Source organism: Hoplias malabaricus, chromosome 3 (genome assembly GCF_029633855.1).
Source record: "Hoplias malabaricus isolate fHopMal1 chromosome 3, fHopMal1.hap1, whole genome shotgun sequence".
In the NCBI taxonomy this organism is placed as follows: Eukaryota; Metazoa; Chordata; class Actinopteri; order Characiformes; family Erythrinidae; genus Hoplias; species Hoplias malabaricus.
This window is the reverse complement of record NC_089802.1, coordinates 43,638,355-43,761,356: the sequence shown is the minus strand read 5'-3', so window position 1 is coordinate 43,761,356 and position 123,002 is coordinate 43,638,355. Positions and strand designations below refer to the sequence as shown.

The 123,002-nt window shown below is 38.7% G+C and overlaps 10 protein-coding genes and 1 long non-coding RNA gene across 15 annotated transcripts; 5 read left to right on the top strand and 6 right to left on the bottom strand.

The window, feature by feature from the left end:
- Positions 1 to 11,689: 11,689 nt before the first annotated feature.
- LOC136692734 (uncharacterized) lies at positions 11,690 to 19,054 on the top strand. The gene is made up of 3 exons (XR_010801973.1): positions 11,690 to 12,575; positions 13,137 to 13,228; positions 18,463 to 19,054. It is a non-coding gene; the product is annotated as an uncharacterized lncRNA (long non-coding RNA).
- A 418-nt stretch (positions 19,055 to 19,472) lies between these two features.
- Positions 19,473 to 21,653, bottom strand: LOC136691910 (adenosine receptor A1-like). The gene is made up of 2 exons (XM_066664850.1): positions 21,322 to 21,653; positions 19,473 to 20,916 (listed from the first exon to the last, which is right to left on the bottom strand). The coding sequence occupies exons 1-2, from the start codon at positions 21,651 to 21,653 to the stop codon at positions 20,238 to 20,240; spliced, it is 1,011 nt and encodes a 336-aa protein (XP_066520947.1). The 3' UTR covers positions 19,473 to 20,237.
- A 2,585-nt stretch (positions 21,654 to 24,238) lies between these two features.
- LOC136691911 (adenosine receptor A1-like) lies at positions 24,239 to 31,675 on the bottom strand. Its single transcript, XM_066664852.1, has 5 exons — positions 31,656 to 31,675; positions 30,994 to 31,072; positions 29,803 to 29,897; positions 26,158 to 26,341; positions 24,239 to 25,100 (listed from the first exon to the last, which is right to left on the bottom strand). Exons 3-5 carry the CDS (start codon positions 29,810 to 29,812, stop codon positions 24,380 to 24,382), a joined length of 915 nt encoding a protein of 304 aa, XP_066520949.1. The 5' UTR covers positions 29,813 to 29,897; positions 30,994 to 31,072; positions 31,656 to 31,675; the 3' UTR covers positions 24,239 to 24,379.
- A 2,994-nt stretch (positions 31,676 to 34,669) lies between these two features.
- On the bottom strand, positions 34,670 to 36,569 carry LOC136691466 (adenosine receptor A1-like). The gene is made up of 2 exons (XM_066664025.1): positions 36,238 to 36,569; positions 34,670 to 35,276 (listed from the first exon to the last, which is right to left on the bottom strand). The coding sequence occupies exons 1-2, from the start codon at positions 36,567 to 36,569 to the stop codon at positions 34,670 to 34,672; spliced, it is 939 nt and encodes a 312-aa protein (XP_066520122.1).
- Positions 36,570 to 39,931: 3,362 nt separating this feature from the next.
- On the bottom strand, positions 39,932 to 44,587 carry LOC136691465 (adenosine receptor A1-like). Its single transcript, XM_066664024.1, has 2 exons — positions 44,259 to 44,587; positions 39,932 to 40,643 (listed from the first exon to the last, which is right to left on the bottom strand). Exons 1-2 carry the CDS (start codon positions 44,585 to 44,587, stop codon positions 39,932 to 39,934), a joined length of 1,041 nt encoding a protein of 346 aa, XP_066520121.1.
- A 7,628-nt stretch (positions 44,588 to 52,215) lies between these two features.
- Positions 52,216 to 54,926, bottom strand: LOC136691464 (adenosine receptor A1-like). Its single transcript, XM_066664023.1, has 3 exons — positions 54,873 to 54,926; positions 53,738 to 53,805; positions 52,216 to 52,873 (listed from the first exon to the last, which is right to left on the bottom strand). The coding sequence occupies exons 1-3, from the start codon at positions 54,924 to 54,926 to the stop codon at positions 52,216 to 52,218; spliced, it is 780 nt and encodes a 259-aa protein (XP_066520120.1).
- A 10,498-nt stretch (positions 54,927 to 65,424) lies between these two features.
- Positions 65,425 to 70,702, top strand: LOC136692135 (adenosine receptor A1). The gene is made up of 2 exons (XM_066665268.1): positions 65,425 to 65,753; positions 68,999 to 70,702. The coding sequence occupies exons 1-2, from the start codon at positions 65,425 to 65,427 to the stop codon at positions 69,633 to 69,635; spliced, it is 966 nt and encodes a 321-aa protein (XP_066521365.1). The 3' UTR covers positions 69,636 to 70,702.
- A 10,809-nt stretch (positions 70,703 to 81,511) lies between these two features.
- LOC136692458 (adenosine receptor A1) lies at positions 81,512 to 84,630 on the top strand. Its single transcript, XM_066665875.1, has 2 exons — positions 81,512 to 81,849; positions 84,000 to 84,630. Exons 1-2 carry the CDS (start codon positions 81,512 to 81,514, stop codon positions 84,628 to 84,630), a joined length of 969 nt encoding a protein of 322 aa, XP_066521972.1.
- Positions 84,631 to 89,229: 4,599 nt separating this feature from the next.
- Positions 89,230 to 93,737, top strand: sys1 (SYS1 golgi trafficking protein). 3 transcript variants are annotated; one of them, XR_010801912.1, is made up of 5 exons: positions 89,230 to 89,377; positions 90,025 to 90,282; positions 90,768 to 90,835; positions 92,298 to 92,927; positions 93,038 to 93,737. XR_010801912.1 is itself a non-coding variant. In XM_066664855.1 (4 exons), exons 2-4 carry the CDS (start codon positions 90,121 to 90,123, stop codon positions 92,536 to 92,538), a joined length of 471 nt encoding a protein of 156 aa, XP_066520952.1. In that variant the 5' UTR covers positions 89,230 to 89,377; positions 90,025 to 90,120; the 3' UTR covers positions 92,539 to 93,737. The 3 variants fall into 3 exon arrangements, 2 of the variants coding, with proteins under 2 accessions (XP_066520952.1, XP_066520953.1); XM_066664855.1 differs by having other exon boundaries at positions 92,298 to 93,737; XM_066664856.1 differs by lacking the exon at positions 89,230 to 89,377 and adding an exon at positions 89,406 to 89,581 and having other exon boundaries at positions 92,298 to 93,737.
- Positions 93,738 to 94,993: 1,256 nt separating this feature from the next.
- On the top strand, positions 94,994 to 102,468 carry snrpc (small nuclear ribonucleoprotein polypeptide C). The gene is made up of 6 exons (XM_066665085.1): positions 94,994 to 95,102; positions 96,288 to 96,330; positions 97,024 to 97,132; positions 99,124 to 99,213; positions 101,395 to 101,499; positions 101,585 to 102,468. Exons 1-6 carry the CDS (start codon positions 95,095 to 95,097, stop codon positions 101,707 to 101,709), a joined length of 480 nt encoding a protein of 159 aa, XP_066521182.1. The 5' UTR covers positions 94,994 to 95,094; the 3' UTR covers positions 101,710 to 102,468.
- A 142-nt stretch (positions 102,469 to 102,610) lies between these two features.
- anks1ab (ankyrin repeat and sterile alpha motif domain containing 1Ab) lies at positions 102,611 to 117,993 on the bottom strand. Of its 3 annotated transcripts, none has more exons than XM_066665084.1 (12): positions 116,584 to 117,993; positions 115,619 to 115,717; positions 115,255 to 115,401; positions 113,189 to 113,296; positions 112,652 to 112,819; positions 111,266 to 111,403; positions 109,543 to 109,614; positions 109,223 to 109,306; positions 108,887 to 109,024; positions 107,869 to 108,048; positions 107,338 to 107,436; positions 102,611 to 103,306 (listed from the first exon to the last, which is right to left on the bottom strand). In XM_066665084.1, exons 1-12 carry the CDS (start codon positions 116,788 to 116,790, stop codon positions 103,268 to 103,270), a joined length of 1,479 nt encoding a protein of 492 aa, XP_066521181.1. In that variant the 5' UTR covers positions 116,791 to 117,993; the 3' UTR covers positions 102,611 to 103,267. The 3 variants fall into 3 exon arrangements, with proteins under 3 accessions (XP_066521181.1, XP_066521179.1, XP_066521180.1); XM_066665082.1 differs by lacking the exon at positions 102,611 to 103,306 and adding an exon at positions 105,213 to 105,690; XM_066665083.1 differs by lacking the exon at positions 102,611 to 103,306 and adding an exon at positions 105,213 to 105,585.
- Between the last annotated feature and the right edge of the window lie 5,009 nt (positions 117,994 to 123,002).

Here is a 123,002-nt window from a genome sequence, read left to right as displayed (position 1 = left end):
AGTGAGTGGCTTGACATGCTAACTCCATAGAAATACACCAAGTCAGAATTTTACATAACAGTATAGTATCCATAATAGTATGGTTATAGGAAAAAGATGTCTGAACTGTTTAAAGCTTCTAAATGATATCACACAAAGGTTTTTGTTTTTTTTTTTTTCTAAAAAAGACTGACAGCTGAGCCCTAGTTTTTTATATAATGGTTTGGACTACACATATTGTTTAAAAGACATTCATAGAAGAGAAGGCAAAATAGCACCCAGAACATGTTATTTTTAAGATTTTACATTAGCATTACACACGAAACATATGAAACTTTGTAGTTTACTGGGATCAATGCACAAATTCAACTCTAATGCATCTCCAGCAAATTCACACATCCTCCTCCTGCTGCATTTTGATGTAGTTCTCTTCTTTGCCACTTGGAAGCAATAGAGGTAACAGTGTTTTTTAACAGACACCAAAGGAGGCAACATTCAGGAAAAGGCTTTAAGTGCAGTTCTGAGAGTTACAGTGAGGTGGCACAATTCTCCATCTGTTTGCACACTGAGTTCCGGACCAAAGTCCTCCTTGCATTTCTCCAAGGCCTCACCCACCCACACAGCATTTGGCAGCGGGCCTAAGGAGGGCCAGTGAACTTTAGGGGGTTTAGGAGACATAGTGAAGTTCTTAAAGAAACAGTACAGCTACATAACACTGGAGCAGTAAAAGCCTATTCTTTTAAAGGGCCCATATACTGTATAATTCTGACATTTTACTTCTTCACCTGAGGTTGACCTTTGTGGAATTTTTCTATAAATACAAAAAAAAAGTAATATTTGTAATAAGTACAATCTCTCTATATACTTTTACTTTTTTTCTACTTCTACTTTTTTTTCTATATACTATTTTTTCATTTACATTAAAGTTAAAGTTCTATTTGTATATTAGTTAATTAGTAATATTATATTAGTATACTAGTTAAAAGTAGTCCATGCTGAAATACTACTTAAAACGTCACTGTCTGAACTAGAGTAGGCTGACGAAGCAGATATATGCAAATGTATTTTCTCCTATGACAATAAAATACATGACCAGGCAAGTCTTGTTTGTCCAGATTGCCATTGGCTGCAAAACTATCAGTGATATTTCAGTAATGAGGAGGCAGTCATGTGGGTCCAAAAAAGATATTCTTATCAGAAATGCTTCGAAGTAATTCTCATGAGCTGTTTCCTATGTTTCAAAGGAATTAGTGTAAAATATGACATCTATTGTGTTTCATGCAGTATATAATGTAACTCTGTCTAATAAAGGATAGCAGACCAGAAATTACAGTTAGGGAGAAAAAACATAACAATTTAAAGAGGTAACGAATTAAAATTGAACAGATGTATAGTTAAATGTTTAAAATATATTCAAAAACAAACCTTTGTTCAAGAAACAAACTATAGGGGTCAGTATTTCCAACACAGCCTTCAAAAGAGACTTCCTGTTTTCAAACAGTTCATTACATATATAATCAATAATAAACACAATTTAAATTTTAATTTCAAAAACACTTCAAAAGGGACAGTTTTCCATCTGAACAGTGAGGACTGAAGAGTCAGCTTTCTGAAACTTTAACAATATTTACATCCTACATCGATCCTTTCATTTCAATAAAATAAGAAATATAATTTTTTTCCATGATATAAGTCCAAATGCTTGTTTCTGCTGAGGTTAGTGATCAGATCCTATCATCTGACAGGTTTGAAGAGTAAAGATGATTTATTTAGTGTGAAATCAGATGGTTTTGGATGCTTTACAGTACAGCAGTAAACAGTTATGGGGTTTCAAAAAATGTGTTATGAAGGTATATGAATGTGTTAAGAAGGATTTGATATAAGATACATATATATTCCTCATATCTGCAGAAAACAATAGCTACATTTGAATCATCAGACATGAGGAGAAAAATTTGAAACTAATCTGTACAGGTGCAGCCAGTACAAACACATGCAGGTCTAGAGGCTGGTTAGCGGTTATCCAGGGCAGGGTGCAAATGTTAATAGAAGAGGAAGAGTCTGATGTTTGCTTGACCTATGAGTGCTGAAGCAGCATGACTCTCAGGACATGAACTCGCTTCACCAGATGAATCACACACACACACACACACACACACACACACACACACACACACACACACACACAATCCCATCTCAGGAAACGCAAACAATGAGGAAAGCCCAGGGAGATGTGGGTCAAATAAGCACACACTCTACTGAGGGAGGCAGGGATGCCTCTGTGTCTGTGCCTTGGCTCATACATTCAGTGTGATTCCAACAAAACAGACAATGGCAGGAGGTTTGTGTCTTACAGTAAAGTAAACCAGGCAAGTCAAGGCCAAGCTGTTTGAGACCAGGGCAGCCCACAGGATAAAGGAAATACAGTACATGCCTGCCCTCTCCTACACCATCCCAGCAGATTAGCTACAAAAGTGTATTGTGACTATTTTTGATATTTCAGTGTTCACAAGAGCTACTGAAATGATATTCCAAAAAATATTCTACGTTTTCACTGAAGAAGTAAACAAGGTCATTGAAAAGATTAATATTAGAGAAGCTCACTGACGCAGAGATGGTGACAGGAAACAAAAATTGCCTTTTATATGCACGTACATATATATATTATATATATATATATATATATATATATATATATATATATATATATATATATATATATATATATATATATATATATATATATACATTTTTGTATTATTCGGTAAAATGTTAATTGCATAGACCAATAAGAATGGTCCAAATTTACTCTGTAAATAAACTTCATTTATATCAATCATCATCATCTTTTCCACTTAATTCACTTTTCAACACCTTTTAATTCAGTTTCAAGGGGCAAGAAAACACACGAGGGGAAGGGTTAAAAATAAGATATATAACTCAGAGCCGTTTCCGATTACAACGTGGCCCAGGTTCTCTTCTACAGACAATGGACTTTCCGCCATTTGATCCTCAAACTTAACAAACTCTTCATAGTTTAAACTGAAATAACATTTTTCCACAATAATACTAAAGATGACGTGATAAAGCAGTGACCCAAATCACTGCGCTGTAATGTTTAAAAGAGGTCAGGGTAATCCAGAAGTACACAGAATCGTCCAGTGCTGCTCCAAACCATTTGAGAGGTTGTGTCATGAGTAGTCTCGTTAATCGTGGTGAAAGTGTATATTTATTTCACACACATGTAAGCCAGCTGTAGAACTGATTATGGGACAGACGTCTGCTGCTGTTCATTTTATGAATTCTTGTACGTTATCCTGTTTCCTATAACCTTTGCTTGACTTGTAATTATGCGTTCTTGTGTGACATTCAAACATTAACATCCAGCTGGTTAGTTACTGAACACCATGTGTGTTTGGTTATAATATAATTTTAATTAATATTATTATTTGGTTTAATTCCTATTTATACATCAAAGAGGACAGTCAGTGTCTGGCTCAAGAAACTTGCTAAATGCCACGAGAATGAAGAAAATGCCATATTGAGAATAAGCCTGGATTTTTTGAGGAGAATTATAATTTATGATTAAAATTATATCTTACACTATTGCATAGAATTACATAGAGTTTCAGGGCGGCACGGTGGCGCAGCAGGTAGGTGTCGCAGTCACACAGCTCCAGGGTCCTGGTGGTTGTGGGTTCGAGTCCCGCTCCAGGTGACTGTCTGTGAGGAGTTTGGTGTGTTCTCCCTGTGTTCGCATGAGTTTATTCCGAATGCTCCGGTTTCCTCCTATGGTCCAAAAACACACGTTGGTAGGTGGATTGGCGACTCAAAAGTGTCCGTAGGTATGAGTGTGGGTGTTGCCCTGTGAAGGACTGGCGCTCCCTCCAGGGTGTGTTCCCGCCTTGCGCCCAATGATTCCAGGTAGGCTCTGGACCCACCGTGACCCTGAACTGGATAAGCACTTAGAGATAATGACAAATACAGAGTTTCAGAATGTATATTATGTAGACAGTTTATGACTAGAAGAGAACTATTCTCCAATGGTGATTATACCATTCTGAGCACAACAGGCTCTCGCTAACTTTATTCTATGCTCACGCCTGTGCATCAGACAAAACTTTCTCTGAGCACTTTCTCTTTTTTTTCTTCTTTTTGATTTATTTATTTTTTCAGTGAAGCTCCTACATACAGTATGGTTGTTTAAACAGCATGCTGGAGATTTGTGTCATGCAGGTACCTGCGCAGCATCTCACTTTTCATTGATTCATCGCACAAGAATCCGATCAGGAAATGACATGATTAACCACAGGTTTCCCCATTGATAACAGCAGGATCACTAGGTCCATTTTATGAATACTGTCAATGGAGAACACTGACAATGGCGTTTTTAAAAATTCAACCTGGTGGTAGGTAAGCTAGCATGTGGTTTGTCAAGTTTAAACTGACAACAAAGAAATGTATTTATATTGATTGTGGAACTAACTAAGCTAATGACACATATCACATCTGGCCTAGTGATAAATGCAGAATGAACTGTCTGTCTAATACCAAAACTATCACAAGGATAAAAAAAAAACAGCACAGTTCTCCTCCTGTCTAAACAACACTGTATAGAACGACGAGTTTCAGCACCTCTTTCTTTACATGAAAATTAGTCACAGCTCAGTTAGACGTGAGAGCCCCGAAGTGAGAAAAAAGGAGCAGGATCTATTTAATCACTACTCTTATTTGTGTGTGTGTGTGTTTTTATCTTTTCAGCTTATTCTCATTTTTGCGCACACACATAAACACGGGTCCAGCACTATGACTGGAGAGACTCAGACCAGCAGGTGGGACAACTCTAGTGTGTCTACATTATGTAATCCATGTTGTTCTTTGTTTCAAATTGAGCCAGTCTTTAAAAATATTAGTGACCTCAATACAACCAAATCAAAATGAACAGAAAATGTGATATTTTCATAATATGCCTCCCAGAAATCAATGTGAATCTGAAATCATGTTTTTTCCTTTAATGCTATTATCAAAAAAATAAAAATGTTAAAAATGTACGTTTCAAGGTTATGCATTTGAGACCTTTTTCTCCACAGTAAAAGGGGAGTCATTTTACATAGGTAAGTTTATATAGTGTTAGGATTCTTGCCCAAGGAGTCTTACAGGCTTGGCATGTTTGACCAGTCAGGGACTTAACTCAGCCTTTAACATGAAGACTAGTGACACTACTACACAACACCAGTTTCTTTTCTTACTTTCTATGACAATTTATGATCATGTAATGAATAACCAAGTGGAGAATTCAAGACTGAAATACTAGCACTGGGGACAGTATTTGATTACCCCTGAAGATCACTAGCAATAGATGTACCACACGCCCTGTTATTCAAGCAAGCTGGGTGGTGACAACAGAACCCAGGCTTAACTGCTTTCTGCAGGATTGGTGGGGACCATAGTGGGCTGATTGCAGGGACTTTAGTGAGCTTATATATGTTTGGGTATGTGCGCTTAAGGACAAGCTTTGGTAGCATATGCCACTCTGGCATGCTGTAGGATCATTATGTCTGAGGCAGCTGAGCTGCCGGAATGAGCCAGTAGAGCACAGCCGAGTGAGGGAGCCAGTGTGAGCTTGTTTACTCTCACGCAGGCACGCCACTTGACCTGAGACGCCCTCACAGCCCAACCCTACCCAGCTCCCACCAGGGAGCCTCCCCTAACCACAGCAGGCTCAACGCTGCTCCGAGATCAGGTTTCACCCTCCTCCTATCGATCTTGGGTTTAGATCAAAACTGATCCAGAAATAAGTGACATTTTACGACAACCCTGTTTTGAATATTTCTGAGGGAAGCACTGTGAGGAACAGCTGAAAATATTCTCATGACTGTCAGCATTGGTGGTTTCACAATGATGTATGGCAATCAACTGCAGATGCAGCTATTGACAATGAATGCATAGACGTTCACTGCCAACAACAACCCACAGGAACATGCACTTACTTGACTTATGTGCAATATACTCCACACTCAGCAAAGCGAGACTGAAAACATGTATACCCCATTTCTTGCTAAACAGGCACTGGTACCAATTCCAGACAATTTCTGCACAAAAACTTGCCTTCTCTGATGACATTCTATGAACCCAAACTCAAAAATGACTTCTATTCCATTCCACAGCCATTTGCTCTACATTCTATTATAATATAAGCCTGTCACAATACAAACGTAGAAAATCAAAGGTTAACTCAACCGGTCGTGTCAGTTACTGCTAACCTCAAATGACTCTGTGAAAGATCATGTGATTGGGCCTCAGGGGGAGAAGTTCTAACATGACAATCCTGTTTTTGTCCTGCTATTGAAGAAAGAAAACGTTTTGTGTATTTGATTCAGCACATTCCAAAAGCTGATCAAACTTCCTGAAACCTGTTTCAAATGCAACAAAGTGAATATTATATTTATTATGAAGAAGCAGAAATGGGAAGAGACACATTACTAACCCACATTTAAAAAAAAAAAAAACAACAACTCTGCTGCACTTTGACAAAAACCACAACACACATCCACACTTTTAACACTGGAGCAAGTTGCCATAACCCGCACAAGAAAGCAAGCCATATACACAGTAAATACTGGACTATTTTATTAATGGGCTTAAAAAGCACACTAGAGGCCCATCTCATCTGAGCATGGCTAAGAATAAAGAAATAAAAAGGGTACAAGAAGACTGGAAAGAGGGAATGGAGGGACACTATGCCAGGAAGTGTTAGTAATAGTTCAGTATGGTTCTAAATGAAGTTAACCTGTGTCCTTGCTTTCATATAGCCTCATTACTATAGAGAGGGATCTTCCAGTTCGGCAACTTGAAGCTCACTGTAATTTAAAAGGCAACATATCATGGAGTTTAATATTGTTAAAGTCTACAAAGCACCACTCACTGTTCAGTGAAAAAAACAATGCATTATTTTGGCGATGTCACAAAAACCAGCAAACTTCAGTAAGTCCAATTTCTCAACCTGTAGCACTTAGCCTTGCCCATTCACAGTGTAGCAACAGGGTCTTTTCAGCCTTTACTGTTTTTTTTTTAATAAAAGACACTAAATGCAGAACAGCACTCATTGCATATTCTGGCCTTAAACTTTAATAAAAAACACACACACACACACACACACACACACACACACATTCTTAAATGGACAAAGAGAAGCTGAAAATGTTAATGTAAAACTAAATTATAACTGTTTTTGGCACATTAACCCCCACATATAGCATATGCAGTACATGTTACGGTACACTTTATTGCCCACATTTCCTGAACCACATTTCCCAGCTGGAAGCTCAAAATTAGGGTTATTCCATAAAGACTGCTGATTTAGAACCCTCCTATGAGCATACTGGGCTATTCCACACTGCCTTGTATCCTGAATTTTAAAAAGGTTCAGTAACAGGTTTCAGATGGAATGAAAGAAGGTGTGAGCAGACCTTTGCCCTACAAAAACATGTGCAGCCCTAATGTAAAAGCCTATACTATATGTTCTTGGGACTTGACAATAACACTTTAAAACACCCAGAAACTCTAGTGAAATATCACCGTTCCAAATGCAAATGCAAGAAGGGTCCACTGTGTGCTTTTAAGCCTATTTAGGAAAAGCAGGGCCGTTGTTGCCTATAAAAGAGTTCCATAAAGATAACTAAGCGACTGACTGCTGTTTGCAATACTCCCTCTTTATGGTGCAACAGCCAGTCTCTAGGTCTTATTGAGACTGTCAGCTTTCTCAGTCCTGACCTCACTGTGAAACTCATAACAGCTGAAATCAAAATAAGAAAAACAGTGGAGAAAAATAATAAATAATAAAACAAAATTGACTTTCAGTCAGAAGCACCTTGGTATATTCAGTGGAAGAATGCTACCAACCAATGATCATGCCCCAATAAACCAACTAGAGTCTAATATGTACTTATATCAAAGTGAACTACAGTTATACTTACATAGCACTTCTGTAGACACTCAATATGCTTTACATTCTTTGGGGACTTCCTCAATACCGACCAAAGTGCAGCATCCACCTGGATGAAGTGACACCAGGGAATCCGAGCCAATACACTCACCATACCTCAGCTATTTGGTAGAGAGGAGACTAAAGGGAATTTAAAACTTCACTCACCTTTTGAACTGTTAACAAACCACTCAGTATTTGCAGTAATGTGGGAATGTAATTTTTTTTTTTGTGAATTTTGTTCTGAACATTCTCAGACTGGGCGGCATGGTGGCGCAGCAGGTAGTGTCGCAGTCACACAGCTCCAGGGGCCTGGAGGTTGTGGGTTCGATTCCCGCTCTGGGTGACTGTCTGTGAGGAGTTGGTGTGTTCTCCACGTGTCCGCGTGGGTTTCCTCCGGGTACTCCGGTTTCCTCCCACAGTCCAAAAAAAAAACACACGTTGCAGGTGGATTGGCGACTCGAAAGTGTCCGTAGGTGTGAGTGTGTGTGTGTCTGTGTTGCCCTGTGAAGGACTGGCGTCCCCTCCAGGGTGTATTCCCGCCTTGCGCCCGATGATTCCAGGTAGGCTCTGGACCCCCCGTGACCCTAAATTGGATAAGCGGTTACAGATAATGGATGGACATTCTCAGACTTGCAGCTCTCCACATGATTCTCTCCTGAGTGTGTGGTGCTATGGAACAAAATCTTCCACACAGGCACTGTCCCGTTTTTCCTCAGACTTTTTTTTGCGATGTGTGGACTTGTTACAACCTACCCCTTTGGGGATCATGATTTAGGTCTTGGTCTGAAAAAGTGACATCAGAGTGGTAAGCCTAAAGGGATCCAACACCGTTTAGCTTCTGACTCAGAGCAGGCTTATAATCCTAGCACTGCACATGCTCCCATCGCCATGGTAAAGAGGGGGAAAACGTTCCCCTTGCCCACTTCCACCCCCTCCCAAAATCATCCAGTCATTAAGTGTCATTAAGGCAGTAGGGGTCATTTGGAGAGGCGTCACAGCAGAAGGCAGGATTATCAGTCCATCAGGACCAATTTACAGTCTACAGGCCTGCTTAGATGAGGTCATAGGTAAGGCGTGTAGAGTGTGCTTAAGCCACTGTAATGGTTCCTGTGAGTTTAGTTTAGTTTAACAGTGACACAAAAACCCACACATGATTTGCTGGCCTTAGGATTCAATGCAGAAAGCCATTAATATGGTAAGTGAAATACTACACATGTGCTGTAGAACTGGTGCACATTTCTATGAGTGGTATGAAGGAGGCTGATCAAGTTTCCCTGGTATTGACTGTGTCACAACAGCAAATGAACAAAATGGTCAGTTGTGGTTTCCTTTGGAAGGCTGATGAAACCCAAGCTGCGCCTGCAAGTGCAGTGTCTTTTGTAGTTTCTCTTGTCAAACACAGTGACCCTCTCTCTGTAACAGCTCTGTATATGTAAAGTGTGTTTGATATGGGAGTGCCTTGGTTCAGTTAAAATGAGTCAAATGCACTCTATCACTTGCCATAAGATTAACATCACCCAAGCTGTGTTTTTTTCTAAATAAGACAATGCCTGCATATGTATGTATGTATGTGTGTGTGTGTGTGTGTGTGTGTGTATGGGTCGTGCTTTGGGGCTTCCTTAGAGGTTTGCTGACATCTGTGTGCGCTCTGCAGCTGGGGTATAAGTGTTCATGCGTGTGTTTATGGAGGCATGTGGGCAAGGAGTGAGGGTATGTCTACGTGTGTGAGTTCGCGTGTGTGTGTGTGTGTGTGTGAATGTATGAATGACCAGGGTTCACATGGAGGGAGTAGGACTCTGTCCTGAGTTGACACCTGCCAACCACACGGCTGTGCAAACAAGCAACAGGTGGCCTAACCCAGGGCAGGCAGTTGATAATGTTACAGCGGATATCAACACAGCGCTTTCACTCGTCTGTCCAAGAATCACTTACACATTGTCCTAACGGATTAAAGGTTTAACATTAACAGACTACTGGCTCACTCTTTCGTATGACATCAAACAGACAAACGTTGTGACGGCAGACATAAAATGCTAAACGCAACTTAAATAGTTCCATATTTAAGCAGCACATTACCCGTCCCACAGCTCAAATGTAACAAAACCTCACCCGGCAGCACAACAGTCTACAGAGGGGGAAGACTAAAAAATGCTGCATTTTCAAACTCTATAAAGAAGGGAAAGTGTGTGTGAAAGGCTGCATTTTCAAGCCTGATTGCTCACATATAATATTCCTGCCTTGACAGTTCATACTTGTGTTTGTAAGTGATCCATATCTGCCGTGAGATTGACACACCTCTGCCCTAAGGACACACGTGTGCAATTTTATCGTCAAGTTTGCAGCTGCTGATATACTGCTGACACTGGATAATCTGTATGCATGGGGAAGTGTAATAAAACATTAAAAATTTCAAATGGGCAGTGTTGTTTATTGTGAACCTATTTTTTGCGGACACAGGTTTATATATCAGACATGTATTTTGGTAACATCATATTTTGGAAGCGTTACAGGTGCATGATTACGTAGTGGATATAAAACACGGTCACAAGATCATTTACTGGATATGTATTAAAATTACTGTTACATTAGTCATGACGAATGTGTCAGTCATATTCTCATGAGTCCATTATATATTACATTCACAGAATCATGTATCAGATATGTACTGTATCATGAAATCTGTCACATGATCATGTATGCAAAAAATGTGTTGTGGCCATATATCAGATACATATTTCACTTTAGGTTACATTGCTGCCTTGATCCCTGTAATTTAATGAAGCTTACAGTACCGTGGAATTGTCACGTTCATATATTTTGTATATTATGATCATGTTATAATGGATAACATCTGTACTGCTGTCACATGGTCACATATTTGACAAGGCTATTACAGTCACATGGTGATACGTTCCACAAGTGAGACTCAGAAAGTGTCTAAAATCCCATTTTCCTGTTTACACTGCTCTGGAAAACCAGGTCTAGATCATATGTGCAGGAAAAATGGATTCACATCACTTCAACCTAGCACAAACATACGGTAAGTACACCCATGCCTCTCCCTTCCCTGCCTTTGTTCGCGTACCTCATTTGACCCCCAGAGTAGCTGCAGCTGGCATACCCGCCTCCCCACCCCACCCCACCCCACACACACACACACACACCTCCCCAGTCTCCTGCCTAGCCTGTCACCTTCCATAGCCCATAGTCTGTCCATATGCACCTCTGTGACCCCCCCCACCCCCCAACACTGTTCAGTCCTGCTCTCAGACGCTCCCCACACTGCTTTAGAAACAGCCAGCCCTCTTCTTGAATCGCTGCCAACAGAGGCTGGCCCTAAGCCGTCGCAGCTGAAAGTTTTACAAGCTCCCTGCTTGCGAAAAAGGCAGGCAGAGTGAGAGAGAGAGAGAGAGAGAGAGAGAGAGAGAGAGAGAGAGATTTGTGGAGACAGCTTCTCTATTTTTCTTCTCTTGCACTGCTCTAAATATTTTTACCACCATAACAGACTGTCGTCCTGGACAGCTGTCAACTCTGGAAATTAATTTTTAATTTTTTTTTTTTTTGGCTTAATTTCTCCGGAGGTGGTTCAGGGGGGTTGTTGAAAGTGTGTGTTGGCTGCAGAGGGGAGGAGCTGAGAAGTACAGTGGGGAGAGAGAAATAAATGATCAAACAACAAAAGAGAGTGTGACAGAGAGAGAGAGAGAGAGAGAGAGAGAGAGCGAGAGAGAGAGAGAGAGAGAGAGAGAGAGAAGGGGGCCGTGACATCACACTGTGAGCTGCCCTGGACAATGCCTGAGAAAAGGATGAGTGGAGACGACTGCAGCACTTGTCTGAGAGACTCTCTCTCTCTCTCTCGCTTTCCCTCTCACCGCCTTTGCCCTGGGAGGAGGGTGAGGCACACTTTTTGGCAGAGTGACACTGGATTATTTCTGTGACTCTCCCTTCTCTTGGCAAGCCAGCTGCCTGGGATTCTGAGCTCCTTTTTCTCCCGGCCACTGAACAAGATCCATCACAGCGCTGCCACAAACTTCTCCCTCAAATCAGTGGTTTTTAACTCTTAATTTTAACTTCACCAAATCCCAGCTCACCACCAGCCAAGCCGAGCTGAAATTAAGAGACACGGATTTGTTTCAGTGGGGAAAATAACGCTTCTCTTCAGGACCACACTCTTTCACCTGCTGCATTGCAACGAAAAAGCGCAGCGTTTCATAACTTTCCCTAAGTTTAGGAGGGGGTTTTCTGGGGAGAGAGGGGACTTTCACCTCGGCAAGTGCCTGTGTCTGTGAACGTACGCTGGCCACAAGAAAATTTACCCTTAAAGTCTGAGGATTGTGAAAGTTGAGGGGAAACCCACACAGAAAAGCACAGGCAGCACCAGGACAGCTAAAGACGCTGCGATGACTTCTGTAGAAGGGGAACGGAGAGGCATGTACTACCTGGGACGGATGCCAAATGCTGACAAAAGACTTCACCACACTCGCTCTCTCTCGTTCGTTCTCTCTCACTCTCTCTGAGAGAAGCCCTGATTCTTTATCCTAAGATGCGTCTTAAATCCACATCATCGTATCTGAAATCTAGACAGATTCCTAGAAGAGATGCCAAAGCCTACGTAAGTACATCTATCAGATTTATTTTTTCTTCTTGGTTTGTTTTCGAAACAATCGCTTCATTTTTTCCTCCCCCTCTTCCTGCTGTCGCTCTGCTACAGTACTTGTGGTGAGATGTGTTGAGATGTTGTCGTGGTGGGTTTTTTTTTTTTAGAGGGAATCCGTCCTTTCCTCTGCGCCTCAAGGCCTGGCCAGGTGACGGCGCTTTAGCGTTTCAGGCCAGGACCGAAAAAGGGGAAGCGACTCGGCCCAACAAGTCTCACGAAGAGCCGAACGCGGTCACTCTCTCTTCCCATCCCCACAAGTTAGGATATGCTCCAAAAGAGTTCTAGCTATATCCGTTTTCTCTTCTCTTCTTGCACTGTGGTGACCTCATGCTCTCTCTCTCTTTCTGTCTATGTCTATCTCTCTCGTTTTTTTGGCAGCGTGTCTGAAGTGGGCAGGGATATAGGAGGGCATGGCCGGAGAGCCTGGCCGCTGCTCAGGCTCCAGCCCTCTCTGTGAGCAAGGGTAGTTCACCAGTGCCTCTCTCTCTCTCTGTCTTTTTCTCTTGCCTTCGCCAGCGAGCGTTCGAGACGCGGAAACGGCCTCCATCTCATTCTCCTCTCCTTCCTCGCCTATCCGCCCGCCACCCCTCGGACCAAGGCATGCTCAGGTATTTCCCTGCTTCTCTTTCTGTTTTGGATGCCGCCTTTCTGTAGGGCGCTCTGCCCATGTGCTTTCCTCTCCAGTGCTCCTTTTTTCTCTACTTTTAGCTTATTCTCACTTCTCCTCATCCTTGCTGTTCCTCCTGCACACGTGTCTGTCTTCCCTCTGCCGCCATGCAAACACATCCGCCATTACAGTCTGATTTTAACATTGGGCTTAACTCACATCTTTCGTTTTTTTAAACAGAAATGGGGCCCGTTTGTTTGAAAAAAGTTGTTCGTATATAAGAAGCGAGGACACTGCACCTTGTGACACTTGCAGTGATTACACCAGCTTTGAATTGTATCTGCATTCATGTTTTTGAGGCGAAGGCTGAGGCTTTATCTTGTGGACCAAGTGGACACAACCCACTTGGTCACAGTTGTTTTAAATGGCATCTAGTTTGTGCGACAGTCATTGACAAAATGCTCCTTCAATCAATGCATTTAGTTCATTGTAAAAGGGGCACTTTTGTCACTGTGAGTTCAGTTGGCGTCAACAAAAAGACCTTAAAAACAAGCGGAAATCAGCTTTCGACCTCAAGTACAAATTTGTCAGGATAAAGGTAAGGATAATATCGTCACTTTCTCTTGGCACATAATGTGTAAAATTAGCTTCAGTTCTGGGCTGTAGGTATGAATGTGTTAAGAGAGGAATTAGCTCTGTATGCAACAGCCAGCTTCAGCCCAGTGGGAAAAGTACAGTAACGATGACACTATCCACACAGACAAAGGGGGACATTCGACATAAAGAAAGAAATAGAAAAGAAACAAAAAAGGAAGACAGATAATTTTTTCCAGCGCATAAATGTCTTGTACATATCGGTGCTTCTCAAACCTTCGATATCCAAGATTAGTGTCTTAAACATTAATCCATTATTAGCTTTATCAGGCACGAGAAATCCAGTCTGTGATTTCAAGATATAAAATGCAAAATATTGCTTTTGATTTAGAAACCCTTTAGGCACTTCCTCACATTTCTTAATATGACTCAAATTAAATATTTGGATTTGGAAAGTGGGTATTATTTTGGTAAATATATTTTCCAAACACATGCCAGCGTAACGATTATTCTGCACAATTCATAAGACTAATACTTACTTTCTATTCCTAAAAACCTGACAAATGATGTTGACTCTATGCTAATATATGACCAAAATTGCAGAATAAAATGGCTGTACAATGTCCTCCAAAGAAAGAAAGAAAGAAAGAAAGAAAGAAATGGAGATGCAAAGAGCAGGAGAGATGAAGGGCGGGTTGATAGGCAGAAAATGAGAATGCTTTCTCCTCCCCTCTTTTGCTATCCTCAGATGAACTCACCATGTTACTTGATGATATTTTTTTTCTGGCCCACCATCTCTACTTCCTGCTATTTTTGTGTTCCCTCCTCCCTCTCTCTCTTGCACTCTCACACACACACACACACACACACTAGTATCGGTGTGCTAACCAGGAACAAAGTCACACTTCCTTTATCAGGAAACATATTTCAGAAATCGAGCATGATTATAAAACTGGACTTGTATTAATTACATGACATTATTGACAAAATATCCTTTTTTAACAACGTCCTAAACCTAGAGTATATCACTGCAATTTGTTTGACACTACTTCTGAGTGTTTATGGTGATTCTAGTCATAAGGTGAAAATGTACAAGCCTGGCTCCTGTAAGAGTACACAGCATTTCACAGAAACCACGCAAGATAAGGCTGATAACGTTTAGAGGACACGTCTATGGTGGGCACCATATGAAGTATTTATCTGATCTGAGTAAAACTGGCTGATTCTGAGTGTGTTCTGCCTGTGTGCTAAACAAGTCACAGTGTTTTATGACAGCCAGCAAAAAGAGAAGCCAATGGAGATAGCAGCTTGTATTCGTCAATCCACTATCGGAGAGATAAGAGGTAAATGTAGAGGGACCTTAGAGAACACAGGACAGAGTCAAACCAGGTCGACGGCAGGCAGACTTCCTGTTTTGGGACGCTATTTTCGTACGCAGGGCGTTTTCCCCCGGTTGTGCCGAATGACAGAATGACTCGAAAAATTACCCTGAGAGACTTTCGACACTAACGGATTAATGTCATATTTTGGTCTTAGCAAATTCCCTGAAAAAATGAGTAGATTCTGACCTGGAACTCAACTGCTTGAAGACGAGGAATTACAAAGGGGAACGATTTCTAAATAGTAAGTCTTTATGTTGTTTGCAGATCAGACTGAAGAGATCACACACCGAATTCTATTAAGAATTAAGAGTACTCCGACCAAGCTTTTACAGTAACGTTCATTTTTCCTTTGTTTGCCATCCAGACGTGCCTATTATATCATAACTAAACAATGTTTATTTAGCAAAACCAGCTTTTGTTCCTGGATATTCAAAACCTCTTTCCAGTTCCTTGGTTCACCAGTTTATGCAGATGTTTCCGTGGCTGCTATTTGAAGAGGCAGGCACTGGATTTGTTTATTGCATTTGAGCAGGAATGGTAAATGTATGACTGTCAGGGTCAAATCTAAACTCAAGCATTGATAAACAACTAATAAAGATTTTAGCACCCTTAAAGTGGGCTCTAACAGTGTGGCTGTAAAAGCCCATTTGAAAATAACTGCTTATCGCTTGTTATTTTCATAATCAAGGACATTTGAAGTGTTTGGGTTAAACCCAAATCTGTACTTAAGGTACCCTTTTTAGTGAAGAAGCTGCCAAGTGATAGTTTTTCCACTGCCAATTCACTACATATTTGGGTTTTCTGCCACTTCTGTAAGTTACTACAAGAGAATAAGTTCTCTTAAACTAATGTGTTTCTGTGGAAGAGATACAAAATGAACCAGGGTATTAAACTACATTTGAGCTCATGTTTTCTTATTGTTTGTGTTGCAAGGCGTATTACACCTAGCATACAAACAGTCTCTCACAAGCCATGAAGACTGAGGTTCATGTTGACATAGGCATTACTGTGTGCAATGGCCCATGAGCTTCAGCAAGACACGGACCATATACAATGATACAACAACAAATAATTCTTTTGAGATCCAAAGAAAATGAAAAACATGTCTACATCAGGAGGCCACAGGGGCTTTAAGCCAAACGCATAGTCCCTTGAGAAGACTATACTTTTAGTATGTTTTTTGGAAAGATAACTCCAGAATATTGAGATATCAAAAGTATAACTGTCAAAATGATAAGATTGTGTTATGCGATTAGAGAGTTCACATAAATGTAAGACTAGAACTGCTAAAATATCATTTTTTGGGAGTATACACTGCACACCATACTCTAAAAGCAATGGTTTTACATTGCCCCTCTTGTAATTTAAGGATATACTTGTCACAGCTTTGCTAGCCATGCTAATTCACTAGAGAACTAAACCAGTTTCCAAATCAACGTTTTATACAGATGCGATACCATTCAGCATCTAATTGAGTCAACGTCTCAATTAAGAGGCCTCTATTCCTTCAACTCCTTCAACCCCCACCATGCTGTTCCATCTATCTCATCAACTAGAAGCTGCCTTTAGCTCGGCCAACTGCCATGCCAAAACATTTCAATCACTGTCGGCATTAATTAGGCCAAAAGAAATCCTGAATGTTAATGAGCTACCGTGGTGCTTTTCACTGTCTCTGGTTCACATGCTAATTTATGCAAAACGACAGGGCAACTGCTCCCCCTCCCCCCACTTGCGTGGTAGTCGATTGTTTGGCCTGCCCCTGTGACCCTCGTCTGCCAGCCTCTCAGGCACAGCTTCATGCCAGGGCCTGGCATTGTCCGCCTGCCTCAGCTGCCACTGCAGACGCACAGTTTATAAAAAGACATCCAAGTTTTCCTGATGTAATTATTAGCTAGTTATCATATCTGGAAACTATCTGAAAGCATTACTGATTTCAGTCATGAATCAAGCTCACTTCATAGTGAAAGACATGTACTTCAGATGTCAGCGGCACGGAACATGTCATTGTTTGTTCTTGAGTAATTCTTACTGATTTTTTGAGATCAATATTAATACATGTAATGTTACCTTGTGTATTTATTATTCCTGAAACTGTTCAACTTGCATAAAGTAATTGAAATAGGTTGTGAAAAGTCTCTACAGTCACAGATGTTTTAACACATGAGAGTCAACCTCTGCTACCTAAAATGGCAGAAGGGCAGCCATTTTGTTTGGGCACTTTCCTCTCCCTATTCACGCATTACTAAATGTTGATAGATGCGAGCCATTACGATGGGGCTAAGGAGCTGGGATAGCTGTAGAAGCCATGTGTAAATTCAGCTGTTTACCTCTGTCTGTGAAACAGCAAGCTTCCTCAGGTTTCTATGGGCTGCAAAGTGCCAAGTGGGTTTTTTCTTTGTGTGTGTGCAGAAAATGGGCACTATTTCCTGGCGCAGATTACCCGTAATACGTGCCAACCACACTGAATGCCAGCGAGTTATGCATAAGGCTTACAACAAATTAGTGCACTTTCCGTTTCGAGTGCATTGTGACTGTCGATTACTTTGTCTTCAAACAAAAATTTACAAACACACATACACACAAACATGCACAAAAAGGATCAGAGCTTGATAATAAACACATCTAATTCATTGCTCCACCCTCTCAATGCACTATGTGAACTCAGATGGATGTCTTGAATTGGTCACTGAAGTCTAAAACAAGACCACAGCTTGAAGAAAGTGCTGAATGAGGTTTCACCCAGGAGTGCCTTTCTGAAACTACACCGGGTTTTTAAAGCCAAGCCAAAAAAGCGCAGAGGAAATTGCTCCCTCAAGGTAATTCGCTGCAAAACTGCTACCAGATTCCCTCCCTTGACTCTTTAGAGGAGTGTCATTTAGGACTAAGGATGTGGACGTGATCTGCCATTAAGCCCTAGATTACTTTGTGTGCCTGCTCTCTTTAATTCTCTGTAAAGCATTTGTCTATACTTTTCTTTTTTCCTGTGTGAATATTAACCTTGTTTCATCATTTTAGGTTAATATAAAATGTGGTGGTTGCAAAAAAACATGTGCTTTGGGTATCATGAAAAGTACTATTAGTGTAACCGTTGTTTTCATATCTCATTATTACAAAACAACTTTCTAGCCCATATTCAGACTACCGAAGTAATATCTTCTTTCTTACAATCATTACTTCATGATTCATAACATCATAAATACACTGAACATCATAACATTTACATGACTAACGGTATCTTTCCTTTTTTTCTTTTACCCAGACTCCTAAGGTGAAAATACGACCTGTGTTTTAGCTACTGTCCTTAAGGCTGAGGTAGTAGATTGAATAGTTGTGGGGTATTAATCCTCCCTCTGAGATAACTATACAATCTACTGTCTTTCCTAAGGAGACAGCCTGATCTACGGTCTGATCTACAGTCTACTCATGAACAACTGGACAATACATTGACCACAACATGGATGCTTATCTAAAATTTACACCTGGGGACTTGAAAAGACTTTTTTGGCTGCACTTGTTTTATGCGTGCCTTTTTTTGTAGCAGAAAATCTGGAGTTCTGTACATCTGGAACTGTGTTCCCACGAGGTGAGGTAGTAGGTTGTATAGTTTGTGGGAGGAATGACATCCTATTGAGGTGATAACTATACAGTCTATTGCCTTCCTCGAGAGACACAACACCACATTCAATAGAAATGTGCAAGGATTGTCATTCATCATGATTTTCTGTCATTGTCCAGGCTTCAAACAAACAGCCATGAACTACAGATTAAAGGTAAAACAAGGCTAATGCATTATCTCTGACATTTATACAACTTTGCTGTGCATTTCTCAACTTTGACTTTAAAAATAAAGACTTCATATCTTTCTATTTCAAATATGGCTTCCTGTGTTTGTGTCAAAAAGTGGTCAGATGTGTTTGCAAAACAATATTACACTCACAGATGAACGAGCTGTTAGCACAGTGTCAATGGCAGACCGGAAGTAAGCATGATGGCTTGTGTTTAAGCGGGAAACACGAACGTACCTCTCCATGCATATAGCCTATTATTAGCAAAGGCAGTTTATTTGTTGGTAGTAAATAGTAAAACAATCAAAATGCAAAAAAACCCCAAAAAATTGCCAAAATCAAATATTTATAAATAATAAAATAGACAACATATTAATTCGGTTTTTTAAATGTAATTTGCATTCACTTAAAAAATGGGTATAAAATACCTCATATATTCAAAAACCCTAAGAACATAAGAGAACAACAAAATAAAAAAGGTACAGATTTATACATTTAATTCAGAAGACTCTAGATACATTTCTGATGAGGCAAATGCTGTTTAAAGAAAGAAATTTCTGTTCACACAATGGTTCCCCAGCTGCTGCTCATTGTCAAACCATGGACTGGGTCAGAGCAGTATTCAGAGACGTCCTGCTGGTACAACACTGCAACTGCAGCCATTAAAGGACTGATAAAGAAGTTGAAGAGCCCAATTCTTGCTTCAAAATACAAATAATACGTCTTAAAAGTAAGCCATTGCTTATAAAACACAAACATTTAACAATGACAAAAGATGTCATTTGATAATTTGTCACAGCTTTTACATTGTTAGCAAGTCTTTAGAATAGACACAGAAATATTCCTGTGAGAATATGAAGTCACTAAGCCATGAGTGCATTAGTGAGGTCAAGCACAGATATTGATGGTTAGTTGTGGATCACAAACACCACGCCGACTCTTCCACTGCTGAGGCTGTTGGTAGGAGCTCCAGACCGCCAGAAAATGTACCATTGCTCAACAACTCGGTGCTGGGAAGTTTTACTCGGCTGTAGCTGATGCTTAGCACTGAATAGAACAGCGGTGAGTTCATGTGAAGCTGCTCCATAGATGTACATTAAATTAGAAGAATTCACTAATTATGAGAGGTTTCTAAACACATATAGTGTAGATATACAGAGATCTATTGGGAAGACTTAGACCTGATAAAATCTACAATTCAAGTTTCAGATTGGATCCATTGTGCTGTTAATATAAGAGCTACAGTATTTTACAGCGCTGACTCCTGTGCTGCAGCTATTTTGGTATTTCTGCTGATTTTTGACTGACTGTTGTCCAAGTGGCTGTATGTGCTGCTCTCTGCATTATTTGGTTTGCTCGGCTGATGTTCTGTACCATGGAAAAGTCTCATCCACAGCTTGCAACATGCCTCTCTTATCTTTGGGATCTTAAATGCATAAACTATGGGGTTAACTGCTGAATTACCATGAGACAGTATGACCCCTATGTCAATAGCAATAAAGGGAATTTCAACATTATGACCATAGTATCTTACAGTGTGCATAACAAAGAGAGGGAGCCAACAGACAGCAAAGAGAACCAAGACCAGAGCCAGTGTTGCAGCCAGTCTGTGCTCTTTTTTGGAGTATGTGCTAGACTCATTAGCCACACCTTTATTCGCTCTCAGGTGCCTTCTAGTGGTCAGGAAGATGTAAGAATACAAGAATGTCATGACAGCAAATGGAGGAAGGACAGAGCTGAAGAATATGAAGTTAACTAGATATGAAGTTGAAATAACAGATAAGAAGCTGCATTCAAAACTGGAGGATTTATCTGAAGAGTTGTACTTGTGCCATCCGAACATAGGAATAAAACCCCATACAGCAGCAGTCAACCAGCAGAATACCACAGCGATCCAAGAACGTTTTTGAGTGACCGTAGACTTATACCTGGAACATAATAAAAACATAATAAAAATGTGGTTTTGTTGTATATTTTCAAGAGTGCGTGAAAGGGCAAAAAATATATGACATTCAAAAAGACTTCTTATTACATAGTATGCATCTCAATATTAATGATTAACACACAGACACAAATCACTAAAAACCTCCATCAAATACAGACCAATGTTCCTTCTGGAATAAAGGCAATGTGCTCAGAAATCTCATTGTTTCACAACAACAAAATTCATCTCATTTATTTTAAAACAGTGTATTATACATACTGCCCACATTAAAGAGATTGGAAACAGATGCTAACACAATGTCTTTGTTTGGTTTTTAAAATTCCTTTAAAACACTAGCCAAATCATGCTGCTCAAAAACTAAAACCAAAATTGAAATAGTTCAACTCACGTGAGTGGGATGCGCACACGAAGATAACGGTCTATTGCAATTACAAGTAGAAAATTGACAGAAGCCATTTGAAGCACTACCAGAACACAGCACATACAAAGGCATCCATGAACAGAGATCTTCATACGGATGTCCACCAGCATGGAGAGGGGAATGACCACACACCCCACAAGAAAATCAGCCACTGCCAGAGATGCAATGAAGCAGAAGGTGGGCTGCCTGAGGGCTCCACGTGTCCACACCGCCCAGATCACCAGCACATTGCCCAGGCAACATGCGACAGCAATGACCACTTCAGTAAGTATGTACCACCATTTAGCATTACTAGTCATGGGACAAGGGAACAAAAAATCGTGAAGAGACACAAAGCTGAGGACGGACTGCAAAAGGCTGCCAACAATTAAGTGCTAAGAAATACTCGCAACAACATATGTACAGATGTCAACTATTTTTAAAAGCACACCAAAGGAAGTGGGCATAATGCGTGCAGAGGTAAAGGACAGAGTCATCCACATAGCACAAGAATGTCACATCATAAAAATTCATACTAAATAAACATTTTACCAAAACCTCTTTCAAAGTAAATAAAAAGTGTGGCTGGACCCTGTTTTGGAACTCTGCACCTTCCAGACTTTTTGGAACTTACCTGATGAACACAGGAAGTATCCATTTATAGCTGAAAAGCTGTGACACCACAAGCTGCTAGCATCCCTTCCATATGTGGTAACAAAAAAAATTCTGACTAATATGCATGTACATACAGTGTTTCAGTTTTCAGAGGTATTTGAAAACTGTCAAATCATTAGTTCTCTTTTCAGTTCATATGAAGGAATGTCCAATGTTAAACCATCCTTCTAACAATGTTTGCTAAAAAGAAAGGATTACACAGTGCGTGTTTTGCATGGCTTTGTCCATTGTGCTCCCAGTGTTCATGTTTGCCACAGTTGGTCTTCAAGGAAACACTTCATAAAACCACTGTCTCTGAATGCACTGCAGCCACAAATGCAAGTTAAAATGCACAAAGGGAGAGAGAATAAAAGGCAAAACAATAGACTTTCTAATTTACCAAATGTCAAATGTTGTCATTGTACTATTTTAAAATGAAACAATTGTACCTCTGTCCTAATACAACCTCCACTTAGTGCTGTGCGGTATTATCAATGTACTTTTAAACCAAGGGGAAAAAAAATCCATATCATAGCATAACTCTGAGTTGTTAATGTAATGATGTCAGGCAGTGTGTAATAATGGTGTATGTGAGTCATTTAGGCACAGCAACAAATATGACAGAAAGTCGCCCTGTGGTAGAAGAGTTTGTTTCACAAAAGGACTATAGTGGTGTGAAGGTGGTTGGTTTACAAACTTTAAGATGGAAAACAATCTGCTGTGTTCCCGTGGCATGAGGTGCTTTGTATAGTTTGTGGGAGGAACGACACCCTAATTTCATGAGATCTATACAGGCCACTGCCTTCCTCGAGAGGCACAACAATGACAGGTACCACAGTGATAATCCATACACATGCTGTATATTTCTCACAACTGACTACTACAAATATGCATTTAATAAAACAGGAACTAGTATAATCCAAATGAAAATAAATGTTGTCGATTAAAAATGTATAAGAACAAAAACAGACAACACAATAATTATTTATGTAATTAATATTCTATTAAGAAAATCAGCAGAAAATATATATTTGTTCATAAGAGACTTTTAAGTATGGACATAATATCACAAGAACTGAAACCAAATACAGATTTGTTTAAAGCAAGAAATCCCTTTCCACACAAGTCTCTGTTGTGGTGCATCAGTAATCACTTTGGTGAGTCACTCTGGATAAGAGCGTCTATTAAATGCTGTAAATGTAAATATAAATGTCTCTCAGCTTTCCCAGTTAAAGACCATGGCCTGGAGTTTGTGCAGAATTCTGAGATGGCCTGCTGGCAGTACACTGTAACTGCAGCTTCTCATCAAAATTACTGATAAAAGTAAAAGAAAAACTGATAAAGATGTTGGAGAGTGTGATATCTGCTTTGAAACACGAATAATACACAACACAATAATTTTAAACAAAAACAAACATGCCTCCATTGTTTAAATGTCCCTGAAATGTGAAAATAAAGACGTCACTGCTTATAAAATTGAAACATACACTGTATGGCCAAACACGTGGACCCCTTCTCATGCAACATATATCTTGAAATTAAGGGGGACAATTAGGGCTGGATTACTTCCCAATAATTTGGGGAAAATATCAAATTATTATGTTTTTGACCAATATAATGAATGATATATACATTGTAATTATTTTCAGTAAAGTAAGGTCCAGGTCTTTTTTTATAACCAAATATAATGTGCCAGATTGTCATATTGTTTGGCTGCCTCCGATTGGTCCAACTCTGTTAAAAAGAAGCCAACTGCCACATTTGTGTTATATTTTTATGACGTTCTTCTTAACAGTGCAGACTACAATTAAAACTGCACTATTTCAAATAAAGATTTCTATACAAAAACAATGAATGAGCTATAAGATCATTAGTTAGAACAAGAACACTAATGACTAGTTCTGGAAAACAAACACCACTCCAGCTCATCTGACTAAAAGTACTGTAAGGAGCTACATTCCTGAGCTACAAATGTCCCACGGCTCCACCACACAGCGCTGGGAAGACTTGACCCGTCTAGTTGATGCTTGGCATTCAAAGTAATGGCATCTCAAAACTTGTTGTTGGTTTTCTACTAAGTCACTACAAGCAATGTGTGCAGAACTAAAGGTCTTTGCCCAAAAACAAGGGCAAACAGTACAAATGGCTGAACTCAGTAATGAGGGGTTTTTACACACCTGGACATAGCGTAGATTTAAAGTGGCAAAACTGTATTTTTAAAATCTGATTTTTTTAATCAAATGTCATGCAATCATTTACGGGCAATGGTATCTGTTGGTAAGAATTTCGAAATGTCATTCATCTCTTCAGAGATAGGTCTGATTCAGACTTGATTAACAATTCAAGTTTCAGATTGGATCATTTGTGCTGTTAATATAAGAGCTATTGTTTTTTACAGCGCTGACTCCTTTGCTGCACTACTGTGGTCTGTAGATATTTCAGGATTTCTGCTGATTTTTGCCTGACTGTTGTCTAAGTGGCAGTATGTGCTGCTCTCTGCATTACTCTGTGTATTATTTCGTTTACTTTGCTGATGTTCTGCACCATGGAAAAGTCTCAACCACAGCCCCCTATATACCTTTCTTATTTTGGGGATTTTGAATGCATAGACAATAGGGTTAATTGCTGAATTAGCATGAAACAGGAGGACCCCTATGTCAATAGCAACAAAAGGCACCTCAATATTATGACCATAGAGTATGATCGTGTCCAGGACATACAGAGGGAGCCAACTGACAGCAAAAAAAAACAAGACCAGACCCAGTGAAGTGGCAAGTCTGTGCTCCTTTTGGTAATATGTCCTGGACTCAGTAGCCACACTTACATTTGTTCTCAGGTGCCTTCTAGTGGTCAGGAAAATGTAACAATAAAAGCCTGTCATGACAAGCAGCAGAGGAAGAAACCAGGTGAAGAATATGAAGTTGACTAAGTATGACAAAGAAATAACAGACAAGAAGGTGCATTCAAAAGTGGAAGAATCTGCATGGATCACACCATCTGAAGAGTTATAATTGTGCCATCCGAACATAGGAAGAAAACCCGATACGGCAGCAGTCAACCAGCAGAGAACCACCATGATCCAAGAACGTTTTTGAGTGACTGTAGACTTATATCTGAAGAAAAACATAAAGAAATAAAAAAATTGAAAAAGTGATTTTTTTTCTGAGGCTTGTAAAATGTCAGTAAAAAACTGGGGGAAAAGCCAATAAATTAGACATATTTTATAAAAGTAGGATTTACACACACACAAAGTATGATCCACATTTTTTTATTAATTTCAATCTGATCCCAATGCCAATATGAGAGCTTTTTACTTAAAAAAATGATCATCGTTGATGTTGGTTTTCTTTCAACGTTTACATAATTAGGCTGAAAAAGAGCACACATCAGAGCAAAACTGTATTACCTCAAGCTTGCACTGTTATAAATGTTTATTTATAATGACACTACCCACAATGACAATGTGTATGAGTTAATATGATGAGTAGGAATATAGAATATAACAGTGCAAGCTTGAGGTAACACCTAAACCCACGCTTTTACCCTTACTGTCATGTTAGTGCTATTTCCTGAATGACAGATTTTACCTGGGTACAATCTAGTCAAACCAACAGCTCAGATATGTCCAGATATGTTTAATACATCCATTCACAACATTTTCTCTGCATCTTCAAAATTGTCTTCATCAAAACCAACAACATTTTTGAAAACATCCACATTTACAGAAGAACGTAAAATGACTGCAAAACATTTTCTTTCGGTTTACTCTCATTTTTACCACACTTCATTCTCTCTGCATTGCCATTTCTCACTTCCTATCTCATTTTCTCTTTCTCTGAACCTGGTCTGCTACTGTAAACTGACCTACGCAGCTCACAGTTTGACAATTGATTTAGAAACTGATGCAGATATGAGATCAGATTGGCCCCCCCACCCCCCCAACACAAAGTATTACAAACCAACATCAAATAACAAATGCACTTTTAAAATAAATCTAATGAGTAACATAATGAATCTCAGTGGTAATATAATTTGCTCATATTGCTCAGTTTATAGGGATTGGAGTCAGAGGCTACCAAAGTCTTTGTCTGGTTTAATAATACTTAAATAAAACATAAATAAAACCAAACTGTTTGAAACTATATCCAAATATGAAGTAGTTCAACTCACGTGAGAGGGATACGCACACGAAGATAACGATCTATTGCAATCACAAGGAGTAAATTGACAGCAGACATCTGAATCATTACCAGAACACAGCACATAAAAAGGCATCCATAAACAGAGATCTTCATACGGATGTCCACCAGCACGGAGAGGGGAATGGTCACAGACCCCACCAAGAAATCAGCCACTGCAAGGGACACAATGAAGCAGAAGGTGGGCTGCTTGAGGGCTCCACATGTCCAAACCGCCCAGATCACCAGCACATTGCCCAGGCAACATGCGACAGCAATGACGGCTTCAGTAAGTATGTACCACCATTTAGCGTTACTAGCCATCGGACAAGGTAGAAATAACAGATACAAAGCTGAGGATGGACCGCTTCACTGAGACTTCACCTACAGCCCTGTTTAGAGCTTTAAAAAAAAAAGAACTGTGAAAAAACACTCTTGCCAGGAAGAAAGTAAAGACCACAGGAAGTTGGCTGATTCTGTGCCAAGTTAAAATTAAAAGGGTGAAAATAAACAGTAATAAAATACTTTTAATTCAAATAATTAATACATTTAAAAAATGAAACTCATTTTAAAAGCAAAGCAAATATTGTCATTACCAAGTATTTGGTTATTTATTTATCAAGCTTTTGAAATTGCATGTTGAACATAGGAAATGAATACAGGCTATGAAAACCACTAGCTGCTCACATCATTTTTCATATGTGCAACACCTTTACTTACACCTAATCTAATCTAATCTAATCTAATCTAAAGAGGCACAGTGAAACTGTTAAATTACTTCACACATAAATCCAAAAATGTTATTTGTAAGGATTTTCAAACTATATTCACTAATACAACATTCTGAGGTATATGAAATTAAGTGTATTATTATATAAAAAAAAAATAATAAGTAATAAAAAAAATTAATGAGCTCTATTCTCAATGCATATAAATGAGTGTGAAATGTTAAACTATTAATCTACAATATTTGCTAAACAGAAAACGGTACCAAAGCAGTAAATGCTGCTGGTTAATATGCAAGTAGGAAGATTTAAACACATCACGGGGTAGGTTTAATCCTGATTAACTGATGCTCATTCCACTAACACCAATTTAGAGGCATTTCTCAACGTGTGTATCATATATACACATAATCATGGCACCCATGAAAAATTACCACATTTCATTCATTCATTCATTCATTCATTTTACCACAATCTTAAATAAACACACACACACACACACACACAAGCAGCTGAAATCAGCCATAATTGTATTATTTCTTTAAAATAAAATGTGACAACAACATATCAATTGGATTTTAATTGGAATTTAATTCGTTTGAGAATTAAATGCTGCTTTTTTTTTTTTTTTTTTTGCGCATCTGTTCAGGACGCAAACACATCGTCCAACATGCAACAGATGGTCAGATCTCAACATGTGTAACTACAGTAGCATATGACCGGAGAAGATACATGAAGTTTACCTTCTATGCGATATTTGGTATTGTGCCTTAACAGAGCTTTAAAAAACCCAGATACTTAGGCTCCGATATTTGGATCCGAAGAAGAATTTGACATAAATAATTCTGCTTACGCACACACCCCACCACCTAAGCTCTTATATAATAACTTTAGGTTTGGAATTTTAATAAATCTGACAGAATTATAAATGTTTTGTCATCAGAATTTATGTAAAAATCTGTATTACATTAGATTCCAAATTTTGGACTATACATCTACCTTGTCCAAATGGCATTTTCTTTAAATCGCAAACAGATCTGATATTTAAGAAATATTTAGCTGGACACATCAGGATCAAAAAAAGTATACAGTGAAGTCATGAAATATTCTGGCGACTGATTTTCATTTATTCTGTGACAACAATCACAAAAGAAACAGGCTTCAAAATGGACTGGATAGCCTGTGGACTTTGCATCAAAACCAGTTTTCAGGAGTCTAGACTTTAAATCACAGCCTAGTTCAGAAAGTGTCTCTCTCTGGTGTGTCTATGAATTCCAGAATCTAGTTATACACAAATATTGCACAATTTTTCATTTCATGCAAATGATCTCACTATCGAAGTGGGTGGGGTTTATGGATTCTACTATTCTACTCTTAAGTATAAGAGACAGAATACAGGAGAAAAAAAATTCTCCTTATATTTTTGAGGGAAAAACCAACATGTATTAAGTTTCGCTACAGCCCTGCCAACAGGCCGACCAGACTGAGCTAGAGTACCTGAGTAGTGGGAGAAACTACAGCCTACTGACCAAGTTTAATGTCTGTAGGCAAAGATGAGGCATTAGATGAGGGGCGCAATGCAAGCTAATGACACTTTGAAAACTGATTCGGGCTGGCAGTCTCAACACAGCTTTATTTCACTTTCAGACTGTATAATGAGATGTCTTTATTCCATTCTCCACCAGATGGTAGTCTAAAACCATCATATTTCAGTCAGGTGTTTCTTTCTTTTAAGATTTGCAGATAAACATCTCGGAAGATTCCTTGAAAGGCTTGCCACCCATGTAAACGCAATGGAATATATGTTTCTGTAGCAAGAAATAAGCTACCACTGACTTTTCTAATAAGTAGCCCATAACAGTTCAGAATTAATCATACTATGTACAAATGAAAGATTCTGCTAAACAGTTTTAAAATTTGACTCAACCACAGACACTCCACTCTGATATTTTCACTGCGTTAAGTCTGCCTCACTGTCAGGATTCTGCCAGTTGCATCCTGATTGGCTGTCTGCCTCCTTCTACACGTCATGTCAAAACAGCAGTCTAAAATAATAGTGCACATAGGAAATATGAGCACAATATATTTCAAAGTATCTTCTCTCTAGATAATACTGACTGTTCATTCAGAAAAATATCATAATATCACTCTTAATTACAAACGGTCAAAATTAAATACAATACCAAATCAGACAGAAAATGAACATGATTTGCTTTTGTTAGTGAGTGTAGCGCAAGGTGCCCAAGTGCCTCAACCTGATCTATTTATTTTATTTTAAATACCATTTTAATAAGTGTCCTTTCTTTTATTACTGTATTATTGTCTTCTTTGTTTTAAATTCTACTTGAATAGCTTTTTTATTGTTCTTATTTTTATTTTTAATTATTTTATTTTATATCCTTTTTTAATTGTTTTTACTATCTTTTACTGTTTTTAATTCTTGTACTGTAATTTTCCTGTATTGTTCTGAAAAGCACTTAGAATTGCCATTGTGTACGATAGGTGCTCTATAAACTTGCCTTGTCTTGGAGACTCCTGCAGCCTCTGTATCATAGGTTAGTATGCCCCGATCCGATATTAGGATATCTGACCTGATATTAGTAAAATGAGCTGGATTGGGTATTGGATAAATAGGCCAATCCATGAGATCGATATCTTGAATTGCACTAAATGTCTTTGTCTGACGTCGGTGCCGGATCAGAGCACGCTGGCATCTGTCTGTTGTCTGCCACTTCTGCCTGTGTCTCACTTGTGTTTTGTTTGTTGTTCAGTTGTTTTGTTTAATCAATGGCTCTGTCTGTGTGGGGACCTGGTTTCTCTATTGCTGGATGGGGGTTATTCATTCATTCATTCATTCATTCATTATCTGTAACACTTATCCAGTTCAGGGTCGCGGTGGGTCTAGAGCCTACCTGGTATCATTGGGCGCAAGGCAGGAATACACCCTGGAGGGAGCTGGACGGGGGTTAGCTGTTTGCTATCTCTTTGCTGTTTCTCTCGGCTGGGACTGTTGAATGGAGAGACCTACTGTCATTGTCTGCAGTTCATGTTCTGCTCTCACTGTTGTTGGCTGTGGCTGATGTTGACAGAAGGAGTTAGTCAAATTTTGCCACTGCTTTGCGGATGGGGGTTTGCTAACACCAGAGCTACCTGCTGCTGATTCGGGCGAAGAGCACATCCAGGAGACTGTGCTCAACTGTGGGATGGTTTTCTGCCACTGCTCCTGGTGACAGCCGGGGAGCATATCCTATATATCCACTGACTGTGGCTATGGACCTAGAGACTCTGCAGCTGTGTCGACCCGATGTTCTGTTTGTGGTCTGATCAAACTGCTACTATTTACATTGACAGTCAATCTTGGGACACATTTAAACCCTGCGGCTTGGTGCTGCACACTAGAATCTATTCACATTCATTTTTATTTACATTTTTTGTGTTGTTTTGTACTCTTTGTATTTCTATGTCTTTTGACGTTCTTTGGACTGTGTGTTATTATTATAAACACTTTGGGTTTTTGAAAAGCACTATATAAATTTGACCAAGGTCTTTGTTTATTCTCAGGTTCAGTTTGACTCTGCTGTGTCAAGGTCCTGCACAACTGCTCATTTCAGTGACAAATAAATAGCATTTCACTATATTTGTGTTAATTTATTATATTTTGTTAATATTTTTTGTCAGTAATGTTTAAGTCAAACCTTATGTCTTTGGTCTCTCCCACAAGGTGAGGTATATGATTTATTAATTCAACAATGGTATCGGATCTGTATCGGGTATCGTCCGATACGCAAAGTATATGTATCGTATCGGAACTGAGAAAGTCAGATCCATGTATCAGGTTAGCCTTTTCACTCATTCTCTTTTTACTCAGTCTTTCTAGAACATTCTCATTGACTTTCAAAAACATTACTTGTTGCATTCAAACTGGATTTTTCTTAAAACGCATTTTGTAAGAATAATCTTGAAATATTCTTTACATCTCGCTAACAATAAATGAAATAGTCTGATTAAATCAACAAAAATTCCTTTTCTGTGTGGGTCACAGGAGTGTAAAAACTTTGTCCAATCATTTCACTGGAAGCAAATAAATTTACTGGAGGTCTTACCTGCCTGTGTATGGATCAAACCCCCAATTGGCATGCACACTGCACGCATGCCCAGAGACCGCACACGGGCTGATGAACACTAGAGAGAAAGAGGTGTAGAAATAAAAGATGGATTAAGGCTTTCTATAAATAAATTAATTAATTTAAAAGAGAGAGAGAGTGGACGAAGCCAGGCTGAACATCAGTGTAGATGTTGTGTATTTTTCTGGAAACCCAAGCACCCAGAGGAAACCCACACAGACACGGGGAGAACACACCAAACCCCTCAGAGACGGTCATCCGGAGCGGGACTTGAACCTACAACCTACAAGTAACGTTTCCTTTAACGTTTTGTGCTACGACCAAACTATTTACTCCTATAAACTCGGTAATATAGCATTACCTCTCTGTGTAAATCCAGAAAATGTTTAGGTCCCGTTTCTCGCTCTGGGTGAAACCAAGTAAACAGGAGTAGGGGGTTGTTTTTTGTACTGAAATTATGCATCTGAATATAATTGCTCTTGAATAGAACTTGTGAATTTTCAAGAACACGTTTTCACTGTTAATATTCAAGGTTAATAAATTTAGATAACAAAAAAAATCAAGCTCAAAAAATTCAAACAATATATTTCGAAGTTGCTCAAATTCGGTAGATGAAATTCAGATTCCAAAATACGACTTACATTTAAATTCAGAGTTCACATCCGGGACACCATGGATGAGCAATCGATTCATTTGGATTTGTCTTTCACCTTAAATGCTGCAGTAGTTTCATTCTGTCGCCGCTAGATGGCGAACACAACTTCCACACCGTGGAAAAACTACACGTTTAGCTTCCTTCCGCGGATATTATCTCTTTATTTTCAAAGTGTCTCAAAAATCTGAAAGACTCACTAAAGACACAATATGACAGACTATTGATATCCTGAAGATGAAGAAATTTTACTGTGGAGATGTTTTGTAATGGCCCTGTGAACACAGCATGTGATACGACAGGAATGTGGAAACATGAACTGTGGAGTATATGGCATTTTTATTTTTTAATTGTCAGATTATCAAGAATCTGAAACTGATTTTACAGAAGGTGTAGCACAAATATAATATCCCAAAGTGCAGAGTTTAATTCATAAAGTTGTGTTTGTTTAAACACTGAATGTTGGTGTGTATTCACAATGTCTGGTTATTTCGAATATTATTATAAATATCTATATAGAAATTTGTGTTTGTAGATTATTTTTTTGTTGTAACAATGCTTCTTGGCAATACATTTTATACCTTTGAAAAGCCTGTTAATTTCCCTATTCAGTGGTGCCATATTTGTAAGGAACATTTGTTGGATGTACAACCTATGTTTATAAGTAATGTCTTCACTTTTATTTGTATAAGCTTCATTTCTTAGTGCCGTTCAAATGAAAGTCAAATGTACAATATGTTAAATATGTTTATAAAGAGAAAGGCTTTCATGGGGTGGTCTAATTTTCACACAACTGTATCCCCACAGTTCATGTTTCCACATTCCTGTCGTATCACATGCTCTGTTCACAGGGCCATTACAAAACATCTCCACAGTAAAATTTCTTCATCTTCAGGATATCAATAGTCTGTCATATTGTGTCTTTAGTGAGTCTTTCAGATTTTTGAGACACTTTGAAAATAAAGAGATAATATCCGCGGAAGGAAGCTAAACGTGTAGTTTTTCCACGGTGTGGAAGTTGTGTTCGCCATCTAGCGGCGACAGAATGAAACTACTGCAGCATTTAAGGTGAAAGACAAATCCAAATGAATCGATTGCTCATCCTTGGTGTCCCGGATGTGAACTCTGAATTTAAATGTAAGTCGTATTTTGGAATCTGAATTTCATCTACCGAATTTGAGCAACTTCGAAATATATTGTTTGAATTTTTTGAGCTTGAAATTTTTTATCTAAATTTATTAACCTTGAATAATAACAGTGAAAACGTGAGTTTGACCTGGTATGCCGTGGTTAATACCTACCAGTGACAGAGCGGAAGCACACGGATGCATGAAGCCTAGCACTTCTGGTCCAACCTCAAAGAAGAGCTATTTTAGCACAAATCAATCTGTCTCTGAAACGTAAAATACACAGTGCCTCACAGCTTGCAGGTGTTGCTTAGTTGCGAACCAGACTCTGTCCATGCTGACACTTATAAACCGCTAAAAGCACTTGTAGCCATGCACTGGACCATGGAGCAATGGAAACCTAACATTATGGACAATGATTTTATATGTGCCACTTATGCTACCTCTCCCAGTTGTCTTTTCTTACAAGATTTTACCACAGCATCCGTACAGCAGCCTAGGTTTTGTATGTTAACATTTTGTGTGTAAATAACTGTATGTTAATTTTTCCTACTTTAGCATAAATTACATCACTGTCCAGTCAGAGAGAGAGAGAGAGAGAGAGATCTTATAGCATACAACTTGATTTGAATCGCTGGGATTTTACAATTTATTTTGTATTGAGCATTTCAGCATTGTTTTCTTTTAAATAAATATTTAACACATTATGATTTTCAGTGTTGACTTTATTTTATTGTTAATAAAGTTAGATTTTTAGGGGTGACAGTTTTTCTGGAAAAATCCCAGTTTGGTTTGTGAAGAATTAAATCATGTTGCAGTACAACCAGTAAATAATACCTTTATTTGAGTACTATTTTACCTCACAATGGATTTACGTTATCTGTATACTGTATATGTATAGGTGGCACGGTGGTGCAGCAGGTAGTGTCGCAGTCACACAGCTCCAGGGACCTGGAGGTTGTGGGTTTGATTCCCGCTCCGGGTGACTGTCTGTGAGGAGTGTGGTGTGATCTCCCTGTTTCTGCATGGGTTTCCTCCGGGTGCTCCGGTTTCCTCCCACAGTCCAAAAACACGCGTTGGTAGGTGGATTGGCGACTCAAAAGTGTCTGCAGTTGTGAGTGTGTGTGTTGCCCTGTAAAGGACTGGCGCCCCCTCCAGGGTGTATTCCTGCCTTGTGCCCAATGATTCCAGGTAGGCTCTGGACCCATGTGACCCTGAACTGGATAAGAGCTTACAGATCATGAATGCATATGTATATGGATTATGTTTAAGAATGGCCTTTTATTGTGGCCAGTCTAAGACACACCTGTGCCACACCTGTGAGGTGGATGGATTATCTCAGCAAAGGAGAAGTGCGTACTAACACAGATTTAGACAGATTTGTAAATAATATTTGAGAGGAAAAGGCCTTTTGTGTACATAGAAAAAGTCTTAGATCTTTCAGGTCCGCTCATGAGAAATGGGAGCAAAATAAATGTGTTGCTTTTATATTTTGGTTCCATATACATTTTTGTTATGCAATGTAAAAAATGTTGTTCTGTCATAAACAGTTTTTGTAATAAAACTGTGTAAAAATAAGAAAGTTGAAAGTAAGACAACTGAACAAAACATAAACAAAACCAAGAGTACATTGTACAAATTTGTAAATGAAGGTGAGCTATTTTATTTTGTTTATTTATTTTTATTTACGAAAGTTTCACATTTTATTACCATATTTATCATATATTATATTATATATTTACTTATATTTATCATATTAACACACATATACTGTATCAATATATATATATTTAAACCAGTGGAAAAAGGCTCATGTCTAATGCTGTGATGCCTGTCTAAGAGTTCTGTTTTGAGCTTTATAAATCTTTAATTAGGTTCAGTGGAAGTCATTACTCTGTGCACTACTTTGTTTATTTTGCTGATGTTCTTCACCACTGAAATTTCTCATCCACAACTTCCTACATGCTTCTTTTATCTTCGGTATCTTGAATGAATAGACTATGGGATTAATTGCTGAATTAGCATGAGACAGGAGGACCACTGTGTCAATAGCGACAAACGGCACCTCAATATTCTGACCATAGAATTTAACAGTCATCATTATGAACAGAGGGAGCCAACAGACAGCAAAGAATCCCAAGACCAGACCCAGTGAAGTGGCCAGTCTGTGCTCTTTTTGGTAATATGTGCTGGACACAGAAGCCACACCTACATTTGCTCTGAGGAGCCTTCTAGTGGTCAGATAGATGTAACAATACAAGCCTGTCATGACAACCAGTGGAGGAAGGAAAAAGCTGAAGAATATGAAGTTGACTAAATATGAATATGAAGTAACAGTTAACAAGGTGCATTTAAAACTGGTGGAGTCTCCATCCAAAGTGTTGTGCCATCCAAACAAGGGCATAAAGCTCAGCAATGCAGCAGTGAACCAGCAAAGTGCAACCAGAATCCAAGAGTGTTTAATAGAGACTGTAGACTTATACCTGGGAAAGAAATTAAAAATATTTAATCAATGTTTGTTTTGATTTTTTTAGTAGTTATTAAAAGTGAAAAAGATGTTATCAATGTCACTTCATAATTTTAAAGAAAAAACAAAATTTACAGCATTTTCAGATGTTTATTCACCTCAAGAATTATTGGCAACCCATAGTAAATATAAATAAAAAGGGTTGCAATAAATTCATAAGATGTAGAAAGTATTCCTTTGAGAATGTAGTTCATGTTGACATCATTGCATTAGGCAATTCCTGCAGATTTTTCAGGCACACAATTATCTTCAAAGCATTCATCCCAACGGTGATCTATTAGATTCAGAACCTGTGACTAGTGTGCCCCCTGTAAAACCCTGAACTTGTCATGTTCATAAAACCAGACTGGGATGAATTAGGATGAGTGAATTGTGTTCATAAAGGGGAGCACGTTGTACGCAGCAATATTCAAATAGACTGTAGCATTCAAGCAATGGTTGATTGGTATTAACGTTCAAAATGTAGAAAGAATATATTACACGCACCATAATTCCACCTACACCACTCAGGACTGATAACACAAGGCAGGTTGTGTCCATAAATTAATGCTTTTAATGTGAAATGTTTACCCTACCATCTGCATGCCATAATAGAGTGTGTAATTCAGAATAGATTACAGTTCCCTAGACGTTCAGTTCTGCTGAATTTGCATCCAGTATGAGTAAACTTTACAGACTGAAATACCAGTACATCTGTAGTTATAGAAACACTCAACCCAGTCTGTCTGACACCAACAAACATTCCATAGACACAAATCAAAACATGAAAAATGAAATAACATTTTTATTTTTACCATTCTGGTGGTCCACTTTCATGCAGTGAAATCCCACTTTTGGATGATTACAAATGTGCAAGGACTTTTAAGGTTACCTCATAAGTGACCCAGTGAAGGTATATAAAATGAAAAACAACTCACGTGAGGGGGATGCGCACGCGGAGAAATCGATCCACTGTAATAGCCAAAAGAATGGTAACAGAAGCTGCCTGCGGCATTATGATAACGCAGCACATAACAAGGCATTCAATAAAAGAGATCTGCATACGGATGTCCACCAGCAAGGCCAATGGAATGGCTACTGAACCCACTAGGAAGTCTGCCACTGCAAGAGACACAATGAAGATGAAGGTGGGCTTCCTGAGGACTCCACATTTCCATACTGCCCAGATCACTAGCATATTGCCCATGCAACATGCTACAGCAATGATCACCTCTAAAGGCATGAAGACCCACTCGTAACTACGAACCATGATAGCTATGAGTGAAAGATTCTCACTGTGACTGTCAGAAACAAGAGAGACTTTAAACCATACACTGCAAACACCCACACAATATATATTTAACACCACACTAGAGGATGTGGCTTAACATTCAGAATAGGACTTAGTCAAATGTAAAGGCTATGAATACATTAAGCTTTGTAGTGGCACATGCAAGAACGTTTTTTTTCCTCAAAATGGGGCATTTTAAAAAAGTTTTGTTTATCCATACATTATTAAAATAAACAATCATATTGTAAAATGCTTGTTAAAAAAGCTATTTTCTGACTGCAACAATATGTTGAAATATTTTTGAAAATATTTCAAAAATAGAAAGTGCAAGGCTAGAACTGAAGAAATTCACTTAGCACTAGTGTTAAACATGGTAAGAATTTTACATTAGGATTTGTTTTTAGACATAATTGAAATATCATTAAAACCATAATAATCTTTAAAAGGTAAAGCAAACTTCACAACTGTTCAAACTGAAAAATTTCCCAAAAAACTGAACGTGTTTGAATTCTCCAAAATCATTTGTGGAAATGTTTATTAAATGCAATGAAAAATGAATTTGTTCTTTTTTTATTGTCCTGAACTTTTATTAGACTTGACAAAACCACTACAATTATTTTAGAAATTTAGAAATTGATGCCTTCAACACTTTCCAAATTTTGGGACAGAGGCATGTTTACCCCTCAGACACTGGTCATAGTGCTGCAGAGGCTAGAGGGACAGAGGAGGATGTTAAAGCCTCACTGCTGGGGAAGAAGCCATAGCTTTATCCTAATAGGATGAAGCTTAGAGCCAAGACCCAAACCACATCAATTGAACGGTTGTGTTTTGTGTGATGTTTATTTTTGAACTCTTGTGTGGTTAGAAGTTCAAATACCTCATGTGTCTGGTGCCTGCCATCACTTTTTATTTTATGTTCAGACACATGCAGGCTTCTCATAACATTGATGCAACCCATATATTAAAATATATAATATATAAAATATAACCAAATATTTTTTGCAGATTTCACTGATTAACCTGGATAGTCCATTTTGTTTAATTTGTTATTTTACCACTGTGCGTTTTCACTGTATTTAGGACCACATGAGATTGCATGTAATTACCTTATGCTAAATATACACTATAGACTGAAAAGACTAAAGTGTGACACTCTTTCACATCTAAAGACAAAGTCAAAGAGATTTTTGTCCCAAACTATGATTTGGCAAATCTTGCAGTGTCACCAATTTCAAAACTGCAGCTGATTTCCTGTGATCTTACCCTCACAGAACATATTCTGTACTTTTAGATAGGGAACATAATTTTACAGTATTCTACATTAATGGTAGATTTTTAAGTTGTGTTGCATATTAAAAAGATATTCATATCTCTTTCTGGAAAACAAATTGTGATGTACCTTTAGGAAACACAACTGGACTATAAAACAACTGTGGCACTTTAAAGGTATATTTACACTGCCTGAACACTTAGTGACAACAATGTACCTGTACATTAGTTATTTATTTTTGTCACAGTGGTTGGATCTGTGCTGAGATTCGGGCTGAACCACCTACCCACTACACCACCTTCACTTATTACAGTACAGTAGTACAGTATTTTATACAGTATTTTGCGATGGTTATTTACAATATCCATGTCCCTATTTGCATAAACAAAGACTAAATACTGTATTAAAGACCAAATAAAGACTGTTAAAGCAGCTCTCCTGACCACTTCACGCCAAACGATCAAGAAAACATGAGTATGCTGCAGTTAAAAAGGTTAAAATATTTGAAGATAATTTATTATCTTTTATTAAGAATTTATAATGATTTTATTTTCTAAAATGCATAATTTAGTGTTGTATAAACCTTAAAAGGAAATATATATATTTTTTGCTTGCATGAAAAAAGGTCAGATGGCTGTTAGAGAGAAAGGAAGCAACACAGTTTTTTTGAATGAGCCATACTGATTCCATTGTAGTATCTACTTTTATGTTTTATAAGTAAACATTTAAAAGAAGATTCGGTCTCACTCATGTTCTTCAAATACTGGTTGTTACACTGACTACCAAAGGTGGTACAAAAGGATTTGCAAGATACGGAGTGCCACTACATCGTTGCAAGCTATAGCTAAAGATAATGTCATTATCTACTTTTTATTAACAAAGTTAAAATGGATTAGGTCTATCATTAATACCTTTGATATCAATGATAAAAAGTAGCCTAGGCTTCATCATGAATGAGAATGCAAATGTAACATATTTTATGCAGTTTCTTTTACTTCACTGTAGCAGATCTCTTTGTTTCTTACAAGTAATAACATGAAGATCATTGCTTTGTCTTACCACATTGCATACTGCTGCTAGTTTTGTTGGTGTCCATAGATATAAATAGTAGCCAGACTGAAACTTATCATCAGTCATGCTGCGAAAAGTTCCAGACACCAGAGACACTAAGAACCTATGCCACTGATGCAGAGAGGAACCCTGCACCACAGTTTTTGTTCATGTGTACAGTTACTTGTAAATACACACTCACTACGAAATTGATGTGCTCCACATTTTGGGAACGGAGCAGGAATATTGTGAAATATTCAAAAATTCTTCTGAATCAGGTGATGAAATCATGCTTGATATAAATAAACAACAGTGTATAAAGAGAGAGCAATTTATAAGACATAGCCCAGTGCATGAGGAATTTAGATTTAAACGGAATGTGCAGTGGTCTGAACATTGAACACAACACAATGTTGACTTTGTGAATTTGGTCGAGCTGAAACATTGTCAAGTTTTAATAGTTTTGTGTTACAGTACATATACAACATTTAATAATATCCCACTATTTTTGGTAGAGCAGTGCTGTAAAACAAGGGGCATTCTGCAGGCAGATATTTCTTAAAATGGCAGACAAACCACCAGGAAACGTTTTACAAGGCAGATAAATATTAACAGTTATTGTCTTCTTTGGGATTTTTAAAAATGTATTTGCTCTTGAAATTCATGTCATGGACTGATGATTTTCTGGTACAGATCATAATTCATGCTTCTTTCAGTAAAATAATTTTTGAAAATGAAAAAAAAAAACCCTCACGGTGCCATGTGGATGTAAATATTTACTTAAATTCTATATCATATGAAGTTGTAGCACCTGAGTAATATTGTTTCCATCTAAACCCTTAGCAAAAGTTTTGAAACAGTTTGACACAGATCTGATGCATATATAAACGTACATAGTGCACTTTACAGATTATAAAGCTAAAGCTACTGCACCCAGACAGGGCTATAAAATGTATAAAATGTATACTTGTATGTAAACAGTTTATAACTCAACATAAAAATAAGTGCAGAAATCACTGTTTTATGACCTACATTGGCTGGAGAGAGACATTTGAGTTGTGGTCTCTTGACTCTGTGTAGCACTGTTGTTTTCTATTGTCCTCTTATATGTAATACTGCTGCTTTCTGCAGTGATGTTCATATTTCTGTCTGCATTAGAGTGCTGTTCACTCTGCTGGCATTTGCTAGGGAAAGCTCTCCTCAGTGTTTTCCTACATGATCCTTTTATTCTTGGGACATTAAATGCATAGACTATTGGATTAAATGCTGAATTAGCCTGAGACAACAGGACCCCTATATCATAAACAACATGGGGGATTTGAATATTAGGATGATAATGATACAAAGTGAACATGAGGAGCAGAGGGAGCAAACAGACAGCACAGAGAACCAAGACCAGAACCAGTGAAGCAGCCAGTCTGTGCTCCTTTTGGCAATTTCTACGGGACTGAGCAGCCACACCTATATTTGCTCTAAGCTGCTTTCTAGTGGTCAGGAAGATGTAACAATACAAGCCTGTCATGACAAACAAAAGAGGAAGGAAAAAGCTGAAAAATAATAAGTTGACTACATATGAATAAGAAAAAACATTATACAAGCTGCATTTTTTACTGGTGGAGTCTCTGGTTTGGTTGTGCCATCCAAACATGGGGATAAAGCTCAGCAGTGCAGCAGTGAGCCAGCAAAATGCAACCACCATCCAAGAGAGTTTTTTAGAGACTGTAGCCTTATACCTGGCAAAGAAATAAAAAAGAAATACATTTAAAAAGGGACGTCCAACATTAGAATAAACCCAAATCACATTATTCCAGTGAGTGTGACATTCTCTGTGTGAATGTGTTGGTTTAACTATTTCCAAACCTCTCCTCGTGGAGTCTGTATTATTTTGAGGTTATCATCCAATACCAAGTTTTATTTAATAAATAATGTGATTTAAAAAAATGTGGTTTAACAAATCCATGCAATCAAGAAAAATCTGAACAAAATATTGTTCTTCAAACTCACCTACTACTTTATAGAAACAAAAATGATTTTATATTTCTTATTTGTTTTATATTATTATTATTTTTTTTTTGTATTTACTGTGATTATATATAACTTTAGAAAAGCACCACGCTCACTGAGAAGGCATTAGTTTCAATATATATCATTATCTTATGTATATATATATGTGGGCGGCACGGTTCTCCCCATGTCCACGTGGGTTTCCTCCGGGTGCTCCGGTTTCCTCCCACAGTCCAAAAACACACATTGGTAGGTGGATTGGCGACTCAAAAATGTCCATGTGAGTGAATGTGTGTGTGTGTGTGCACGCGTCTGTGTTGCCCTGTGAAGGACTGGTGCCCCCTCCAGGGTGTATTCCCGCCTTGTGCCCAATGATTCCAGGTAGGCTCTGGACCCACCGTGAGCCTGAACTGGATAAACAGTTACAGATAATGAATGAATGAATGAATGAATATATATGTGTGTGTGTGTGTGTGTGTGTGTGTGTGTGTGTGTGTGAGTGTGTGTGTGTGTAATTAATTTAATAATCAGAATTTCACAGTACATTGCAAGACAATTTATTCAAATGTACAACCAAGATGCTACATCCTGGTAAATAAAAATACTTGACAATGATCGAAATATGCATGCCTGCTTGACTGCCATTAACCCTAACTCTTGGAAGATAAACAAAGCTGTTAACATCAACCTTGAGAGGAAGAAGATGGCGGACCACTGTTGTTCCACTGAGGGCAAAGTTGGAGGTCCAGTAGTGTTTTATACAGCGTTTACGGGTGGACCGCTGGTGATTAAACAGAATTTTAGACAAAATGCCACTTTTTTTTTTAGACAAAATGCCACTTTTTATTTTTTTTAGCACTTTTCCATTCACAGTCCAATTTATATATTTTTTTCCTTCATTAGGTTTGTTTTGTTATTCTTTATAAATAAGATTAGTAAATAATTTTAATCCAGCACAGTGTCAACATTTTTATCATTTAATCATTTTATACCAGGCTTATACTCATTATTATATCTCTCATAGTTGTTGGTAATATTTGTATTAGTGTGTTTTCCAGAATAAAAGTCTCTGTGAATGTAAAATCTGTTTAAGGAGATTATAAATGAGTTATATCCTGTACAGGACAGTAATCTGAGTGGTCCGATGGTGGACCAGCAGTGGTCTACAGTCAGTGGTGTTGCAGCCTTTTTATGTCAGTGGACCAATATATGCTCGCTGTCTGGTAATTATTATTGTTTTTTTTTTGTTTCTGAAGCCTGTTCACCCCGTGTCGGTGAGGGCTTTCTCCGGGTGCTCCAGTGTCCTCCTACAGTCCAAAAACACACTTTTGGAGTTATGAGGAGCTATGGGCTAAGCATAATGTACCAGCTTTGACCACAAGGGAGCAGTCCAATTCAATACAGTGCCCATGGACGAATATGTATAATAAAGAACACCTGATTCCGGGTAGGCTCTGGACCCACCGTGACCCTGAACTGGATAAGCGGTTACAGATAATGAATGAATGAATGAATGAATGAATGAACAATTTGTCTCTCCTGTGGCTGGCTGTATGACGGCCAGTTTGCTCGTGTATTATTCTTCTGATGGCTAAAATTGTACAAGTGATGCTTGAAATATAACAGGCAGAAGAAAATAAATAATGTGTAACTTAGTCTCAGGAACATATTTTAATGACTCGACTTGGACTTGCAGAAAATGACTTGTGAGCATCTCTGATGCAAAGTGAAGTGTGTCCCAATTCTACCCTCAGCTCCAAGAACCCTAAAACACTTGAACACTTTGCCCCTTTAGCTCACCCTTATACAACACTAAATTCCATGAGAGACATGACAAATACAGGAGATATAAATACACAGGTTCGAATAAGAAAGAGCAACTTGGAACCAACCAAATCCAGGTGTATCACATGGTACGGGCGTGGCAAGGGAGGAGCAAGTAAGAAAAACTATAAATAAATAAATAAATAAATGCACATAGACAGAGGAGAAACAGAGCAAAGCAAAGCAGGATTTTACACCTGAGGAATAATGTCTGCACATACTTCGGTTGTAGTAAACTGATGATGAAGATTAACATTAAAGCCATTATTATTAATGTTTTACAATATTCATAAAAAATTGTTATAAAAATAATCTTATTAAAGTCTACTGAATGAAAACGGGTGGCATGGTGGAGCAGCAGGTAGTGTCACAATCACACAGCTCCAGGTGACTGTCTGTGAGGAGTTTGGTGTGTTCTCCCTGTGTCTGTGTGGGTTTCCTCCGGGAGACTGTTTGTGAGGAGTGTGGTGTGTTTTCCCTGTGTCTGTGTGGGTTTCCTCTGGGCGACTGTCTGTGAGGAGTGTGGTGTGTTTTCCCTGTGTCTGCGTGGGTTTCCTCCGGGTGACTGTCTGTGAGGAGTCTGTGAGGAGTGTGGTCTGTTTTCCCTGTGTCTGTGTGGGTTTCCTCCGGGTGACTGTCTGTGAGGAGTCTGTGAGGAGTGTGGTCTGTTTTCCCTGTGTCTGTGTGGGTTTCCTCCGGGTGACTGTCTGTGAGGAGTCTGTGAGGAGTGTGGTCTGTTCTCCCTGTGTCTGCATGGGTTTCCTCCAGGTGAGTGTCTGTGAGGAGTGTGGTGTGTTCTCCCTGTGTCTGCGTGGGTTTCCTTCGGGTGACTGTCTCTGAGGAGTTTGATGTGTTCTCCCTGTGTCCGCGTGGGTTTCCTCCGGGTGCTCCGGTTTCCTCTCATGGTCCAAAAACACACATCGGTATTTGGACTGTGTTTTCCCTGTGTCTGCGTGGGTTTCCTCCGGGTGACTGTCTGTGAGGAGTCTGTGAGGAGTGTGGTGTGTTCTCTCTGTGTCTGCATGGGTTTCCTCCGGGTGAGTGTCTGTGAGGAGTGTGGTGTGTTCTCCCTGTGTCTGCGTGGGTTTCCTTCGGGTGACTGTCTCTGAGGAGTTTGATGTGTTCTCCCTGTGTCCGCGTGGGTTTCCTCCGGGTGCTCCGGTTTCCTCTCATGGTCCAAAAACACACATCGGTATTTGGACTGGCGACTAAAAAGTTTACGTAGGTGTGAATGTAAGAGTGAGTGTGTGTCGCCCTGTGAAGAACTGGCCCCCTCCAGGGTGTGTTCCTGCCTTGCGCCCAGTTATTCCGGGTAGGTTCTGGACCCACTGCAACCCTGAACTGGATGAGCGCTTACAGACAATGAATGAATGAATATATTTATCACCATCATCATTTTCCACTTGAATCATTAAAGGGTTGCGGTTTGAATGAAAATATTTGTAATTCAAATAATTTTGTGATATTTTGCACACACATACACATACAAATAATATATATATATACAACAGAGAACTCACCTGAGAGGAATGCACACACGGAGAAAACGGTCAAATGCAATAGCCAGAAGTATAGCAACAGAGGCCACCTGTAGCATTAAAACAACACAGCACATGCAGAGGCAGCCATGATCAGAGATCTTTATACCCAGTTCCACCAGTATGGTCAGGGGAATGCCCGTGGACCCCACCAGGAAATCAGCCACTGCGAGAGACACAATGAAGCAGAAGGGGGGCTTCCTTAGGGCTCCACTTGTCCACACTAACCAAATGACCAGCACATTGCCCAGGCAACATGCCACAGCAATAATTATCTCGAAAAGCAAGAAGACCCACACAGAAGTATCCATGGAAAAAGGTAAAGATCAGACAAAAAAGACCTTTTATGATGGAGTGCAAAAAAACTGATGGTGTGCCCTTGACTTCCTTTTGCGTACTTACGAAAACTGTGGTAATTTCTGCTTACATCACTCACTGGAAAACCTCACTGACCATGTGTGTCTCAATCATTTATTTTTTTGTAAAAAAAGAACTATACATGACTATACAATTATACAGTACTCTTAAAACAAAGAGGAGTTTTTTAGTCACTAGTATAAACTGGTGGAAACAGTCAGTACACAAGAAAAAGGGTTCTTCTATTTTTGGATATAATATAATAGAATTGTTATAATAGAAGGACTGTTTTTGGTGCCATAGAACCCTTTTAAAAAAGGTGCTAACCATCTATAACACATTCTCCATTTTCTTTACTAAATAACCTTTCTAAAATCATAATTTTTCGTATGTAGAAATGAATTTAAAAAAAGGATCACAAAGTTGTAATTATGAAGGTTTGTGTGACTGCTTTAATGTTTCTAAAATTGGCAACCAAGTCATTTTTAAACATTCAGCAAGATCTGGAAGCTTTTATGACACCCATTTTGTATTTTGTAGCATCAGTGTGTTCTTTGTTCATTTTATTTAAAATTTTGATATAGATAAGACCAAGAAGATTGCAACAGAGTTTTTCTGTTCCAGGTTATATCCCTTTTAAAACTGCAATCATAGACATAATTTCAAAGATTTTCAGGGTTATAAAAAGTTAATTATGAAACTGAAACACCTGGTTTTAGACCACAATAATTTATTAGTATAGTGTAGGGTCTCCTTTTGTAGACAATACAGCATCAATTCGTCTTGGGAATGACATATACAAGTCCTGCACAGTGGTCAGAGGGATTTTTAGCCATTCTTCTTGCAGGATTGTGGCCAGGTCACTACTTGATACTGGTGGAGGAAAACGTTTCCTGACACGCTCCTCCAAAACACCCCAAAGTGGCTCAATAAAATTTAGATCTGGTGACTGTGCAGGCCATGGGAGATGTTCAACTTCACTTTCATGTTCATCAAACCAATCTTTCGCCAGTCTTGCTGTGTGTATTGGTGCATTGTCATCCTTATACACGGCACCGCCTTCAGGATACAATGTTTGAACCATTGGATGCACATGGTCCTTGGCAGTGACGCGCCCATCTAGCACAAGTATTGGGCCAATGGAATGCCATGATATGGCAGCCCAAACCATCGCTGACCCACCCCCATGCTTCACTCTGGGCATGCAACAGTCTGGGTAGTACACTTCTTTGGGACTTCTCCACACCGTAACTCTCTCGGATGTGGGGAAAACAGTAAAGGTGGACTCATCAGAGAACTATACATGTTTCACATTGTCCACAGCCCAAAATTTGTGTCTTGGGCCTTCTTTGTCGCACCTTCCTCTTTATGATGCGCCAAATGTTCTCTAGGTGAAAGATCTGGACTGCAGGCTGGCCATTTCAGTACCTGGATCCTTCTCCTACGTCGCCATAATGTTGTGATTGCTGCAGAATGTGGTCTGGCATTATCTTGTGGAAAAATGCAGGGTCTTCCCTGAAAGAGATGACGTCTAGATGGGAGCATATGTTGTTCTAGAACCTGAACATAGTTCTCTGCATTAATGGTGCCTTTCCAGACATGCAAGCTGCCCATGCCACAAGCACTCATGCAACCCCATACCATCAGTGATGCAGGTTTCTGAACGGAGCGTTGATAACAACTTGGGTTATCCTTGTCCTCTCTGGTCCGGATGACATGGCGTCCCAGTGTTCCATAAAGAACTTCAAAACGTGACTCATCTGACCACAGAACAGTCTTCCATTTTGCCACACTCCATTTTAAAAGAACCCTGGCCCAGTGCAAACGTCTCAGCTTGTTTAGAAATGGCTTCCTCTTTGCACTGTAGAGTTTCAGCTGGCAACGGCGGATGGCACGGTGGATTGTGTTAACGGACAATGCTTTCTGGAAGTATTCCTGAGCCCATTCTGTAATTTCCTTGACAGTGGCATTCCTGTTTGAGATGCAGTGACGTTTAAGGGCCCGGAGATCACGAGCATCCAGTAGATTTTTACGGCCTTGACCCATACGCACAGCAATTGTTCCAGATTCTCTGAATCTTTTGATGATGTTATGCACGGTTGATGATGATAACTTAAAAGTCTTTGTTATTTTACACTGGGTAACACCATTCTGGTATTGCTGCACTATCTTTCTGTGCAACAATGGTGGAATTGGTGATCCTCTTACCATATTGACTTCAGAGAGACACTGACACTCTGAGAGGCTCTTTTTATACCCAATCATGTTGTCAATTGACCTAATTAGTGTTAATTGGTCTTCCAGCTGTTCGTTATATGCTCAATTTCTTTTTTCCAGCCACTTATTGCTACTTGTCCCAACTTATTGGGGATTTGGTGACACTGTAAAATTTTGAATTTTTTGAATTGAACATATTTTTCCTTTAAAATGTTACATTTACTCAGATTAAACTTTTGATGTGTCATCTATGTTCTATTACGAATAAAATATTGACATTTGCCATCTCTACATCATTGCATTCAGTTTTTATTCACAATTTGTTTAGTGTCCCAACTTTTTTGGAATTCGGTTTGTATGTTTTTTGGATACAATCCGGTTTAGCACCTGAACATCCCTTTCAGACAGCTTCCTCTTGCATCCACAGTTAATCCTGTTGGATGTGTTTCGTCACTCTTGGTGGTATGCTGATATTACCCTGGATACCGTGGCTCTTGATACATCACAAAGACTTGCTGTCTTGGTCACAGATGCACCAGGCAAGATGTGCACCAACAATTTGTCCTCTTTTGAACTCTGGTATGTCACCCATAATGTTGTGTGCATTGCAATATTTTGAGCAAAACTGTGCTCTTACCCTCTGCTAATTGAAACTTCACACTCTGCTTTTACTGGTGCAATGTGCAATTAATGAAGATTGGCCACCACTCTGGTCCAATTTACCCATCAAACCTCCCACACTAAAATGACAGGTGTTTCAGTTTCATTGTCCAACCCCTGTATGTTCATACTATGTTTACTATTTATTTTAACAGCCATAACCTAAAGTCTGAAATTTGATTTATGTTTTTGCCACTTACCTGTGTCATTTGTGGTGTGGGCAGCCAAGAAGTGAGTTCACGGACAGAACTATGGGCTTGACATGATATGTAGTTGTTTTTCCAACCAATAACTTGGAAAATCCTTGATTGTGCACATTTATGATGAGATTATGTACTACTTTGAAATTGTTTATTTTTTTAATTAAATAAAAAATGGCAGCACAATATAACTGTAATGTAATTTAAGTGTGACGCATATAATGATTACACACCATATTGACTTCTAAATTGAGTGACATACTTAATCCATAGGTTTTAATAGTTATTGGTCCACCCATTGCAGCAATAACAGCTTCAACTCTTCTGGGAAGTCTTTCCACAAGGTTTAGGAGTGTGTTTATGGGAATTTTTGACCATTTTTCCAGAAGCGCATTTGTGAGGTCAGACACTGATGTTGGATAGAAGTCCCAGAGGTATTCTATCGGGTTGAGGTCTGGACTCTGTGCAGGACGGTCAAGTTCTTCCACACCAAACTCACTCATCCATGTCTTTATGGACCTTGCTTTGTGCACTGGTTGGAACAGGAAGGGGGTGTCCTCAAACTCTCAAACTGTTCCCACAAAGTTGGGAGCATGAAATTGTCCCAAACCTCTTAGTATGCTGAAGCATTAAGAGTTTTTTCAGTGGAAGGGACTGAGCCCAACTCCTGAATGACAGCCCTCACCATAACTCTCCCTCCACCAAACTTTACACCTGGCACAATGCAGTCAAGACAAGTACCATTCTCCTGGCAACTGCCAAACCCAGATTTTTAAAAGAGTTGATGTGTTATGGTGTTTGTACTTGTATATGTGTTTTTCCAATTGGTGGGTAGCGTGGATTATTAAAGAATAAATTTTTTAAAATGTAGATTTACATGCAAATAAGTGCTAACTAAATGACAGTTATTGTTGTTGTTATATTTTTTGTCCAAAAGTTTAAGTTAAATTTACTACAAAAATAAACTCTTTTTATATTACTTATTATCTGAGGGTGATTTGACCACTTGGCTGTATTTTTACCAGAAGGATTTTACATAACAAATAAATTAGACAAAATTTTCTGATTCTGTCTGTTACACTGCAAGCACAATAAATATCCCATAGTAGAAAATTTTAACAAAAAAGAAGCCTCAGAGCAAAAGTAAGTTACATGTTTGCTCGATAATGGCAAATTATCAAAACATTTTTACTAATATAAAACTAACACAGAAATAAAATGGCAAAACAACGTTACAAACCTGCCTTGTAACTTTTTCCTTATCACCAGTTATCTTGGTCTCAATTCAAACTATTATTGCCAGTCAAAATACTCTCACGCATTCTTTGGTCCAAAACCCTTAAACACAGTTTATCAAGGACTTTTATCTTCATAGAGCAGTTTGTGAAAAACCCCTAACACACAAACCAAACAATGTGTGCATGTTTTGTTTTCCTTCTAACAAGAAAGTAAACCAAATACACACATTTTTAATTTACACTGATCAACCTTAAGATTATGACCTCATGCCTCATTTCACCCTGTTCTCCAATGGTTAGGACTTACATAGGACCACCACAGAGCAGGTATGATTTGGGTGGTGGATCATTCTCAGCTCTGCAGTGACACTGATGTGGTTGTAGTGTTTTTGTGTGTTGAGTGGATCAGACACAGCAGTGCTGCTGGAGTTTTTAAAGCCCTCAGTGTCACTGTTGGACATCTCATTGACAGTGTCCTATGTCCACTGATGAAGGAGTAGACGACCAACACAAACTGTGCAGCAACAGATGAGCAACTGTCTCTGACTTTACATCTACAGGGTGGACCAATGAGGTAGGTGTGTCTAACAGAGTGGACAGTGAGTGAACACAGTGTTTAAAAACTCTAGCAGCACTACTGTCTCTGATCCACTCGTACCAGCATGACTCACAGCACTGTAGTGCTAAGAATGGTCCACCACCAAGTCATACCTGCTCTATAGTGGTCCTGTGAAGGTCCTGACCATTGAAGAACTGGGTGAACATGGGATAATAATGTATACAGAGTAAGAAATTGAGTTCTAATAACTGTAGAACTACAAAGTGCTCCTGTGTGGTCAGTGGAATTCAGAGAATAGACAGAGAGTGTAGACACAAGGAGATGGCCATAATGTTATGGTGCATCAGGGGGATATTTTACCCATTACTTTAAACTTAAATATTTAAGTTGTTGTTTGATACATGTCCGTGAAAGTGGCTGGAAATATATGGCTTTGACAAATTGGGTGACAAAGGATGTTGCTGTAACATTCTGGTCACTTTTTTTATTTCTTAAACTTGAAGTGTCAGGTTTCGTAATCATGCCATTCACACAACAATGTTTAAATAGAACCACCACACACACAAATACACTGTTAATACTCACAGAACATATACTCCATTTAGTTATAGTATTTAAAATGTCATGTTTCTGCACTCATTGTCCATTTTACAAACATGGGTTTACTTAGGTAAGTCGTTTAGTTATTTAGTAATTTTCATTACTGCCATAAATACGGTTAATTAGTGCACCCTTATTGCAAAATATTACCCCATATACTCTTATTACATTTTCATAAGTTCCAGCCAGTTTCAACAACATATATCTAGAGTTCTTTTGAAATATATTTCAACCATTGATTTTTCTGACAAATTTGCAGGTAAAGCTTCCTACTTTTGACTCTTTCATGAATGTTATGTTTGTGCAAGAAATGCTGTCATTTTATGACTCATCTAATCTTTCTTGCAGGTTCTCAGCAGTTTTATGGGTCTTTAATGATCCTTTTTTCAGCATATAAGCACAGTTAGAACTGGATTCTGCGGACAGTTACCTAATAGAGGTGTTGGATTTGCTAATGAAGATCTTGTCAAAATCCTTCTTAAAACCTGTTCCCTTATGGTGTTCAAACTGTTGCATAGGCTACAGTGCTATTTGATTGTTTTAAATATGAATGCTATGAGAGAGAGTAACTGTGAATTAGGCTTAGAATGGCTGCTTAGTCTGTGTTTATATAACAGCAAAATATGCTCTCTGGCCTTGTGCCTCCAAAATACATACAACTATAGATGTGTAGAGATACATTATGCTTTTGATTTCTTTAAATGTTGAAGTTTTGCTAACAAACAAATTTACCCTTTCAAGTTTTTTAAATAGCAGGATATCTCACATGTTGTCTCACATGGGTGTGGGTATGATCATAAATTTGCAAAATATTATAGCTGAGCCAAGTATGTGTGTGTTTGTATATGTGTTTTTTTTATTTGGTGGCTAGTATGATGTGTGAATTGTGGGGGCTCACCACAGGAAAGAAGGCTCACTGTTTGCATGTGTTGCCACTGCATCTTGCTTGTTCCCTGCTGCCCTGGTGAAGTCACAATATATATATTTTTTCACACATCTCCCCAACTAAGAATCAAAGTTTGCAAGAATGAAATTTATTTAAACGTATTAAGCTTATTAAATTAATTAATCATCTCTCAGTGGTTGCCCACTGTCAGAACCTGACCTTGAATCAGTGTTGTATTCTGAGATGTCCAGCTGGCAGAACAATGCAAATGCAGCCTCTCATCAAAATGAATGAACTGATAAATGATACAAGAGAGCCTAATATCTTAAAAAGCTTTAATAACACAAATGTTTAGAGGACAATTTTAAACTAAAAGCAGTTTTACAAATATTACAAATTAAATGGATTATTAATGAATATTGTTTTATGTAGATTTACATGTAAATAAATGCTAATTCAATGTATTGTTAATGACATTTAAAGTTAAATTTACTACAAAAATAAACTCTTTATATTACTGTTATCTGAGAGTGATTTGACCACATGGCTGTATTTTTACCAGAAGGTGTTTACATAAAAAATAAAATTTACTACATTTTCTGATTCTGTTTGTTATACTGCAAGCACAATAAATATCCCATAGTAGAAATGTTTAACAAAAAAGAAGCCTCAGAGCAAAAATAAGTTACATGTCTGTTCGATAATGGCAAATTATCAAAACATTTTTCCTAATATAAAACAAACACAGAAATAAAGGGGCAAAACAAGTTTACAAACCTGCCTTGTAACTTTTTCCTGTTTAGACATACTGCCCATTTTTTTTTTTACATGTTAGCACATGACTCATTTCCTGGTGGGCTACAGAACACTTCGCATATTAGCATTATCTATTTATAGAGCTGTCCTTATAAAAGCATGTAGTTCAGAATTTCCAGTATCCCGTTAGGAAAAAAACAAAGAAACATCTGCTCAACTGGGAATTTCTACTTAGAAAGCCATGTTCACAAACTCAAGTTTATTATGCAATGTCAAATCAACATGGCCACACCCATGATCAGTAGTAGTAAAAGCACATTTCTGTACTGTAAAAGTATGTGCTTTTGCATTGTCAGTGCTGACAAACCAGTTGATTACATTGCTTTTGAGAGCATAGAAAAATCAAAGACAAATTAATTATTATATATATTAAAGTGTATATATATATATACATGACTGACTCCTTTTAAGCATTGCTGTTTGTTAACCTGCTGCTTTTTTTATCACTACTGTCTGCTGTGCTGTTTGCATTACTTTGCTCAGCCTCAGTTCTGCATGATGGTTTCCTTTTCCACCACAGCTTCCTACACACCTCTCTTATCTTTGAGATCTTTAACGCATAAACTATGGGGTTAACTGCTGAATTTGCATGGGACAGAACCACTGCTATGCGAATGGTGACACGGGACACGTTTATTTTACCATAGTGTATTAAAGTGTGCATGACTAATATAGGAAGCCAACAGACAGCAAAAAGAAACAAGACCAGACCCAGTGAAGTGGCAAGTCTTTGTTCTTTTTTATAATATTTCCTGGACATAATAGCCAAACCTATGTTTACTCTCAGCTGCCTTCTAGCGATGAGGAAAATGTAACAATATAAACCTGTCATGACAGCCAATGAAGGAAGGAAAAAAACAAAGAAAATAACATTTACTAAATATGAACGAGCATTGACAGTGAAGTAACTGCATGTAATATGAGTTGAGTTTGCATATGTTGTGCCATTCCAAGTGGTATGGTTGTACCATCCGAACATTGGGACAAAACTTGGCAAAGCAGCAGTGAACCAGCAGAGTGCAACCACAATCCAAACACGTTTTTGAGTGACTATAGATTTGTACCTGGAAAGAAAAAAAAAATTATTAATTCTTCTCAAATAAATAATAAAAATGTTGTGTGATGTAAAACATTAATAAATAAATACATTTTTGACAACAGATCATTGACATGATTTGGTTTAAAAGGACCATCTCTAAGAAAAAAAGATGAGGTGACCATTTTTTTTTAAAGATGAGGTGACCATGTGGGCAAATAGAGAAACTGTAACACTTTAAATTACAGCCCACAAATTACTGGGTAAGTACAGAGTAAGTACCTGTTAAGTAAGCCGCAAGATAAAATAAGTACTGAATAAGTAAAGGGCATGAATTTAGAAATATGTGGTTATTACTAAGTATCTTACAATTCATTTAATCTTTTTCTTATTAGCCAGCTATGTACATATAATTCCTCAATACTTATAGGCTAAAGAGTGTAAAATATCTCCTAGGTATGTGATGATGATTATTGTGGTAAATCACCATTCCTTTTGGAAATCATGGGTTCCGACTGAAAAGTAGAGGGACGATTTAGCCTGTTATAAGCACACAGTTCCAAAACCAGCATTCATGATGGCATGTGTGGTGCATTAGTCCAGATGCTAAACTAGTCCAGACCTGTCACCTATTGAAAATTGTGCATTATGAAAAAAACAACAGCATCTCTTTTCCTCAGTTCCCAAATGCTTGTGTTGTTAAAACAAGAGGTTTTAAAGATACAAGTAATGTACACAAATGGTTTTAAAATGGTATTAGGTTTCAAATGTGTATGAAGGTTCGGTTGTGTACAATAAAAATGTATTTCACAGCATCCCTCTTTAGATTCTTACTAAAACAATGAATGCAATAGTATTGGTTATGGCTTCTTCACATGTAAGAAAAACTCACTTGAGGGGGATGCACACACGGAGAAAGCGGTCCACTGCAATCGCCAGAAGTAAACCACCAGAAGCCATCTGTAGCATTATGAAAAAACAGCAGATGAAAAGACATCCATGAAAGGAGATCTTCATACTGACATCCCATAATACAGCAACTGGAATGGCCACAGACCCCACCAGGAAATCAGCCACAGCGAGAGACACAATAAAGCAGAAGGTGGGCTTCTTGAAGGCTCTACATTTCCACACTGCCCATATCACCATCACATTTCCCAGGCAACATGCCACAACAATGATGACCTCAAGAGGCACGAAGACCCACACAAAACTAGCCATGGAAAAGGAAAGAGATCAGCCAGAGAGAAAGTAATTTTGGAGGTCAAGATGCTGACTGAGAGTCATATAGAAATCAGAAAGAAACATAACACTTGCATTTACACCCACACACATGCACTCACATGACCACACACACACACACACAGAGAGAGAGAGGGAGAGAGAGAGGGAGAGAGAGAGAGAGAGAGAGAGAGAGAGAGAATAAGAGATACAACAAATGCTGAAGAAAATTCACTGCTTTGTGCTTCAAAATTAACTGATTTTTTTCACACTTTGTGTTCAGTCTTACACCAGTTTGACCACATGATTCCTTATCATGAGAATTCACGTTGTCCTGTAATCAGCATGTTTTCAGAACTGAAAAAATTACTTTAAATGTTCATTTTTTAATATCTTGAAAATCACTCCCCTGGAAGGACCAAGTTCTCTTGCAGTATCTAAAGGGTCATCCCTTTGGCCATCATCTGACCAACCTGCCGTCACAGGGTGTGTGCCAGAGGTGCATTAATGTGAATTCATCCTGCTTTTTCCTGCTCACTCTTCGCTCAGCCCTCTTATTCCTATTCCTCAATTAGGAATAGGAATCATTAAGCATCATTAAGCATCATCCACAACAGATTCAAGATCTTCAACAAGCCCATGAGAGGCTTGCATCATATTAATTCATGCCCATAGCAAACGCACACAGAAATTATTACCTCAGTGTTCATTTCTTCTGCCTCAGTCTTGGTTTCAGGTGTGGCCTGTACATGTAAAATAATTTTTACTTCTATGTTTTTTTGTGAAAGAAATTGCATCCCACTCACCTGCCACTCTTCCTTGGCTGCTTTCTCTTGCTGAGTTACAAGGAGAAACCCCATCTGAAATAGGAGATGTATTTATGCTTGGGTATAGAAGGAGCAACGTGTGGTACTGTGCCAAGTGATTGTGAGCATCCCCTGGACACATGGCAACCCTGAACAGGGTGAAGTGATTACAGAAAATGAATGAATGAATTATTTAATGGAGCATCCAAGATTCCAATGAACCAAATCTAGTCATTTAATAGCAATTTAGTAACACGGATGGCTCAAGACTCACCACTATACCTGAAAATGCAAACAAACTTCTAAATGGCTGACAGCAATCGAAAGTGAGCCTCGTTGTTTTTAGTATCTACAGGTCATGTGAAAACTCTCCTTGCACTAGTCATTATTTTTAACATGTTTATTTGAAATACTCTTCTACCTAAACGCTTTACCCATGTGTGAATTCACACCATAATTTAGTAACATGACTCATTTAGTCAATTTAAGGCATGATTCTCAGCCCTGAATGCTCCATAAACACCAAACAAAGCACTGCCATACTCTGGCCCTGTCTTGTGCATTCCTGCTGTCTGTCTCCCTTGCTTCCTTGTTTGCCATGTGCTAGGAGCACATGTTTTTGCCTCCTTACTCGTGTTTTGTTTTAGTTTCGTCCGCCTCCTCGTCTTCCCTGCTCAGCCGTGACAAGCACAATTTTTATTCAGTGTCTATTTGTTGAGCTGAGGCACTGTCACATATTTTACACATTTTGGATTTAAATACATGAACCAGATTAATTAATAATCCCTTTAAATAAAACTTAAAACTTTATTTTGTTGGGAAAATTGGGATTGCCCTCCTGTAAAACAGAACACGATGCAGTCAAACATTTCTTATAATAACAGGTCATTTTTGCAAAGCAGATAAAAGAGCAATTGGTAAGTGCATTTGCTCTTGAACTGTCATGGACTGATGATCAAATGTTCTTCAGCAGAAGTTTCTGGTACAGAGAAAAATGCATTCTTTCAATGAAAAGTAATTATCCAGTCAATATAACAATAACAAAATGCTCACACTATACATTGTGAATGGAACTACTCTTTTAAATGTAAACATATCAAGTTGTAGCATCTGAATGTCATTGTTTCCATTTTAATCATTTCATTTAGCTGCCATTTTGAAATATTTTAATTTCCTTTTACTGAGATGTAATACTCTGGAGTCTTGTGACCTGCCATGTTTGGATTCTCTCATAGAGAGTTTCCTCCGGGGTCTCCGGTTTCCTCCCACAGTCCAAAAACATGGAGGGTAGGTGAATTGGCTTCTGTAATAACTGTCCTGGTTTGTGAGTTAATGAGTGTGTATGTGTGAGTGAATGTGTGTGTGCCCAGATATGGATTGGCGCTCTGTCCTGGGTGAAATCCTAGTGCCCGATGCAGTCCTCCAGGTGGACGGTCGTTTCTGGTCGAGAGTACGCTGTGCGCGTTTGGCTGCCGCTTCTTGCCAGTGTGTGTGTGTGAATTGAGCGTTCTGAGCAGTGTAGATTGCAAAGCGTCCTTGGGTATCTAGAAAGGCGCTATATAAGTGTAACGATAATAATAATAATATGATTTAGAAATACGAACCTGATAATGTATATTCCAACTGTTCCACTGTTCCAACAATGTGTCCAAATGTTTGTAGAAATTCCTTATAATTACAGAATACAAATATTTAATGATGCATCCATCAAATGCACAAATACATGGTTTGTGCAATCTCCAAAGGAAAAAATCTTCTAGAGCAGCTGCCTTCTAGAGCCTAAGGTCAATGTCAGGTCTAAGCATACTCAAGCAGTGAAACTATGTCCCCTGGTGTGATCAAACTTTACCCAGTACCTCTGAGATAGGGTGGAGCAGTACTGGTGATTCAGAATGAAAACACAATGGTTTCACAAGTATGCAGCATTTGCTCTAAAATCTTAACTATCTAATTCAGCTGAATTTTAAAAATGTTAAATAAACAAATAAGCTTTAATACTCTAGATTCATGACTGTGAATTAGACATACACCAACCAACCAAAGTTTTGAAGCCACCTCCTTGTTGTTTAATTTATCAACACCATTTACCATACAGGTGCATTTAATCATTCAGTACTTTAATGTTATTGCTGATCAGTGTTTTTGTCTGTCACACTATGTGTCCAAAGGTTTGTAGAAACAACAAATAAAAATAATAAATGCAGATATTTCAAGCAGCATCCATTGTTGATGCAGGTGTTCAGTTGAAGTGACATAGGAATAGTATAGAACAGTTAAGAGGTCTAAGAGAGTCTAAGTGTCTAAGGTCATAATGCACTATGCTAAGACTGGTGCAAGAGCAGAGGAACTGTGTTTTATGGTTGTGACTGAGGGAGCAAACAGACAGCACAGAGAACCAAGACCAGAGTCAGTGAAGCAGCAGGTCTGTGCTCCTTTTCGTTATTTCTGGACTCAGTAGCCACACCTATATTTGCTCTAAGCTGCCGTCTAGTGGTCTTGCATATGTAACAATTCAAGCCTGTCATGACAACCAACAGAGGAAGGAAGAAGCTGACAAATATGAAGGTGGAGTCTCCATCCAAAAGGTTGTGCCAACCACACATGGGGGTAAAGCTCAACAATGCAGCAGTGAACCAGGAAAGTGCAACCACCATCCAAGAGTGTTAAAACATGGTTTAGTATGAGTAAGTACAAATACTATAATTTTTAATTGTTTTAATCTTACATTGATTGTTTATATATATATATATGTATATAGTATAGTAAAAATTACTTGGAATATTCATTAAAATGAGTGCATTTAAATAATTCAAGTTGTCATTTCAACAGCATATTCTGATGTCTTTGACTAAAGCTGGATTTTAGCTCAGCAATCTGATTTCTCAGTCCATGTGTACCATGTTTTCTTTTGTTTTCCTCGCTCATGCTGAAAAAACTTAATCGGTATTTAGAGCCATCCCTGACACATTCTGATATTCTTCTGCTGTTCCATATCTGAAAATTCATTACATACCACTCACTTCCACAAGTTCATATATGAACGTTCATGCAGCAGGCGCGGGCCTTTGTCTTCAAGGGAGCACATAGACTACATCCAACAACAGCATTTTGGATTTCCGCAGATAAACAGGTCCAAAAAGCCATGGCAGTGTGTTTATGCCAAATATATCAGTGAGAATATTGGTTGGTTGCAAAATAGAAAACAGATTTCTACTTACCTGACCCCAGAGATTTCTCATTTCAGGGTAGCGGTGGCTACCTGTAGGGGGTGCCAGTTCCTAGCAGGGTGACACACACTCACACATTCACATGAACCCCTTTGAGAAGCCACCTACCAACATGCGTTATTGGACCCTGGGTGGAAACAAGAGCACCCCAGGCAGACAAGAGGAGAACACACCAGGCTCCTCAGAAAGTCTACCAAAGCGGGGCTTGAACCCACATTTGATCAAATTACTGACAAAACCTGATTTAAACTGTTTAAATAAAAAACGTGCTTTAGTGCCAAACTTAACATAATCAAAAATGTGATTTTTGCAATTAAATAAATCATGGTTCATATCAAATCAAATCAAATTTTTTTGTATAGCGCTTTTTCCAAATTATGTCGTAAAACAACTCCCAGGAGAGCAAGCCAGGGGCGACAGTGGCAGGAAAAAACTCTCTCAGAGCTGAAGAAGATACCTTGAGAGGAACCAAGGTTCACACGGGGGACCAATACTCCTCTACTGTAGGCAAATTATTGACTAAAATAAAGAATCCTACACATCACATAGGTCTGCTGTTATGCTCATGTGTAGTGATACTGTCAAATATATATATATATAATGTTTGATGATATAATGTTTGAAGAAATGATGATGATGCGTCTCAGTTTACTATTATTCCCTGGGTCCATGGACCCCCTGGATCTGCCGCATTTATCTGTGGGGGAGCATTAACTACCAAAAGCTAAGTGGAACAAGTGAGTTTTTAGCCTAGATTTGAAGATTGTGACTGTGTCTGAGTCCCAAACATTTTTTGTAGAAGATTGTTCCAGAGTCGGGGGGCTTTAAAAGATATAGCTCTTCCCCCAGCTGAGGCCTTCTGAATTCTGGGAACTATTCAAAGTCCAGTACTCTGTGATTTGAGTAAATGTGGAGGCTCATAATAGGAAATCGCATCTTGAAGTTTTCAGGAGCGAGCCCATGTAGGGCTTTATATGTTAATAACAATTTTGTAATCGATACGGAATTTAACAGGCAGCCAATGGAGTGATGATATAACTGGATTGATATGTTCAAATGTTCTAGTTTTAATGAAGACCCTGGCTGCAGCATTTTGAACTAGTGGAAGTTTACTTAAATTTCTGCTGGTGCATCCTGACAGTAGTGCATTGCAATAGTCAAGCCTTGAAGTAATAAAGGCATGTACTAATTTTTCTGCTTCATGCGTCATTTCTTATCTTGGTGATGTTGCAAAAAAAGCTGTCCTGTGTGTCCTAGTGATGCTGCCTATGTGTTGATTGCATGATAAATCTGAATTAATTATGACAGCAAAATATTTTGCTGCTGAACCAGGTTTAACTGGGAAGTCAGTGAGATTTTAAAATAAATCTGATCATTTGTTTCTTGCCACTTTTGGACCCAGAAGCAGGACCTCTGTTTTATTCCTGTTTAGAAGGAGGAAGTTACACAACATCCAGGCTTTCACATCTTTTATACAGTCCTCTATTTTCTCTAATCTGTGTTTGTCATTGGGCTTGGCTGATATGTACAATTGCATGTCATCTGCGTGGAGGTTAATGTCATGGTTTCTTATAACTGTGCCTAATGGTAACATGTATAATGTAAATAATAATGGTCCTAAAATGGAGCCTTACTCTTGAATAATTGGAAGATAAATCGTTTACCTTTACAAACTGATAACATTCCGTTAAGTAAGAATTGAACCAAGACAGGGCTGTCCCTGTGATTCCAACCATGTATTCTAACCTTTCTAGGAGAGTATTGTAGTCTATCGTATCGAAAGCTGCACTGAGGTCAAGAAGCACCAAAAGGGATGCATGGCCTTGATCAGAGGCAAGAAGCAGATCATATGTTATCTTGACTAAACTGTCTCAGTGCTGTGATGTGGCCTGAATCCAGAACTAAGTTGTTAGCCCATAGCTTTTTCTATGATCTTAGATATAAATGGTAGGTTAGAAATAGACCTGTAATTAGACAATATGCTAACTTTAAGATTTGGTTTCTTGATCAGAGGTTTTATAACTGCTAGTTTGGGGGCTAAGAGACGTGTTTACTATAGTTAAAAGAGGACTGATAATAGCTGGTAGTACCTCTTTGATTAATTCTGAGGGAATTGCATCAAGTGTGCAAGTTGTACAATTTGCAGAGGTGACGAACTTCTCTAGTTCTTGCTTTGGGAGTGGGTAAAGAGTTTTCTAGTCTTTCTTCTGCAACTACGCTATGTTTTATATCAGTCACATTAGACGACTGCTGGAGTTATAACTGTGGGTTGAATTTGTTGTCTAATATTTTTGATTTTATTATTAAAGTCCATAAAAACTTCACTGGTGCATGTCACTGGAATTTGTGGTTCAGTACCTGTCTGAATTTTTGTGGTTCTGGAAAACACACTAAACAGCACTCTAAGTTTGTATTTATTATTGTAGATCAGTGAGACCAGATATGCTGAGCGAGCTTTTTCATAGCATTTCTATACTCTTTAAGGCTGTCCTTCCAGGCAGGGTGGAACACTTCCAGCCAGATTGATCGCCATTCCTGCTCTAGTTTCTGTACTGTTTGTTTGTATGGGTTTTATCATTGTGCCATGGGGCAAGCTTTTTCTGTTTCATTTTTCTTTTAAGTGGCGCCACATTTTCTAAAGTATTGACAGGGAATTTCAAAATAGTCAGAGAGGGAACTGGGGTTGATAGTTCTGGGAGGTTTTCTATAAATTTTAGGGTTGTAGATGGATTTATTGAACACTTTGTTGAATAGCGAAGGGACATACATATATTATGGCTAAGACATATGAAATTAGGTAATGGTCAGAGATGGCTGAGGTTTGCAGTAGGATATTCATTCATTATCTGTAACCGCTTATCCAATTCAGGGTCGCGGTGGGTCCAGAGCCTACCTGGAATCATTGGGCACAAGGCGGGAATACACCCTGGAGGGGGCGCCAGTCCTTCACAGGGCAACACAGACACACACACACAGACACTTTTGAGTCGCCAATCCACCTGCAACGTGTGTTTTTGGACTGTGGGAGGAAACCGGAGCACCCGGAGCACCACGCGGACACAGGGAGAACATACCAACTCCTCACAGACAGTCACCCGGAGCGGGAATCGAACCCACAACCTCCAGGTCCCTGGAGCTGTGTGACTGTGACTGTGACACTACCTGCTGCGCCACCCTCGGTAGGATATTAAGCTTGGCTATGTTAAGACCTAGCATCAAAAATGTGTAGTTTGGCTACACTAGTGTGTAGGCCCTATTACTTTTTGGGTAATATCTGTTAGGATCGCGGAGGGGGGACTGACGGAGGCGGACGCACTTGCTAAAACACAGTGAACTTTATTAATGAATGTATAACAAAACAGAGAGATAACAGAGACATAGACAAAGGAGCTAAGCTAACTAAACTAGGACACAGAGTAAAATAGACGAAACCTAAACATGGAGCGCTAAACAGTGCTAATGGGACAGAGACTGGAGAGCTAACAAACTATCAGGACAGAGAGCCAAACAGTCTGAAGAGGAATACAGACAAATTAGAGATACAGACGGACAGACAGACTGGAGTGTTAAACAACATAACTAGGAAGTAAAACGACAACATGACATGATGAAGACAGACAGACCGGACTGAGCAACATGACAAAGCGACAATAGAAGCAAAACCACAAGACTAGGAATAGGAACGAAACGACATGACTAGGAATAGGTAACAAAACGAAAAGAATGACCGATACGAGGAAATGACACAAGGGAACTTAAGTACTTCATACAAATGAGACACACCTGAAACAGATAACGAGGATTACGGACAAGGAGGCGGGACAAAGGTGGGACATGGACAATAACAAAACAGAGCCATGTGCTGAGAGAGCACATGGCGGAGAAAACAGGCATGACAGGACGAGTGCGTGACAATATCATGGATTATTTGCCTTTTCAAAATGGATATTGAAATCTTCTACAATTATAACTTTATCATTGCACACAGCTAGGTTTGCGGTGAAACCACTAATTTCTTTTAAAAATTCTGAGTAAGGCCCTGATGGTCTATAAATGTCAAATAATGAAAATGCATTCTTTCTTTTGATCGGATTTGTAATGATGATGGAAAGAACCTCCAATGAAGTGAAGGTGTCACATTGTTTCTGACTGATATCTTGGGTATTCTGGTAGATTACACATACTCTACCTCCTTTGCCTGATAATCCTGGGCTGTGTACATAATTATAGCTTACAGTGGCTTCATTTAGTGCTGAATATTTGTCCTGTCTAACCCATGTTTCTGTGAGACAGAAAACATCAAATTTATGATCACTTATAATTTCAGTTACGGTAAATTTTGAGTTGAGTGATTTCACATACATTTCCTGATTCACAAACATGTACAAGGTTTACATGTCTCTGATTCACCACTATTTGGAATGTGTTGTTGGCATCCAATTCAACATTTTTTTATATTTAGAAACTACAGTGAATTTGGTCAGAAGCAATCTTTTTTTTCTTTGTGCTTTTGTCAGTGTTTGGAACTAAGCAGCCAGATAAAGGGCCCAACATCTACTGACAGCATTCAAAACATAAAACATCACTTATTAAGCCTGATCTAATTAACACAGCAAGGAAGCTGAAGGCATGTACAAATAGTTTAGTAATTTGTAATACAAACAAACAAAACAAGACTAGGAACCAAGACACTAGTCATTGGAAAGCCAGAACCATAAGAAGGTCAAACATAGCAAATAATCACACTAGATACAAAACACAACACTGAAAAAAAAAGTTAGTTCTACAGTTAGTCAAACAACCCAACAAATATATAAATAACAAAAATAAAAATGTCAAACAGCTTAGACCGATGATAAACACTAACACTTCAAAGTAGTAGCAGGAGTGAAATCTGGATGGGAAAATATAATCCCCACTGGTAATTATTATGATAAAAGATCAGATAAATTTATTGGGTAGAATATATATTAGGGTGAATGCCCAGAACATAACTTGGAGTTAAAGGAAATGGAAATTAAAATGGAATTACGACAACGGAAAATAGATATAGACAGGACATATATAGATAATTAAAATCTTTGACCTCTCAAAACTCTACTGCAACTGCCTTCTTAAAGTTTTATGGGGTCTCAACAGGAAAGTGAAAAAAGAGAAGTAAATAGGAAAGAGAAGTAAAATTTGTAACAACTGGGGGTGCAGTAGCTATGGGCTTAAAATTAAAGATTGCTTTCTGCAAAAATGTTGGACAGGCCATTAAACAAAACACAGCCTGGACTGGAAATGTAATAAAAGACAAAAAAAAAAAAACTTATGGAAAAGCATATTCAAGCGACAATTAAATACTGATAACTAATACACAAAAGTATATATAATTTCTGGTGGGCTATTTCAGCACAAACACCTCAACTCCACAGAAAGCAAAATGCTATATGCAAACATAGATGATGTAAAGTGGATAGTTAGCATTTGTAGACTAGTGGTCAAATGTGTAGTACAATGGAGCTTCTATGAGAATACAAACGTGTCTTGTTTCTGATTGTCTGTAATGTATATCATATTGATGAGATTTTTAAATTGGTTAAACGTATGTACTGTTAATAACAAAAAATAAATGTAAAACTGCTGTTTACCATCTGAAATAATAAATAGCCCATCAAGTCACATTAATGGCGCTCAAGTGTTTAGATTATTGTGAAATTATTCAAATACAGCCAGGCATGTCTACATTTGCTGGACTGCCATAGTGTTTGTCATATAGGTGTCTCTGGTTATTCAACAATGGGAAGGTAGGGTCCAAAATACCTTTCTTGTGAGAAGTTCTTAAGAAGATTTGGTGCTTCATATCAGTGTTTTGTTTACATATTTTTTATGTGATGTGGTACAAGAAAAAGTAGACTAGAGCTAATATGTAGAAATGAAACAAAAAGGATCACAAAGTTGTTTTAAACGTTTGCATGATTGTCTTAGTTTTTGTAAAATGTAATGTAATAAAATGTAATTTTACAGTATTGCATGCAATTATAAAAAGATTAAACAACTGTAAATTTCTCAAAAATGGAATTTAATTAACTTATTTTCCATTACCCTGGCATTAATGTGATCTACTGCTTGTATTAGCGTATATTTGTTTACAGTACTACTAATCAGTTTCATATATCCTCATATATCATAAGTAATGTAAGAAGTGTGGTAAAGGTGAGCAATTATTTGGTTAGGTGTCATGTGCAGATGTCAAGCAGTTACAGTTTCTCACTTAATATGAATTAGTGTCAGTTCACTTTCATTGCTTCCACATGTGATGATATGATTATTTATGTCTTGGTGACCTTTACATCCTACCACAAATCTAGCTTTGCTTATCAGCAATCTATAACACATCTAAAGAACATGGTAAGGCCAGCTATCTTGCACTTCCTTTTAAATGTTTCTGTTATTTTCATCATTTATGATCATGACTGTAGACACAAACAGGCTTTTTTTTATTACAGTAATACTATATTCATGTTAGTAGCAGTGCATGGTGCTTACTAATTTTTGGCACTGCTTTTAAAACACACACACACACACACGCACACACACAAGACATAATATAGTGTGGTACTTGGTGGATAGGTATGTGTACAGTATAACTGACTTAACAGGACAACTCTTAAAGAGATTCCACATCCAGCACTCTCACATACACAAAAGAGTGTTAGACTCTGATATGAGCTGTTTAAAATGTGCACCTTCTGTATCAGAAGGTGAATCTGAATCTATTATATCGAATCTTCTATGTTACCCTGCTGGGAAGGTGGTTTTCTGTGACTATTTGTGTATAAACATCATTGGCACTCAATAGGTTTGTAAGAGAATGCTAAGAGCCCAAATCCCCCAGGACAGCTTACAGATACTTGCATTGCATTGTGATGAGTGATGGGGCAGAGGGAGGCCTTCTAGGGGAAAAGATGACATTTCTGCTCTCTTGGACTCAAATGGCTGAGGTGAGGAGGGGAGATTGGACTCATGACCTGTTGCTAACAGTTTTATTTTTGGACAGGAGCACCACATGAGTACAACAATACTCATGGTTATTCACACTCAGAAGATATATAAAACATATATATATATATATATATATATATATATATATATATATATGCAACCACATAGCCACATATTCAAATTCAAGGGGTTATATTGCACACATTTCTGTTTGTGGGTGTGTGTGTGCGTGTGTATGTGCAAATGAGCAAGCACTTTTCTTGTGAGGAGAGTTTCCTGTTTAAACCAGCGCAACCACAAGTCAGCAAGTATATTTGAAGTAATTCTTCTACTTTGAGATGGCTGATGGAGTGGTAATCTACACTGTATTAGAAGTAATCATTGCTGTCGCATGTTGCCTGGGCAACATTAGTGTCATCTGGGCAGTGTGGACATGCGGAGCCTTCAAGCAGCCAACGTTCTGCTTCATTGTGTCCCTCGCAGTGGCTGATATTCTGGTGGGGTCTGTGGCCATTCCCTTAGCCGTGCTGGTGGATAGACGGGTTCAAACCTCTTTCTATAGCTGCCTCTTCATCAGTTGTGTAGTCATTGTGTTGACCCAGGCATCAGTGCACTCCTTACTGGCTATCGCTTTGGACCGATATCTACGTGTTTATATGCCTCTCAAGTAAGAATTTTCAAATGCATTTTTATTTTTTGGAAGAGAACTGATAAAGTGCTGAACTTAGGGCATGAGATTAAAGACTGAGGTAATTGAATGATAATTTAGAGATAACACACTTCAAGGTTCTATTTTACTGCAAATTTTAATTCCCAATGTCTATTTTGTGTTGAAAAACCTAAAGTAAAAAATAGCATAGCATATGGTGTATGTTTTTTCCCAATATGTCAAATTCTGCAATTATGCACAATCAGTGTAGAAAAGAATGTAAGTAAACTTTACTCAAGAACAAGCAGATTGCATATGACTGCACTGTATTATGGTTTATTTTTTTTTTATCAGGTTATAGAATATTCTGAAGCATAGTATTGCATTCCTCAGCATCATCTAACTGAAAAAACTGTGCAATTCTGGATCCTATTTTTTTTCTTCTTCTTCTTTCAATAAAATACACAGCATGCATTGTGTAAGTCTGGCATGTAGAGTCCAGAGCAGTTTTAACATATGTCCAGAGTCCAGAGTTGCCCTTCCACACATATAGAATAAATGGAGACCAGACGTCAGCTGAGCTCCCTTCAACATTATTGGGGCCTCAAACTGGTTAAGGTTAATATGGTTAAGGTCATTTATCTTAACCTCTTCTTCATGTTCGGAAGTATTTCAGTGACCGACAGTCCTTTCACTTTCTGCTCTATATTTTATAAAACTGAAAGTCGTCACTTCTGTCCCGATACGACACAAACACAACACATCTCACCGTTATAGACTTTCTGACGAGTAAATTACATCCGCACAGCTTTTTGTTTAACTTTACACATAAACTGGTTACATCTCACCAGTCAGAACAGGGACAAGGCTGTGAATATCACATACTGCATGTTTTATCAGCCAGACCTTTATATGAATTGCAAATATTCTGCATAAATATCTGGAACTCAGCAATTCTCAGATAATTTCACCTCTAGCATTGCCTCTAGTTTATAAAATGTGGTATTTGTTTTAGTGACGTAACAAAACATTTTTACATGTAAACTAATAATTTTCTGTCATGATCATGAATTTTCTGGTCGCTTTAATGTCATTTCAATACAGAGCTTCTGTTTTGCACTTTTGTATGAACAGAAAGTCTTTGCTAATTTTTTAAACTCAAAATATAGTCACCCTAGTAGGGTATAGATAGAAATGGTCTGTGTGGTTTAGACATGGGGCGGTGCCTGGAGGCATCTCATGAATTCATCTTTATTCGGCTAGCAGGATAATATTAAAATATATATAAAATAAATTGTAAAAATCCTGTCCTCATTTTCATGTATCTGCCTTAATTTGGTTGTAGTTTTCTAAATGTTCCTCCCAAGTTGGATCATTTTCCTTATTTTTTAAGCAATAATCCTCATTTGGGACTGATGGGGAACCACTGTGGGCATGTCTAGAACAGAGGTAGCCATGGTTAACATTGTATTTTAGTCAGATCACCTCTATGAATCTGCTTTAAGGCTGACCTGAGAGTACAGTCTAGTTTGCTTTTAAAAGGATAAAATGTGACACATTACAATACATTACTGTGCTTTAGCAATGTAAACAAAATAATTTTGCTCAAGCAGAATATGCAATTATTTTATTACTCGTCAATAAAATCCAGGAAGGAGTAAAATCTAAGTCTCTACACAAAAATACTCAAATGCAAACTTAGAACTGAAATCATTTGCATGTGACTGGAAAGGTGCAGAGACTTATTTGTCTTGCAAATGTCGCCATTTTCCCATTGTGTCAAACTAAGTTTAAACTGTAGCCAAATCTTGAGCAATCCATGCCTAGTAGTATCAAATTATGTCACCTTGTGTTAATTACATGGTCAGATGTGTGAGCACCACGGCTCATCCAATATTCCTCCTGAAATTAGGTATAGTGATAAGTTTTAATTCTCTAGCTGCTGCTGTACCAGCCCTAAAAGCACATTCCAAAAATATTGGCTGGAGAACATCCAGGACAATCCAGGAAACATAGTTCCACTCTTCCGCAACACAACAAAGGTCCAATTGTTGCCCATGCTTAGCCGGTGCTTGCAGGATTATAAAATCTGTGTGTGTTTTTGCAACCAGAGCACTTTATCAGAATGCATCATTTATAAGGGGCATATACAAACTTTTTTACAAACAGAGTATAATCAGAAACTAATTGTTTCAGCCATTGGAGCCCTCCACCCACCCACACACACAAAAAATATGCTTTTCTTCTTTATTTTAAAAGTGCGCCACCAAGGTTAATGCATTTTGGCAGTGAGTCAGACAAGGTGGGTCTACTTTCAGCCTCCTTTAAGGCGCCGGTTCAAATATAAAGCTGCACCAATCATCTGCTTCACTGGCCTCTGATTCACTGTCAGAGAGACATTTTTTTCCCTATCTACTTAGGAATCAGCTTATAGCTAGCTAATATTTTGGCTATGGGGTTGGCTTCCCTTGGGGAAAAAGAGAGTGAAGTATACTATTTTGGAACCACTAATTTGTACTAAATCATTACTTATATGCAATTTAAATGATATTAAGTTACACTGAATATATACTGAGTGTTATTTCTGCAACTCTATAAGTATACTTGAAATGTATTTATAAATCTTAGTGTTGTACAAGTTGAAATCTTATTATTTACAAGTATTGTAATACAATATATTGGTATGTTTTTTCTAATGAATAATCTTTGTTAGTAATTATTTTGACATGGTCGGATTGTTTATATTTGTGACTTATTTTATTAATAATTAAATCTCATTTTAATGTGTTTTAGGGTTGAGGCAGGCAGCTCAGAGAAATATATTTCAGTTGTATAAGAAGACAGACAAAAATAAAATGACTAGTATACTCAGTATGTATTAAGTGTAAATTAATATAATTTAAATTATATATTAGTAGTGATTTAGTAAAAATTAGTGGTTTCAAAATAACATAACCATCTCCATTTTTGTGGATTTTTGGTTTACTGCATCATTCAATGTACATTTTTGTGCAAATTTCATGACGAATGAATGGATTAATAGAAATGCTCCAAAATTACTTGCAATAAAATAATTTTACATTGAAAGTTCTATTCTAATTTGAAATTTCAAACTTTCTACTGAATGCATTTTCATAAGAAATCCACAGATGAATGCTGTTGTGCTTTAAGTCTCTGGGCCTCTGCACACTAGCCCTTTAGAACTTTAGTCTTAAACCAAGCTGAATAATGAACTTACTTGTGATTTAAAATGTCTTTTTCAGGTACAGAGGTAGAGTGAAGCTGGTGCACTCCTGGGCTATAGTGGCTGTATGTTGGGGAACTGCTGCTGCACTGGGATTTATTCCCATGTTTGGATGGAACAACTGTGATTCTTCCAACTCCACTATTACATGCGAGTTTTTGAAAGTCATACCCATGCCCTACATGGTGTACTTCAACTTCCTCACCTGCCTTCTTCCCCCCATGGTGATGATGAGTGTCCTGTATTGCTACATCTTCTGCACCATATCTCAGCATCTAAGAAGCGGTGTCGGCAGAGCTATCACTTATAATTCATATTACATCAGAGAGCAGAGACTGGCCTCTTCCCTAGCATTGGTTTTGGCTCTGTTTGCCACTTGCTGGCTGCCTCTTCACATCATGAACACCATTAAGTTTTTCTGGCAGAAAGAAAATCTCGTTGCTTTATATGTGGGCATTCTCCTGTCTCATGCAAACTCAGCTGTTAACCCTATAGTGTATGCTTTCAAGATACCAAAGATAAAGAAAGCCTATAAAAAGGCCCTGAAGAGGGTGTTCCCTTCTCAGAGAGAAAAGCAAGATCAGAGCAGTCAGACAGCAGAGAAAAATGACACCAGCAACTCAAACAGCACAGTTAACATTTCAAGACCTATGTAACTTATACAATGGCCACTGTCCTTAGTTACCTGTGTTAATCAGAATCACAAACATCAAGAGATCTGTGTCAGCTTTGACTTTACATCTTAATTTACATAAAGTGGTATTGAATGTAAACACATGACTTAGCTAAACCATACGAGGTCAGGGCTGCCCAAAGTCACAAACTGCCCACTCACCTTGTCAGATGTTTCATTTTAGGGAGTGTTGATTTACTAATGAGGGCCGCATGGTGGTGCAGCAGGTAGTGTCTCTATCACAGCTCCAGGGACCTGTAGGTTGTGGGTTTGATTCCCGCTCTGGGTGACTGTCTGTGAGGAGTTTTGTGTGTTCTCCTTATGTCTGCGTGGGTTTACTCCGGATGCTCCACTTTCCTCCCACAGTCCAAAAACACACGTTAGTAGGTGGATTGGCGACTCAAAAGTGTCCGTAGGTGTGAGTGTGTGAGTGAATGTATGAGTGTGTGTGTGTTGCCCTGTGAAGGACTGGCGCCCCCTCCAGGATGTATTCCCGCCTTGCGCCCAATGATTTCAGGTAGGCTCTGGACCGACCGCGACCCTGAACTGGATAAGTGCTTACAGATAATGAATGAATGATTTACTAATTATCAGCATGACTGTGATTCATTCTTAGTCCAGCCCTGGATATAAGAGCATTTTTAGCAGAATCTACTCTCTGTCTGGATACAGCCTAGTGGTTTAATCATACCCAAAATCCTATTTCAATTCAATCTCATGTGATATTGTTTAAGAAACGGTTAATAAAACACACCTGTAAAGAGGAATGATGCCTTGCACTCAGGGAATATCTTACTTGGTTGTCACTAGCTGTTCTATTAAGTCTGATTATTGAAGGATTTGAAAAAGCAACTGTTGTTTAAAGGGTTAACCCTGACAGTACAACGGCAAATTATTACACACTATAAACTGGACACTTTAGATTTGATATTACATGCCCTTATGGATGCTTCTGTGTATTTTTCAGTTACATTTTTATGTGTGGATACTGGAATGTGTGATACACTGATACTTAATGGATGTTTTGACATGAAAATAAATGAATGGATGTTTTACAGGACTGGGTGTGAAATAGCTGGTTATTTTCATGCAAGGAGGAAGCTGAGGAGGACAGAGTAGGTGCAAAATAGTGTCTTTACAAGAAAAGTTAAAAAAGAGAATAGAAATAAAATAGGAAAAATGAAATAAATAAATAAATAAATATACATCAGAGAGTGCAAAGGGTGGCTGAAAATGCAGCTAGAAAAAAAACACAAGATGAAAGAACTAACATTAAATTCCAAATTGCTAAGGAGCAGCCAAATCAATAAACTAACTAAGGACATGAGAAAGAACACAGAACCAGATAAAAACATAAAACAGAGGCTAAAGAAGACGCAAAGACCAACATAGAGTGTAAAAATATCAACAGCCCAGAGAATAAAAAACATGAGTAACACCAGTCAGTTCAGAGTAGGTGGATCCTAACAAAAGTGTATTTAGTGTTAACTATAAAAAGCTATCCTCCATGGATCACCAGTAAAGGATTTGCCACAGATATGAGTGATAAAATTAGTGTGTATATATATATGTGTGTGTGTGTGTGTGTGTGTGTGTGTGTGTGTGTGTGTGTGTGTGTAAAAGTAAAACCATGGTATTGAAGTTGTAATTACATTTATAACAAATGCACATAGTAGCCAATAAAAATATAAGGACATAGTAGAAAAATGGTATAGGTTCTTGCACATTTAACGGTTTTATTTGAGCCTAACTGGGCATGTTTCACCATTGATTCTGGCTTTATAGCTAAAATAAAGAAGGCTAGGAGTGGTAAAGAGTCCCGCTCCGGGTGACTGTCTGTGAGGAGTTTGTTGTGTTCTCCTCGTGTTTGCATAGGTTTCCTCTGGGTGCTCCGGTTTCCTCCCATGCTGTTAATTGGATTGGTGACTCAAAAATTGTCCATAGGTGTGTGTGTGACTAAATGTGTGAGTGTGTGTAGCCCAATGAAGGATTGGCGCCCCCTCCAGGGTGTGTTCCTGCCTTGCACCCAGTGATTCCGGAAGAATAAAGGTGGGGAAACTGGAGCAAGACCAACACCATTCAGAGAGGCAGAAGATTCAGCACTGACACAAAACAGTGTTTGCCCTATAACTGATGGAATCCCGGGAGGAGACTCTTTAGAGTCTCTAGTGCGTATGTTCAAGGTAGGGTCATTAGCTTTCATGTACATTATCCACTTTCTAGTGCATAAACTGTGGAATGGTCCCTCTACTGATAAAGTCTTAACACATTTATACTATCTCTCTGCAGTGATTGATGGGGTTGTTACACTTACTGATCCTCATGCAGTTGTAAATGATGTGACCATAGATCTTGTCTGATGGGTCTGTAAATTTTACAGGGGAAAAAAACGTCTTTGAAAGGAATGATACTGGGAGGCCTGGTATAAGTTTAATATTAAGCACAGCGTTTTATTTGTTCTGAAATAACATGAGATTTACTATCTGTCCTCTGGCAGAATGTCAGGGTTGCGGTGTGTCTAGAGCCTACCCGGAATCACTGGGGTGTGTGGAAACCCATGGGGAGAACACACCAAACTCCTCACAGACAGTCACCCAGAGCAAGATTTGAACCCACAACCTCCAGGTCCCTGGAGTTGTGTGATAGTGACACTACCTGCTATGCCTCCGTGCCGCCCTCTGGCAGAATGTGACTGGCCGTTCTCAAGCCGATGTGGGACCATTCACCTGCAAAACTCAGCTTGGAACCGTAAGAAATTAAAGAAACCATAAAACTGAACTGAAATTATATTCTTTTTAAAACGATTAATCAAAGAAAAGATGATTGCAAATTTTATCTTTGACAACTCTATCATCTGGGGTCAGCTACTCGGAGGTGATGCTCCTTCTCAGCAGAGACTTGGGGTATGGCAAGGAATCACTCTCCTGTGATGGCGGCAATGTTATGCAATTCCACACGTCATTATGTTGTGATCACTTAGAGATGCAGTAATTTAAAATAATGTAGCTCTGAAAGCAAGGCTGTAGAATTAGCCTATAAATAATATATTAATAATAAATAATTTGATCCTCTCCAAAACAAACAACAAAAGAAGTCCTGCCTCCCCATAACATGTATGACCAGTATCATTGGTTGTGCCTTTCACTGCTGTCACGTGAGACTCTGTAGCTACGTTTGGTAGTTAGCAGTGCCAAAACTGGAAGGAGAATTTTCCAGTCATAAGCGAGTATTACCATGCAAGTAATTGGTCCCCACCAATGTCAAGAGCAAATCTACGTCATTGTCTGAATGTAAACCATAATCCACATGTTCAGAAAAAAACGGTACGGAAAAGGTACATTATTGTCACTTAAAATACAAAGAGTTTACAACGAGTAAACTGTGGTTTTAGAGTCCAGTTTTGCTCCCTAAAGGTACATTACATTCTTTTCTCCAGTTGGAGAGGTGAATATTTGTCATATTTAATTATAAAACTGTATCAAATACAGAGCATTATGTAAGTCCTGGAGTTGAAATGGAGTTTACAAAATCAACACAGTTTTATAATATAATATAACACTGTGGTGGTACCTTTTGCTGTCTCTGTGGTGGTACCCTCAAGGGTACATATTTGTACCTTTAATTAGGGAATATAACTGTACCTTATTTTATCATAACTGTAGGTTTTAAAATCAGGTTGATTTCATACCCCCCGTTTAATCTCTAGGGCTTTTATTTTGTTTTTTTATATGACACTGTTCTATACTGAAAGAATACAAACGTGTCTCTCTCCTTCTGGAACTACCTTAAAGGAACAAAACTGGATTTTTAAACACTGTTGTACCTTTAAAGGTACATTTACACAGTTTGTACCTTTAGTGACCAATAATGTACCTCTACCATAACTTTTTTTTCTGAGAGTGTAGCACCACGGTTTTTCTGATACTGTACAAACCAAAGAGCCACAGGCCCACCCTCATCATATTTGTAGAATAGTGCAGATTCCTGATGGCCATTTGTATTCCACATTTGTGATGATGTTTGTAGCATTACAAAACGTATCTGTCCAAAGAAAATCATGGTCCTCCATTTTTGTTTATTCTTAGTTTACTACATCATTTCATGTCTTAATGAATGGACCAATAGAAATGCTCCAAAGTTACTTGAAAATAAATATTTTTTTACTATGACATCCACTGGAAGTTAAAGTTTTTGACATCTATCAAGGTACTATTTAAGAGGATTTTTTTGGACAGCAAAAATATGATCTTAATAGAGGAGAACTGTGAGCTGCAGTCCATTCAGTTAAATGAGAATTTAACAGGGTTATAGAGGTCATTAACTGTACAATTAATGCTATGGAATTTTTTTTATTCCAATAAGTCCTTCATTTTCTGAAGGTGTTGTACAAGGAATTTGGGTTCCATCCATGCAGCGAAAGACTCTTGCAAATCCTGAAAGTTTAAATGATGACATGTACACTGGATGTATTTACAGCCAGTATTTGCTCCATTAGTGTTTTTTACTTTTCTTCTTATTTTTTTGGTACTAAAGACAGACCTGCAATTCTGTGGAATTCTTTGATGATGTCCATTACAGGTTTGAACCCAGGGAACACCACAAAATAGTCCACATAACTTGTTAGACCTGGTGCTGCACAGACCGATTGGTGCCTGGCCCTGTGCAGTGCATGCTGGTAAGCTTTTATCTGGGGTTCGTCTGTGCCATCAGTGTGTCATGATTACATACACCCTTATAATCTTGCGAGTTTAAGGCAGCTGCAGGTTTCAAAGCTAGTCGCTGCAGTTGATCTCCATGAGCTGCACAAGCTAATAGATGTGTGGTGTGTGAAGCATTGGTAAGAAGCTCTACTCTGCTCAGCTTAGCTGAGTTATTTTTTTTTTATTCTTAAATGTAAATCTTTATCTCATAATAATAGCATGCTCTCTAGTAGCATTTGTTGTCTTTATCATTTTAATTCTGATATATTTCATGTCATGAAATGCCACAAGATCTGCCAAAGCTCACATTGTGTGCGGGTAGCTACTGTTCATCTTGACGGCTCTTTCCTAACCTCCCCCACAACTGCAACTGGCTACTCTCACTGACCACCAAGGAGAGGCCCTTGAAACACAAGACAGACACAGGGAAGTATAGGGCTGAAACCTGAGAGTGAAACATGGTCAAGGGGACAATAGACATTTTTCACTGAATTACAAACTATAATGGCAAGGCCCCATGCTAAAGAACTATTAGCATTGTAAGATTCCCTGTGATATTTAGGCTGAATTTTGGCAGCGGTACCCTGAAGATTACAGACATGGGCTTGGAAAGTAAAGGTGGCCTGTTTGATCCCCTGGACCTGGAGTTAAAAGGAGTGTGAGGCAGTGAAAAGATGACACTTTCCTTTCACAGATAAAGTGGCCTTGATTGAGGCATGTAACCCCCAAATTCTCCCCTGCCACTAAGGTGCTGCCTGTCACTGTAGCTGTGTGTTCACTGTTCCCATTTTGTGTTGTACCACTGTGACCTTCAATAAAAGCATGTTTGCACAATCCATATTTAATATTATAATATAAAATAGTTGTTTCTTGAATATATATACACTATATATAGTACTTTTTTTTATCTGTGTCCAGACCCAGAAAAGCTGAGGTAGATTTATAGGAACAGTATCATCTTCTTCCTGTGCATCTCAGCTGTCAAAGCCTCAAGAGAATGCTGAGACATAGTTTTAAATAAAAATTTGTTTTATATTTATATATTACAGGGCAGGATGTGTTCGCTTGATCAATAAATATTAAGTTAGACTCTCACTCTGGCAGATGCTTAGCAATGGTTTACCTAATTGTATTTCTGGCAGTGGGCCATGTAGAGGTGAGCTCTGAAGATAAAACAGCTGGAGAATGTTAAAGTGGGCTCGAGGGAGTGGAGCGTGTGGCTGGTGTGAGTAAGATGAGCTAAGTCATTACATACCTATCAGTTATTGGATATAGCTTGCAGTCCCTTGAGGACTGTTGCACTGCTGGGACAAATGAGAATTTAAAATGTTTATGTTCAGCCCTCTGCACGTTTTAACTGGAACAAACGGCTCTGTGCAGCTGCATATTACATTATATGTCCGAAATGTTAATGTATTCATATCTGAGACAGGTGTTCAGCTGTACACACAGCTCTTCTCTTCATCAAAAGCATTGGGATGCTCTGTAGCAGACACACAGGAGAATAAGGTCACTATGCCAAATGCCAGTCATCAGCAGGTGGGTTATAAAACTGAGCATGGGAACTGTTTTCTCTAAATTGGTGATGCTCCATTCATTACTTGTTGGAATATTATTATGTGTCTAAATGCAATTAAATCCACACACCAATTTTCTAATTTCTACTTTGAAATTTCCCAGAAGAGTAGGAATTTTTACTGAAGCAAAGAGGGACACATGAGTGTTTGGGAGTCTATGAACTGTGGCCATGTTGTGTGCATAGAACAGGTCGTCCAGAAGCTAATGCCATATGGATATTTATAATAACGCTGTGTGCAACAAGGCATCACATTATTCACGATGAGCAACATCTTAAGCCCCTTAAAACACTTCAGATGGCATAATCAATAATATTTCATTATCATAGTAATATTACACAGTACCTGAATACTGGGCAGAACTTGTTAATTGTAATAGCCGTCTCCCAACAAGCCCAAGCCATTATGAGTTCCAGAACGATGTGTGAATTGAGGGCCATTTCATTATGGAATGGAGTAAAGCCAGATGCTGACTGATCGCATTCAAAGTGAAAGTACAACACAATAAATTCCGCCTCTTCGTAACTCTCTGTGTACTTGATGAAAAAGGCATGTGTTAGAGTCAGGGTGTCCTTTTCCAAAGAGGAATGCATCTGTTGTTATTGCTTTCAAAATGATTAGATATTTGTTTACTAACTTTCTCACATACTGTCTATGTTTTTAGCACTAGTTTCTTCATTTATTCATTCCTCTTCTGTAACCATTTCACCAGACAAGGCCCCAGTCTATAGGGCATCACATGCATAATTCACTCACAAACTCACACTTGCATGGCCAGTCCTACCACCATCATGTATTTTTAGACTGTGGGAGAAAACCGTAGCACCCAGAGGAGACCCACACAGACACAAGGAGAAGACAGCAGTCCATTTTGTGTTTAAATAAAAACATTTAATTATATTAAATACATGAGGTCAGTTTCATTGGTTTTAAATGCTAGCACTGTGGTTGATGTAGCTTTTTATTACTAAGAAGCAGAAATGCAAACACCAAAGGCCCACACTTAACTCTTCTTATCTCTGCGGCCGTTCAAAGATCAGTATCAGCCTTTTAATCATTGATTATACCTCGTACTACAAAATTATTGCATTATCAGTGTCAGAGCTACACCATTATGAGCTGCCCTCTAGTTTGATTTTCATATCCAGGTCACAACAGAATTTCTGTTTCTCGTAACATGTCTTTCACACCTCTACGCACCTAAACAGTCCATACATTTACATACAATGCCATTTATTGTCGGAGGCATGATGGCAGTGAGAATGCTCAGTGCCTGCTTAATGCTTAAAACTTCCATAAATTATTCTACATTCAGTAACAATCAGCATGAACCTAACCCTTAATTCATGTAATGGTCTGTGAGCATGCAGTTAGCAAAGAAATCATACTGGTTAGACTTTGTAATTCTGAGGGTAGATTTTTAGATCTTCACATGAGTTACCAACAACAATAGTAATAATTGCCTTCTGAGGTTTTTAAAGAGGGCATACTGCATTCTACCCCTGCTCCAAAAGACCTTCAATGAACTTTAATGAACTGTTTGTGACATGTTTCGGCCAAAATACAAGGAGAACCAGTCAACACAGCACTGTTCTCCCATGTCTAAACTGTTGGATTCGGCACCTGTTCCTTTAAATGAAAATGGGCCACAGCTCAGTTCAGCACAAGAGCCCAGGAGTGAGGAGTGACAAGCAGAAGCAGTTTATTAGCTGTTTTCACTCAGTTATCTTTCTTCTCTGATCACATTCTCTCCATATTTCATCAGTAGCCTTACTCATATGCACACATTGTGTCTGTTGGCTTGGTTTAACATTGTCTTTGCACTCTCACATAAACGTGTCCAGTGCTGTGATTGGAGAGGCTCAGAAGAGGGGCTGGGACAAATCTACAGTGTCTGCACTCTATATGTTTTCTAAATTAGGCAGCTCACACACGCACACACACACACACACACACACACAAAGACTGTGTGGTCTTGTTTTCCAATTTGCCTCCAGATCCCCAAATTAATGTGGACATGCACTGAAATAGTGTTTTATATAATGTGTCCATTTTAATTTAAGGCCTGACGCGTTACAAATGGTAAGTATTTCTAATGTTCAAATGTGTTTCATATGTTCATTTACTCCACACAGCACACAGTGTGAGCTTCAAGTTAAAAAAAAAAAAGAAAGGAAAAAAAAAGACTTTTTATTCAGTGATGAAAAGGAAATAAACATGAACATGTGAGTTATTTAATAACAATTCTAGTGAGGTGCAAATGCATCTCAGTAAGAGCAAATAGAATAGAAGCTTTAATGTGGCAGAAATAAGATTATTTAAGATAACTCTTATCCTGGAGCCCCAGTCTTCTCTGTAACTGTAGAGACAGTTATGATATTGGTGATGACTCACTTAATTGCACCCGGTGATTAGAGTAGTTTTCCATTTACTCTTATTAGCTTCAGCTCACATCATCACCAAGCCCAGTTCGGCTATAATCAGATTCATTATTGCTGTGGTGCACTGTCGTTTCTCCTGGGTGCAACTGATGGCCAACATGATGTTTGCAACAAAAAGGGTCTTGTTACAGAGCAGCGTGTAGAGTTGAAAGTGCCAAGGCTTTGTTCCAGTTACACTACCATGCAAAACCGAGCTCCTTGAGTCAGCCCTCCAACACGTGCAATTCTGCTTTTGGTTGTCCCTTAAAAGCCTCATTTAGGAAGAAAGTGTCCACTTCCATGAAACCAAACCAACCAATGAAACACATGCAAAGGCAAAAAGGGGGAAATACAGTGAACTTGCATATGATTTGCAAACCACACTTCAAGCTGATCTAATTGAGTGCCTCTCTTTCTGTACACATATAACCCAATGAGTCATCATTCTGAGCAACTGTTAACTACAGTCCAATGATTTTATGAGCAGGCATTAACCTTTTTAATGGATTCATCATTATCAGTGAAACTGCTCCATTAATGCATTCTTTGAACAGACATTGTCTGCTGAAGAGACATTTTGCATAAATGATTGCATTGAAGTTTAATAGTAATTAAAATTTCTCAGGTTTGGCAAGAGGTCAACCAGCATCCTGGCTTTTTAGAGGCAACTTTAAGAGAGAGAGAGAGAGAGAGAGAGAGAGAGAGAGAGAGAGAGAGAGAGAGAGAGAGAGAGAGATCCAGTTTCTTCCCACAGTCCAAAAATATAATATGAGATTGGCTGTGCTAAACTGTCCTCTTGTGGGTGTGGGAGTGACTGTGTGAGTGTTTGATGCCATGTGATGTTCAGAATGAAGCAGTTACAGAATCTGAATGAATCAATGAATCAATGACCACACGCATGAATGAACAAATAAATGACAATTTTAGCTGTTCTGGGTCCTCACTCCAATGCATTTAACACTTAATTAACTATTGACGTACATAGTGTTTATCTGCCGGGTAACATTAAGAGCAGTGTTTATTTAAGATGTTCAAAACGACTAGTAAAAACTATGAAGACATAGGCTCCCAAACGTTCAAAACATTGTGAGAATGTCAGTTTGAATCCCAGCGATACCTTAGCCATCCGAGTGGTCATATTTGTCCTTGCTCTCTCTGAGTGGATTGAACAGCCCTCCCTTTGCCCATCACCCCATTAGTGTTCAGTTAGTGAATGCTTTAGACTAGATGTTGGAACAACTGTTAAGATTTGAATGGCATTCAGCCACAAGGACATTAGTGAGATTAGGTACTGATGATTAGTCCTGGATCACAAACACCACTCCAGCTCAGTGTAGATGTATGAATAGAGCTTTCCTTTATATGTTCCTATCTTATTTTACATATGAGTGCTAAGCAGTCACTATATCAGATGCAAGGAACCATGGGCTTTGAATATTTCCTTTACTCAGCTGCATCAGTCATAAACTGAAACTCAGAAAGTGAAAATCAAGGGTTTAGGACAGGGATGTCACTGAAAAATGATGTGAGCGTTGAGATAAATGAAAGTCAGTAGAGTGGGAGAGGTTGTTAAAAACAGATTGTGCACAAATACTGCCAAAAAAAAAAACACTTTCCCAACAACTTAAGAGAGGAGAGATGCTTAGTATACATGTTGCATTTAAATACATGTTCTCTTTAAGAAATAAGGTCTTGGGGCATGTGTTTTTACTATGAAGAAATCAGTGCTGGGACTGAAAGGACGAGGTTCAGTGGATGAAAGAGTTTATGGCAGTGTTTGACATGGCAATCTGCATGGAACAGTAAGTATGAGCAATACTTTTCTAGGGTTTAGTGTGTGTGTGTGTGTGTGTTTGTTTCACAACATGTCTGTTGTGTAGTGTAGTATCTCTACAATATGTGGCATGAAATAAAAAGCATAAACACTGTCTGATTCTGTGACTGGAAACACAGTCTATTTGGTTTTATGTACTAAAACAAGAGGAACCGGAATTATAACTGAATAAAAAAGAAGAGACAGCTTCAACCCAGAAAACACTACACTTCTTACCATATATGGCAAAATGTATCTTCATAGGCATTGATCACATGGGTGAAATTCATTCTGAATGGACAATTTTGAACACCTCTATGAATGTGTGTGTGTATATATATATATATATATATATATATATAGCTTTTATTAAATGTGACCAATAATGTGCCTCCTCTGAAATGTACCGTTTAATGTTTTGAACTTCTAGTCTGATGGTCACAATTCAGTTTTTAAGCAGCTTTATAAAAGAAATATTTGTTAAAAGCATAATTCATTGGCAGTGTATGAAGCCATCTAATTCTATCATGATTAAGATCTAATGCTGCATGAATGTTTGTAAATAATTCTCCTACCTACTCATAGTAAATTATACAGAAACACCTATGACTCCTTCACAATATTATAATGTTTTAGATTAATAGAATTTACCACTACCACAGATCACCTCTTCGCCCATTCCAAAGACCTGATTTCATATGTTCTTACCTCAAACAATCATTAAATCAGACACACAGAGTGCTGCAAGTCAGTAGCACAGGCCAAGAAAAACTGTTGGTACATTGCAAAATTGTGTGTGTGAGAGAGAGAGAGAGAGAGAGAGAGAGAGAGAGAGAGAGAGAGAGAGAGAGAGAGAGAGAGCGCAAAGGGTCTTATGAGAGGGAAGCACTTATGAGAGGAGGAGGAGGAGAAGGAGGAGGAGGAATAGAGGAGGAGGATGGTGCTGCAGTGAGCTACTTACCCCTCCCATTCAAACTAGAAAGAATCCCTGCAACAGGAGAAATAGAGAGGGAGAAGAAAATAAAGAGAAGAGGAAAGACATTAAAGACACTAAAGACACTTAGAGGAAAGCTAGGAAGGAGCAGCTTGGCAAACTCATCTTAGTCTTCACATGGCTGAGAGCTGAGGACTGGAAAAGCTCACTGAAATATATTTACTCACTGATTGAGAAAAGGGAAGAAAGGAAAAGGAAGGAAGAAAGGGAAGGAAGCAGAATGGGAATGTGTGTGAAAGAGAAAGTAAAGGCTAGATAGAGAAAAAGAACTTGTGCTTGATAGAGGGAGATACAACAGTGCCTTTTGGTGCAGACATCTGGGTCCAGGATGACAGAGTCGGCCCCCTGTCCAGTGATGGAGCACTGGGAACATGTGGACACAATGTACATCTCCATCGAATGTACCATCGCTCTGGCTTCAGTGATGGGGAACATGCTGGTAATTCTAGTAGTGAAACTTAACCGGGTGCTCAGGGACCCTACCTTCTGCTTTATCGTGTCTTTGGCGCTGGCTGACATCACTGTGGGGTCCCTGGTCATTCCACTGGCTGTGGTCATCAGCCTGGGGCTGAGAACGCCATTCTACACCTGCCTCTTTCTTTCCTGTCTGCTCCTAATCATCACCCAGAGCTCCATACTGTCCCTCTTGGCCATTGCCATTGACCGCTACCTGCGCATTAAGATTCCCACCAGGTGAGTACTACCAAAAAAGAACATTCCGCTTGCCACAATCAACAGCATCTGCATTTACCCACTTACTACATCACCGCTTAGAATTAATGAATGGGTTCTTTCTGACAAGAATCAAATTTAGCCATCCATGTGAGTCAGTGAGGTGCATCTTGGCTTTCGCTGACTCCTGGACATTAAGCTTCCGAGAAGGCTGCTTGCCTGGCACAGCAGTAACTCATCAAATGATCTGTTGATTACAGGCAATAAAAGAGAATTGGGAACCAGTCTCCCACAGCTTGTTTACAAAGGCATCCCACCAGGACATTTAAGACTTCCACATGGACACTACTTCATGAAAAAATACAACAGCATTAGTGAATCAGAGATTCCTTTAACAAGGTTCATTCCCAGATTGCTGAAGAACAGTACATTTCTGTCCAGTGTGATGCAAATCACTAGGCTGGATATACAAAGCTTTTAGCTAAATTAAATTGCCCCTGTCCGTCAGGAGGGAATGATGCCTGCTGTAGTTTGCATTTTGGCAGACACTCTAACCGCTTTATTTGTTTGTTGTGTCAAAGAAGAACAAGGTATTTTCAGGCGGAAGAGCAACGCAGTTTTGTTTTGTATCATTTTTCCAGATTTGAATAAAAGATTTATGAGGCTTTAGAATAAAATAAATGAAATTTCCCAGACTGCCAGGGTGTAAGAGTCTGCTGTTAATATCAGAACACGTTGCAAGCAAAGAAACATTAAGGTCTGAAAATATTGATGAATTAAAAAATAATCAGTTAGAAATCCAAAGACATAGACCAATCACAATCATGACATTTTACTTTAAATTTAATGGCTTTGTAAACAATAGTGTTTAAAAACATAATTGTCTTTTCTGATCAAATGTTGCCAAGTTAGCTGGTTAAATATTCATTTTTTGTAATGTGAGAAGGCAGAATTTTTTTTTATTTTGCTGTTGTATTCATTGTCTCTGTAAGTGGGTTTTCTGCTATATATATTTAAGTTATTCATTCATTCATTGCCTGTAATCATTTATCCAGTTCAGAATTGTGGTGGGGCTGGAGCCTACACGGAATCATTGGGCACAAGGCTATTTAAGTTATGTAATAAAATTTTGGGAGTAGGACCACACTCAAACTTCTCCCCTCAGCCCATTTCTCGCTCCCACCTCCAACCCGTCTCCACCCTTTTTCTCATATTCACCTATTCAAATGTGCCCTGAACTCCAGCCCAAAGCTATATCTGAGTTCACTTTCCTGTTTCAGACTTTATGAGCGTTCTATCAAATAGAACCTTAGCTGAAACAAGCCCAGCAATGTCTGAACCCAATACAGGCATAAGAAAAGTCCTCTAAAACTAATTCAGACTGGCCCACCACAGACTGCCATCTGATAAGCAGATCTTGTAATTAGATCTCAGAAAAATAAATCGTAAAATAAAATTACATATGAATGTAATCAAATCAGTTTTCTCAAATCAGGTTTACATCCCACTTTACACAGATATGCGCTGATGTAGATTAACCATCACCTGTTAAATTCTAAAATGTTACAAACTTAGAGACAGTTTTTTACAAACATGTTGGTTAAACTGTACTTCTAATTTCCTGAATCATTTAGCATATTTTCCATGTCTTTCATGCACATGAGGCTCATGGACAACAGTGTGAACAGCATGAGGAGGTTAGTCTAGAATGCCTGATTAAAAACTGTTTCAAGGCAAAGAAAATAGACAGGAAGAATAATTCAGGAACTTACAAAAATGTAAGTCACAGGAAAATAAAATATGTAACAACTAAAAACTGGCATTAGGGTAAGAAACAGAATATGAGATTTGAAGAAAGGCAGCTGACTCAGGTTAGGCTTAAAGCAATATTTTAAACTCTATTTTGGCTCAATTCCGTGGATAAAAATGCATTAAATCACATTCATATTCTTAAACTGTGATTGTGAAATCTATCAATTCTGGAAAATTACTGAGGTCAGCTTAAATTACTGCAACCATTCCATTATATTACAATTAGGACTGTCCTACATCGGTTTCTTATGAATGCAGGTTAATGTGTTTAAGTCATGAGAATGCTCTGTGGAAAAAACTGGGTATTGATACATAAGCATTCCATAAAATTTAACAGTGTTTCTGTATGTTACCGACAGGTACAGCACCATTGTCACTGAGCGTCGCGCGTGGATAGCAGTGGGCCTGTGCTGGCTACTTGCAGCTGTTACTGGACTTGTTCCGATGTTTGGCTGGCACCAAGACCAGAATGGAAACAGCAGCACATCACCCATCGAGTGCCAATTCACTTCCGTCATACGCATGGACTACATGGTGTATTTTAACTTCTTTGGCTGGGTGGTGGTTCCCCTCACCATCATGACTGGTCTTTACATAGAGATATTCCGTGTTATTCGGAGGCAATTAAACCGCCGTGCCGAGGCTTCCAGCGACTCAAGCAGATACTACCACAAAGAGCAGAAGCTAGCCAAGTCGCTAGCACTGGTGCTCTTTCTCTTCGCTCTCTGCTGGCTGCCAATCCACATAATGAACTGTATCACATTCTTTTGCCCCAGTTGTTACTTGCCAAAGAGTGCTCTATATGTGGGAATCTTCATGTCACACATAAACTCTGCCCTTAATCCGCTGGTATATGCGTTCAGGATCCAGCGTTTCAGGGCTACGCTATTTCAGATCGCTCAGCGATGTGTTCTCTGCAAAAGTGACGAACCCAGTCCATGTCCGTCCGGCCCTACACCCATCATTAAGAAAAAACTTGAAAAACTCTAGCCAGTCCAATTACTTTTATACTACAATGATCAACTATTAGTTTACAGAGGTGGTTTATGGGTAGTTTACTGGTTTTCTAGATTACTGGCTGAAACTTAAATTTGAAACATAAGGTAAATCGGTTAAAACCTATTTAGGGTATTACACTGTATTTTCACAATTAGAACTCATGCTACGTTCAACTTGGCTTGAAGATGAGCAGTTGGAGCTGAAATTGAAAACTGCTACAAAGGGGGGGGGGGGGGTGTGGACATGAGTGATGTTAGCAACATGGTAAATGGTATGGTAAACTTACAGTGAAGGTCAATATTATAGATTTAAACAACTACTGTGTCCGTATGTTGACTGATCTAAAGTAAAACAAACAAAAAACATCTTAATATATTTACAACTTTGAATTTATGCAGTCTATTTAAACAAAGCATAATGTATTGACTTATATTTCAATGTTAATTGTGGGCTTCAGTTACTTTATTTCTGAGTTTATTTGATTTATTATGTGACTTCCAATGAGCCAAATAGGCAATGAAAAAACTAAAAAAAACAAAAACAAACAAACCCCAAAGAATTCATGTAAGTGCACAGACCTCTGTTTTGAGCCTGTTCAGACACTACAGCTTTCCAGATGCATGTTCTTTTGTAGTCTAATGTTTCACACATACTAAACATAACACAATATTCATTCTAATGTTAACACTGTAGGTCCGAGCGCCAACAATTTCGAAATGTTTACAATGTGATCTTAGAAATGAATGGGTTTCTTTTTTGTTTTCACAATTGTCACAGCCCTCTTTTTTAACTAAGATCACATGAATCTGAGAATAGATCACACTTCACTTGCTTTTGAATGAGTTCACACATTCCCTTCAAAATAAACATGGTATATTCCACAAGAAAGGGAAGCCGTGTGCCTATTTTATACAGTGATAGACACATTTTGGTACTACAAACACTACCTAATTTCATCTCACTTTTGGTATGTAAGGGTAATTTACATTAATGTAAACGTCGTGTGGGTCCAATGTTGGCCAAATGTCATGAGACTTGTGATTAACTGGTTAGAGCATTCACCAGAGATGTGTGAGCAGGGCCAATATTATAAGGCCAATGCATCCAAGCTGTTCATGTAAGAGGAGTGTGTTTGGAACAGGCAAATGGATTTATTTGGATATATTTGTGAAAAGTAATAAGAAGCCACCACGAGGAATAAAGGAAAAGAGGACTTTAGAGAATTCAACACAAATTCAATTAATGCTAAAGGATTCAACATTTAAGTCTGTCACAATAATTACAATTACAGACTTATAATACAATATATGGACATTTCCTCAGTAATATTTACTTACCACAATATAACTTATTGTGTTTTCTTGCAAATTTGATTACATATGAAAGATTGTCACCAATATTTTAACTTGTTTGTTCTGTTCTCTGGTTTTTTCTGGTCTCTCCATTTTGTTTGAAAACAGTGGTTTTATTTATTAGGCTTTATTTATTTAAGATATTTAAATATGTTTCATATTCCAATTCCAATGGCTGAATATTTCTTAAATTATTTTTAATAATAATATTTGTAACAAATGTTTGCTAAAAGAGCATTGCTCTTTAAAGGGATGTAACTATTATTATGCTATTATATAATCATTATTTCAATGTGATAAAATTTACTTAAAATCACAAAAAATGTATTTATTTAAATTATTTCTGGGACAATATATCGACCACAAAAATGTCTATAGATCTATCAGATCTATCATTATATATTATTTTTATTTTTTATTAATGTAAATGTAATGATAATGCAATGGCAGTTCTATAAAAAAATTGTGGAATTACAGGCAGCATAATTGTTGAATAATTCAAAGCTGCATTTTGTTTGCTTAGACATACATCATTTCACATGAGCATCACAATGTGAATGAAGCTGAATTAACTTTATGGCATATTTTTACTGCTTGGAGGCAGTTCCTGTGACAAATATTTCTTAAAAATATTTTACCACATGCAGTAGTCAATTTGAAAATGTATGGCTATGCGACATGTCACAATCAGATCATCCGGGCAAGCACCAACAGTACGTGTCCTCCTTGATGATCTCCTTGGGGTCAGGGATCCCATGAGTTGTGATGTATTGTATTGGGCAGGGTTTGAGTTGTTGCATGGGGCTTGGGCAGACAGATGTGTTTACACTTAAAATGTATCTCAGATCCCCTGAATGGGTTTGAGTGGGACGCTTTCATGTGTCAACACCTGTATTTTTATGTGCATAATCTCTATCCAGCCATGACCATTAAATGGAAAGAAGATGAGATGAACTGACAATCTATATCCAGATATAACCCTGATACTCAAGACACATAAAATATCAGCTATAAATGGGGTTTAAGTTTACTCATTTGGTTGGTATTGTCCTGAAATCCCTAAACTTGCAATAAAATAACTTGTGTTAGAATAGCTTTTTATTAATAGACACTATTTTGGTCAGAAAGTGTCATGAAGGCATGAAGTCCTACCAAAAGCTAATAACATTTACACTAAATATGGGAAAGTTTTTGTCAGTTTAAAGAGATGTATGTTGTGTGAATGTTGTACTTTGAGTGTATTATTTTATTTATGGCCTTGGAATTAAAGACATTATATCCTGGACCCTGGAACCAAGACCGATAAGATTTATTAAAATCACATTTTGCTGGTCATTTTTTACTTTCCTGTGCTCTATTTTTTCACTCACTCTGCAATCTTTGTTAAATGGTGAGATGTCATGTGGTGTGTTCTACTGAAAATAGATCAAAATAAATATCTGGATTATTTTTATAACTGTGTTGTAGACAAAATGGAAGAGTTCAGAAGAACTAATCAAGCTCCTGTGCTGTGTCAATTAACTGCAAGTGCAGTAAAAACAATCAATACTTGAAATAGGATTCTAAATGCCAGACAGCACTGTACTAATGATCAGACTATAATATGCATGAATGACTTCATTTTCAGCCTCTCTCAGTATTGATTTTAATCATCTCTGTTGTGTATTCAGATTTACAACTTTGCTCAAAGTAAGGGATCTAAGTGTAAGATTATGAGACTACTGATACCTTGACTTCAAACCCAATTCCTTCTACTCTTTCAATTCCTTCTCTTAATTTAAAAACTGATAGTTATTGTGACTTAAAGAGAAATTATTGAAAGGAAGTGGGGACAGCTGGCAGACCAATCAAAAACAATTATTACTATCATAAGCATGTCCTAATAATATGCGTACAGAATGACAGATAATCAGCAGTCAGCATCTTGAAACAACCAGTTGTTGGCCCATGGATACTAATATAACCTAATTAGTTACTTAAAATTTTTATAAAATCAAAATGAATTTTTCAGTAGTCTACAATAGTGAAGTGGTTTGATTAATACCATACAAAAATTTAATTTCAGCACCCAACCCCACATAAGACATTGAAAATAGCCAAGAATATCACAATGCCTAGAAGTATTTAGAGACAATTTCACAGATCCTGATTAAGTTAGAACATAGACCAAATAGAATTTGCAATAATTATTCATATTCAGCTATTTATTCCGAGTCTGAGCTTAAACCATGTGCAGGATATTGACCCAGTGCCCTGCAACGTTTTGCTTCTAAGTGTTTTGGCGTCTTGATGTCTTGTTATTGACATTGTTCACTGAAATATCAGTGGGTGGTGCAGCAGGTAGTGTCGCTGTCACACAGCTCAGGGGTCCCAGGGCTGTGGGTTCGAGTCCTGTTTCAGTGACTGTTGGTGAGGAGTTTGGTGTGCTCTCCCCATGTCTGTGTGGGTTTCCTCCTGTGCTTCCCGTGCTCCCGTTTACTCCAACAGTCCAGAAACTCATAGTAGGCGAATTGGCTACTCAAAATTGTCCCTAGGGGTGTGTGTGAGTGTGTGTTGCCCTGTGAAGGACTGGTGCCCCTCCAGGGTGTGTTCCTGCCTTGCACCCAGGTTAGGCTCCGGACACACAACCCGGAATTGGATAAGCGTTTATAGGCAAAACAGAAAAATCAGTATTCCATTACCACGCCCCAAATTCGGTAGAGGACTGTGATTGGATAATGACTGCTTTTCAATTATGGCTTGAATACAGCACTGCTCTCAGCTGAAATGCAATTCCTGCTTTACATTACACAGCGCCACACAGTGGAATACAATGAGCTAATTACATTTTTCGGTGGTTTGTGTTCAAATCTGACACGAATTCTGAATCTTATTCTTTATTGTTTTTTTTTCTGGTAAGAGACACAGCGACATTAAATCAATTTAATGAACATTTGTTTTAAATTATGGCACGTTTTCCGCACGTCTGTGTTTAAAAGTAATCTCACGTGTATTGCATTTCAATGAGACGTTTGTTTTTTATCTTTAGTATTAGGATATATTTATCCAATATCCAATCCAGTTTCCAATAGATTTAAGGAACAAAATATTATATACATAATTTCCTAATTTTATTTTCTAAAACTGTAACGGTGTCCAAAACATAAACCTAATCGTCAGGTCTGGCCACTTTCGAAACAAAATGGTCCTTTTAATATCTACTTTTATTTTGAAAGGCGGTGCCGGGCTGAATGCTGGTGTTGGCTGAGATGATGTTGTTGTTGTTGACGGAGTCAGCGCAGTTCTTCAGTCTGTTCTGTGTCTCAGGATTTATCCCTGTGTTTATTTCAGGATTTATCCGTGTGTCCGACAGAAACGGGAGCGGTCAGATGTCTTCTCGGACTCGGGTAAATGGCCTGTTCTTTATGGGTGGTGAGAGACAGAACAGGGCCTGTTTTTGTCGCGTTGGAGCTGTTTTAGCTCGGTGGCTAACGGCCGGTTTCAGCGGTCTATGCGTAGTCGGTGTTTAGTTTTTACTGATTTAGTTTTGTCTCTGTCAACAGGAGTCGAGTAACATCTCTTCCCGGATTTGGTTTCAACCAAATTTCTTTGTAAGCGCCAGGATGAGTTTTGCTGTCAGTGAAAACCTTTACTGTGTTTATTTTGTCGATTTGTGTAGAATTTATTACTAATTTTACTTCATCACTAAACGTTACATTAAAAAACGTGGCATTTACATATTGACATATATTTTGCATTAATATCTTGACGTATTTAGCCAATAGAATCCTCCATGTATATCTCGTAGTACGTCAATAACGTTAGTTTAAGTATCTATCTACCTAATTGGATTTTGACTCTGTTTTTGTATCGGTTTGCCTGGTTAGTTTTGCTACTGTGCCTTTAAGATATGTCATATATACATAATGTGTGTGTGTGTATATATATATATATATATATATATATATATATACAGTTATTTAAGTCAGTAATTTAACATTTTCATTTTTTTCATTTCTTGTTGCATGTCTCTTTCCCTTGGGTTTTATGGCAGTGCCCAGGTTGGGCTACAGAGTGAAACCACATTTCCCAGTTGCTTGTGGCTTTCTTGTCCCCTGTGGATTTGAGAGTGCTTTCCTGCGGTTCAGAGATGGCAAGCCATTTCCGCAGCTACATCTGGGATCCAGTCCTCATCTTATCCCAAATTATCCTCATGCAATGCATCTACTACAGCTTCTTGGGCCTGTGGATGGCAGGTGTAGACGGCCTTGTGCAGACCAGCAGATCACTTGATCAGATTTTCAGTTATGAGGTGAGTTTCTTATGTCCAGAAATGTGTCACTAAATTCTGTGAATCTAAAGATACAGAAGTTGGGACTGTAAGCGTTAGCTAATAAAGAGGTATAAGTGTTACAACATAGTGTTACAGATGGTAACTTGCATGGATAAAGCTGAAATGGACTGTTCTGCAGCTCCGGTTTCCTCCCACGGTCCAAAAACACACATTGGTAGGTGGATTGGTGACTCAAAATTGTCCGTAGGTGTGAATGTGTGTGTGTCTGTGTTGCCCTGTGAAGGACTGGCACCCCCTCCAGGGTGTATTCCCACCTTGAGCCCAATGATTCCAGGTAGGCTCTGGACCCTCCGCGACCCTGAACTGGGTAAGGATTACAGATAATGAATGAATGGATGGACTGTTCTGCATGTGATTGAATTGAAACTGTGCGGCATCTGATTAAATTGAGACAGTTGTAATATATTATATATTATTATCGATATTTATGGTTTCTTTAAAAGGTTCTTGGTTTTTCAACCACACAAGGACGTCTCTCCATGATGGCATTCATTCTGAACTCTCTGACCTGGTAAGTGCTGTCAATAGTGTCCACTCCAAAAAGTCTTGTTTTTTTACATGAATTCTGTAAAGACATGCCATGACAAAAACTGTGTGATGATTTCATGAAAACACATATTATTAAGTTTATCTTATACTGTAATATGCTAATGAAATAGTACTTTATACATTTTAATGCAATATGATTTTAAAAAATTTTGCATGTTGTTTTGGCCTTAATCTGAACAAACTTTGATAGGGTTTGTACGGTCATGAAAAACCTGGAAAAGTTATTAAAGTTGAAAATAGCAATTTCCATGTGGATAATTTTTGGGAAAACTAATAACCCCAAAAGGTTTTGGAAAGGTCATGGATAATATCTTCTCAAATACTGGTAGGGGTGTAACGAGATCTATTAAGACGTGACAATATTTTATGTCAAGCTTGAACTGTCTCACAGGGTTAAAAATCAGTTGGGTGGTATGAACTTTTCAGAGGGATCTGGCAACACAATAGTGATGGTGGCGAGTGCAGCAGCTCATCAGTCAGAGCAGCTCTCAGCAGAAGAGTTATAGCTAATGCATTATCTTGTCAGTTACAGAGGATATTTGCTAGAAGCAGCCAGTGTAGTCGGAGCTGGAGGAAATTCGCATAGAAGATGCTCCCACTACTTTTAAGTTGTATGTCTTGCTGCATTTTGCTTTCCCAGTGGAAACAATAAACAGTAACAGAGTGACAGAGAAGACATGAACCGTTTGTAAGCGCAGTAAGAAAATCATGCTAATCACTGTGGCTAATACAAGCACTATACAAATACACTTGCAGCACCACCCAAACACTTACAAATTGGACCTCAACCTCCACAGTCAAGTTCTAGATCCACAGCAATAACGTATTTATTTTTGTTTTATATATATAAATACTCAATTTGTGGAAAGTGGATCTGTTAGGTCACATACTGCTTCAATTAAAAGCTAGAAACTCCTGCATAGTTCATATACTGTTAAGTCTTAGGAGACTCCGTCATACAGGAGAGAAACCAGTTTGTTGAGTTTGCATTTTTGTACTTTTGTCAAATAAAACTATTTGTCCAGACACATTTTTTATTGTTGAAGTTTTCTTAAAAATATTTAAAAAATCATCTCAATCTCATGTCTCGTCTCATAAGATGAGTGTCTGGTCACACTCCTGAATACAGGTGGTTCAGATATCAACTGAGATATATCTATTTTGGTTAATCAATTTGTTAATATTCTGGCAGATCGGTCACGGCACTTCACATTAATCATCTGTGAGGAGTAACGCCGGGTTCGGAAATGGAGTTCTCAGGGTTTCAGACATTTATTTCTGTAAAACACGGCATCAGTGTGACTTTGATATATGTTTTTTTTTAACCAAACCATATAGCTTGTCACTAAATTTTAGTTAAAATAGCTTTTCACTAAAGTGCAGACAGTTTGGTCTGATGGTCTGTGTTTCTTTCTCTCCCTCAGTGCTTTGGGTTTATGGTTTTTCATCCGTCGAGGGAAACAATGTTTGGACTTCACAGTAACGGTTCATTTCTTCCACATGATTGGCTGCTGGGTCTATAATTCTCACCTTCCTGCGGCCCTGTCCTGGTGGCTGGTTAACGTGGCCTGTATAGCCCTGATGGCCGTCATCGGCGAGTACCTGTGCATGAGGACAGAGCTCAGGGCCATTCCTGTGAACACTGGACCCAAGTCTAACCTCTGAGAGCCCCTTTTAAAACAGGCAGTGAGCGCATACCAGCATCAGACCTGGGAGAAGCTGGTGGATATGATGTCATTACTTGGCATCATATAGTTGCAATGTTTTCTTCTGCTTCCATGGTGAAAGGGAAACTGGACTGAACTATGGACAGAAAATGCACATTTTCTGATATTTTGATGTATTACTGTATTTGTTTCATAAGTATGGCTTTTTGACAAAACGGACGTTTTCTGTGCTTCTAAAACTGCAGTTGTTTTGAGTTTTGAGGTCACAAAATGAGACTGCTGCAGAGTTTAATCCTGCAAATCAGTCTGTGGCAGCACTTTTTGACATTGTTCAAAGGAATGTTTTAAACCTTTGAGGCTGTGGATGAACAGACACTGAAGAACAGAGTGAGCTCAGATTTTAATCAATCAATAAATAAATATCCTGTGTATTGTTCTACTGATAAATTAGATAAAAATGCCAATAAAGCATCTGCTTTCACTGCTTCCATGTTCAGATGGCATGCTGTTTCTAACAACAACTACTAAGGTCAACCTTTGGATCCTGAAAGATATAGAGGAGGAGTATTGTTTTGTCCACATTGAATATCCATGGTATTTCCAAACTGGACCAAGGCCCACACTCTCTTTCCTGGCTCTGAGCTGCCGGGCAAGGGGAACATGAGGAACACAAGACACTGACACTGCCTTCTGTGAATAGCGTAAAGGACTAAATTTAGGTCATTTGTCCTGCTTTGCTGCTGTAATAGAATGATACTCCATCACTCAATATAGTGTACTATTCACATGGACCGCAACCAAACCTGTTTAACACCTAGGATGTTTTATTAAATCTAATAGAGCAAAACAAAGATCAGCAGAAGCTGCAGTGCATGTTTAAGTCCATTTGAATAACACTGATATGCGTGATAATAGCCTGAAAAAATAAACCTAGATTTTCATGATTTTAAAGACACATTGTTCTTTGCATTTTTCATAAGGAATAAAAGGCAATGAAGTGTTTTGCCTTAGGCTACCAATTCTCTTCACATGGCCTCCAAATCTAAATTATTGAACACTATGTATACTTGACTTCTGAGATAGAGGCTAAAAGTTAAAAGGCTGTCGTGTGCTTTTCATAAGGTCTAGCTGCTTCCTTTGGACATATCTGTGGCACTTCATTTACTGATCCATTCTATTTACACACGGTTGTAATATATTGCCTTCTTTGTGTGAATGTAAATAAATTCAGCGTCCAACTACAAGTGAGATTGTAGTTTTCAATCTGTGATTAGAAAAATATGTAATGGCTGGACAGTATAAACATATTGTTCTAATATTAAATTATTTTACAATATGTCTTTTGTGAACCCACTGTAGGTATTATCAGTACTTAAAAACTGACCTGCATGTTTCATGAGAGAACAGTACTCTTTCATCTTATTTTCAAGATCAAAGAAGTTGTATTTATTTACTTAGTGTCAGAGACCTGCAGCTGATTATTGGTTCAAGTTCTCGTGGGGAATCCAGTATAATGAAATGGGGTTCCAAAGCTAAGCAGCTGCGACCAAGTCTTCATATCTAAGGTCAAAACCACACTCCCTGGACCCTGCTGCAGTAGGAGCATGTTTTCTGAAGTGGAGAATCACACTTCTCTATGTAACCTGTCTGATAAACCAGTCTGAGTTTGTTGTATGCCAGGGGAATACTATCTACTGGAATTAGTGTTAACCGTAAGGTTTGTAGAGGAGGGATAATGTCTGCAATTGTTTTTTTTTTTGTGGTTTTTAGGGCACCAGTAGTTCCTTGGAAGGGGGATGTTGGTGTTGGAATTGCAATATGCAACAAGCTCATAAACAGTAGGTGCACATGGTCTGGTATACCTCTGAAACAGTGGGGATAGGAATGGTTTGAGTTTTAAGGCAAGGTAAGATTTATTTGTAGAGCACCATTCATACAAGGGCAATTCAGTGTTTTACAGAGTCAAAAGAAAAAGTAAAAAGCAGTTAAATTAAGAACATAAAAGCCACTTAAAACTATTAAAATAGCACAGTAAAAGCTAATACATAAACAAGGTAAAAGAAAACATGATTAAAATGATTCAAATAATTAACAGTATACGATAAAAGAAAAAAACTAAAGTGCCACTAGCCATTTCCAGCTTCAAAATAAATTGTCAATAAAAGTAATGTTGCAAAGAGCCTCCCCATAATCCCACACCCTGAAAAAAATCCAAATGATTCACTGCGTGGTAAAACAAAATCCACCGTCATTCTCGCCTGCATCAAACATGTAGAAACCAAAATCATATCACAGTCCTAACCTGAGTCCAGTTTTCTCTTTCTATTAAAATAAACAACAGTTGTAGCCTGACAAAGAATAAAACTGATCAATTATCATTTACTTTTTCGCAGTATAGAAACGCTGTAATAAAAAAGTGAGATCCGACCTGTAAATGCAGGGTCCAGAACTCCCGTCCTGAGGAGGCGCTATAGGGAGGAGGCTATGTTTCCCTCTGAGAGGATCCACTAAAGACCGGTATCCGGGCGGAGCGAAGCAAGCTTAAACCGGGAACATGCCTAAGTGAGTTTCTAGGGCTTTTTCTCTTCTTTATTAGCTCACATCATATTTATAGTTATGTTTTCTGATTGTGGGGTCGGATCCAGTGTGTTTCTGGAGGCTCGGTCTTCAATGAGAGCGGGAAGTGTGTAATAACTTGAGGAGTAACGTAAACGCCGCAGCGTGCTAGGCTCCATTGTTATGCTATCTGTGTTTGAAGTATGAAACCGAGACTTTTTTTTAGCCGTAATTGCTGTATTCAGTCGTTATCTGAGCAGCTTAAAACCGTAACAGTTTTCAAATGGTTGCATTAAGCCTCTTAAAATCCAACAAATATCTAATGCGTTTTATATTTACCCAGCAATTGTATCTAGAACAGGCGTCTTATTTGTACTTTCCGTTCCACATTAAAGGGAAATTCCTCAAACTTGTAAGAACACCTGTTTAATTAAAGGTTTAACAGATAAATCTACTCATTCAGACTAGTTTTGTGTGAAACTGCCCGAGTCAAATTTGTTTACAGTGATGGGAAATGGAACCAGGCGTCCGTTTAACGTATAAATAATTTCCTTAAAGTAAGTATTGCACGAAACGGTTATAAATCCACAATTGGACACTTTTTGTACTTTTGAGATGTTGAAATCCTGACCTCTGGGGGTGTTATACAAAACTGGATTGCTCAGTTTAGCCAGGCAACATAAGCTTCAATTCAAATGTGCCCAAAAAAGAAAAGATTTTAGGGACGTTGGACAGTGTTCGACCTTCATCTTAATAATCTAGATTATTTAAGTAATTACTCTAGGAGTGTTTTTCCCAAAGCAGGATTTCTCAGTTTAATCATACAAGTCCAAAGTCAAGACTAGGAAGAGCACTGAGTCCAGATTTATTGGACATTCCTCATATAGGGGCTTGAGTTATTTGGCTAAACTGTGAAATGCTGCCTTGTTGTTTACCCCTAAACTTGTGGTCCACCTTTGCCACCATTGTACAGAACCTGGTCGTGTAGATTCTCGTCAATGCATCATTTAGTTAACATAAGCCTATTGATGTATGAGTAATTGAGTTATGCTTTAATTATTGTGTCATTTAAGCTAGAACAAATATTTTCTTTTATCATTTAAGGTGAAATGCAGTAAACAGTCATGTTGTCTACTGTGTCCTAAACCCTTTGTAAACGTGGCTTTAAAACACTTTTCTTCTCTTTTTCAGGTTTTACTGTGACTATTGTGACACATACTTAACACATGATTCGGTATGTATGGGTCTTTCTATTAAGACCTGATGGGATATGTGTGTGTATGTTTATATATGTGTGTGTGTGTATGTATGTACAGGGATTGGACAATGAAACTCAAACACCTGTCATTTTAGTGTAGGAGGTTTCATAGCTAAATTGGAGCTGACTGGTGGTCTATCTTCATTAATTGCGCATTGCATAAGTAAGACCATGTGCATCCAATGGTTCAAACATTGTGTCCTGAAGGCGGTGCCGTGTATCAGGATGACAATGCACCAATACACACAGCAAGACTGGTGAAAGATTGGTTTAATGAACATGAAAGTGAAGTTGATCTCCCATGGCCTGCACAGTCACTAGATCTAAATATTATTGAGCCACTTTGGGGTGTTTGAGGAGCGAGTCAGGAAACGTTTTCCTCCACCAGCATCATGTAGTGACCTGGCCACTATCCTGCAAGAAGAATGGCTTAAAATCCCTCTGACCACTGTGCAGGACTTGTATATGTCATTCCCAAGACGAATTGACGCTGTATTGGCAGCAAAAGGAGACCCTACACCATACTAATAAATTATTGTGGTCTAAAATCAGGTGTTTCAGTTTCATTGTCCAACCCCTGTATGTATGTGTGTGTGTGTATGTATGTGTTTGTATGTATATGAATGCATGTCACTGATGTGGCACTGTTGTCTTGATTTTCATTTGCAGCCCTCTGTTAGGAAGACTCATTGTAGTGGAAGAAAACACAAAGAAAATGTGAAAGACTATTATCAGAAATGGATGGAGGAGCAAGCCCAAAGTCTTATAGACAAGACAAGTGAGTTCTTTGCCAGGCTTGCTATGGCCTACTAAACAAATATAGCTTTGTTTCAGTCAACTACATTTACACTGACATTTAAATACATTATTAGTCTCTGAAGTGTGCTGTTTTTATTCTAGATTTTTCACTGGGCTTTGAGTCACACTGTCCATTCTGTCCACTGACCATATAGATGCACTTTGTAATTCTGTAGTTACAGACTTCAGTCCATCTGTTGTTTTGTGTACTTTGTTAGCCCTTTTGACAGTTTTTCTTGGTCGTTCATTAGTGGTCATTGGGCATGGTAGGCTGGATATTTTTGATGTATTGACTCCAGCATTACTGCTGTGTCTGATCCACTCTTAGCATTGCAATACACACTAAACACACAGTAAATGTGTTTAGACTTAATCTGTTGTTAATCAGATTTCTGCAGTTATCTGATAATGTGGTCATTAAAACCACATATTCCTATTTCTGTGATATTCCTATATCAGTGTTGGATGTAAAATCAGATTAAGAAATTCATTTAGGAGTAAGTGTGGGTGATATGATATATCCTGATATGTGATGATATATCCACCCAATAATATCCTGATTGGGCGATATAATATACAGATAATACCAGTATGTTTTTAAATTTGATAAGACTTTTGCCACATCGTGATATTGTGGTGTAAGCTTGAGCTTCTGACGCAGGTGCATGAACACAACTTGAGCTCAAACTAGACCTGGGGATATATATATAAAAATTATACTATATATATGGTAGTTTGTTCTTTTTTTAAACACGATTTTGAAAATATCCTTATTTGTTATATCGAGTATGCCGAGGATAATCAACAGGTCCTTAAGAGAAAATGCCCTTCTCAATAGTTGTCACTTTTATTAAACTAATCAGCTGCCAGAGTTAGCTGTCCATCATTTAGTTAGATAATGCAGCATGTTCTTTGTGGTGTTACAAATAAACACATACTTTGACATTATATTTTGTTATGGTTTTCATAACATCTTATCGTATATCAGCATGTATTTTAGACATATTGAGATGAGTTATTTGGTCATATCGCCCAGCCCTATTTAGAAGAGCTGGATTTTAGCTCAGTCATCTGATTTCTCTGTGTGTGTGTACTTAGAACTCTATTTCTTTTGGATTCGGAGAGCCACCTCTGACACTTATTCTTAGATTCACTCGTCGTTCTTTAAGTACCACTCACTCCCACCAGTCCTTACCGTGAACATGTCAAGCAGTTCAGGTCTCTGTCTGTAACGAAGGGACAAACACTCTGTCCAAGAAGAAATGCTCATTTACAAAGCTTAGCCTGTCTCAGCAGCAGTGTAGAGGAAGCTGTAAGTAAAGCAGTACTGCATAATATTAGAAATCATAAGAAAAAAGATCCATATTTGCAGGTAAAATGTGGCAATCTTTACAAAAAGCAGCAGCAGGACATTTGTCACATCTTTCTGTGATATTATTGGCTGTTGCAAAGCAGGAATCAGATTATTTCTGCACTTTGTTTTCCCATTGTCTGATTTCACCAGTGCATAAGTGTGTTAATCAGATTACTCAGAATCTGATTTTGTGCAGTTATCGGATTATTAAATTCATGTAAATGCACAGTGTCACTGCAGTGCTGAGAATAATCCACCAGTCAAATAATAACTTATCTGGTGGATTGACCATTGAAGGACAAGTTAAAAAGGCATTAACAAAGTATGCAGGGCAACACATGGGACCACATTGGTCTTGGAAAACCTCAATGCATCTGTTGTGTCAGTGGAGCAGATAACCTTGTTTCTACAATGTTATGGCTGATGGCTATAGTTGTAGTAACTATACAACCCGATAAACAGATCACTAAAAACCCACCTGAGAATTGCTAACATTGGCTTTGACCCAGCTGACCCAGTGACAGTGTTCTACCTTTTTGTTGTTCTACCTGATCTGAGAAGTTGAACCCATGTTTATGTTGTCTTGCATACTAAATATTTTGTTGATCTCATTCCAGCGGCTGCTTTCCAGCAGGGGAAAATTCCCCCAACTCCGTTCCCTGGCGCTCCTCCTCCAGGTGGTTCCCTCCTCCCACATCCCAATATTAGTAAGTGTTGGAACAGACCTCTGAAGTAGTGTTATCATTCTGTAGCATCAACATGAATTTTATTTTCAACAAAGTCTTAAGATCTCAGCATTTATAAATAAGGTCTTTTTTTTTTTAAACAAAGGTTTTAATAAGTAATTTCTGCTGTGTTCTGTGGTTCAGAATGTTCCAAAGATCATGGCTTTGGCATCATTGGCCAGTTTGAGTAGCGGAGTTTATGTAACAGTGTTTGTTTATTATTAAAACTTTAATAATATTCCTACTGTCATTGCAACGTCCTTTCAGTGCCCAGTAGTATAACGTTATAGAATAGACACAGATCTGTCTCAAGATTAAAACCAGGGACAGGTAAAGTGAAAAACATATGTTTAACAAGCTACTGTGGCACCTGTCGAGTGTGGATATATTAGGCAGCAAGTGAACAGTCGGTTCTTGCGCATTGTTCCTGCTTCCAACAAATCAGCTTCAAGTGTAAGGATCTGAGTGACTTTGACAAGGGTAAGATAATGGTGGTCATAATGTTAAGGTCAGAGCATCTCCAAAACAACAAGTCTTCTGAGGTGTTTTTTGTGTAAAGTGGTCCCATTTTCTAATGGGATTATCCTGGTCCTGGTTGGCCACTGTCGTGTACATTTTAAGGTACGAGGAGGAAACTAAAACGTGCAGAGGCCCGTCAGGATCTGAATGGAAAACCACTGTGATAATCTGTTATTCACTTCACTTGACAGTGGTTTAAATCTTGTGGCTGATCAGTAGTGTTGGGCGATAAAATGATATGGATATATTTTGTGATTAATTTTTGCTTGATAATGATAAGCATTAGGTAATAGAGATCAATAAACCTTCATTTCTATTTCCTGTTTTCCTGCACAGTCAGTCAGTACATTACGGTAAATGAACAGGCGACAGCATGAACATGAAAACGTAAACAAGACTTATATAATAGGTTTATTCAAGTGCTTGCGTTTAACATATTTTATATATATATATTTAATACATATAGTCTCTTGTTCCCCCTGTGTTTGGGGTGTATATTTTTTCTGGTATAGCGACCCCATGTCAGAACACAAGTGCAGAAACTTTTCCTTGCGCGCAGGGAGAACTCTTGCGAATTTTAAATTGGATCTGTAGATCAGGCTGCTTGTCTTAAATAAACACTCACAAGGGTGGAGCTTTTTCTGCCTTGCACTCTAGACCCACCACGTCCCTGAACTGGATAAGCAGTTACAGACAGTGAATGAATGAACATGCGAAACTGAAAACATTCTAGCTTTCCCACTGTTACAAGCACTAAGCCTTCTAATGGGTCAAGTGCAATATGTTTACAGTTCAGCACTTGGGTGATTAATTTATTATTTTAAACTCCTTAATCTATCATTTTACTCTTTCATCTTCTTTAAACGCTTGAGGTGGCAATGCCCTAAGAATATTTTCATGACACAAGACATGGATATAATTACTTTTTTATGTGGTAAATATAAGAAAATATTATTCTTCCAGTCAATTTTCCTTGTGAATTTGAGTAATGTGCATAATATATGCATGTAAATATTGTATAGTGATGAACATTTGGCGTATTCAGTTTATATATTTAGAAGGATGTCCTTTGTTACAGTGTGATAAAATGTTATTGCGCTAAATAACAAGATCGATCAATATAGAAAAACTAATCGTGATATTTTTTTGGCCATATCGCCCAGCTCTACTGATCAGTGAATGCAGTGATATTTGTATTTCAGTTGCTAAATAACCTAAGTGTCTTTCAGAGGATCGACATGCACAAAAGATTTGCCCTCATTTCAGCACACTTTAGAGGGTTGAAAAAAGACCATATGTCTATTAAAATTTTTACACAAGTAAAGTTTGATGTGAGCGCTGTGTCAGTGTGGGGTTTGACTGCTCTCCTTGAGATGAAAGGATAGAACCTTGAGGGTAAAAATAAACCTTGTTTTTCATTAAATTTTTATTTCTTGCAACATGACCATTATTTTGTCTCTATATATAACATTGCCATGTCTTCCATAAATAAAACAGCTGAAAGCTGAAGGCACCTGTCACTGAACTACAAATGCATGACAGCGCCAGCTGTCAGATGACAGTAGACTCGTTTATTACAGTTAACTCGAGTGCTGTCTTGCACAGAAATCTGTTTATCTACTGACACTGAGCTTTTGATTAAAGGTGGACCTCCTCGGCCAGGCATGCTCCCAGCCCCTCCGATGGGTGGTCCTCCCATGATGCCAATGATGGGACCCCCTCCACATGGCATGATGCCTGGTGGTCCAGGTAGGTGAACCATTATTCTTTTTGCAATTTTATGCCAAGAAATCTGCTTGTTCATATTTACCAGAATTCAACTCCTTTCCTCCAGGCCCGGGTATGCGGCCACCTATGGGCGGACACATGCAAATGATGCCTGGCCCCCACATGATGAGACCACCCTCTCGGCCAATGATGCTCTCTGTTAGACCTGGTATGGCTCGGCCGGATCGATAGAACAGTTGTGCCATGATTGCCCTCCTTTCACAAACAAAGACTCCATCAATAAGTACACTTAAAGCTATGGTTGCTTTCATTGTGTTCCCCCCCTCAGCAAAGTATGAGTTTTTCATCCCTGCCCCCCCCCCATCTTATATGTATATTTTTTTCCTAGGAAGTGCCCAGGGTGTGGTGGTTTTTTTTTTTTTTTTTTTTTTTTTTTTTTTATTAAAACATTTTCCAGTCCTTCATCATTCACTGTTTAGGATACAGACGATAATATGATTTAAGTATGCAAGCTTTTTCTGTTTATTTTTAATCCCCCTTCCCCCATGAATAAAGTTTTTAATACGTCAGACTGATGAAATGTGTTGTGCAGGTATCAGAAATGGGCAAATAGGCAAAAAAAAAGGAAAATGTCCTTAAGTTTTATTAGCTCAGTGACATTGATATTGTTGTGACTTACCAACTAACTGAAAGAATTGTTACATGACATGAACATTTTGGGGAGGGAAGCATAAATTAGGAATTTCATTTAAACATAGCCCCCAAAACATACCTAGACATCAGTGTTCAGTTCATTTTTACAAATTCTTCAGCACGAAGTCTCACCCTAAACATCATACCCAAATACTCAGTGCAGACAAAGTAACAACATGTCTCAGGCTTTAGGAGAGAAACGTGTTAACATGTAAATGCAACTCGTATAGAACAGTGTAAGTGATTATGAAAAGGGGGCATTTTTTTTGGTTTAGAAATTTGTGAAATGCTCCATAAGCATAAATAACACAACTTGCAAATGTGAGAGCTATAAATGTGCTGCTCGTCTGCCATTTCACAGTGTGTTTATTTAACTGAAGTCAATTTATTCAGGTAAAACAATTTTCTAGATGCAGATGTAGTGTTCATTATGATTTATAAAGGAGGACTTAGTTTTGCTGATTTAGGTGTTTCTTTTTCAGGCGTACTCTTAGAACTAGATTGGCTCTGCTTCTAAGGTCACTCAAGCCGTCCAAACAATACTAAAAGCAGCCCTTTAGTGAACAGAATGTAACTTCATTGCTGTAAAAGTGAGACGTATCCACCTTTAGTGCATTTAGCCTAAATGAACATGTTTTGCTATAATCAGTCTTGGTGTCCTTCTGTCTGGGAGTTATGTGTTTCTACACGAACTCCAAGTTAAAAGGGGGGGGGGTGGGAATTTCCTAAAAATGTTAGTTGTCCACACAGTGCTCATTACTAGGATGCTACTCCAGTTTTTCACAGTTTTTCCAAAAAATTCCAAGTCTGTGACCTCTTGGAGATGGTCTATGTTTTTCGCTGTTGTTAAATAGTCAAGTAAATAGTGAGTTTATTCAAACATATAAAAGACAAGCATGCTGTGGCTGTGTAACAGTTGACGTGATGCACACAGGCCCGTCTCACAAGCAAATCCTCTAAATTGCACTCTTGCCTAAGCTCATAGTAGGAGTAATCGCAGTACTGGATCGCTCTCCTCATGCCATAATTTAGTGCCACCAAATCTCTTGTTCTCTCACTCACTTTTGTGTAACGTTTCACCTGATTCCCCTTCTATTCACACCTTGGTGTCCGGAAACTTGAAAGGTGGAGTCAGCTACACAGGAAAAAATATATTTAATTTTAGAAAGGTGAATTCCTCTTTAGCCATCTGATTTTTTTAAGTGAGTCTAGCAGTATGGTAATGTTTTAAAGTACAAAATCGGAAACAACATTATAGATTATGCTAAAATGAACACTGTCAAGCAAAACGTACAAAGGTGACATATAATACAAATGTGATGGTGTGAATTGAGTTGGACAGCAGAGGTCAGTGAGAGGCAGATTGTGAAATGAGTGCAAACCAACAATGGCAAACAAATGAGAGGCTGATGGCAAGTGACAGTGTGTGGATGTAATGGTCAGGAGGCTGAGGATGTGCAACATGGTCACAGAGGAACCAGCACAGTTTTAACAGTCGACCTCAGGAACAGGACTCAGAGACAAGCAGTGCAACTGGAGCGTGAACAACAGCCAACCGTACACACAACATTCACAGCAAGGAACATACAACAAAATATGACCAAAAACCTGGACTGTATCAAACACTGCTTGTTTAGAGGGCAGTTTATCTGAATGAAACAACAATTGGGGAATCTCTTATCAAAGAAGCTTCAAACGTAAAAGGCAGGACTGAAGCCTGACGGGAAAAATGTCCCCCCAATGGCCCATCCTTCATCCTTGCTGGAGCAAATCCAATAAATCAGAGTTGATTTAAATTTCATTCACATGAAGGCGAGCAGTAGTCAAAATGGGCAATAAGCTGATAAGAGCCTCTCCATTGTGTTTGGAATATCTTCCTCTTGATCCCCTCCCGCTATAGTTCCAATTCTCACATATGGTGCATAATTGAGTCCATGATTGGATTCTTTTAAGCTGAAAGCAGGCCTAAACATTTACAGCTATTTGAATTCTAAAACACTCTCCTATGAATGCCTGTGTTGTGAACATGTCCAATTGAGGTAAGCGGGTCATACTTACGAAAACAAACCAACAATCAAAAAGCGCTTGAACAGATATGCACAAATACTGTATTTACTAAGTGATGTTTCAATGTAAGAATACAAATACAAAACTGCTCACGAATTTCACTTGAAATTAACCATGGTTAATTCAAAAGTCATGCTGCGATTTACCACACTTAGTCATAGCCCTGATGATGCTACATATATGCTAAAGTAAGGAGGGGGAAAACAAGGGATGATCAATGCAGCCAACAACATTGTCATGATGATTTTGCATGTTAAGATTTATAGGAACATAACAGTGGAGAATATGGCCTTGGACGTTTAGTGGCGTTTTGGGGCTGAATTCTATTAAGCCTGCTCCCTGTTTCCTTCTTTACTCATTATTGCATTTCAAATCCCAGACTACACGGTTTGTGCGCAAAACTGGAATAGGTGCTCTTCAGAGGCCCTCACAGCTGCAGACGCCTGGTAAGACAGAGGAAGCACTGGGTGTGAATTGGGAATACAGAACAGCACACTGGTGATGAAAAAGAAAGGCTACAGAAATGTGAGTCAAGCTAGAAAGATTCGACAGAAGGGAGGGATATAGTGCTCGGGGGCAGAGTGCGAAAGGGATTTTGTTGTACATCGCATCTAGAAATGGTAATGATCTGCTAATAATGTTCAACACTGGTCATGACAGTATTGCTGTGCTGATCTGATAAAATGTTTGTGGTTGTGCTAACAGAGTTTGGTTCATGTCAGCCAAAGGAAAAAAAATAAAATAAATTAATATAATGGAAAGATATAAATGCTACAGGTCTCTGAACTACATGAGAATACAGCTACACTTCAATTTGTGCTCAGAGGCTTCACAGCGGCAAAACCCACTGATATGAGAGGTTGGACCGTAAACATTCAGCACTGTGATAAAAAAAAAAAAAAAAAAATCAGGCTAAACCATTCAGAGGCGATTGAGCAGGCCGTCAGATGGAGACGGGAGAATTCAAGGAGGGCACCTGGAGGACGGGGTCCAGGAAATCCAGCACCCAGTTCAACATGGAGAAGAGGAAATACAGGGCTACACAGGCGAGGGCTGGCGGGGGGAGGGGAGTGCAGGGAGTAGATCTTGCCCTGAGGGAGGCTACAAATCACAGTGAGAAGGCACAGGGCAATAAAGTTTTCTCAGGGGGCAAGAGTGGATCAAGTTGGAAAGGGGTGCCACAGGTGTGTGTTTGGGGGGGTGGGGTTTTAGGGCTGTACCCCCACTTCAGAATATGGTGGTCTCGTACTTGGCGCTGCTGGGTGGCCTCGAGGAGTCGCGAGGGTCGAAGAGCCAGCTGGTGCTGCCCAAGGACTGCGCGTCCGTCTCCTGCTCTGCGTGGTCCATCTGCCGAGGAGGAGGGGGAGTGGGGCATGAGACTGGGACTGGACGCCAGCCAACGGATCGCCCACCTCGTGTGCCATAGAATGGACACGGTGTAGGAGAAATCACCTTCAAAATTAAACACACACCAGAAGTGGTGTCTAGACCTTTTTGCTAGTTCACATGTGGTTTTGCTGAACTAACATGGGAAAATTGCCATACCATTATTGTTATAAAGAAACAAACAACAAGTAATGCCCATAAAGTACAGAAATTCAAAGATACATTTTCTATAATTATTTACCATCATTAAATCTGGCTAAAGTAGCATGGAAAGCTAGCAAGAAAAAAAGGCCAGCAGCAAGCACAATCTCAGCTGCACACTTCCTAGCTCACAGTCAATGCATTACACTATTGTCATATTTTAAAATCTTAAGTGTGTAAGTGCCAAATACAAAATGAACATACTTGTTTTACTAGTCAAGGAGACTTGCCGTATTCTTAAAGAGGCACTCCAGCTTAAACCTAGTGTTCTTTGTTGTGTAGTATTATGTAGTGCAGCATTTTATCTGTCAGTCTGATAGGATGTCAATAACGTGTCATTTTCATGTTGACATTCATTATTGTTCTCTCACTACAGTGCTTTGCATGTCTTACACCCACAATGCACAACCACTGGCCATCCCTGTGGTGTCAGCCAATCCTGACAGCTAGACTAGCTGCTGTTCTATAGGCTATATTATCCAATTCGTACATCAGCTAACAAAGCACAAGGAAGCGCTAAGAAAAAAGTCTATCTTTACTCAGCAGAAAATGTGAACCAAAAACAGGTTTTACCCTTCCAGCCAAACTAAGACAAAGTATCTTGTTGTCCTTCTCATATGATACGTGCTTTCTGTAGCTTAAATAAGCCAGTGTCTCAGCTGTAATAATGATCTGATTCACTTATTTAAAATATTTTAGATCATCTGACTCACCAGATGAGAAAAAATATAAAAGCTTGCCTTCAAAAACAAACAAAAAAAAAATCAATACAAAGCACCTTCCAGAAGACTTTACCACAAAATTCTTCTCTGTAGACTACTGCATTAGAGTTTACAAATGTAGCAACGGATAAATTTTTTATTTTGGCTGGAGTGTCCTTTAAGTACATCAAAGTGCCAATGTGGATTTTTCAAAAGTCGACAGCGATGATGTTTAAAGCATAATGACACAGTTCTTGAAGACAGTTTTATAGAAAAACATTCTCCCACAATAGGCCAGCCTCCACTGGGATTATTCAACCTGTCTTGAGAGGACATGACTAAAGATATTACTGCATCCTAATGCAATTTTGAAAACAGGTTCCATTTTTACATTTCAAGGATGACCTTTATAGCTTGGCATGGTTTATGGGAGAAGTGTTCCCTAACCATAATTAAGCATCAAAACATAAAGAAGCCAAACCTCAAGCTAAAACCTCTGAGTCAGACACATAAAATCCTGCCATGAACACTGAAATATAGATGATCCAATTCACAAACCTCTGTTTCTCATTAAGTTCCCCATGGAACAAACATTGCAACACCCTCATAGAAATATCGGAACCTGAATTTGTGTAAAGCTGATGGCCACAAAAAGTGTACTTTAAACAAAGTCGAGAAAGGCGAAAGAATTAAAAGGTGGCAGGGAAATTAGTTCTAGGGTGGAAATGATTGGTAGAGAAAATGGGAGTATGTGAGGGAGAGTAAAAAGAGAGAGACAAAAAGAAAAAAAAGAATGAAAGAAGTGCAGAACCTGGACTCCAGGGCTGACAGAGGGCAGCGGGAGGTAGGAGGGGCGGTGGGCGGAGCAGGTGTGACAGTAGCAGCAGCGGCATTCAAGTACAGGTGCACCCTGGGAAGGAGGAGGAGCGAGAGCAGAGGCACACATATGTATTAAAGGCCAAGGACAACAGCCAAGGACAGGAGACGACAAGACAAAAATCAGTCCGGACAGGGAACAACAGGCAAATCTGCAGCATGCAATGCCTGATATACCAAGAGGGGAACATAACCTTGTATCTCTAAAAACAGCCAAAATATTTCAGAACATTTAATGTAAGTTATTTTGGAGCACTTTCCTTTGTCTGTTTGTGAAATTTTTACACGGAAAAGCAAGCAGCTGTAAGTTTTTATTTGTTATTTTTATTTTTAAATTTTGTTAAAACAATAAAAGCTTGGATATACATGGTTTTGCTCCTACAGCGTCAATCTGCAAACTTTCAGAACTTATTTCAATTGCACAATATTATAGCCTTCATTGTAAATGTTTAAGACTGTTGCTCACCATTGACCGACGCATGCTGTTGCGATACTGTGACGTCGGTCTGCTGGTCTTGGTCTCAATGATCTCTGACACTGGACCGACGTAGGAACTGTGACGCCGAGCTTTCTGTGCCTGAAGAGCCATCTGATAGGCCACCTCAAAGGCCTGCCCCAGAGTTAGAATGATCTCATAGGTCTGTGTCTGTGTGAGGAAAGACCAGTACACTGTTCAGAGTAAGTGTAAGAAAAAAATGTAAAAGACATGCAGAAAAAAATTATTTCCACCTGTAATTTTCTAAATTCTCATTCACCCTTAGAATTACCCAGGCTTTTTGGAAACAGTGCCTTGCAAGACTGATATATTATATTCTTTATCAGGGCAAAAATTGCCTGCATTTATTGAAAGGACAATTTGGCTGTTGTAACTATTCACATAATGTTGGTGTGTTTTATATAGGAGTTAACTGTTTATATAACTGATACATATCAGCAACTTGATGATAATTTACCAAACTACTGTCAGTCACAGTGAACATGTGGGATGATGGAAAAAGGCACAACCCATCAGAGAATCAGTCCATACAGAAATATATACAGAAACCTGCTACTGAAACACCTCATCACGCCACGGTGCTAAACTGTTGAAAACTGAATATATTTATTTACAATGTATTATTTATTTTTTGACACGTCTCAGATTTGGCAAGACTTGCATCTTCACAAAACCATCTGCAGCATTGCCTACAGTGAGACTCAAAAACACAGCAAGCCAATACAGTAAAGCCAAAAATTCAGATTTCAGACTTTAATAAGAAAAAATGTGTGTATGTGCTACACTGATCAACTGATTTACAGAATATATGCCCTTTAAGTTCAGCTGAGAAAATGTGGCTGTTTAAAGTGGTCAAGAAAAAACCATAGGTTACTTAAAAGCCTAAGCTATACTTAATGCATCTCAAAGTATATTAGTCAGTATCTCTTTAACATAAAGAGATATTGTCCTGGAGCCTATCTGAGTGCAGAGTGTATAATGCCCTCACCACTTCCACTGTAGTGAAGACATGGCAGAAGTGGTTCCCAGACTTCAGATCTTTCGTTATGTAGGCAAAAGTGCGAAGATCATCAGGGTCCTGCGCTGCACAGGAGATGTTTTGAATTTCGTGCTCTGCCACTATAGCCTGGGAAGAAAATGTAAAACTAAAATTTGGAACATATTTGTTGGTCTGTTTATTATGGAAGATTTACACAGTGTAAATATCAGACAGCATTTTGATTTTATTTCTCATAAACCAAGTACAGTGAAAATTGAAAACAGTTGGTATTAAATAGCGGGCTTAGTTTTCGTCAAATTAGACAGATGGACTATGGCCTCTTACCTTTGTGGCTGCATCGATAAACTTAACTCCTCTGTAGGTGATGGACAGGATTATGACAGGGCCTTTCCGATGGTCTTTTGATTTCTGATAGATATTATGAGACACAAGGGGATGTGCTTGTTAATGTTGTAAGCTGATGTGATAGGAGGCTTTTATACCCTTGTTCTATATTAGTTAACTGGATCATTTAAAATACATGGATTTGTATGGATGTAAAATATTGATGAATATTGACAGATAATTAGAACTGACAAAGCAAAGAAACAGGTAAAACAGATCAGTTCAAACAATGTGAAAAGTAAAAATGCAGTTGTGTTTACCCTAATTCTTGCACAGGCGTCCTGAGTAGATTCAATACCTCTCAGGTCTCTTATAATCACAGAGCCCAGATACTACAAAGAAAACAGTTTGGCATTAAGTCTCAGGCTATTTACACATTGTTCATAAATGTTGCTAACTGAAGATTTAACAAAGTTCCCCTCCTCACACTAGTGTACACATTCTTCAGAGTTCTTATAGCATAATAACTTCTTTAGTATATTTCTTCTAATCAAATTTTGAATGAACCTTACAGGTGCTGTCTATGTTTCTGAAGAACAATCCTTACATTGCCAGGCCTTTTTCCCCCACATTTTTAAAGGTAGATTTGAGTAAGAAGCCGACTTTAGCTTGTTCGTGGTTGAAGTTGAACCGGTCCGTAAGCTTTATTCACAGTTTGAATTACCACAAAATCTCATTTGCAATTCAAGTGTAGTTTTGTAGTATGCTCATGTGGTGTGTACGCTTATGCAAAGTTAACAATGATAAACCCCCCCACCCCCACCCCCACCTCCCGAGTCTGTTCCACCATAAGTAATGTAACTTTCTGAATCTGTGAAACAGCAAAATAAGTCAATGTTACCCACATATGGAGAAGGAATAAAGCAATATTTTCAATAACTTTCATGGTTTTCAATGTTCAGAAGTCTCTCTACCATGCAAATGTCTCCAGATTCCCTTTCTTTCCTTGACAATTCCTGTAAGTTCTGTTCTCCCCTGCTTCTCCCCTTCCCCTGTCCTGTGAACGAGCACAAAAATCCTCTGTTGCTGAATGGCTGGAGTAATGATTTGGTGTTCGGTCCAAGCCACATTCTTTGTTTCCCATTTACAGGCTCCCAGGGTGAGTATGAACACCAGACGTTTTTTTCCAGAACATAGAGAGTAGACAGGGAGAAGAGCTAGCAAATCATGAGGAAAGATTCTCAGAATTTTACAAAACGTGCACCAGATTGAAATTGTAGGCAGCACCTTTAAGTTCAGCTTCATTATTTTCTAAATACCTATCTACACTATTATATGACAAGCCACGGCATGTTTTTCTTTACCATTTCAATCTTTGAAACAGTGATGTCATCGATCCTTTATATGGAAGTGTTGCACCACTGTTGCAGGTTTGGCAAGCTTTACAGACTGTTTTTAAATAATCCAAAATTTCAGTCTACTCAATCTATAAAGCAACATGTGTGGAGTTACTGTAGAACACTACCATCTGAAGGTATGCTACTAAACTACACATCTATGTTAGCAGCTTGACCACCTACATGTATACAAGGTAAATAACATCAACCTAAAAATCCAGTCCAACTTAGAGACAGTTGCTATGAAAGGGAATTGTGTGGAGAGCATGGACAGATTAATCATCCAGTGACTAAATGTGTTAAGAAAACACTTTACAATATGCCTTCAAACATGACAGGACACAGGAAAGATTGCAAGAAATAAAACATTTTGAAGATCAATTTAATATGGTGAATGCTTTGGCTGACTTAGGTTTTACTAATGAACTAACAGGTAGCTAAGTCTATAAACGCAGCAATTATAGCTCTAAACATTTCAAAATAAACCTGCGTAGTGTAAAGTATGTTATTTGAATTTTATGCTCAGCTCATCAAAAATAAATTCTCATCTTTTTGGGGACTTCAGTTAAACTCTTGAATAATTTATTCAAATATATGCACAGCTTATCCACTTGTGAATATGCAGACATGTATAGAAACATCTTACACTAGCTTCATAGGTACAAGCCTCAGTGATGAGCTTCTCAGGATGGTGGTGCCATGTAGAGACTGTGGCGTAGGCGGCAGACTGGGCTGTGGACCGCAAGTTTAGCCGAGATTCCCTATGTCGATCTGTATGACGGTCCTTCAGAAGCATATACATGAAGAGAACAACAAACCGGTGACATTAGCACAATCCAAGCCAAAAGCAAGTAACTTTAGCTTTGTTCAACTTTCCAGAATATTTTCTGAAATCAAGGGTATCAATAGGTAGCTTGAAATGTATTGATTTCTGAAGCGATATACACACTAATTACCAAAAATTTGGCATTCCTCCTAGTTAGTGTGATCACAGGTGCATAAAAGCAAACATCCTGGCAGGAGCATGGGTTGCACTGAAGAACATAATGTATTTTAGTGTAGCACTTTTATGGAATGCCAAATTGTCCAACAAATGTGTAAAAGTTTTGCTGCCCCTCTTAACTGTAAGTGTTGTTATTCTGAAGTAAGATCACCAAAAGCTTGGTGAAACTAGAGAGGGTGCTGAAACAAGTTGTGTTTCAATGATTGACTAGTTTCGCGCAGGCCTTAGATCATCATTTGCAATAGCATTTGTAAACCACGCCACTATTGGAGTGTGGAACAATGAAAGTGCATTCTGATGAATAATTATTATAATGGTTTGTTATTTAATCAATCTTGGTTTATCCAGAGAAGGCAATCTTCATTGGGTGAAACTGAAAAAAAATGGAAAAATAGTTGGAGGAGGAATAATGGTTTATTTTTCATGGTTTGGCCCTTCCAATGAAGGGAAATTTACATGCTGTATCAAATAGCAGCATTCATATCCAAATATGTAGCAGTATACTGAGGAATACCATTTCCTCTTTTGGCATAACAATGCCTTTGTGCACAAGGTGTGATTTGGTAAGTTTATTATGAAAGAGTCTTAACTGGCCTGGACAGACACTTGACATCCTATCTCCTAATATTAGTGCCTGACCTAACCAATGGTCCTGTGGAAATGATGTTCCAGAATCTGTTATGCATTACTAATAAAGTGAATACTGTTGGTGTGGCAAAGGGGAGATCAGCTCAATGTTAGATCCAAGTGTTTTGGAATGAAATACATGTAATTTTCTACATCACATATTTTTTGTGATGTAGTGTATGCACGAGGGTACAAGTCTTCCTGTTCCTGTTTTCAATGATTTATTAGGAACATAGCTCACAGCCGACTGGTTGCAAGCAGTGGCTCAACCTTTTTCTCTGCTCTTCTGAGCAATTGGTGCTGGAACCAGTAAAGACCAAGAGAATGAACAGTTTTAACACCCTAAGCCTGAGAACAAACATCAGAGCTTTACAGCATTCCTCTCTCAGTTAGAAGACTCACATGTGAGCGTGGCCTCTCACTGTAAGAGCGAAGCGAGACACTGCACTCCTGATCCAGCCCTCTGCCTCTCCTCCCAAATTCACTCAAGGGCAGCAGCATGTCCATGGAGCGACTTGTATATGGGTCCATGTAACCAAGAGGCGGGTTCTGGGACAAGAGGTCCTGAATCTAAAACACACACACAACTATATAATTAATGCAGCCTGATAAAAATAGCCTAACCATTACTGGGAACTTTGCGCTGAGAGTACTATATTGTGCATCCACAAGTCTCTGAGCAGTGGATAGAGACCTTTTTGATCGCAATGCATATTATATGGTTTGAAATGTTATACATCATCGCTGTCTTGGGTCCACCCTATTTTACAATAGTAGCTACCTTTTATATTCTGTACCTTTTAATTACCAAACTATCAACAGTGATCTAGATGATACTTACATCTACTTAAATCTTACATTATCATACATTAATGTTCAGAATATTTTACTTCCTGTTTCTTTTTACAGCAATGACTTGATACACAACATGTACACTACCTTGAGCTGGGAGAAGCGGTTGGACTTTGAAGGTGCCTCTTCATATGGTCGCTCCGCTATGGAAGCAATGATTCTCTTCCTGTGGCCGACTGGGCCAATTTTTAACACCTACCCAAGACAGGACACATTGCAAATCAGGCCAGAGCCAATCATATTTATGCTCAAGTCTAATGAAGACAGCAAAATACATATCATTAACATATATCACAATGGCAAAATATACATATTAGAACTACTTGAGGTCAAAAAAAAGGACACTAAAGTTTATATGCATTGACATGAAAATTCAACTCATTCAGCTGAAAACCAAAGTATTAAAAAACTTAAAGTATGCCTACTACAATTATTTCAGTATAGTGTGGGCCACATCACCTGCCAGAGATTCCTGCTCCATCAACAATAGAGAATGGTCATCCATGACAATGAATTCCACTATTTAACAAAACTGAATTAAACTTTTATTCATATTTGCAATTGCATAATAAATGGTGCAGCAGTTACACTCTGGCGCCTAAGATTCTTAGGTGCATTTTGAGCCAAAAAAATAATAGCTTCATCATTTTAGGTGGAGTGGAAGCTGTGAACAAAAAGCTGAACAAAAATACAGCTTTATTTTATTTTATACTTCGTAATTTGCACAATTATTTTGTGCATTTGTCACTCGTTTTAAAAAGCATAGTTACAGATAGCGTTCAAAACTTTTCTTTCTGCATCTGTTGCTGAGCTGAATTCTGTAAATCATTTAGAACACAATGTTTTCAGTGGTGTTTAAACCTGCAGTACACAAATTTGTGAGCATTGTACCTTACGTACACAGTGATAGTGATACATATATCTTAGAAATCTTGTATCTTGTAGAAACATTAAATAGACTTATAAAGTCATCTAGTGGTGAAGGACCATGCCCAATACATCTCCTCCCACACCGTCCATGCACGATAAACTTTCCTCTCTCTATTTAGTTTTCTTTATCAACAAACTTTACATCTTGCCACCTCCCACTCTTGCATGACTGCTTTCTCCTGCTGAGTCTGGGTCTGGCTTCCATGGCCACCCAGAACACTTCCCCAACATGCTCAGGGTTCAACTCTGCAGTCTCATGTTCAATTTTGAGTGTGGTCTGCACAGGCAAACAGGTGAAATATGGTTCTACATAGCGGACACTACTCTGCTGCTCAAGCTGTTTAAACAGATCTTCTCTGACCATCCCAAAACAACAAACAGTTTTTCGATCCAGTTTAACCTCATTTATTAATATTTGTTATTTACAGTCAAATTTTTTGTTTCGTTGTTTTTAGCCTAAAACCAAAAGTACTATTTTTTAGCAGAAATCACGAAAGGTCATATTTTAACCTCTTGCTCTGCAAGATTGTTTGCTTCTCACCCTGGTCTTCAATGGTCAGAGCACCCATACAGCAGGAATGACTTATTGGAGTTTTTGGAGTTTTAAACCCCTTCCAGCGAATACTTGCTTGGATCCCGTAAATTGCCGCTTTCATCAATATTTTAATTAAAACATTTTTTTTGTATTTTTTTTTTTACCAATTGTGTTGCACAAGATTCATAACATTTGTACATGCATCACTATTACAGCAGAACAAAAGGCAATCATTTTCTATTTCTTCTATCAAGTCTCTAATGCCTGATTCCAACTCTGTGGTCAATGTGACAAAATCAGTTTAATTGCTTATTGCTTGCCTGCAATTATAAGTCAAGAGAACATGGTCATATTGGATCAATCAGTTGTTAGGAAAAGCTGATTTTGCAGATAGTACATCCTTGATATGCCAAGAGAAAAGCATGTGCTGATGTTGAATTCACTCATTTAGTTCTAACATAACAATGCATACTTAGATGAAAGTGGCCCAAGGCCAGTGTTTGTTTTGCAGATTTTGGTTCACAGTGAACAGCTGAGTACAGGTCATTTAGTCTGCACCTAAGGGTGTAGGTGTAAAAGCACCTTAAAACACCAGGGGAACCTCAGTGAACTTGGCCTGTCATGTCAAGTAAAATATATGTGTAATGTACATGAGTTAATTCAGGGGAGATTTTGAAGAGTGGATTACATTGACAATCTCCAACTCCCACAGGTTCTTCACACACTCCAGGGTGCGGTAGCCACTGGACAGGAAGTTGTGGAGATACTCTCCAAGACCTAGGTTCTCCAGCCAGGAGGCTAATGAGGTACTGCCATCACATCCCAGGGCTTTCACCTACAAACCGATTAAAAACATTTTTAAACGGACCGGAATCTGACCATTTTATAAACATCCTCTACACAGTAAAACACCTTCAATGTATACATAGATTCATCTAGCTAGATTCATCAAAGAATACTTTATTTAGCACAGAGGACCTTGCTCAGTGCACTTTAACTACATAGATATGTCTGACCTGTACGCCTGTACGTGAAAATATTATAAAAGACACCTTTGGTAGGCTCTTTGCTGCGTGAAGAATTTTCTTCCGATGGCCCGGGTCTGTGATGCCAATTTCCCTAAGGTCTTCATCTTCCATTACATTACTTCCCTGCACACATGCATTCAAGTTCAGTACACTACACACAAAAATTCATTAGCACTAAAGACAGAGACACATCAGGGACATATTCTTTATACTTTCTGTATCCAGACACATCTTCTAATGAAAGTACTTAGCTATATAACACTTACCAATTGCTGACACAGGTATTCAACTCTATGTAAAAAGCTATGCAATCTCCATAAAGATGTACTGGCAGTAAAATGGGATGATTTTGAGAATCCAGACACAAGCCCCAATGCTGCTGTAAAGCTCCCAATCACTGATTTCTGCAGCAGTGGGAATGTATTCTCTGAAGTGATTAAGCACCATTGAAAATCTCTGACATGAGTTGGAGTGCCATTTGTGAGCCAGACCTATATGGCCATCAGAGCCTGAGCTCTGTAATCTTCTTGTTATTGAAGAGCCAAAAGAGGGACCCACTCCATATTAAACGTCTGGTTCAGCAGAGTAAGTGTCTATATATTTTTGAACATATAGGGCCAATTTCCCAGACTCAGATTAAGCTTAATCTTAGGCTAAAAGGACTTTTGAAATGTAAATCAGCAACTCGAGAATAGGCTTAAACTGTGTCCAGGAAACTGAGTGTACCTAAAATACAAAATTCTATATCGGCTTAGATATTTATTGTTGGTTTCCAAGCTGATTCCAATGGGATATAAAGCTTTCAGCTACATGATTATATGGTCAATGAAGGCCCTCAGCAGCTTTTCAGATTATAACTGACCATGTATTTCTGCAGAAATCACAAATTGCCATTTACTGAGTGTTTGAGAAGAGGAACTAAGTCAAAGATTTTTCAGTTCATTCACTAAACAGGGTGTATTGTCACTGGGGCACAAAAGACGACTTACCATGAAGCGCAGGTCGTCAAATCCGTTGAGCAGCAGCTTGCTCTCGTACTGAGGGAAGCCCACGTGCTCCAGCCACTCCCCCACCGACTGCTCCAGCACCCGGCTCCCTGCCGCATCTGCTGACATAGGGAGGCGTTTGAGCAGCGAGAAGCCGTTCAGCCGGTAGCAGCGGCACTCAGAGGCCGAGATGTGGCACTGCCACATCATCTTTGGCCAGCAGAGCCAAGGGCAGCAGCAGCAAGGCAGCGTCCAGGCTTGGACACGGGGGCCACCAGCAGCAGGGGCCCACCACACACACAGACGACAAGACTGGTGAGCAAGCCACCAGGAGCCCTCGCTGCCTGACCAAGGGCAGAGGTAGTGGTCAGCAGGTAGTCCTTTCCAAGAGCCGCTTCAAGTAAGCGAGTCCAGTGAAGAAGGACAATTCAGCATTGTCCTTTGATAAAAGAGGAAGATGCTAGAGTGAAATACAAGTATGCTCCCTTTGAATCGAATGAAACTACACAGACCTAAAGGGGGGGGGTCAGTGCTAGGATTGGAAGATCATAAAGTTCTCATGGAACTTTTGCGCCACAAGATGATCTTCGCCTTTAAAGTGGGATACAAAGAAGCAGAAATCTCCCTGATATACATGTGTTCTTTTCTCCACTGCCCATGCTACTTTGCATTGCAAAGCTCAGCCTTTACTAGTTGGTGACCCTTAAGAGAGAGGGTTGAAAAAGGACTTCTCTAAATGCCAGAAACTAGTACCTATTACAGACCAATTGACTGTCACACTCAAGAACTCACTGGGCCAGCGATGTAACTGAGCAAGCAACAATGCTGACTGATTAGAGAGTCCACAGACTCTGCCTCATTTCTGCTCATGAAATGAAATGCATGTCACATTGAACAAGTCAATTTTTTTCCCTTCTGCCCTACCATTGATTCAGAATCCCTCAATCCAACAGAAAACCATCGGAGGCTTGCAAAGGTAGCCACGGCCAAATCACCCGGCCCCCGATGACGACTGGTTTCCGCTCGCTCTAATCCGAGGACTACTGGTCCTTCTTGGCTCAAGCGCACTCCGGTGGTCTAGCATGCCAGAGCAGAGCGCATCATCATCAAAACAAGCAGAGACGACCCTTGATCCAGCAGAACACAGGTAAGCTTGATATCCCCATCAGAAAATCCTGCAGGCGGTTCCTTCTCTCCCCCTGCGGTCCAGTTACGCTCTGAGGTCTCTCCTTGCCCGTGGCGGATGTTCCTGAGGCTCTGCTGCATATCCCCAATCCCAGGCGCGCTCAGTCGCAACAGCGGCCGCAATCACCGCTCACAAAGCAAAAACATCCAGATGATACACTCCTCCTCCTGAAAGCCACCGGCGGCTCCTTCCTTCTTCGGCTGCAGTCATCAATCCCGTACCGCGCAAACGCCCTCATCCTAATCCCATTCATACATCCATTCACGCTGCTCTCTTTCCTTTTTGGTCCCCTTTTTTTGCGACCAGTCCCTCTCTCCTCACGCCCCCTTGCTCGCTCTCTCATTGACAGAGACACTCTCTTGTCTGCAAGCACTGCAGGGCTGCCATATGCTGTCTGATGCTGTGTGCCTCTGCACAGCGTAAACCGTGGTTCTGTTCCTCCCCTCTATCTCACCCCCCCTCCCATCTTTTCACTCTCTCGCGCTAGCTCTCTCCCTCTCTCTCTCTCGCTCTTTCTCATACATTCACCCACTCTCTCTTTCCCCTCTTTCTTTCTCTCTCCACCACAATCAATCCACAGCCTCACTCTCTCTCTCTTGCCTTACCCCCCCCCCCCCCCCCCCTCTGCCTCTCCACCTCGCTCACCACACTGATTAAAATTGCACACAGGCTCTCTGATCTTGCTGGTGCAGAAAGGACATCATCAGAGGCAGGAGCAGGGAAGAGAGAGAAAGAGGGAGAGAGAGGGAGAGAGACAAACCCAAATCACAAACCGCTGTGCCAGGACCAGCCAGAGGATGACAGAGAAAACAGGGGTGGTGGGGGAAATAGAAACGTGTAGGTTCTTCTTCCCCCACTCCTCCCCTTTGCACTCTTAAGTGCTTCCAGAACCCATGCACTCCATGAAAAATTAAATCACAGCCAAGTCATATACCACGGTAAATTATCAGAGGAATTACATCCATGAACATGTCACTGTACCGTTGGGGGGGCTGGGGCTGCATGTTAAATGTTAAGTCAGCGAAACGCACTGCGTACTAGCATAATCCTCCCCAAACCCACCTTCATAGTGGAAAATGCCAACATCTGAGTCTTACCAAGCCCAGGGATTTTCTTATTTGTTAAAAATGTGCACTCTCGCATTTTGAACCATTATCATACATTTCTGTGGCAGCATATATGCTCCCGATATTCTGTGGATGACATGAAAGGCGTCGCAAAATATTCTAATTCAGTGGTGTTACACATCGATGCATGTGCATGCATGCAGGGCATTATGGAAATACATCAGGGAGGAGTGCAATCACATGCGCTGTCAGCCCGCCTGAACATTACTCACAATCTCATAAGCACGGGTCCCTGCCTGAGATGATATCAGCACAACACGCTGATTAACAGGGACATCTTTTTGAACTGGTTCAAAACTCCAGAGGAGGTAGCACCATCTGAGGTAAACACCTGTGCAACACATGCACTGACTTTGCTTGCTGTGCAACAAATTAGCTATTGACGCAGCTTTGTAATTGAGTGAGTAAAGAGACACTGAGATGTTTTTTCCTCCCAAATGTGAATAAGAATAATACCGTTTATCTGATTACATTATCAGAATTTCTACTGAGAGAATATGTATGGCTCTATATATTTATTCTTATGTGCTTCATTCACAAACTTGGGGGCACATTTTAATAAGTTACATTGCTGAATTATTTGTGCCTATCGTAAATAAAGCAATAAGTGGCCGCAGAATTAATGTGAATTTGTATAAGGTTTGTTCTTACAGGTGGTAAAATCACTGTCATTTTTCATAAACATACTCCACAGAAGATAACAAATATAAGATACACATTTTCAAAAAATAATATATAATAATTACTGCTAATAAAATTATTCAAACATTAGATAATATAATAGATTTTATTATAGCAAAGAATCAAAACTCAGGACAGGAAATGTTATTCATCATGTACTATTAAAAATAACATTGTATTGGTAAAGTTTAAAATGTAAACACTGGTTTTAAAATAGAAGCACTGTTTTTGCAAATTAAATTACCATAGCAATGTTAACTTCCACTAGCACATCTATATGATTACCTGTATAAACTTCAAGCTAATGGTTTCAGAAATTGGTATTTCCACACTGGATTTAAATCTGTTCAAGGCAGGTCTAAACAAGGAGGTTGAATAGTGTTTGATATGTATACCGTCTGACAGATGTTCAAGTAACATTTCCTCTACTTTAGTTTTTATTGGAGTTTTAATGGATGAGCAGGTTAGCCTGTTAGTTATTTCTTTGCCTGTTTAACCAGCTATATTTCAGCAGTGCTTAAGAAAATGAACACAGAATTCAAATGACTTTGAATCAAGCTCAGCCAATTAAATTTGAGGATAGAAACTATCCGTTTTATAAGATACGATGAAAAGGACAAGATAAAGTAAAGTAGAAAAATGTCTTTATTCGATCAAACCTACACTGAAGGAGAGTAACATTTCTGTGATAGGAAAATTATTCAAAAGGGACAAATCCATTAAAAAAATAAACATCTGTCAAAAATATTGGTACCCCTAGGACTTCTTATGGTCTAAATCTATGTTGACTGATGACTGAGAGAGTTTAGCCTCATCTCTACCAAGAGTGCCAATAATTCTGGAGGGCACTGTGTATTGAGTCGTAATTGGATAATTACACTAAGCTTTGGAGGCATCCAAAATAATGGCCTTCAAAAGAATTAAAGGAAGCTGATGACTTTCTAAGTTTCTACATGCCCCATAAACAACAGAACTCAGAGAAATGACCTTTTAGTCATGCTGACATTTTTACAATGACCAACATGATTAGCTATAAGTAACAAAGCACAGGTGAGTTTTTAATGCCACCAAAACACCTTGTGAAACCATTCCAAATACACAGGAAGTCTCCCACAAGGGTCTGGAGAGCACTAGCTCACAAATAATGACTCACTCAGGTCCCATTCTGCTACAGTTCTCTTCTCCAAGATTTCAACTCCAAATAAACGTATCTCTCCCAGACAAAGCTCTTTAAAAATATACTGCTTTTCTCCATTTATAGCTATCACTTTGGGACAGCGTGAGGGTAAAAAAAGGAGCCTTAGGGCCTAATTACCAAGAGTCACAGAGATGGCCAGCATCGCCAGGGAAGTGGGTCACTATTTATCCTGCTGAAATCAGGCCAAGGTACCCATTGTGTGTCAAAATATCAGGTACAAAAATACAGTTCTCAGTCACAGACAGAAAGAGAAGAGGAGACAATCAGACAATCAGAGTGCTCTGAAAAAAGGGATCCGATATTCTTCAACGATGCACAGGAAGAAGCTTGTTAAAACATTCACAGCTCCACTAGGAATTCTAGTCTAGTATATAAATAATTGGACAGTGACACAATTTGGGCTGCTTTGACTCTCAACATGAAGATCAAAAAGTGTCAGTGCCAGCAAAGCAGGCCATCATGAGGCACAGAACTGAATATCTTTCTTCATAGCAAGCAAGTAAATTCTGAAAGTGCCTCTTTCATTTCTCATTGCTTACTAGCAGCACACATTTACACAGTCAGCAATGTCCCTGCTAATGTGATGAGAGTACTACAGGTGAGCAATATTTTACTTTTCTTTATAGTTATAAAATACGATCAAGTTGGTTTTTATATGTTTGAAGTAATAGTGATTAGGGTGTCTGCAGAATGAGGTTACAAAGCAAAAATGCAGAGCTGTGGTTTGCAACCCAGGCAAAATGACAGAGAATGTAGAGAAGAAAATAAATACAGGTATACATAAAAATTATTTAGAAAATGAAGACAAACTGTGGGAAACTTCAATCAATAACTCCACTGGCAAGATAGGTGTACATAGAATCAAGAGGAACAAACACATCAAACTTACAACAAACTTTGGTAAATCTCAGAAAAAAACTTTAGAGTTCTGAAACAATGCCTTATGGACAGATATTATGAAGCAGAGGGAACCAGTATGATGTAATCAGTAAAGTGTAAAGGAAAATGCAGAGAAACTGCCTTGTATGGTTGCTATTGTCACTAGCCATCTTGGCTTAACTGAAGATATAGCTGCCAGTTACAGCAGCAGGATGAATCATTAAGTCAACAGAAGGATCTTAACTGCTTAGCTCCAACCAAAACTCTCAAGTACGGATGGCCTTCCAGAAGCACAATGACCCAAAAGACACTTCTTTTCTAAAAACCACAAAGTGGAATTTTCTTAACTGGCCAAGTTAATCAATCAACATGTACTCTACTAAAAATGTACATTCTTTACATAAAACTAGAGACAACAAGCCACAGAAGCTATGCCAAATAGAAAGCACACATTACAAGCATGGAAGGGTATCAATAGAGAAGATTCATTCATTCATCATTCATTATCTGTAACCGCTTATCCAGTTCAGGGTCGCGGTGGGTCCAGAGCCTACCTGGAATCACTGGGCACAAGGCGGGAAAAACACCCTGGAGGGGGCGCCAGTCCTTCACAGGGCAACACAGACACACACACACACATACACTCACACCTACGGACACTTTTGAGTTGCCAATCCACCTACCAACGTGTGTTTTTGGACTGTGGGAGGAAACCAGAGCACCCGGAGGAAACCCACGCGGACACGGGGAGAACACCAATAGAGAAGATAACAAACAAATTATTTAGCATTGGGTGCTTACCATGTTTGCTGGTACTTACCATGTACTGCAGTATTATATAAAAAAAGCCGGTATTTGAAAATAATGAAGGATGGGGAAATGACCATGTGACAAAACTGCCATAGAAACAAGCAGAGGCATATTACAATGAGGTAAAAACACCCAAACAAAAATGCTCCCTCTTTTCCATAGGCTCATGGTAAGACAGGACCACAACACTATGGAACTGTCCTCACTGTCTGGTGATGTCATGCACTCATAGGAGGTGCAGAAACAAAAATATGTACAGACATTTTGATTGTAAGCTTCTCCTGATTTATTGTCACTGTACCTGTTCGTCAAGCTACCACATAGCAATTAAACCCTGCTCTGCTCAGTACTGTAAGATATATAGTGGGATCAAGCCCGGTGCTCTTACCATTAGGCCACGGCTGCCCACTTTAATTTTTATCATGGTTTCATTTCAAATGCAGGGCACATAGCACAGCACAGAACAACAGAAAAATATGTAATTTTCCAATTACTTACCGACAGCACAATGGTTTTTCTTTGGCATGACTAAGGTCCCTAA

Coding starts and splice junctions, on each gene's coding strand:
- LOC136691910 (XM_066664850.1), bottom strand. CDS start 21,653: ATGACTAGTAATGCTAAATGGTGGTACATACTTACTGAAGTGGTCATT. Junction 20,917..21,321: donor CGTGTGCGCATCCCACTCAC/GTGAGTTGAACT, acceptor ATTATGTTCCAG/GTATAAGTCTACGGTCACTC.
- LOC136691465 (XM_066664024.1), bottom strand. CDS start 44,587: ATGGATACTTCTGTGTGGGTCTTCTTGCTTTTCGAGATAATTATTGCT. Junction 40,644..44,258: donor CGTGTGTGCATTCCTCTCAG/GTGAGTTCTCTG, acceptor TTTCTTTGCCAG/GTATAAGGCTACAGTCTCTA.
- LOC136692458 (XM_066665875.1), top strand. CDS start 81,512: ATGGAGCACTGGGAACATGTGGACACAATGTACATCTCCATCGAATGT. Junction 81,850..83,999: donor CGCATTAAGATTCCCACCAG/GTGAGTACTACC, acceptor TGTTACCGACAG/GTACAGCACCATTGTCACTG.
- LOC136691464 (XM_066664023.1), bottom strand. CDS start 54,926: ATGGGGTTTCTCCTTGTAACTCAGCAAGAGAAAGCAGCCAAGGAAGAG. Junction 53,806..54,872: donor CAGCCAAGGAAGAGTGGCAG/GTGAGTGGGATG, acceptor ATAATGCTACAG/ATGGCTTCTGGTGGTTTACT. Junction 52,874..53,737: donor CGTGTGTGCATCCCCCTCAA/GTGAGTTTTTCT, acceptor TTTTCTTTCCAG/GTACAAATCTATAGTCACTC.
- anks1ab (XM_066665082.1), bottom strand. CDS start 116,790: ATGATGTGGCAGTGCCACATCTCGGCCTCTGAGTGCCGCTGCTACCGG. Junction 113,297..115,254: donor GGGAGTTGGAGATTGTCAAT/GTAATCCACTCT, acceptor TGTCTTGGGTAG/GTGTTAAAAATTGGCCCAGT. Junction 112,820..113,188: donor ACCGCTTCTCCCAGCTCAAG/GTAGTGTACATG, acceptor TGTGTGTTTTAG/ATTCAGGACCTCTTGTCCCA.
- snrpc (XM_066665085.1), top strand. Junction 96,331..97,023: donor CATACTTAACACATGATTCG/GTATGTATGGGT, acceptor TTTCATTTGCAG/CCCTCTGTTAGGAAGACTCA. Junction 101,500..101,584: donor CATGATGCCTGGTGGTCCAG/GTAGGTGAACCA, acceptor CCTTTCCTCCAG/GCCCGGGTATGCGGCCACCT.
- LOC136692135 (XM_066665268.1), top strand. CDS start 65,425: ATGGCTGATGGAGTGGTAATCTACACTGTATTAGAAGTAATCATTGCT. Junction 65,754..68,998: donor CGTGTTTATATGCCTCTCAA/GTAAGAATTTTC, acceptor TGTCTTTTTCAG/GTACAGAGGTAGAGTGAAGC.
- LOC136691466 (XM_066664025.1), bottom strand. CDS start 36,569: ATGGTTCGTAGTTACGAGTGGGTCTTCATGCCTTTAGAGGTGATCATT. Junction 35,277..36,237: donor CGCGTGCGCATCCCCCTCAC/GTGAGTTGTTTT, acceptor TTTCTTTCCCAG/GTATAAGTCTACAGTCTCTA.
- sys1 (XM_066664855.1), top strand. CDS start 90,121: ATGGCAAGCCATTTCCGCAGCTACATCTGGGATCCAGTCCTCATCTTA. Junction 90,283..90,767: donor ATCAGATTTTCAGTTATGAG/GTGAGTTTCTTA, acceptor TTTCTTTAAAAG/GTTCTTGGTTTTTCAACCAC. Junction 90,836..92,297: donor ATTCTGAACTCTCTGACCTG/GTAAGTGCTGTC, acceptor TCTCTCCCTCAG/TGCTTTGGGTTTATGGTTTT.
- LOC136691911 (XM_066664852.1), bottom strand. Junction 25,101..26,157: donor CGTGTGCGTATCCCTCTCAC/GTGAGTTGAACT, acceptor GTTTTTCTTCAG/ATATAAGTCTACAGTCACTC.